The 127,009-nt window shown below is 41.9% G+C and overlaps 4 protein-coding genes, 1 long non-coding RNA gene, 1 other non-coding gene and 2 pseudogenes across 7 annotated transcripts; 4 read left to right on the top strand and 4 right to left on the bottom strand.

The window, feature by feature from the left end:
• Nucleotides 1–6,543: 6,543 nt before the first annotated feature.
• Nucleotides 6,544–32,179, bottom strand: LOC139197815 (clathrin light chain 2-like; annotated as a pseudogene).
• Nucleotides 12,287–15,885, top strand: LOC114823514 (probable LRR receptor-like serine/threonine-protein kinase At3g47570). The gene is made up of 2 exons (XM_029098997.2): nt 12,287–15,069; nt 15,186–15,885. Exons 1-2 carry the CDS (start codon nt 12,372–12,374, stop codon nt 15,599–15,601), a joined length of 3,114 nt encoding a protein of 1,037 aa, XP_028954830.1. The 5' UTR covers nt 12,287–12,371; the 3' UTR covers nt 15,602–15,885.
• On the top strand, nt 32,169–36,470 carry LOC114823515 (uncharacterized). 2 transcript variants are annotated; one of them, XM_070825293.1, is made up of 4 exons: nt 32,169–32,488; nt 34,086–34,162; nt 34,942–34,981; nt 36,213–36,470. In XM_070825293.1, the coding sequence occupies exons 1-4, from the start codon at nt 32,418–32,420 to the stop codon at nt 36,256–36,258; spliced, it is 234 nt and encodes a 77-aa protein (XP_070681394.1). In that variant the 5' UTR covers nt 32,169–32,417; the 3' UTR covers nt 36,259–36,470. The 2 variants fall into 2 exon arrangements, with proteins under 2 accessions (XP_070681394.1, XP_070681393.1); XM_070825292.1 differs by having other exon boundaries at nt 32,169–32,593.
• A 469-nt stretch (nt 36,471–36,939) lies between these two features.
• Nucleotides 36,940–112,247, top strand: LOC103422068 (probable LRR receptor-like serine/threonine-protein kinase At3g47570; annotated as a pseudogene).
• Nucleotides 65,519–65,625, top strand: LOC114823517 (small nucleolar RNA R71). Its single transcript, XR_003771567.1, has one exon. It is a non-coding gene; the product is annotated as a small nucleolar RNA R71 (small nucleolar RNA).
• LOC114823516 (uncharacterized) lies at nt 75,763–76,659 on the bottom strand. Its single transcript, XR_003771566.2, has 3 exons — nt 76,575–76,659; nt 76,224–76,347; nt 75,763–75,977 (listed from the first exon to the last, which is right to left on the bottom strand). It is a non-coding gene; the product is annotated as an uncharacterized lncRNA (long non-coding RNA).
• LOC103422067 (clathrin light chain 2-like) lies at nt 90,382–107,640 on the bottom strand. Its single transcript, XM_070825289.1, has 3 exons — nt 107,212–107,640; nt 106,677–106,830; nt 90,382–91,030 (listed from the first exon to the last, which is right to left on the bottom strand). Exons 1-3 carry the CDS (start codon nt 107,568–107,570, stop codon nt 90,680–90,682), a joined length of 864 nt encoding a protein of 287 aa, XP_070681390.1. The 5' UTR covers nt 107,571–107,640; the 3' UTR covers nt 90,382–90,679.
• A 7,402-nt stretch (nt 112,248–119,649) lies between the features above and the next one.
• Nucleotides 119,650–124,163, bottom strand: LOC139197586 (uncharacterized). Its single transcript, XM_070825288.1, has 2 exons — nt 121,000–124,163; nt 119,650–120,809 (listed from the first exon to the last, which is right to left on the bottom strand). The coding sequence occupies exon 2, from the start codon at nt 120,409–120,411 to the stop codon at nt 119,737–119,739; it is 675 nt and encodes a 224-aa protein (XP_070681389.1). The 5' UTR covers nt 120,412–120,809; nt 121,000–124,163; the 3' UTR covers nt 119,650–119,736.
• Between the last annotated feature and the right edge of the window lie 2,846 nt (nt 124,164–127,009).

The following is a 127,009-nucleotide window of genomic DNA, read 5'->3' as shown; positions in this document are numbered from 1 at the left end:
TGAACCGAGCGGGGGACAAGCCTTTTGTTAAGAGATCGGCAAGTTGGTCAGCGGATGAAACATAACCCACAACAAGTTCATTGCGCGTGACTTTTTCTCGAACATAATGATAATCAACTTCCACATGATGCATACAAGCCTGATAAACTGGATTGGAAGCTACGGCTAGGGCACTGATATTATCACACCATAATTTGGGGGGATTGAGAGGGAGACGAAGATCACGGAACATTTGTCTGAACCAAGATAAAGTGGCAGAGGTATAGGCCATTTGTCGATACTCAGCCTCTGTACTGGAGCGAGACACACCACGTTGCTTTTTAGAACTCCAAGAGATTAAGTTATCCCCGAGAAATATGCAATGACCACCAGTGGAGCGACGATCATCGGGGTCACCAGCATAGTCGGCATTGGCAAAGGCTGTTAAGGACAAAGAACTGGGTTGATAAACAATACCGCGATCATGAGTAGCTTTCAAATAGCGAAGAATGCGCTTGACGGCAGCCCAATGTGTAGTAGTGGGGGAATGCATATACTGACAGACTTGATTCACAGCGAAAGCAATGTCAGGCCGTGTGAATAAGAGATATTGGAGAGCCCCAACAACGCTTCGAAAAGTGGTTCCATCATCCAATGGCTCACCCTCATACAAACTAAGCTTGCGGCCAGGAAGGGCTGGAGTAGACAAGGGTTTGGCGTCAGTCATCTTAGTGCGTTGGAGAAGGTCCAGGATATATTTTGACTGTGTTAAATACATGGCCGTCTGTGTTCGCGTGATTTCCATTCCCAAGAAATAATGTAAGGGACCAAGGTCCTTCATGGAAAATTTCTGACCCAATTGGTGAATCAAGGTGGAGATGCTGGAAGGATCATTACCTGTGACAAGAATGTCATCAACGTAGATGAGTAAGTAAATGACAGTGGTTCCATTGAAGAAGATGAACAGCGAAGAATCGGCCATGGAGGCTTGAAAGCCGAGTTCCTCCAAATGGTGAGAGAAGCACTGAAACCAGGCACGGGGAGCCTGTTTTAAGCCGTATAAGGACCGGCGAAGACGACATACATGGGATGGAAACTGTGGATCAACAAAGCCAGAAGGTTGGCGCATGTAAACTTCTTCAGTTAAAGAGCCGTGGAGAAACGCGTTTTTGACATCAAGTTGGCGAATGGGCCAGTGAAAATGAAGAGCCACAGAGAGAATAAGCCGGATGGTAGCATGAGTGACGACAGGGCTAAACGTCTCACTGTAGTCAAGCCCTTCTTGTTGATGAAAACCATTGGCAACAAGACGTGCTTTAAATCTTTCAATGGAACCGTCAGATTTCCGTTTAACACGGTAGACCCATTTATTTGGGAGAACATTCATGGAGGGATGAAAAGGAACCAGGGACCACGTGCCTGTGCTTTGCAGAGCATTGAACTCGTCGGCCATTGCCATACGCCATTCAGGGGATTTATTTGCCTGTGTAAAACAAGTAGGCTCAACTATGTCAATAGTCACAGCAGAAACAATAGCATATTTGGGATTCGGTTTTTGGATGCCATCCTTTGAACGTGTAACCATGGAGTGAACAGGTGAAAGCTGTCTCTGAGAGGAAGATGAGACAGGAGTAACACTTACTTCATTCGTAGAGGAGAGGATGGGGGAAGGGTCAGAGAGAGAGGGTATAGGGGAGATGGGTTGGTGCGGATTTGGTGGGAAAGTAGGGGGAATAGGGTTAGGTGGTGTGGATGGAATAGGGGGAGGCATGGGATGGTGTGGATGGTGTGGTAACGTACAGGGAATAGGGTTAGGGTTTGGTGGGGTGGATGATGTGGTGGGATAGATGGACGGATGGGGGTTTGGGGTTACAGTAGGGGTAATAGGGTTCCTAGAGGGATATTGTAAAGGAGAGGGATCAATGTTCAATACCGTAGATAATTGGGAGGATGAAGGTGTTGTAGAAATGGATTCTTTGTATGGGAAAGTGGTTTCATCAAATAAGACATGACGTGACAAAAATATGCAACCAGTGGACGTATCTAAACACCTATAACCTTGTTGATTTAATGAATAACCTAAGAAAATGCAACGTTTGGAGCGAAATTGCAACTTGTTAGTATTATAAGGACGAAGAAACGGAAAACATGCACACCTAAAAACTTTAAGAAAATCATATTGAGGAGATTTTTTAAACAGTTTTTGGAATGGAGACTCATCATGGAGAACTTTAGTTGGTAAACGATTGATCAAATAATTTGCGGTATGAAAAGCATCATCCCAAAATGAAATTGGTAAGGATGAATGAGCAAGAAGAGTGAGACCAGTTTCAACTATATGACGATGTTTACGTTCTGAAATGCCGTTTTGTTCAGGATGATGTGGACATGTAAAGCGATGTAGAACACCATGTTGAGTCAAAATTTTTTTAAAAAGGTTGTTTACGTACTCTCCTCCTCCATCAGTTTGAAAAGATTTAATTTGAGTATTAAACATGTTTTCAACCAGTTTCTTAAACGACACAAAGGTAGGAAAAACATCAGATTTTAGTTTTAAGGGATATAACCAAGAGTAGCGAGAAAAATCATCAATAAATACGACATAATATTTAAAACCATTGATAGACAATGAAGGTGAAGTCCATACATCGGAATGAACCAATTCTAAAGGAGACGAAGACCGAGAGACAGACAATTGAAAAGGTAACTTGTGACTCTTACCCATGGGACATGAGTGACAGAACTCACTAGTTACAACGCCCTTAATGGGCAATTTATTCCTAGAAACTAAACTTTGCAAAATATGAGAAGATGGATGACCTAACCTAGAGTGCCAAATGGAATTGGACACCCTAGTTCCTAAAAATGCAGACACGCCTTTATTTGAAGATGAAACACCAGAAAAAGGGTAGAATCCATTCCTACTCGGGCCTTGTAAAAGCATCCTCCCCGTGTGGAGTTCCTGAACACAGTATGAGTTGGGGTATAAGGTTAGAGAGCAGTTATTATCATTAGTAAAACGATGGATGGAAATAATATTAGTTGATGCATTTGGGCAGAGCAGTGTATTAGGTAAACGAAAAGTGGAGGTAGGTGTACGAATGGAAGTGTTGCCTATGTGTGAAATTGTCAAACCTGTGCCACCAACAACTCCATTGACTTGGTCTATGCCATTATAAGGACGAGGATGTGAAACACTAGCAGGATTATTCGTGATGTGAGCATTGGCCCCGGAGTCAAATAACCACTCTTGTATGGCAGGTGCAGTTGCAGAAGCAGGAGGTGCACTCGCAGCAAAAGCCTGCAGTCGTGGTGCAGGGATGCGTCCCTCATAAGACATGTTTAGGCGGTTGAAACAGTCAATCGCAGAATGACCATGACGACTACAGATTTGACATTGAATCCGTCCGGTAGGAAAATTACTTTGAAAGGGAGCAGTGCCAAGAACCCCATCATTTTGGCGAGAGTTAGACCCTTGGTGAGAGTGGGACCCTTGGTGAGAGTGAGGGGAGTTGCAGTGGCGGTTGGAAGAACCTCGACCATTACTAAAATTACTACGACCACGGAACCCAGGAGAGGGCCCTCGTCCCCGAAAAGAGGCAGGTGTACGGCTACCATTGCGAACGGCGGCAAGAGCAGTGAGTCCGTTGTCAGTACCAAATGCAGAATGCATTTTTTGTCGTCTTTCAGCGCCAAGGAGTAGGGCTTCCAAAGCACTATAGGTAATGGCCTCATCACGAGCTTGGGCTGAAGCAACTGTGCTTTCATAGGCAGGGCCGACGTTGTTGAGAATAATGGCAACGATGTCGGAGTCTGAAACAGGAGCACCAGAGAGAGAGAGGGTATCTGCTAGACAATTAATTTTATCCAAAAAATCAGAAATGGAAGAATCACCTCTGTGAGTATTCATCAACTCACTACGAAGCTGGAAAAGACGACCGGTTGACTGAGAAGCATATCGATCACGGAGTGTGGTCCAGGCAGAATGGGAGCTAGTTTTCCCAATTAAAGCAGCAAGCACGGTAGGGTGGACGGAGGAGTTGATCCAGGACATAACAGTGGCATCCTGTTGGATCCAAGTTTCGAAATCAGGGTTGACTTTGTCAGTGAGGATACCATCCTTATCTGTCAGGAATGCTGGAGGACACGGACTAGTGCCATCAACAAAGGAAACAAGATTGCGGCTGCGGAGAAGAGGTAACATTTGGGCCTGCCAGAGAGGGTAGTTGGTACGATCAAGTTTGATCGTGAGAAAATTGGAGACATTAGGGAGGGGAATGGGAGAGGAAGATTGAGAAGCCATGGGAGAAGGAGAAAAAAATTATTGTCGTTAGACTTTAGCTCTGTGATACCATGAAAGAATTTAAGCTAGGGTTGGAAACATAAATGGTATAAGCTCAACTCAATTAATTATGAGTGAGGTATGGACTTCATTATATAGAGATTACAAGATGAGGTTGGTTACAATATAAACTTATCATCTGTTTACATTTGAATTCAAAACTAAGTTATACAGGAGTTGGAGATAATGACGAATTGTGATCCCTTGCTATCTGTTGAAGAGGTTGAAGAGTATTCAACTTGTGTAGCTGACTTGGACGTGGAGAGTCCTTTTCCATGCATTGCTGACGTGGAGAAAGATACTGAATATTTGGTTTATCAGTTCTAATATTCACATCTAATATTGACGTATAAGAAAACAAATGGGGGACATATAAGCAAAGCTGAGACAGAGAGTTTACATATATAATCCCTATTTCCTCTTTTTTCATCTGCTCTCAGATACAATGTGAGTGACTAAATGAGTGCATTTAAATTAGAAAGAGATGACATAGGCATAACTGGGCAAAGAAAAGGAGGAAGATAAGATGAAACAAAGAAAAGGCCTTTAAAAAAAATTTGACAGAGGCGTTTTCAGCAAGTAAAAAAACAGAGGCATTTCCAAACAGAAGATTAAGTGTTAGACTTGAGTCACAGACTCACATGAGTACTGAAGGGGGAGGAGAAAAGGCTAACGTCCACCCGCGGCGAATTAGGGATGCATGCGCACGGTTCAATGCCAATGCATACGATGGTATAGTTTGACCATTCATTCAAGTTCCCTAAACAAGCAAACTAGGATGAAAATAAATGATTTCATGCAATAGACGTGCAATTCTCGTCAATATTTATGTTTTCATGTCAAGGCAGCATATGAGAACTGATAGCATTCAACATTGCTCACTCCTTATCTAATGAAAAATCGTTTTGCTCCTAACATTCAATTCCTCCGATGACTGGTTTATGAGTTTCAGCCAATTCCTCTCTTACCCTCTCCGACCCAAAAAAGGTAGGAAAGGCCTGAAATTGCCCGGAAAAATAAACACCGCAAGCTGGGCTTTTGGAACTCTTCGGTCGAGGGTAGATTCGAGCACGCAAAGCTCGAATGTTGTTGTTATTAGCACTCTCTTGAGTCGAATTGTTGTGGTTGCAGTGGCAGCCGTCAGAAAACGTCGATTTTTGGGTTTCTCGTTCGAACGGTAAGTAGGCGTCAGTGAGGAGCGAGAGGGGGAAGAGAGAAGAAGAGAAGAAGAGAAGAGAATAAAAAATAAAACGTATATATATTTTCTCAGAATGTGGCAGAGAAGTAATAAATCAAATTTAACAGGGGCAAAACGAGAAGCAAACTGTGGTTGTGAACAGTGAATCAGCTGGTTTTGAGTTTTAGTATATATCAAATTAAATTTGGTTGTGACTTCTTGATTCTTATTATCGTTAGAATTTATATTATTTTCATATTTTTTAAATTGCTCCAACATTTTCTTCTATAAAGTATTCAGTTGTTTCTTTCAAATTATCTAATGTTAACAATAATCAGTTGTGTCTTTTAGCTAATGCAATCATTATTATACATAAATTCTGACTTGCAGGTTGCAACCAATCCAATACATAGTTTAGTGGTGCCACCCGTTAAAAAGTATTCCAATCATTCCACAAATGTACGTCATGTAACGTCATCCAGTCCCATGAAAGTGTCACTTGAAATCAAGGACACTGAAAATCATTCGTGTTCTTTTTGAGTCTTTGCGTCAACTTAATTACCAAACGCACTAAATATCAAAAGCTATAATAATTGCATGCGTATATATGCATGGTTAGGGAATCTTGTTGTTGGAGATGCTTACTGGAAAATGGCCTACAGATAAAATGTTCAAAGAACCTGCACAAGTTCGTTCGGATAGCTTTGCCTGAGCTTGTTGAAGAAATATGTGATCCCGTGCTTCTTCAAGTAAACGAAAGCAGCACACATAGTAGTTAACAGCAACAGAACATGTCATCTATTTCCTCTCCGTGTCAACTGTGAACGGTAAGAATAGTTTCAAAGAAAGCAGAGCTGAGATTTGAAGTTCTTATTCTTGGAAGTTTAATACATCATTTATTTTTAGTGAAGTTTGTTATAATTGAACCTGCAAGGCTCCGATTTGCTTAATCACTGTTAAAGGTTTTAATCTTGGGATTATTAGGCTTATTCCTGTTTTAGTGAAGTTTGTTATAAATGACCAGCTGACATGATGAGTTGTAACTTGTATAAGAGCACTAGCTCTCAGTATTGTAATCAGAAGAGTTTTTACAGAAAAAATTACAAACACAAAAATATATTGGAGCTCTGCTCCCTTCTACTTCATCTTCTCCATTTGCCATTTCTATTGCAGCTTGCAGGTTGAGATAGCGTCCTGAGATTTGTGATCCTAATCCTATCATCTCGCTGCCATGGACGCGCGAGTTTCAGCCGCGTTCGACTCCTTTGAAGCTTCAGTGCGTGCTGCATTCCGTGAAGCTCTGGTACCCGTCTGCCATGAACTTTCTCTGTTACGCCGTGATTTGGCTGTCGCAGTTGGGGGAGTTTCTGATCCAGCCCCGATGATTTCCGACGACGCTGAATCAATCGATCTCGGTCATCCCGGACTTCAAGGAGACAACAATCCACCGAGAAATCCATCGCCAATGGAAACAAGAAAATCTAAGAACGGAATATACCCATCAGAAAATGTTCAACCAAACAAGAAAAACTCCACAATGTTGTAATGGAAATACTTGTTTTCTACGAACTACGCCTCACAAAGAACGCCAGGCAAATTACGAAACAGCAACTACAGCCTCGGGGGTAGCCGCCACAACTGCAGCCTTGGGGGGAGCAGAAGTACTCGGTTTTGCATCCTTGGTGGGAGCTGGGTCTGGCGGTGAAGGCTTAAGGTGGGGAGGTGTATTATGCTTCAATTTTAAAAGTATCTGCCTCATCCTTGAAAGCTCGGTTGGCTTTCCAGGCTTTGGACCTTGGACAACGAGAATGGATGGCTTCTTTTCCGTATCCTTCTTCCCTATCTTCTTCTCGATTGCTGGCACCTCATTGGGGATGAGGTCCGCAATTGCCTTCCAGTAGTTCTTGTCTACCTCAGCAATGAAACTTCTCTTGATTAGCTAGGAACAGCTGAGAAACGCCAAAATACAAGTTCAAAACAATGTCAGAAATGCATGTTAACTCCTCGCTTCTTCATACCTTAGAAGTTAGATGCCAGAGAAATCGATATGGATATTAAAGGCAAAGAAACCGCAAAGTTGTGACAAAGTTCAATTCCAAAATGTTTAGCTAAAAGGACTAGAGTTCAGAAAACCATTAACACAACCAATACTAGTAGCATTTGTTTTACGATGAAGCCTAACAGGGAAACATTGTAAATTTACATAGCGAATCCTAAACAGTTGTGACCATCACTTTAGTTGAATTCAGAAAAGTTCAGTCCCAGCAGAGAGAATAAAAGTTACGATCTTGTAAAAAGTTATGAATAACCAAGCTGAGCGGATGTCGGGAGCTACGTGTCAACAATTTGTGGCTCTTCTCCATCGCCTATTTCGATCAAGTATTCAATTATTGAATGAATCAGCAATTCAAAAACGAAAGTTAAATGAAATAAACAAACTATAAGCATCAGTCGAAAGAATCTTCATATGCATTCCAACCAAAAACTTAAAATCGAGGCAGTAAAGTAAGAAATCGACATTACTAGAAGAGCTCATTGAAACAAAATATTGTGCCATGCCGATCATAATTTTTTGGAAAGCTAATTTGGTCTAACCTTCTCCCTTTCCCTGTTAGCAGCCTTGTTATTTTCAGTAGTGATCTTCCTCTTCTGGTAGAATCCCACCTTGAATTCATCTGCTTCCTCAATTATTTGAACCAACAACTCCTTTTCTCTCTTCTCCTTCTCCTCGGGATGAATCGCATTCTGCCTGAATGTCACAAAAGCTTGGATTATTATAACTCCCTTACAACCTCACAGAATTCAACCATTTATTTCTCCCACCACCTTCAATGCAAACATAAAATCACTTTCTGATAGTCAATAACTACAATTTGACAACAATCACGAATTTTTTTTGGATTCGAATTCAGCTCCGCAATCTTATACGAACAATCGGCACGTTAAATTCATAAACATTTTAACAAGTTTTGTATTTTTTTAGATAAACAATCAATTTAACAATTTGTTATCAGAAAGACGATTACTGATCACTAAGCATGCAATTCTTGAAAACTACCGAAATCAAAACAACAACTTCCACTCAATTTCTCAGCAACAGAAAGATCAAACCAAATCAAAACCAACAACTTTCAACTAAATTGCACAATATAGTTCCCTAAGCAAGCTTGCTTATTTTTCAACTCTTTAACTGATGTGTGACTTCTAACTGTAATTTTTCGTATTTCTTCTTTTATGTTCTGATTATTGAATTTGAAATCACTTAATGAACTGAAATTGCCAAACCATGTTAGAGTGTAATTTTGCGCGTTCCATTTGAGTTTACAAACAACATTTACATTCATATGTATCTTTTGTTCAGTGCCTATCACCTGTTTGACAAAATATACCAGAGAAACACGCACGCTCGCACACACGGTTTTCTCGGTTCTTTGTTCTCTGTTTTTAGATGTTTCTGGATTGAGAATTTCATGGGTGAAATGCCTCTGCGCATTGGGTCTAAATTGCAGGTGAGAAAACACAGAGAGCCAGCAAAGCTTCGTAGAGAGGAGGCATGAGTTTCCTATGATGGTAAGTCTATTCCTTCATTTGGGTAAAGCATCTTCATTGTGGTGCATTTGGCAAAACTCGAGACCCTTTTATGCATTTTTTGTTTTGATTGGTTTGTTGGATGTCAGCATGCGGGACGCTTGAGTTTGAGTACCTTTGTCTGTTTCGATATGATTTTCACTTGAACAGTGCAATTGGAGATCCTACTTTAGACTAAAGTAATGTCCTCAAATAGCACTATTCCAGTAACAAATCAACAATATCAATTGGGGTGTGCTATCCACACACCCCATTTTACTTCTCACACACCCCTTGATAATTTATGTCCATTGATCTTCTTCAATTCATCCGATCCGACGGCCGAAAATTAAAAAGGTGTGTGAGAAGTAAAATGGGGTGTGTGGATATCACACCCCTATCAATTACGGAAGTGATTTTCACTCTCTTATTAGCTTCTCACACATTCTTTATTATTATAACAAAAAAATTAAATAAATTAAACGTAAACAAGGGACATAATTAAATAGGATTGTGCGTGAGACTAAGGGTCAATTTGGGATTGTTGTGCTTTTAAAAAAAAACTGATTTTGTTGTGTTTTAAGAATAATCAGTTGTAAATTAAAGCAGATGAACGTTTAGTTAACTGTGTTTTAAAAGTGCTATGAATAAGAAAAGCAATGTAAAAGCATTGGTAAATTTTAATGTAACAGTAATGTAATTGTATACAATGACAAAATAGATATAGTAGCAGGAGTGGGGAGACAACAGCTGTGGCGAGGACAATGGTGGTAATAATGGTAGTGGTGGTGGTGGTTGCAATGGTGGTGATGGTAGCAGGAATGGAGGTGGTGTTAATAGCAGGATGTGGTGGTTGGGGTGTAGAGGTAATAATGGTGCTAATGGCGATGCTAACATCGATGGTGGCAGTTGTGGTTGTGGTGGCAGTGGCGGCGGTTGTGGTTATAGTGGAGGTATGGTGGTGGTGCTAAAAGTGGGATATGGTGGTTGGGGTGTAAAGGTAACAATGGTGCTAGGGACGGTGGTAGTGCTAGTGGTGGGAGTGGTGGCGGTTGCAGCTGTGGTGGTGATGGCAACGACGACATTAATGATGGTAATGACAATGGCGGTAGTGGTGGTTATGGTTATGGTTATGGTGGTGGTAATGATGTTGATAGTGTAAGGTTAGTGTTTGTAATGGTAGGTCATAACAGTCACTTTATTCTCTAAGGGATAAAATATGTGTGGAATGCAAATAATGTCATTCTAAAAATATTAATTAATGAAGATATTACAACCTACAAGCTACTTTTAAAATTTGTTGTCTAGAAGCTATTACTTTTAAAATAAGCAGCATATTTTACTTTTACCAAACATTTTTTTTACTGCTTAGCTTTAAAGTGAAGCAGTTTTTGGTGAAAAAAAAAGCTATACCAAACGGGGCATAAAAATGGTGTGTATCCCTATCAACAATATCAACAGTAACATCATTGTTATTTAAGATTTATTTGTTATGAATGTAACGAGACAACATACAATCATAGACGAGACAATCTTGTCAACATATCGAGATGACAGTGCTCGAGGATAGTTCTATTTGAATTCGTTTTCGTACTTTGAAGTTGGTGGCCACTTTTTTTCTTGATTCCGGGTTGAAAGCCCGGCAATTTTTTTTTCAGGGGTCGCTCTTTTAAACCTTCTAACCTCTTGTACATTTTCTCGTCTCCTTAATGAATATTATACTTTCATAAAAAATGAAAAACAAAGAGTATTTGCTACGTCACAGATGCATCGCAATTTGCAAGAGTAATAATTGTGAGAGTAGAAAACTAGCCAATTTACCATTTGCATTACGGTAGAAAACTAGCTAGTGGAAGACTAGCTAACCTTCCACTAAGGTAGAAAACTAGCTAATGAGTCTTACAGTTTTACTTTCTACCTGGGCCGAACATTTCATAACTAACGTGTAAGTCCCTTTCTGCTTTCTATGATAATTCTCTTTGTTTTATTTTTTATTATTCAGTTTTGTTCTTTCACCAGAGGATTTTTTTCAGTGTGCCGGAAATATAGCTCGGTACACGTGTAACAAAACAATGGTTGATTTTCTTGACATGGCTTTCTAAATACCTAATTAAGAAGAGTAATGCTACACTTAGTCAAATTCTTAGAGAAATTTTGCTACATTAGTCTCCAGGGTGTGGGAGCAGGCATATCCAGATTTGTCTGTAGGAAAATATGAATCAAATTCTTAGAGAAATTATGTGCATATCAGCAGTGGCGGATCCAGGAAATAATGTTTGGGGGGTCAACAAGGATAGCGCGCACATCGCGAAATTTTTTTTTAACAGAAACAGCATGCATATCGTCATTTCATCGGATCTTGGTAGGATAGCGTGATCAGCCTCTCGCCGATAGTTACCATACTAAAAGGTGCCTTCACTTTCCCTAACAACCAAAAATAAACATAAAATTGGGTTGGATGGTTCATAATAAACATAAATTCTGATGTCAATATGGTGGTTCATAATAATATTTTTTAGAGATCATATTAATTTATGTTGAATATAAAGAGAAATAAAGTTGTTAAATATGTGGATGTGGAAAGGGCACACACATCATTACCATTAATTTATGTCAAATATGTGGATGTGGACGCATGGGAACTTTGCAATCTGCACCAAGACTTAATGGTGACATCTTCAACTTGACACACGAACCGAACTGACAGCCTATGGCTTTTTACACAAAGCAAGCAATTTGATGCTAGCTGTACAAATTTGATTGGAGAGAAACTAAGAAAAAAAATTAAATAAGAAGAGTGTGGTCACGTGGTGTGAAATAAAGAGAGAGAACGTCTTCGTCTTCGTCTTCCTCTTCCGCCAAACCGAACGAAAACCAGAAGAAACCCAGAAAAATGCAACAGCTCCTAGAGGTCGCACCAGCAGCTTTAAGGGGTCGCACCAGCAGCTCCAAGGGACCACTAAGGTTATTTCCATGGCTTCCAAGGGGTCGTGCGACCCCATTGACCCTATTGTGGCTCCGCCTCTGCATATCAGTATAGTTTGACAAATCAAAGCTAAAAACCGCGTTGCTCCAATTTTCTTTCTATTGACTAACGAGCCTGTGATGTCTATTAATTCCCTAGTCTTAAATCTAACAGTGACGGGCATTTATTTGCCCTGACAGACTATCAAAGCTGTTTGTCGTGTTCCCTAGTCCTAATCTACCCGCTGTGCAACCCAATTCGGACCCTGAAATTGACTCCATTCTTTGCGTCAACCAACAGTTACATAAATATCCAGAGCTTCATTTTGCAGCCTTGCTAAAATGGAGTTCTCAAGTATTCATATTAGCATTTGGCTTATTTTCATCCAACCACTCTTTCTTCTCTTTCTTTTTAGCTCTGCCTCCTCCTCCCGTTTAGCGGGAAATGAGGTGGATAGGCTTTCCCTGCTTGCCTTCAAAGCTGAAATCGTGACCGATACCCTCGGCATCCTTAGCCCTTGGAATGAATCCCTCCACTTTTGTCATTGGCCAGGCATCACTTGTGGCCACAGACACCAGAGGGTTACGGTGCTCGACCTCCAATCAAGCAGGCTGGCAGGCCACCTATCTCCCCACATTGGAAACTTGAGCTTTTTGAGGGCTTTATACCTCCAGAACAATAGCTTCAGCCACACCATCCCTCCAGAAATTGGTCGTTTGTTCCGCTTGGAAGAACTATTCCTTGATAACAACTCCTTCGGTGGTCATATTCCATTCAACATATCACGTTGCTCTAACCTCCAATACCTACGCTTAAATGGCAACACTCTTAGTGGCGAACTTCCAACTGAAATTGCCTCATTGTCCAAGCTTCAGGTACTTGGTTTAGGCAAGAACAATTTTTACGGGAAAATCCCACCTTCTTTTGGGAATCTTTCTTCTCTTTCGAGGCTATCTTTGCCTCAAAATAATCTCCATGGAGGTATTCCAAATAGCCTTGGCCAGTTGAAAGGCTTAACGGGTTTTTCACTGGCTATGAATTATTTGAATGGTACCATCCCTCCCTCCATATACAACCTCTCGTCAATTCAAATCATTTATATGTTTCAAAACAACCTTCGTGGAACTCTTCCACCTGGCTTGGGCCACACTATATTTCCAAACCTCGAAACATTTGTTTTCTATGCCAACCAATTCACTGGATCAGTACCAGCTTCAATCTCCAATGCCTCAAACCTTTCAAAATTTGATATCGCATTCAATAAGTTTACTGGAAAAGTGCCTAGTCTGGCACGCCTGTCAAATTTGTCTTGGTTTGAACTTGATGAAAACAATCTTGGAAATAATGAGGAAGGTGACTTGGATTTCATCTCTTCTCTAGTTAATTGCACCAATTTAGAAGTGTTATCTATCGGTACCAATAATTTTGGAGGAGTGCTGCCTAAATCTATCAGCAATCTCTCAACAAAGCTCAAGGGAATATATTTATATGAGAATCAGATACGCGGAAGCATTCCCGTCGGGGTTGGAAATCTTATCAACTTGGAGAGACTAAGCTTTTATGCGAATTTATTGGCAGGCACTATACCGAGTTCAATATGTAAACTGAATAAGCTTTATGGCCTAGATCTACAAGCCAATGAACTGTCAGGTAATGTTCCATCATCTCTAGGAAATCTAACTTCATTAAGCAATTTGTATCTCCGGTCAAACAAGTTAAATGGAAGCATACCACAAAGTCTCGGAGACTGCAGGTTTTTGATATATTTGGATCTTTCCCACAACAATCTTAGCGGTCCATTTCCAAAACAAGTCATCAATTTACTTGTTCACTTGAATCTAGCTAGAAACCAACTTACTGAATCCATTCCCTTGGAAGTAGGTAACTTACAGCATCTTGTTTTCTTGAATGTTTCTGAAAACAAGTTATCTGGTGAGATTCCACAAAGCTTAGGGAGTTGCACAAGTTTGACGACTCTGTCTCTGAGAGAAAATTTATTGCAGGGGACAATTCCTAAATCCTTGAGCTCTTTGAAAGGAATTGAAGATTTTGACCTCTCTCACAACAAATTGTCTGGCATAATTCCCAACTACTTGGGGAGTTTCCCCTTCTTGCATAATTTGAACCTCTCATTTAACGATTTTGAAGGCGCAGTACCAATCCAAGGAGTTTTTAAGAATGCAAGTGCGGTATCTGTTGTGGGAAACACACGGCTTTGTGGAGGTATACCTCACTTAAGATTGCCTAAATGCATCTCCAAGCAATCTAAGCGCGGGTTATCTCCTAAGATGAACTTAATTATCTCAGTTTCCTGTGGGGTTGTCGGCTTGGTCTTGGTGTTGTTACTTGCTCTTCTTTATCGATCAAGAAAGGCTAGAGCGCTCAAGTCAACTTCAGGATCATCACTGGGGGTTTCACTCTTGAAACTGTCCTATGGAGATCTCCTCAAAGTAACTGATGGGTTCTCTGCTTTGAATCTGATTGGTTCTGGAAGTTTCGGGTCCGTATACAAGGGAGTTCTCAATCAGCATGAAGAAATAAATGTTGCGGTGAAAGTACTCAATCTTCAAACTTCAAGAGCTTCTAAAAGTTTCATATCTGAATGTGAAGCCTTGAAAAGCATTAGGCATCGAAATCTTGTCAAGCTACTGACTGCTTGTTCAAGCATTGACTTTCAAGGAAACGAATTCAAAGCCCTGGTGTATGAGTTCATGGTGAATGGAAGCCTAGATGAGTGGCTGCACATATCAGCTCAAGAAGTAGGTAGGCCAGCCAATCTGCCAAAGAATCTGAATCTCACTCAAAGAGTTAACATTGCCATCGATGTAGCGTATGCTTTGGATTATTTGCACAACCGCTCCCACATGCCAATAGTTCATTGTGATATAAAGCCCAGCAACATTTTGTTAGACAATGACATGACTGCTTGTGTTGGTGATTTCGGTTTAGCAAGGTACCTCCGGGATGCTTTTTGCCCATCTCCTTTGCACGAGAGCAGTTCCAATGTCATAAAAGGCACCATAGGCTATACTCCCCCAGGTAAATTTTCTTTTGTATATATTTTATTTGTGCTTCCAGTATGGTTTTGCATATAGCATAAGTTTTTTGAAGTCACACATAAGAACAAAGCTATGTTTTTGTGCATATAACTTAAGAGTATGGAATGGGAGGCGAGCTGTCAACATATGGCGATGTGTATAGCTACGGAATACTGTTGTTGGAGATGTTAACTGGCAAGAGGCCGACAGATGACATGTTTAAAGGTGGTATGGACCTGCACAATTTTGTTATAACGGCTCTACCAGAACGTGTGGGAGAAATATGTGATCCACTACTTGTTCAAATAGAAGAAAGCAGCAGCAGTACTAATCCCAGAAGTAATAGGGGGAATCATGCCCCAAATGATCAAAGAAAAAGGGTTGTGGAGTGCTTGACTGACATTGCAAGAGTAGGAGTTGCTTGTTCTGTAGCGACGCCGAGAGAGCGAAAGGACATGAGCAATGTGGTAGCTGAATTGAGTCTAATAAGGGATGTGCTAACTGGAACTAGGATGACCAGAGAGAATCTGTGATGACGACCTAAGTAGTGAGTAATAATACCCTGTTATCATTAAATAAAATCCCATGACAGTGCTTGAATTTTGCATGGTGATCTTCTGATTGATGACGAGGAGGACTGGAACAAGTGAAGTGGATTTTCCCGTTTTGCAATTTCATTTTGTATGTTTTGTGAATGATCTTAATTTGTAAGATCATCTTTATGTTTGCTTGGAAATTTGAAATTTGTCAATTTAAGGTTGGTTCATGTTCTTATAATTAAATTATGCAATTTTAAGTTTAGAATTTGTCAATTCAAGTTTGGTGTGTGTGTATATATATGTATGTATGTATGTATGTATGCATGTATTCAAGCCTTTTCGTACACAGCCTGCAAAAATAAACGTTAAGCGCACCTCTTGCATTGTTAATAAATTTACTCATTGCTCATTTGGTGGTTTTGGTAGCCCAAGTATCAGGCCGGGTAGGCAGAGAAATCTTATTTTTGGGAGTTTGGTTAGGGCGTGTTTGGTATCGTACTTAAATGTTTTCATAATTTTTTAAAATATTTCTTAAGAACATCTTTTAAGAACAATTTTATTTAAGATTCAAGAACTTGTTTGGTATGAGATTTAAAATGGTTTAAAAAAATTTAATTAAAAATAAAAGGAAAAAAACAAACCTACAACAACTCCCGGTGGGTTCGAGCATTACTACTAATTTAATTAGATAGATAGAGAGATCAAAAGAGAGGGTCGCAAGCAAGGGTGAGAGAGAAAGAGAAGAGAGAGAGCTTAGAGATGGGCGTGGATCTCGGGCGGGTTGGGCGTGTTGCATGGTCAAACCAACCCTAACCCAACCTTTACAATTTGGGTTGGGTTTGGGTTCATACGGGTGTAGTCAGGTTCAGGTTTGAAGTAGGTTTAGATTTATTTGGATTGGGTTCGGATTTGCCCATGGAGTTCAACCTTATAACACATTATTTTGCATAACTATTCAAATTTTGAACCAAAAAGCGTCAATATTAGTTAAAATTTCATTTACACAAAAGTTAAAACAAACAACTTAGAGATCTTACCTCTCTTAAAGTATTATCTGTAGCCAATTTTTGCATGGAGATAATCCAAATAGCTTGGGACAGTGTTGACCCTAAAATCTACCAAGCCTACGTGGCGCGCAGGCCGAGTATATTCTAAGCTAACTACGTCCTTCGGTGATTGCGGGGCGTGCCAACTCGTCGGCCGAGGCTCGGCCGAGGAGTAAATTTGATGATGTTGCGTTGGGTCGCGCTACTGACTTCTGCGTCTTGCGATTGCGGCCGAGAAAGGAACACGTCTCGGCCTCTTGGGTTCTCGAGCCTGAAGACAAGGCTGCTATTTCTTACAAAGTTCACGAACCGAATTCGGCTTTCAATGTGCCGAATGTAATAACTGTGACACCTCACCTCGCCGAGAAGGCTAATGAGATGACCTCGACCAACAAGGATTCGAAAACCCTTCTCGACCGAGACTTGGATAGGTAATCGACCGTTCTCGCCGCAGTGCTGTTGATGCCAACGGAAGATACTGCGAGACCGACCAATTCTACGGTGACAGAGCTATCTATGCCGACTTAAGATATCACCGGTTGCTTCCACAGTGCTGTTGATGCCAACGGAAGATGTGTCAGCGAAAAAGGAAAAGAAAAAGATCTCAAGTTGTGAGAGTTTGCGCAGGGCAATTTTGTGTTGATTTTGTCGGGCGTTTCCTGATGCACAGCTTCCGCTATTTATAGCACTGGACCCCGAATCTGAGATAGAATCCTATTCGGACTAGGTTTTCCCTCTCCGGATCAATATCACCTCGACCAGTCCTGTTTTCATTAGGATTGTGAACCTAGTCCTTATTCGAGCCCTATCCGCTTCTAGGCTGTTAATCCTGCCGAGAATCCCTATTGTATCAGGACTCGGCTTGTCATTGCATTTTGACCTAACCGGCCTAGGTTTGGAAGCCCATAAGCTGAACGATCCATGGTCTTCTTGTCGCAAGGCCTTCCGGGCCGAGAATGGTTCTACACTCGGCCCAAACTATTATTTTGGGCCCAAACATTGCCCCCTCGCTTCTGAGGTCCTCGGCCTGCAATCTTCGGCCGAGTTCCGGCCTTGAAGAAGCGAATCTACCACTCAGAATCCTCATACCCGAGTTCCAAGGCGCATTTATTGAGCACGATCGCACGATCTTGATCCTGCTAACCTACTCACCACGTGGCGTCCTCTAATATGGCCAATCCCACATAATGACGTCTAAGGCGTGCGGCAGCCTGAACTGTCTTGCCATCATGACCACTATCTCAATCCGCGAGCCACTACCTCAGTCCGTGAGCCCATTTGTCATCGTGCGGTCGTCGAACCGTCTTTTCGTCATTAATTTAGCCGTCACACGCAATCGTGCGCCCCCAAAACCCTAAAACCTTCGGTCTTCTCAACCGCATTTCCCAAATGTTCATCATGATCAACAATTCCTTTGGTCGATTTTGCCCTTTGTTTTGAATTTCGAACGATTGCTCTTCCCCCCACAACTCTATAAATACCGAAATTTCCTCATTTGTACTTTTACGCTCTCAAACTTCCCAAAATTCTCTGCCATTGATTTCTAGTGCCTCTCCTATTCCGAGTCTTCGTCTTTAAATCCCCAACCCAGAAAAACCCTTTTACTCCGTGCTTCTTTTTCATAATGGCATCCTTCATCTCCAAGCTTTCCAGGGAATGTGACCAACATCCGAAGATCCTTGATCGGAGCTCGATCAAGACCATCCGGTTTGAAAACGACATGAACACCCAGTACCAAATCCTGGGTCCTCTCTTCAAGGCTACAATACCGCCGACTATCATCGGCCTTCTACAGGAGCACTGCCTAAAACCCTTGCTTCGAGGGTTTGAATGGTCGCGATGGGATGCGGCTAAACCCCAGGGCTCCTGGCCCTCGACGACCACATCCTGGGCAGCCTGGGTCGTTCGAATGGAACGACTCTTCGGCGAGCAATGGAAGGCCCTTGGCATCTACGACGCCATCCTCCTTTCGTCCATGGAAATCGTCCCCGACAAGGAACTTCTCCAAGCCGCTCTGTGCTTCTGGTGTTCGGCTACCAACACAATGGTCCTTCCTCTGGGTCCCATGGGTCCCACCGTCCTGGATATTACTGCCATTCTGGGGACTTCGGCGACCGGGATCCCTGTCGACGCGACCCTCTCTGGGCATCCGTCGAATATCGACCTGAAAACGCTCTTCGACCGTCGGGCCTTCGAGACCTTGAGCCGTGACGGTCATATCCCGTCGAAGGAAGATATTCAGAAGCTCCACAAGAACTTCTGTAATTACAACACCCTCTATCTTCACTTCGCCGGCCGAGGAGAAGAGGACCTGCGAGAGGAGAGCATGAAGCTTTCCTCTTCTACTGGTACAACAAATACATTTGTTGTACCAAGTCAAACAAGTGTTTGGTCGAGAACATGCCGGTAGCCGAAGCCCTGGCCAGTGGTCACGTCTTGGCGCTGAGTTCCAACATTCTCGCCCAACTTTTCCGCTGCCTGGCCGAGGCGACCCTCCAAAAGGTCGACCCGCACCAGAATGGTCCTCTCTGGGTCTTCCAACTCTGGTTGCAGGTATACTTCACCTCCATTCGGCCGGCCATAGCCGAATTCTCACCAACAGAGGCGCTTGGGTCTCAATTGGCCTCTCGACCGACACCTCCCCATCAAGCCGAAGAGGTATTTCGGTACCTCTTCGCCCTCGACGACTTCTCCAACGACGAGTTCCTAATATGTCGTCGTCGAGACTATCCTTCCTCCATCAGGCTGCCTATCTCCTCATGGAGCGCGGAGGAGGACGCCGATCTCCGTCAGACCTGGGGGTCGTTTGTGCTTGCCCGCGACCTCCCTCTCGGCTGCGATGGGAAACGGTCAGGATGGGAAGTATATCATCCGAACTTCCTCGCCCGACAGCTCGGCTACCTTCAGGGCTGCCCTATCCCCCTTCTCTTCTCCCGAACGGTCCTAAGCCGTGGACGCGAACCTCGTTCCTCTGAGAAGGAATGTAGAATCGCCGTGAAGGAGTTCCAAGAGCGCTGCCAAAAATTCCGCCTTCGACCAGCCACCCCGGAAACCCAATGCACTGACACCTTTGGTGAGTGGTGGGAGCAATACACCCAGGAATTCTTTGGTGCGCCGGTCGAAGACGTGCTTAGCAGACTCTTTGGTGACCGGCCTAAGAAGGCCTCGGCCCCTCATCCTCAAGGTACCGGTTTCATTTTCTTCCTTTCCATCAACCTTGCATATTGAGTTGCCTTACTGAGTTGTCTTTATCTTTTTAGGTAGTCGGCCTTTGAGAAAGACGGAGGCAGTTGCCGCTGCCACGACCGGGAAAAAATCGGTCGTGGCCCAAAAGGACAAACCCGCTGGTAGGGCCGTGCTGATCAAACGGCCTCGCCAAGAGGCCGAGCCGGCTGTCGAGCCTTCCCCGCCAGCCAAGCGGGTCAAACAAATGGCGAAGAAGGGTGCCCGGGAGATCCACGTTATCTCCAGTCACACGACGACTCCCAGTGCTTCTTCTCCCGCCGCCGGCCATTCTGGGGTCGAGACACAGCCGGCCTCGGCCGCAGAGACGGCCCCAGCGCGGCCTGCCTCTGTGGCCGGCGCATCAGTTGTACCTCCCTCTGCCGAGAAGGCACCTGTCTCTCAACAGGCGGTTTCTACGACCGAGGGAACTTCTCCCAAGAATCCAAAGCCCTCGGTCCTTGTGTTGGACGAAAGCGAGGGGAGCGACGAGGTCCCGCTGGCGCACCGTCCTCATACTCGTCGACAACCTCCTCCAATACCCGAGATGGCGGTTCAAACCGGTCCCTCCCCGGTTAATCGTGGCAAGCGCACGGTCGAGGAACCGATCCCGGTGGCCGAACCTCTAGTTCCTTCTCAGGACCAGGGCGTCCCTGCCTCCTCTGAAGCAGCTGCGCCAGTCGGCCCATCGGCAGCCGACCGGGGCAAACGGCTGCTCGAGGAACCCGAGGCTACGGCGGAATCGCCGGTCCATCCCCAAGACCAAGGCTTCCATATTCCTCCACAGGAGGTTACCTCGGCCTTTGTAAGTACCTTCACTCGTCTCCTCCTGATTACTTTTCCGCTTTAGACCTCTAAACAAAGAAAAAACCAAATGTCAGGTGCCTATACATTCTTTTCACCGTCAATTCTATGCGCCGAAGGGCGTTATCTATATTTCCTGGCCGCCTCAGTGGCCATCAAACGTAGATAACCTCCATCGGCCGCGTGAAGTGAGAAGCAATCTGAGACACTGGGCTCGGCCATTGAGTTCTTTAGGTTCGAGCAACGATCTTGGGGACATGGCCGAGGTCTCCTCTCGGCAGGTTAAAACACGACACCTTCTTGCTATTCTTGTCATGACTTCCTTTAAACTTAACCTTGTTTATTTGTGCAGGCTTCATGGGAGGTTGAATTCAAAGCCCTCCTCTCCAGCACGACTGCAGAGTCCGGCCCTTCGGCCGCTTCGACTAATGCTGCCGATCCAAGTGCCCTAACCCAGCTGCGAGAAGTCCTAGCGCTCTCATCATCGCAAGTTCTTGAGCGCAACGGTCTCGATTTGCTCGGCGTGTGTCTGAACGACCTTGGAGCCGATGGTCGCCTGAGCGGAGATGCCATTGTCCGGGCATCGTCTGCCTTGGAACGCGTTCGGGAGACATTTAGTATCTTCCAGACTGCTCTGAAGGCCGAACAGGACCTGCAAGCCGCCATGGCCGTTCAAGACACCCTCCGTCCGAAGATTGACGATCTACGGGCAAAAGGAGAAACGTTAGCCGAGCTCGACCGTCAGATGGCCGAACTAGCAAAACGTCGGTCGGCCATTGCTTCTGAGCTTGCGAGGAACTTCGAGTCAGGCGGGAAGGATCGCCTAACTGAGTATGCGGCGGCCAACAAACGAGTCGAGCGGCTGAAGCTGGATAAAAAGAATCGGCAGGCCGAAGTCATCATAGCCGACGTGCGGTGGTTGGAGCTGAAGGCTCTGCTCAGCACTCTTCTTCCCTCTTCTCCTTAGATATATTTGAATGTAAACCAACCGTCCTACTCATTTGTAAATACTTATCAATTTTAATGGATTGATTTTTTACTCACGCATTTCCCAAGTAACTGGATAGTATTTCTTCAAAAACTTCCCATTAATCGGTAATTTGTGAATCACACCAGTCCGATCTTTAAGATGATACGCCCCTTTACCGTATACTTTATGCACAATGAACGGCCCTTCCCAATTCGGCGACCACTTGCCGAACCTAGGATCTTTTAGTCCTACGGGCAACACCGTTTGCCATACCAATTCACCCTCGCCGAACGTTTTCTGTCGCACCTTTTGATTATAGGCTCGCTCGGCAATCTGTTTTTGCGCCACTAGTAAGTTATACGCGTCAAGTCGCGCTTCTTCCAAATCTTCTAGTTCCTGTCTCATGGACTGATTGTATTCGGCGCTAAACAAACTACTTTGTTCAATTAATCGCAACGAATTTATGCTCAACTCGACTGGTAGCACTGCATCGTGTCCGTAGGTTAATGCGTATGGGGTTGTTGCAGTCGCCGATCGGGGCGACGTTCGGTATGCCCATAATGCCTCGTTCAACTTCAAATGCCACATGCCAGGCCTGTCTTTTATTATTTTTTCGAGGATGCCGATCAACACTTTATTACTTGCTTCGGCCTGCCCATTCGCCTGTGGATAATACGGTGTGGACTGCTCCAGCCGAATGTTCAAATTTGCCGTGTATTCTTTAAACCTTTCGGCTGTGAAGATTGTTCCATTGTCGGTTATGATTGTTTCTGGTACACCGAACCGAGTCACAATGTGTTCCTCCACGAAGTCGCAAACTTCTTTAGATGTTAACTCGGCATATGATTTTGCTTCGACCCACTTAGTAAAGTAATCAGTTGCGACTATTATCCATGCATGCTTAGCAGCTCCAGAAGTCGGCGTGATTTTGCCGATTACGTCCATGGCCCATCCTCTAAACGGCCACGGCTTAATGACCGAATGTAGTGATTCGGCCGGGACCCTTTGTATAGGCCCATGGATTTGGCATTGCACGCATCCTCGTGCAAACTCGATACAATCTTTCAGTATTTTCGGCCAAAAATAGCCGTGTCGTCGGAGTAGCCATCGCATTTTCCGTCCAGATTGGTGAGCTCCGCATACCCCTTCATGAACCTCTGCGATCGCCCGAGCACTCTCTTGGGGGCCGAGGCATAGCAGTAACAAACCATCTTCGCCCTTTCGGTACAACTCGTTCTGGTACGTGACATAGTTCATGGCGTGAACCCGTGTCCTGCGACTATGTGTCCCGTTAGGATTATCAAGGTACTGCATAATGGGTTTCCTCCAATCATCTGGTATAGCCTCGGCCGCGCAAATTTCTATAGAGTCCTGCCGATCCAACAACGAAGGCAAGGACATGACCCTGGTGCGGATCACATTGTCTCGACGGAGGATTTGCTGATTAACCAAGGCCGGGTATAGCTGTCGTAATATTGGTATCTCCCGGCCTAGCTTGCCCCCCATGAGTTGAGCACCGGAGGCGATCTGAGCCAACTCGTCTGCGTCGGTATTATGAACCCGAGAAATATGCTCGAATGTAATACCGTCAAAAGACTCGGCCAAATAGCTGGCGACCATGTGGTAGGGCGCCAGAGTACAACTCATGCAACGAAAAGACCCATTAATTTGGTTAATCACGAGTTCAGAATCACCGAGGACGAGGGCACGAGTGGCTCGAAGGTCAAGAAGGAGGCCAAGACCAATGACAAGAGCCTCGTATTCGGCCTGATTATTGGTGCACTCGAAATCCAGTTTGAGCGAAAAATACCAGCGATCGTTGTGAGGAGATTGAATGACGATGCCCGCGCCGGCCGAAGACGAAGTACTGGAACCATCAAAATACATCGTCCAATAGTTGTCTCGGGTCACCACCATGCCGATTTCGACGTCAGCATCCCCGAAACCATAAGGCGAAGGGTGCTGAGCAAGGAAATCGGCCAACGCCTGTCCCTTCACAGCTTTCTGCGGCACGTACTGCAAACTAAATTCGGACAACGCCATTGTCCACTTCCCAATTCGGCCTTTGACGATTGGTCGGGTAAGCATGTACCGGATAACGTCGGTCTGGGCAATGACTTGGGTGACCGACGGGAGCATGTAATGCCGGAGCTTGGATGCGGCGAAAAATACGGCGAGACACAGTTTCTCGACGGCGGGATAATTGATCTCTGGTTGATTGAGATTCCGGCTTAGATAAAATATAGCCTGCTCTCGGCCGGCATCATTGTCTTGCGCGAGGAGGCAGCCGATAGATTCTTCGGCCGCCGAGATATAGAGCTTCAGAGGTTTACCACGCCGAGGGGGAACTATGACAGGGGGTTTCGTGAGGGATACTTTGATCTGTGTAAACGCCGCCTGATGCTCGCCGTTCCACACGAATTTATCCGAGTCCTTGAGTTTCAAAAGCGTGGAGAACGCTTTCATTTTACCGGCCGAGTTAGCAATAAATCGGCGGAGGAAATTGATCTGGCCAAGCAAGGACTGGAGTTGTTTCTTCGTCGTTGGGGGTGGGGCATCGACGATTGCGCGTGCTTTATTCGCATCGACTTCAATTCCACGGTGATGCACGAGGAAACCAAGGAAATTTCCGGCCGACACGCCGAAAGCACATTTGGCAGGATTCATCTTGAGGTTGTGCTGACGCATGCGGAGGAAAGCCTGTCGGAGGTCGTCCAGATGTGTCCGTCGGCGTTTAGATTTGATGACAACGTCGTCGATGTAAACTTCGACGATGGTTCCGATTAAGTCGTGGAAGATGGTGTTCATCGCTCGTTGGTATGTGGCGCCGGCATTTTTGAGGCCGAATGGCATAACAACCCACTCGTAAGTACCGAGTGCCCCCGGGCAACGGAAAGCAGTTTTATGCACATCGGCTTCGGCGATGAATATTTGATTGTACCCAGCATGCCCATCCATAAAGGATAACATCTCATGATTTGCCGCGGCGTCGATTAACAGGTCTGAAATCGGCATTGTATACTCATCTTTGGGAGTTGCCAGATTCAGATTTCTGAAATCGATGCATATGCGCAGTGCACCATTTTTCTTTAAAACAGGAACGATATTCGCCAACCATTCAACATATCGAGCTGTCCGAATAAACCCGGCTTTCAAAAGCCGAACCAGCTCGTCCTTGATGCTGAGTTGCACTTCCGTCGAAAATCGACGCGGTGGCTGACGGAAAGGTTTACATCCGGGCTTAATACGTAACTCATGCTCGACAAGAGTACGATCTAAGCCGGGCATCTCATGGTAGCTCCAAGCAAAGCAATCTTTGAACTCCGTAAGCAAGGCACGAAGCTCATCTTTCATTTGTTGGGGAAGTAAAGCACTAATAAACAAAGGCCGTGGGTCATCGGCCGTCCCAACATTAATCTCTTCCAGAGGATCCTTAACTTGGGGCCGATGGTCTTCGAGCGCGGCCGGGGCGGCTTGAATTTTATCAAGAGACAAAACAGGACCACTATCTCCTTCGGCCAGGAACTCGACGAGGTTAACGCCCGAATTTGGCTGTTTAGATATAGTATACCAATGGGCCAGCAGTCGTTCCATAGTAGATGAAACCGCGGCCCTACGTGCTTCTCGATCGGTGTCAGACATCGGCCTCGGGGAGGAAATTGGCTAATCCGAGTCTCGCCGAATCCTGGTGGACAGTCTCGGCGCCAACCTCGATAGCTTTCTGTACAGAAATCCGAGTCGGCCGGCCTTCATCATTGAAGCCTTGCAAAGTAATGTAGCCGACGTGGTCATCATAATACCGTGCTTGGATCATGTTAGTTTCAAAGGGCTGGTTATCGGCTGGGTGAACAGTGACCGATTTGCCGTCCCAAAAAACAAGCACTTGATACAATGAGGAAGGAATACAACTGGTTTGATGAATCCAATCTCGACCGAGCAGTGCATTATACTCGGTTTTAGAATCAACTACAAAAAAAACGGTCATGTGAGTGCGACCGGCAATAGTCACAGTTAACGGAAGTACACCCTTGGTTTGCGATTTGTCGCCGACGAAACTACTCATTGTGATCCCTGACGGAATAAGTTCGTCGTTCGAGCGACGCAAGGCCTTCATGATGTTCAGAGGCAGGATATTGACGGTCGCGCCACAGTCGACAAAAACTTTAGAAACGGGATATCCCTCGATGTGGGCCGTCACATACAATGGCTTTAAATGGTGGAGTGCGGCCGATGACGAACGAGGAAATAATTCGGTCAAAGCGGCCTTCAGACTGTCATCTTTCGTTGTTGACTCATCTTCAGCAATAGACACAAAATCCACATGGCCAGTTTCCTCGGCGACTACATCACCATCGAGGAAATTCGGTTGAGCCGTGCTTGATTGAAAATCAGCAGGTAACACATGGACCATACTAATTTCCATGTTATCCAAGACTGACGGGCCCATCGGGTTGGGACCCTCCTCGCTAACCTCATCCCTCGTTTGGTCGACGACTGCGGGCTCTGTTTTTGTCAGAGTTGGACAAAAAGACTCCTCTGTCCCTTCTTCGAGGGTTTGAACCTGCGGTGCTGCTTCGGCAGCTTGTTGGTTCTGTGTGACCGCCGCAGGCGAGGTTGAGATCGACAGTGTGCTTGGGGTCAGGACCTGCACCTGCTCTTGGTAGTATAGCCGGGCATCTCTGGTATCGAGATAAGCATCCAGACGTGCAACACGTGCTACTTCATCGGTCGTGAGGCCGAAGAGAGAAACCGCCGAAAATACTTCGAAGTGATATCGTAAATACTGAAGATCCTCCATTGAGAAAGGAAGGTCGGCTGCAACGATATCAGTGTATGGGTCGACTTCAAATCCAAGGACACGGGCTTCTCGTATGTGCTGGAACCTTGCCTTCAATCCTGGGTTTTCTGGATGATGCGCTCGGCGTCCGGACAAGTCAGGACTAGATCAATGGTGTCCTGGCATGCTTTCGGCAAACCATACAGATCGTTGGCCGAATGTTTCTTATGGAATTCGCGCATATATTCTAAAGCCTCCCCAAGGAATGGTGGATGCAAATTCCGTCGAATTTTAATCAACGGTTCTTGTATAGCTGGCTGGGCTAATTTGCTCTCGGCCTCTTGCCTGAAATGCTCGAGGCGTGCCTTCATCTCCCCTGGGCGAAGAAGAAGTTTGATCCGTTTATTGGCTTCTTCGAACGTGGTCTCGATATCTCGGTCGACCAACCGTTTCCCCTGACCCAACTCTGTCATAATAGCTGGAGATGGTCGTTCATCACCAGTAGCAACTGTGTCCTTCGGCCGCCATTTAGGGGCCGAAGTTTCTTGGGCTGCCTGCCGACGGGCCATGCAATCTATCCTCTGGTGCCGGCGTTTCTGGGATTTGGACAACGCGGTGTAGACGCCTTTCGAAGAATGATATGTGTACCAACGTTGATCTTTAGGCTCGGGAGGTTTGAAGGTTTTTTGACTCCGCGACGATTCCGAACTACCAGAATTACGTGTATAATAGTCCTCGTCATAAAATGAAGCGCCAAAATCGAGGCGCCGCCTGACTGAGGATGTCTCTTCCATCTTCACTTTTGGGCCGAGCCTATCAAAAACCCCTTGGTGTCGGCCGATGCCGGCTGCTTTTTGCTGAATTGCGGCCGTAGGTCGTTTTGTGATAGGCGAAGATGGTTTCTCCTCTGGCTCACTGCCGACCTTCGCTCTACATTTACTGCAAAAAACCGCCGTCCCACTATCTTCATCGGTGCTATAATCCTTCATAGGTTTAACAATAGCGGGTCCTGTTAAAGCTGTAGGTGGTTTGTTCGAACGAAAATCGGCCATGAAACGTGGCCGAGAATTCTGAGTGCGAAAGTCTTGCGTCGCAACAACTTCGGCCTTCCCTTTTCCTTTGTCCTTAGGTAGGTATGCATCGACCATATTCACGGTTGCTGTGGGGAAAGGATCAGCATCAATACTCATCTTCTTCTCTGGAAATTTCAGTTTTCCATTATCAATCCAGCTCTGGACGTTGTCTCGAAATACGACACAATTGTTTGTCGTATGTTTACTTGAATTATGGTATTTGCAATACACCTTTCCTTTAAGCTCTTCGGCCTTGGGAATGTTGTGACCAGGCCGAAGTTTGATGATCCTTGCTGACAACAGTTGATCAAAAATTGCGTCAGCCTTTGTAATATCAAAAGTATACACTTTTAACGGTTTCAATGTTCCTTCAGTGGCCGAGCGGCTTTTGACTTCCCTGGAGTCAACTTGAGTCAAGGCCTTGCAAACGTATGGCTTATCTATTACTATCTCAGCCGCATCCACACTAACGCATTCATCCTCGGTTGACGCATAACTGACGGTAGGATTCTTGTAAATCGTCCCCCGAGACGGAGTTTTCGAAATCTTTTCCTCGCGGAGCAAATAATCATACTGTTCGACATGTTGGGCTAATTCATACATATCCCGAACATTTGCCCCCAAGAATTTCTTTTTGTATTCGACGTCGAGGCCGTTCAAAGCAAGCCGGACGAACTCGACTTCGGGCAAGGGTACTCGGCACCAATTCCTGGCTGATTTGAACCTGGTAAGATAATCCATTGGGGACTCATCTGATGCCTGAGCCATCCTTGCTAATGAAGAAACCGACACCTCCAACCCTGGTCGATAAAACTGCTCGTGGAATTTCTCGACCAACTCCTCCCAGTTTTGGATGGAATTAGGAGGGAGATTGATATACCAAGCAAATGCCGAGCCGGTCAACGAGAAGTTGAACAGCCGTAATTTATGGAAATCACTATGAACATCGCCGCATTGCGCGGTGAAACGAGCCACGTGCTCCAACGAAGACAAGGACGATTCACCGGCAAAAAGGCTAAAATCCGGAATCTTGAAACCTTTCGGATATCCGAACGTTTCTATGTAGGCCGGGTACGGATGGATAAACTTAGGAAACTTCGGCCCTTTCTTCATGGCCGAGTCGATCATCCGCTGAACCTCGGTCATATCAACAGGTGTTGCTTCGACCCTCTGGTCGATTCCGTCCGACCTACTATTTGACCCTCCGACCTTTTCCAAGTCAATTGGTTTGGGCCGAGCAGGAATTGGCTCGGCCTGTACCATTGGTAACGGATTATTTCTTGGTGGCAAGCGCTGGAAAGGATCGAAAGGCCTGCCGTCACTGAATTTACTAACCAGCATTTCGAGCAGTCTGGTTTGCTGCTCAGTGGAATTGAGTATCACGTCATGTAGCTTGTCAATACCTCGGCTAAACGTCTGCTCAACTGACCGAGACTGCTCGTCGAGTCGCTTTCGAAGAAACGACCTTGTTGGTGGGTCAGATCCTTCACCGCCATCCTCGTCGCAATCCTCCACTATCCCTTCATTGAGAACACAAGTGTTCCTGTTAGGGATTTCTAGACTGCGGTGTTGACCGCCGAGATTAACTTCCCTTTCTCGGTGAGTCGCACTTGTGGACTCAGGTGTCCCGGCGCTAAGGGGATTCTGCGCCTGTGGCACACTTTGTCCTACGTTCTGAATCGGTAAATCGGCTGTTGATTTTCCCATAGCTGTTTTCTTTTTTACCGATCGCGTTTCAATTGGCATGAACTTCGTAGTTTTAGCACTGGGTCCCACTGGGCGTGCCAAAATGTTGACCCTAAAATCTACCAAGCCTACGTGGCGCGCAGGCCGAGTATATTCTAAGCTAACTACGTCCTTCGGTGATTGCGGGGCGTGCCAACTCGTCGGCCGAGGCTCGGCCGAGGAGTAAATTTGATGATGTTGCGTTGGGTCGCGCTACTGACTTCTGCGTCTTGCGATTGCGGCCGAGAAAGGAACACGTCTCGGCCTCTTGGGTTCTCGAGCCTGAAGACAAGGCTGCTATTTCTTACAAAGTTCACGAACCGAATTCGGCTTTCAATGTGCCGAATGTAATAACTGTGACACCTCACCTCGCCGAGAAGGCTAATGAGATGACCTCGACCAACAAGGATTCGAAAACCCTTCTCGACCGAGACTTGGATAGGTAATCGACCGTTCTCGCCGCAGTGCTGTTGATGCCAACGGAAGATACTGCGAGACCGACCAATTCTACGGTGACAGAGCTATCTATGCCGACTTAAGATATCACCGGTTGCTTCCACAGTGCTGTTGATGCCAACGGAAGATGTGTCAGCGAAAAAGGAAAAGAAAAAGATCTCAAGTTGTGAGAGTTTGCGCAGGGCAATTTTGTGTTGATTTTGTCGGGCGTTTCCTGATGCACAGCTTCCGCTATTTATAGCACTGGACCCCGAATCTGAGATAGAATCCTATTCGGACTAGGTTTTCCCTCTCCGGATCAATATCACCTCGACCAGTCCTGTTTTCATTAGGATTGTGAACCTAGTCCTTATTCGAGCCCTATCCGCTTCTAGGCTGTTAATCCTGCCGAGAATCCCTATTGTATCAGGACTCGGCTTGTCATTGCATTTTGACCTAACCGGCCTAGGTTTGGAAGCCCATAAGCTGAACGATCCATGGTCTTCTTGTCGCAAGGCCTTCCGGGCCGAGAATGGTTCTACACTCGGCCCAAACTATTATTTTGGGCCCAAACAGACAGTTGAAAAGTTTATTATTTCCTTCCATATACAACCTCTCTTCAATATAATACTTTTCTGTCACGGAACTCTTCCTCCAGGCTCGGATCACCCTTTATTTCCAAACATAGTAAATACTGCTTACAAATTACAATGGAAACCAATTTCCAGAAATGTTTTGGAGGTTTAAAGATTCAGGAATTGCACGAGTTTCCAAAACTATTTGGGAGTTGCATGAGTTTGAGGACTGTCTCTGAGAGGTAACTTATCGGATGGGACAATTCCTTAATCCTTGAGTTCTTTGAGAGGGGTTGAATATTTCGATCTTTCTCGTAGCAACCTTTCCGGCAGAATTCCCAACTATTTGGAGCGTTTCAAGTTGCAGAATTTGAACCTCTCATTACAATTTTGAAGGTGCAGTAGCAATGCAAGGAATTTTAGAAAACACAAATTTAATTTCTAACATGGGAAACACACGGCTATATGGCGGTACACCTAATTTAAGATTGCCCTTATGCTTTATCTAAGAAAGTACTACTTCTTAGGCTGAAAATATTCTCTCAATTGCTTGTGGGGTTGTTGGATTGATCGTAGTGTTGTAACTTGTGCTTCTTTGCCGATCAAGAAAAGCAAGAGAACTTAAGTCAACTTGAGGATCTAGGGGTTTCGCTCTTGAAATTGTCTTATGGAGATCTCAACAAGACAATTCTCAATCAGCATAGGAAACTACCGACTGCTTGTTCAAGCATCGATTTTCACGGAAACGAGTTCAAGGCTTTGGTTAACTGGTTCAAGGTGAAAGGGAGCCTAGAAGAATGGCTGAATCGGTCAATTCAAAGAGTAAACATGTCAACCAATCTGCAGAAGCATTCAGATCTTATTCAGAGAGTAAACATTGCCATTGACCTAGGGTCTGCTCGGGATTATTTGCACAATCGCTCTCACAGGCCAATAACCGATTAACATTCTCTTGGACGATGGCCTGACTACCTGTTTTGGTGATTTCGGTTTAGCATGTTATTTGTCAGATGCTTCTTCCATACTTCCTTCACCTGAAAGCTCTTCGAACGGAATAAAAGATTTCATTAATTTTTTGAAGTTACACTTAAAGAACATGGCTTTTCTTTTTTGCGCAAATAAATTATAGAGTATGGAACGGGAAGTGAGATGTGAGCTTATGGTGATGTCTACAGCTATGGAATTCTGCTATTTGAGATGCTGACTGGCAAGTGGCTGACAGATGACATGTTTAAAGATGGTATGAACCTACACAACTTTATCATGATGGCTTTGCCCAAATGTGTGGAGGAAGTATGTCGTCCACTGCTTCTTCAAAGAGAAGAAAGTAACACTAGCACTAAAGCCACATACAATGCGGGATATCGTGCCCCAGATGATGAAGGACAAAGAGTTGAGGCATGCTTGATTTGCGTTGCAAGAATAGTAGTTGCTTATTCTGCAGTAATGCCGAGAGAGCGAATGGACATGAACAATGGCGTAGCTGAATTATGTTAAATACGGGGTTAGCTGACAAGAAACCAATTGCAGCAATTAACAAGTTTTTTATTTTTAGATAAACAATCAATTTAACAATTTGATAACAAATTCTTCAAAACCACAACTTCCACTCAGTTTCTCAGCACCAGAAATATCAAACCAACCCAAAACCAACAACTTTCAACAAAATTGCACAAAAGAATCAAAATTTAATTGCTATACCCTACCTCCTCCATTCTCTGAGAGCCAAGCCCTCCTCAGGCAGCATCTCCGACGGAGGCGGCAAAGTCGGATCGTCGGACACGCCAAAACCTCCATCAAAGCCCTGGCCGTTTGATTCGGCGTAGATCGACGGAGGAGAGAAGGCCTCCGACGCCGGGTGAGTGGCGAAAGCGTCGTCTACGGCGGAGCCGTGGAGGATTGGGGAATACGTGGCGGAGACCCTGAGCGACTCGGAGTCGACAAAGGAGTCGAATCACTGGGAGGAGGGTCTGGGGTCGTAGCCAACCGTCGTCGTCGAACGGGCGAGTTGAGCCGGTGGTCGGGACCTAGTCGTCTTCGGGCTGAGGGAACGAGGCCATGATGCACTGATGAGCGAAATGCTCCCAAGGGCAAAACTCACGCAGGAAGAATATCGGCACGCTTTATGTTAGGCTGGGCCGACTCACTGGGCCTTCATTTGGTCCCTGACAATATCTGGTCCAATGTTTGAATTCACTTCCCTAGAGCCCGCTTCCGCTCCTCGATTCGCTACCCAGAAGATCAAGTTCTCAAGGTTCGATGTTTCCTCTGAACTTCTTCCCTCCTGCTCGATTTGGATTGGAACGAAAAAGCTCCAACATGGAATCAATTTCTTCCCCCTCACCGATTATTTATTTCGGTATTGCATTCATATTGGCTTTTTCATTTTTATTAATTTTGGTTATGTGATTATTGATTATTGTTCGTCATTTTATTTTGGGTTTTTCTTTCTGTTGTTTTTAGGGTTTTCTGCTCTGCAAATTTCGATCAAATTGTCTGCATTTCAATTATTTTGTAATTATCGTAATTTATATCGGGTGGAATTGGCCTTTCTATTCTCCAAAATCTTTTTTAGGAATTGCATTTTGCTTAAATTTTGCGAGTTCAAAAAAAAATTGAGACTTTTTCTGATTTTAAATTATTTACACAGTTCCAAAGCACTGTGTGTTAAACAGTGGAATTTTGATTGAGATTGTAGTAATTGCCGTACAAGTTTATACTTTTGTGTGGAGAAACCAGCTGGATTAATAATCATCTTATTTTGATCAAATTTTGCAGTATAAATCACGATCGCGTATTTTTGTTTGTATCAGTGCATGCTATTGCTAATCACCAAATTAATTACGTTTGTTGAAATTTTTGGAATAATTATTTTTTAAATGCCTGATTACTTAAACCTCACTGAGAGAAAATTTTAGGGCGTTGTGCACAGGTAATTGGAGCTACTGCAACGTTTTATCATTGACATGGTTGGAATGTGTAGAAATTTAACGGTGAGGGAGTAAATTTCTATTTAAAATAATTCAAATGACCGTGATCATAAATTCAGTGGCAAATTGATAAAGTAGTCTTGAACTAAATTAACCATCTACTTAGAGAAACATTAACAAACATCTGCATGCACATTTATTCCTAATATTGTGGACACTATATAATGATTGCCTAGGCTATTGTTGTGTACCAACTTGCATTCCAAATTTGAAAGATCATCTTTTACCATATGGTGCACTTTTACCTGAGAATGTAGCGTTTATTGTGATTAATTGTTCAGTTTACATGTTTTTTGTGGTGCACCATATGGTGATGCATAAGCTTGAGAGGTCCTCTGGATTTTGGTAGTTGCAAATTTGCAATGATCAAGAAACATGGGACATGGTACTAGAAAATGTGTTTGATGTTGGGATACGATGAATCATGATCGGGTTATGATTAATGCTAATTAATGATATGGATCAAATGCTTGCAATGTGTATTTATGATTGGATTAAAGGAGTTTTGGGCTTTTTCTCTAATGAAAGTTATAAAACAAATTGTAATTTTAGGTACTTCACAAGTCAGAGGTCAAGTCTTAAAATATCTTTCGTAATGTTTTCAAATAAATGTTTTCAATTTTTGCACTGGGATACTGAGATTTGAACCAGTCCAAGGTAAAAAGGTTGATAACGTTGCACAAGACTGGAACTTGCATAGTAGTTTAATGTTCAGTTCAATGTACAATTAGTTTCTCTTTACATGCCTATACTCCCAAGAGATAAATTCAGGTATTGCATGTTCGATTTTAGTTGTTTTTAAAGTTAATCATCCACTGCTTCTTCTTTGATTCATGTTTGTTTCTCTCAACCAAAAACCAGAACCTTGCTTCTCCAACTCTCTCTCGCAGTAGAACTACATCTACCACCAAGCAGGCTCTTCGAGCTTCAGTCCGGGGGTAAGCTTCTCTCTTTTGAATGGATTCAACCATCGATCTGGTTTTCTGGTGGAAGTCATAATTTTCATCGCAATTTTTGTCCAAAAATTTTAAATTTTCTCTTAGAAATTTGAGAAATGAAGATTCTCTGTTTGTTTGTCTGTTGTGGAGACCCAATCTGAATTGTGTGTTCTGGTCGATCTTGGATAATTCCCTTAGAATTAATGGAATTAAATTGTCCCAATTATGGTGTTTTTGTTTTTTTGGTGTTAGATTTGTTTAATTATTGGGTTTTTGGAATTTTAACTAAACTCACGTTATAGATCATGACATGATGATAACAAAAGGACTAGTAGATTTGTGTATGCGATGAGTTTTAGTGAAAATTATACCATCGCAGTGAGGAGAAATCTTCTGCACCCAAAATGGGTGTGGCTTCTCTGTGGTCTCAATGAGTGTCTGCCACCTATTAAATTCATGAAAACAAAATTAAGAAAAGTTAAGATATTTAATAGGTGTCAGATATTCATTGGAGCCACAGAGAGACCACATCCATTTTGGGTGCAGAAGATTTGATCTCTTGTAGTGAGTGGTTTTTCGGACTTTGGTTTTCGCACTACAAGGATTAAAAACTACCATGTCCAATTAAATTATGAGTTTAATAAAGGTTAAAGTGAAAGTTTAATTAAAAGAAATTATCCCTTAAAACCCCCCTATTCTCCGCAATTAGTTCTAGATTTTACACATCAATGGCTTTCTTTATCATTTTTTCTTAATGGGTTATCGATTCCTGTTTTCAGCTTTCGTTCTTCTCTCTCAGAACCCAGCTCAAGTCCTCAGGTAAAATCCATCTTCCACTCTTCCTTGGTTTTTTCTTCTCAGCATTTAACAGTACTATTCTCTTTATGTTTGGGTGAAATTCTGTAAATTTTGTATTTTTTTTATCAAATTTGATTCTTAATTGTGGAAATGGGGTTGAATATATTGTGGTATTAATTTTGCACACAAAGATTGAGGGGTTTGTTTTTATGCTTTCAAGTTTGGTTATTGAGAGGTTGAAGGTATTATTTAAGTTTTTATTTAGTTTTTGTGGATATGAAAATCAGGGCTGCAGACCCTCATCCATCACATTTTAGTTTCTCTTTTTGCTTCTCCCTTTTGGTATTTTGTGGAACCAAATTTGTAATTTTTGTGTATTATGAAAGTTGAATACGTTGGAATCAATCAGTTCTTCATTTTTCATGTATATGGAGAATGCTGTTTTCTGCACTTTTATGGTTTTGGGTAGTATACTGGTATTACATTTTTTTATAGAACTTATGGTTTTTTTTTTTTTTTCAGTTTTATAACAAGAGTGAACTCTAAGGGTTAAAATTTTCACAGTTTTGGTACTTTCCTTGGTGAGAGTTTGGTTTTGAATTTCTTGGTAAGCGAATCATTTTTTATATTTAGTTTTTTAATATCGGGAAGAAATGAAAACGAATTTTGCTTTTTTCGAGTATTTCATCAGTACTAGCTTGCAGTATTTATTATTAGGAAAACTAATGAAAAGGGCTTGAAAACTTTGAGTTTTAATGATAAGGACAAAATAAAGGGTAAAGTGAATAGTACCAGGATTGACTTTTTAATGTAAAAATGTGGTTTTTCGTTAAAGTGAACAGTACCGGGTGCTTTTCGTTAAAGTTCCCTTTATTATTCTGTAGGTGTAAATATAGTTCCCTAAGCAAGCTTGCTTATTTTTCAACTCTTTAACTGATGTGTGACTTCTAACTGTAATTTTTCGTATTTCTTGTTTTATGTTTTGATTATTGAATTTGAAATCACTTAATGAAATGAAATTGCCAAACCATGTTAGAGTGTAATTTTACGCGTTCCATTTGAGTTTACAAACAACATTTGCATTCATATGTATCTTTTGTTCAGTGCCTATCACCTGTTTGATAAAATATACCAGAGAAACACACACGCCCGCACACACGGTTTTCTCAGTTCTTTGTTCTCTGTTTTTAGATGCTTCTGGATTTAGAATTTCATGGGTGAAATGCCTCTGGGCATTGGGTCTAAATTGCAGGTGTGAAAACACAGAGCCAGCAAAGCTTCGGAGAGAGGATGCATGAGTTTCCTAAATATTTCAATGTCTTATTTTTTCGTCAAGAACCAACGTGTTAGTTACTCGAGGAATGCAACACTTATCACATATATTTGTATTATTATTTCTACCGCTTTTCTAATAGAGGTTTGTATTATTTTGGAAAGGCTCCATCTCAGCTCAATAATCTTAAACCTCTTGGAAAGGTTTCTCTTGTTAATGCATTTGATAATTCTAACTTCTTTTTGTAACTTATTTGGAGAAGTTTCATGAGATCGACATTTTTTTTAACATGTTCGGTAATTTTTTTTTTGGCTTAAACCTATATGGTTAGTAGTAATACATTTTTCAGTCATGGCATTTCGAAGGACAAATTTTATTTTCGGGATTTAATTTAGATTTCGAATCCATTTGCAAGAAATTTTGCTAGATTAGTCTCCAAGGTGTGGGAGCAGGCATATCCAGATTTGTCTTTATGAAAATATGAATCAAATTCTTAGAGAAATTATGTGGATATCGGTATAGTTTTGACAAATCAAAGCTAAAAACAGCGTTGATCCAATTTTCTTTCTATTGATTTACAAGGCTGTGATGTCTATTAATTCCCTAGTCTTAATCTAACAGTGAAAGCATTTATTTGCCCTCACAGACTATCAAAGCTGTTTGTCGTGTTCCCAATTCGGAACGAAGCGATGCAACCCAATTCGGACCCTGAAATTAACTCCATTCTTTGCGTCAACCAACAATTACATAAGTATCCAGAGCTTCATTTTGCAGCCTAGCTAAAATGGAGTTCTCAAGTTTTCATATTAGCATTCGGTTTATTTTCATGCAACCACTCTTTCTTCTCTTTCTTTTTAGCTCTGCCTCCTCCTCCCGTTTAGCGGGAAATAAGGTGGATAGGCTTTCCTTGCTTGCCTTCAAAGCAGAAATCGTGACTGAGACCCTCGGCATCTTTAGCTCTTGGAATGAATCCCTCCACTTCTGTCATTGGCCAGGCATTACTTGTGGCCGCAGACATCGGAGGGTTACAGTGCTCGACCTCCAATCAAGCGGGCTGGCAGGCCACCTATCTCCCCACATTGGAAACTTGAGCTTTCTGAGGATTTTACACCTCCAAAACAATAGCTTCAGCCACACCATTCCTCCAGAAATTGGTCGTTTGTTCCGCTTGGAAAGACTAGGCCTTTCTAACAACTCCTTCAGTGGTCATATCCCATTCAACATATCACGTTGCTCTAACCTCCAATACCTTGGCTTATTTGGCAACATTCTTAGTGGCGAACTTCCAACTGAAATTGCCTCATTGTTCAAGCTTCGGGTACTTGATTTGGGCAAGAACAATTTTTATGGGATAATCCCACCTTCTTTTGGGAATCTTTCTTCTCTTCAAGGGCTATCTGCAGCTGGAAATAATCTCCATGGAGGTATTCCAAATAGGCTTGGCCAGTTGAAAAGCTTAGTGATTTTTTCACTGGCTACAAATTATTTGAATGGTACCATCCCTCCCTCCATATACAACCACTCGTCAATTGAAGCCATTTATATGTGTCAAAACAACCTTCATGGAACTCTTCCTCCTGGCTTGGGCCACACTATATTTCCAAACCTCGAAACCTTTGTTTTCCATACCAACCAATTCACTGGACCAATACCAGCTTCAATCTCCAATGCCTCAAACCTTTTAGTATTTTCTATCTCATCCAATAAGTTTATTGGGAAAGTGCCTAGTCTGGCACGCCTGTCAAATTTGTATTGGTTTGAACTTGAACAAAACAATCTTGGAAATAATGAGGAAGGTGACTTGGATTTCATCTCTTCTCTAGTTAATTGCACCAATTTAGAAGCTTTTTCTGTCGGCCTCAATAATTTTGGAGGAGTGCTGCCTGAATCTATCAGCAATCTCTCAACAAAGCTCAGGGTAATAGGTTTTCAAGAGAATCAGATACGCGGAAACATTCCCATCGGGGTTGGAAATCATATCAACTTGGAGAGACTAGGCTTTTCTACAAATTTATTGGTTGGCACTATACCGAGTTCAATAGGTAAACTGAATAAGCTTTATGACCTATTTCTAGATTCGAATGAATTGTCAGGTAATGTTCCATCATCTCTAGGAAATCTAACTTCATTAAGCAGATTGAATCTCCACTCAAACAAGTTACAAGGCAGCATACCACAAAGTCTCGGAGACTGCAGGTTTATGTTATATTTGGATCTTTCCTACAACAATCTTAGCGGTCCAATTCCAAAACAAGTCATCAATTTATTGGTTGACTTGGATCTATCTGGAAACCAACTTACTGAATCCATTCCCATGGAAGTGGGTAACTTACAGCATCTTGTTTTCTTGGATGTTTCTCAAAACAAGTTTTCTGGTGAGATTCCACAAAGCTTAGGGAGTTGCACAAGTTTGACGACTCTGTCTCTGAGAGAAAATTTATTGCAGGGGACAATTCCTAAATCCTTGAGCTCTTTGAGAGGAATTGAATATTTTGACCTCTCTCTCAACAACTTGTCTGGCATAATTCCCAACTACTTGGGGAGTTTCCCCTTCTTGCAGAATTTGAACCTTTCATTTAACAATTTTGAAGGTGCAGTACCAATCCAAGGAGTTTTTAAGAATGCAAGTGCGGTATTTGTTGTGGGAAACACACGGCTTTGTGGAGGTATACCTCACTTAAGATTGCCTAAATGCATCTCCAAGCAATCTAAGCGCTGGTTATCTCCTAAGCTGAACTTAATTATCTCAGTTTCCTGTGGGATTGTCGGCCTGGTCTTGGTGTTGTTACTTGCGCTTCTTTATCGATCAAGAAAGGCTAGAGCGCTCAAGTCAACTTCAGGATCATCAATGGGGGTTTCACTCTTGAAACTATCCTATGGAGATCTCCTCAAAGCAACTGATGGGTTCTCTGCTTCGAATTTGATTGGTTCTGGAAGTTCCGGGTCCGTGTACAAGGGAGTTCTCAATCAGTATGAAGAAAGAAATGTTGCGGTGAAAGTACTCAATCTTCAAACTTCAAGAGCTTCTAAAAGTTTCATATCTGAATGTGAAGCCTTGAAAAACATTAGGCATCGAAATCTCGTCAAGCTACTGACTGCTTGTTCAAGCATTGATTTTCAAGGAAACGATTTCAAAGCCCTGGTGTATGAGTTCATGGTGAATGGAAGCCTATATGAGTGGCTGCACTACATATCAGCTCAAGGAGTAGATAGGCCAGCCAATCTGCCAAAGAATCTGAATCTCACTCAAAGAGTTAACATTGCCATCGATGTAGCGTGTGCTCTGGATTATTTGCACAACCGCTCCCACATGCCAATAGTTCATTGTGATATAAAGCCCAGCAACATTTTGTTAGACAGTGATATGACTGCTTGTGTTGGTGATTTCGGTTTAGCAAGGTACCTCTGGGATGCTTCTTGCCCATCTCCTTTGCATGAAAGCAGTTCCAATGTCATAAAAGGCACCACAGGCTATGCTCCCCCAGGTAAATTTTCTTTTATATATATTTTATTTGTGCTTGCACTATGGTTTTGTATATAGCATGAGTTTTTTGAAGTCACACATAAGAACAAAGCTACGTTTTTGTGCATATAACTTAAAGAGTATGGAATGGGAGGCAAGGTGTCAACATATGGCGACGTGTATAGCTACGGAATATTGTTGTTGGAGATGCTAACTGGTAAGAGGCCGACAGATGACATGTTTAAAGATGGTATGGACCTGCACAATTTTGTTATGATGGCTCTACCAGAACGTGTGGGAGAAATATGTGATCCAGTACTTGTACAAGTAGAAGAAAGCAGCAGCAGTACTAATCCCAGAAGTAATAGGGGGAATCATGCCACAAATGATCGAGGAAAAAGGGTTGTGGGGTGCTTGACTTCCATTGCAAGTTTAGGAGTTGCTTGTTCTGTTGCGATGCCGAGAGAGAGAAAAGACATGAGCAATGTGGTAGCTGAATTGAGTCTAATAAAGGATGTGCTAACTGGAACTAGGATGCCTAGAGAGAACCCGTGATGACGACCCAAGTAGTGAGTAATAATACCCTGTTATCATTAAATAAAATCCCATGACGGTGCTTGAATTTTGCATGGTGATCTTCTGAATGATGACGAGGAGGACTGGAACAAGTGAAGTGGATTTTCCCGTTGTGCAATTTCATTTTGTATGTTTTGTGAATGATCTTAATTTGTAAGATCGTCTTTATGTTTGCTTGGAAATCTGGAATTTGTCAATTTTAGTTTGGTTCATGTTCTTATAAATAAATTATGCAATTTTAAGTTTGGTATTTGTCAATTTAAGTTTGTTTCATGTTCTTATAATTAAATTATACAATATTAAGTTTGGAATTTGTCAATTGAAGATTTTGACAAATATTTTTACATTTCTTCTGAGCCTTTAGATTTTATAGCATCCAATGGTCCTAATTAAGAGTGATGTGTGTTGTGAATAATATGTGGATGACCCACATGAAAAATTTGTTACTATTTATGCACAGTATTTTCACTATTCATTTGTGGAAAATTTGTAAAGTGAATATTGCTTTCTTTTGTTTATAAAAGGAAGAAGAGAAGATGAAAGTATGATGTTCACGGGAGAGATAGGAAGGAAGAAAGAAAGAGAGAAAAGAGAGGAAAAGTAGAGGAGATAATAGAGAGAGTTATCTTTGTACTCCTATTATTCCAAATTATAATGAAAGCATCACTGTTGCCTGGAGAACGTACTCCAGTCACACGGACTGTAGAGAAATCGCGTAAATTTTATGTCTTGTTTCATTTATTCCACTGCACACACCGTCGATTTTACAACAATGTGGAGACTTTTAGTCATTAAATAATATAGTTGATAAAGTGGATTATTAACTAATATAATAAATAAACAAATAAAGATCAAAACTTAAAATGAATAAAAACTGAGAGTTTCGCTAGAAAGGTAAAAACCCTAGAAGCCTATTTGACTCTTGTGAACTCGCATCCAAAGTCTACTACATCTTTGGAGATTGGGGGATGGAGATTTCCCTAAATTCCAACGATTTGATTAACTGTAGAATGTTGAGTAGTTTATTGTTTGCTATTTAATGGTTGCAAAAAGTTAAAAATTGGGTGGAAAACTAAAGTGGTAAACTCTGCAAACGTGAAGAAAGATGGTTGGATATTAAAATTTCATGAGGAAAATTGTAATTGAATGAGGAACACAAGTCATATTTTCATGCGGATAGAAGAATTTTTTGGAATGACATCATTCTTGTTTTGATTTTTTTTTTTTATTTTCATGGTAAAAAAAATAGTATTATATAGCCATGAAGAAGCATTCACTGCATCAAAGACAATGATGAATTTCGTCAATGTCATATTGCAGACCTTTTTGTTGTTGTTGGAGAGTTGCAGACTTAAACAGCAAAGGGATCAGGAAGGAAGCTGGATCTATTTTAACTTCACAATATTCCTTTATCAAAATATTTATTTGAAATTTATTTTATTTCCATGTCATTGCCACATCATTTAGTAGTCATCTTAACTTTTAATTAGAAGCGTTAGATGTAAATAAATCCAAGAGCTTATAAAAAGTGTAAAAATACTTTTCAAAATGTTTATCCCTTGATCATATCCCATATATATATAAGCCTTTTCGTAGACAGTCCGCAAAAATGAACGTTAAGCACACCTCTTGTATTGTTAATAAATTTTACTCAATTTGCTCATTTGATGGTTTTGGTAGCCCAAGTATCAGGCCGGGTAGCCCAAGTATCAGCTTCCCACACATTATTCTTTATTATGACCAACAAATTGAATAAATTATATAAAAACAATAAACATAATTAAATAAGAGCGTACGTAAAACTAGAAAATGTGTGCATCCTTATCAACAATAACATCATGATTATTAAGGATTTATTTATTTCTTGTCAATGTCATGAGACAACATGGAGTCATAGACGAGGCAATCTAGTCAACAACATGCCGACGTATCGAGATGACATCGATTTAACCAGCGTATTTGCAATGTCACAAAATGCCTTGCAATTTGCAACAGTATTAACTATGAGAGTACTCACATGAGGGCAACTGCAGGAGAAACTTGTCAATGTACCATTTGCATGAACCTTCCTCTCCACTAGAAAAAAACTAGCTAGCGAGTCTTTATGTTTTACTTTTTTTTTTCTTCTGGGTGATGCTACATTTATCATGTTTTTCATATCGTATTTGTTCTTCCTAATACGAACATTTAATAAATAACGTCTAAGTCGCATTCTACTATCTATGATAACGCTATCTGTTTTTTTTTTCTTTTCAGTTTTTTTTTTCACTACATCTGCAAGCTCGACATGACTTTTTAAAGAGCTAATTAAGAAGAGCAATGATATACTTACTAAAGTTTTCATACTACATTTGTACCACCTTGTTAATAAATGTACGACTCACCAATACACGTGGTCTTATCCTATTAAAGAGGTGATACAAATATAATATGAAAAATGTAGTAAGAGTATATATATATAGCATTTTTGACGAATTATTGCAAGTGCCAAAGTTGTTTGTTGTGTTCCCCAAACCGTCAACCACGGCATGCATGCAGAAACCAGCTGTGGGACCTAATTCGGACGCTAAAATTGGCTCCTTTCATTGCGTCAACTTACTGTTACATAAATATCCATAGTTTTATTTTGTAGCCTAGCCAAAATGGAGTTCTCAAGAAACTTTATTTTCGGGATTTTATTTAGATTTCAAATCCATTTCCAGGAAATTTTGCTAGATTTGTCTCCAAGGTGTGGGAACAGGGGCCTTTTAATTACCCTATTCATTTTTCCAAGCAACTGTAAAGTTGCCTACCAAAGCCCAATAATCCACATTCCCTTTCTTTTCCACCACTTTTTCTTTCCTCTTTTTGTTCCACTTCCGTGTGTTCCCTCTTGCTTTTATTTTATTTTAATTTTTTTTTTCTTCTCTTTCTTTCCCACTTTTTGTTCCACTTCCGTGTGTGCTCTGGCCACATATTCCCTTAGTAGTTCTTTGGCATGAACCAGCTTGGAAAGCAGATTGCAGTACACATCAAGGTTCCGGTCCACACTTCTTTTGTCAATGTTTAAGGCTCCACATAACTGTTGAACATAACCAAAGTGTAAATGCTCAAACATTGCTATCATCGTGCAAGGCCATTGAATAATTGACTCCAATTCTTTTGTTTGTTTTTATTATTTCCTTTTCTTCTTTTTGTTTGAAATTGATCCTAAAGCAGATTTAACTACACACTAACACAAGGTAAGGTAAAATGCAACCATTTTAACACAAAAACATCACAAAGACTTTAGAAATAGATGGTATAAATGCATGAAATATATGAGTGATCAAATACCCCCAAACTTACATTTTTGCTAGTCCTCTAGCAAAACAAAACACAAAACAAAACCACTCAACTAAGACTATATTCAACAACTTAGTAGCCAACTTCTCAATTCGATTTCATATATAAGTTCCAACCATGAAATACACTGCCAAGAAGTAAGTAACAAGTGCTCAATACATCATCCAATAGTTAACCAAATTTCCTTCAAACAAAACTTGAAATGTCATGTGTGAGCTAGTCTAGTCAATGCAATTCCAAGCTCCTTTAAATCATCATATGCAAACATATGAGCTTCTCACAAGACATACGCTCATTCACTCATAAGTTTTGGTTAATGTGTTTCACTCAAGTGATCTCATTGTACATGCCGCCATATGCTTGCTTGTCCACCTAACTCGCTATCGATATTTAAGTAATACCTTGGATCAATAGGACTTTATTACGGTTGTAATGGGGCTAAAGGTGATAGGCTAATGAAAAAAAGGATATGGAAATCAAAAATTTTGAGAAAGTACACTTTAGTAGTTTTCCAACACCTCAATATCACACCACTTCAAATTGAAAGCAAAATAATAAAACCTCGAGCACCAGTTACTCCCCAAATTCAACTTCAAAAGGAAATTTATACTCTACAAACACATTTTCAACAAATCAACACTCTCCAATTTTCTTTTCTTTTTTTTTTCTTTTTTTTTCTTTTTTTTCTTTTTTAAAGAAACAAATCTGCAAAGCTATGCATAAATCTGCAAAAGCTACATCACCCATCAAATTCACATTTCATTGTATACATATGCTCCATCCATCTTTCTACATAAATGAAACCCCCAAGAGCACAACCCATGTAATACTTTCTCAAAACAATAAAGAATCGATTTCTGTGTATGGGCTCAACTCCAATATCGGAGCATGGTAAAGAGATGTGGCTAACAAAGAAATGGCTTAGTTAAAGGCTCAACGGGCTACTATGGACACACATAGCATATAAGGTAGGCACGAAAGGCTCAAACGATCCAAAGATGGCCTCTATCACTTCCAAGTTATTACATGAATTGATTAATGAATCGAGAAGTAAAGCAAGTTATAGAGATACATGTACAGTGAGATCATACGCACAAGAAGGAATGAGATTGATGCATAATGGTTCAATCATGTATAGGCTCAAAAACTCACAAGGTTTACATAATCTCACATGATTCATATATGAAACGCTAAATCATGCTCAAGTTTCACATTGACAAGACTAGGCACATTTATTTTTCAAGTTGATTGCTGGAAATCACAGTTAACACAAAGACAACGAAAAGAACTTAGACTTCTTGAAAGTAAGAAGGAAATTAAGATCAAATCTTATCATTGAATTGAGAAGTAGCTACAAACAACAACAAAAATGCAAAAACTTTTTTTTTATTTTTTTATTTTTTTTATTTTTTAACAAGAAGTAAACTAACGAAATATATTTCAACCCCCAAACTTAATTATAGCATTGTCCCCAATGATAATGAAAGGAATTTTTAACAATAAGACATAAAAATGGAAGGAAAGAAATACAAAATGAAATCAATACACATAAAGAAAAGGAAAGAACACACCAATTTGTGTAGGCGAGGAGAGCAGCAGTAAAAATGCATTTTTGTTCCATGGTAGAATTCCAAATCATCCCCAAACTTGTTTCAACACGTCCCATAATGCATAACAAATGTGTGAGTAACCCGTGGGATTAAGAAACTTTGCAAGAAGTTGTGGTAAAGACTGCAAAATCATTACCTGCATAAGGGAGCAAAAGTAGGACTTAGACACACAAACCAGAAAACAAGAGAAAAACAGAACAAGAACATTTAAAATTATTCAAACTAAAGATGAAAGATAGAAAACTTGGGTTGCCTCCCAAGAAGCGCTTTAGTTACTGTCTAGAGCTAGACATTATGTTGGCAGTTTGATTCAAATAACAGGTGCCTTCAAAGTGATGGAATCCTTAGCAAGATCATATGGAGACTCCTTGTATAACTTCAAGCGATGCCCATTAACTTTGAAGACAAAACCAGTTTGCATGTTTTGGATATTGTTCGGGCCCAAAATGTCAGTTTGGGCCGAGTATAGAATCATTCTCGGCCCGGAAGGACTGGCGACAAGGGTGCCATGGATCGTTCAGTGCGTGGGCCTCCAAACCTAGGTTGGCTAGGTCATGATGCAAGACAAGTCGAGTCCTGGTGCAATAAGGAGTCTCGGCAGGATTAATAACCCGAAAGTGAATCCGGCTCAATTAAGGACTAGGTTCTCAATTATAGTGAAAATAGGACTGGTCGAGTTGGTGTTTGATCAGGAGAATGAGACCTAGTCCGAGTAGGGTTTTAACTCAGCTTTAAAGGGATTCAGTGCTATAAATAGAAGAGGTTGTGCATCATTCAAGCCCCCTCAAATTCAACACACAACTGCCCTGTGCAAACTCTCTCAACAATTTGAGATTTTTATTTTCTCTCTTCGCTGACACATCTTCCGTTGGCATCAACAGCACTGTGAAAGCAACCGGTGATATCTTAAGTCGGCATAGATAGCTCTGTCATCGTAGAATCAACCGGTCTCGCAGTATCTTCCGTTGGCATCAACAACACTGCGGCGAGGATGGTTGGTACCTATCCAAGTCTCGGTCGAGAAAGATTTCTGAATCCTTATTGATTGAGGTCATCTCATTAGCTTTCTCGACGAAGTGAGGTGTTACAGTTTACTGAGCTCGGCGCATTGCAGGTCGAGTTATTTTATGATTGGATACTCCCAAGTGGGATTTAGAGTTCGACATTCAGACGGCCGAACCACGTTCACTGTTAAGACTTATATTCGCTTTGAGTATTTGTGCCCTTACACTTTGGTGTTGATTCGGCGAGAGTTTACTCTGACGAATAACATCACTGTGACCGAATCCGACGACGGCGATTCGTGAACTTCGTAAGAATAGTAACCTTGTCTTCAGGTTCGAGAACCCAAGAGGCCGAGACGTGTTCCTTTCTCGACCGCAATCGTAAAACGCAGAAGTCAGCCGCGCACCCAACGCAACATCAACCAATTTTACTCCTCGGTCGAGGAGTTGGCACGCCCCGCATTCACCGAATGATGTAGTTAGCTTATAGATTATTCGGCATGCGCGCAGGCTTGGTCGTTTTTAGGGTCAACATTTTGGCACGCCCAGTGGGACCCAGTGCTAAACTACGAAGTTCATGCCAATTGAAATGCGATCGGTAAAAAAGAAAACAGCTATGGGAAAATCAACAGCTGATTTGCCAATTCAGAACATAGGACAAAGTGTGCCACAGGCGCAAAATCCCCTTAGCGCAGTGACACTTGAGTCCACAAGCACGACTCGTCGAGAAAGGGAAGTTAATCTCGACGGTCAGCTCCGCAGTCCAGAAGTCCCTAACAGAAACACTTGCGTTCTCAATGAAGGGATAATGGAGGATTGCGACAAGGATGGTGGTGAAGGATCCGACCCACCAACAAGATCATTTATTCGAAAACGACTTGACGAGCAGTCTCGGACGGTCGAGCAGACGTTTAGTCGAGGAATCGATAAACTGCATGACGTGATACACAGTACCAATGAATAGTAAACCAAATTGCTGGAAATACTGGTTAGTAAGGTCAGTGAGGGCAGGTCTTTCGATCTTCTCCAGCACTTACCACCAAGAAATAATCCGTTACCAATTGTACAGGCCGAGTCAATCCCTGCTCGGCTCAAACAAATTGACTTGGAAAAATGAGGAGGATTGAATAGTAGGTCAGACGGATTCGACCAGAGATAGAAGCAACGCCCGTTGATATGATTGAAGTTCATCGAATGATCGACTCGGCCATGAAAAAAGGGCCGAAGTTCCTTAAATTTATCCATCCATATCCGGCTTATGTGGAAACGTTCGGATACCCTAAAGGTTTCAAAATCCCAGATTTTAGCCTTTTTACCGGTGAATCGTCCCTATCTTCGTTGGAGCATGTGGCTCGTTTCACCGCGTAATGCAGAGATGTTAATAGTGACTTTCATAAGTTACGGCTGTTCAACTTTTCATTGACCGGCTCGACATTTGCCTGGTATATCAACCTCCTTCCTAATTCCGTCTAAAACTGGGAGGAATTGGTCGAGAAATTCCACGAGCAGTTTTATCGACCAGGGATGGAGATGTCAGTCTCTTCATTAGCAAGGATGGCTCAGGCATCTGATGAGTCGCCAATGGATTATCTTGCCAGATTCAAATCAGCCAGGAATTGGTGCCGGGTGCCTTTACCCGAAGTCGAATTTGTTAGGCTTGCTTTAAACGGCCTTGATGTGGAATACAAAAAGAAATTCTTAGGGGCAAACTTTCGAGATATGTATGAGTTAGCCCAGCATGTCGAGCAATACGACTATTTGCTTCGAGAGGAGAAGATCTGGAAATCCCCATCCCGAGGGACGATTTACAAAAATCCCGCGGTCGAAGGTGAAGAGTCTCAGTACGTCAGCGTGGATGCGGCCGAGATAGTCATAGATAAACCATACATTTGCAAGGCATTGACTCAAGTCAATTCCAAGGATGCCAAAATTCGCTCGGCGACAGAAGGGATAGCGATAAACTTCAAGGGTTTATACCTTCGATATTACAAAGGCCGAAGCAATTCTTGATCAGTTGCTATCAGCAAAGATTATCAAACTTCGGCCAGGGCATAACATTCCCACGGCTGAGAAGCTTAAAGGAAAAACATATTGTAAATATCATAACTCGACCAAGCACGCCACAAACAATTGCGTCGTATTTCGTGATGATGTCCAGAGCTGGATTGACAATGGCAAGTTAAAATTTCCTGAAAAACGCATGACGGTCGATACAGACCCATTCCCTGCGGTAATAGTTGGCATGGTAGACGCTCGTTTGCCTAAAAGTAAAGGGAAAGAGAAGATTGAGCTTGCACCAGTGCAACACATCATCAAGAAAAACGCTCAACCCCGACTCAAGATCGATCTATTTTCCAATGCACCACCTACTGAATTCTCAGGACCAGCAATAGTTCAATCCATGTCAACTTCCAGCGATGAGGAAAACGACAGGCCGGTAGTCTTGTGCAGTAATTGTAAAGCACGCGTCATGTTAACCGAGCCTAAGGAGAAGTTGCATCGAACGCCGATACCTCGACCACAATCGACGATCTCGACAGCACCGTCAAAGAAACCAAGTGAAGGCCAGCGCATCAAAGTATTCGAGAGACTCGGCCCTAAGCAACAGACAGATGATTCTACCTCGGTCAGACGGCGTCTTGATTTCGACGCACCATTTTATAACGAGGAGTATTATTCACGTAACTCCAGCAGCTCATGTTCTTCAGCGAAGCCAAGAAGTTTTAAGCCTCCTGAACCACGTGATCAACGTTGGTATAGCTATAATTCCCCCACTGGCATGTATACCGCGCTGTCCAAATCTCAGAAACGTCAACGTCAGCGAATAGATTGTTTGGCTCGATGACAGGTGGCCCAGCCTGTTTCGACCACTAAATGGTAGCCGAAAGGAACGGCAGGGAGTGGAGATGATCGGCCAACCCCGACAATCATGGCGGAATTACAAGGGCAAAAGGAAACCAATCGAGACTTCGAAACTACCATTGAAGCAGCCGAGAAGCAGATTAGACTTCTTCTTCGGCCTGGCGAAATGACAGCTCGTTTCGAGCAATTTAAGAAATAGGCCAAAAGCCAACTGCCTCCATTGCCGCCAAGAGAGCCCATCGTCAAAGTACGGCGAAACCTACATCCCCCATTCCTCGGCGAATCATTGGAATATATGAAAGAGTTTCACAAGAGGTATTCCGCCAATGATTTATATAGGTTGCCCAAGGCGTGCCAAGAAGCTCTTAACCAACTTGTCCCGATGCCGACCAGATCATCCAGAAAACCACCGATCCGACGATGAAAGCCAGATTCCAACACATTCGAAAGGCTAAAGTTCTCAGCTTCGAGGTCGATCCCTACACAGACATTGACACAGCCGAGCTCCCTTTCTCTCTCGAGGACCTTCAACACCTTCGATACCATTTCGAAATCTTTTCGGCGGTTTCCTTGTTCGGTTTGACGGCCGATGAGATAAAATGGGTGGAACGATTGGATGCTTACTTGGACACCAGGAACGCCCGGATCGCCTATAAGGAACGAGCTCGCCAGACACGGCAGGAGCAGACCCCGACGCTAGATGTATGTAAGTCCAAAGACAACAGTCACCAAAATACGGCGTCGAATTGTGTGACTCAAGCGTCTGACCATGTTGAGACACACGGCGAACTGGATATAGTCCTCTTCACTCAGGAGGAAGACGACCAGGATCTAATGGGCCCTTCAGTCCTTGAAAATATGGAAATCAGTATGGTCTATGTTCTGCCTGCCGAATTTCAGCAGACCACACACCAGCCAAGTTTCTTGGACGACGATGTGGTCGCCGAAGAAGCGACACAGGTTGATTTTGTCACTCCTGAGGACGAGCCCACTAACGGTAATGACAAGCTTAAAACAGCCTTGGACATCTTGTTTCCCATTCCCTCCTCGGCCAACCTTCAACATTTAAAACCGTTGTATGTCACGGCCCATATTGAAGGTTACCCAATCTCCAAGATTTTCATCGATTGCGGAGCAACAGTCAACATCATGCCTGTATCTATAATGAAGGCCTTACGACGATCCCAAAGATGAGTACCCAATGCCAATTTCGTATTTGTTAATTGATGTTGCAGCGAATCATGCGATCTTCTATTTTATGGATGGACATGCCGGGTACAACCAAATTTTCATTGCCGAAGCCGATGTCCACAAGACTGCATTTCGCTGCCCGGGGGCACTCGGCACATATGAATGGGTTGTCATGCCATTCGGCCTCAAGAACGCCGGTGCCACATATCAACGAGCAATGAACACCATCTTTCATGATTTAATTGGAACTATCGTCGAAATTTACATCGACGATGTTGTAATCAAATCTAAATGCAGGCATACACATTTGGACGATCTCCGACAGGTTTTTCTCTGCATGCGTCAGCACAACCTCAAAATGAATCCTGCCAAATGTGCCTTCGGCGTGTCAGCCGGTAATTTTCTAGGCTTCCTCGTGCATCACCGTGGGATTGAAGTGGATGACAATAAGGCACGCGCAATCATCAATGCCCTACCACCAACGACGAAGAAACAACTCCAGTCCTTACTCGGTAAGATAAATTTTCTACGCCGATTTATCGCCAACTCGACGGGTAAAATGAAAGCGTTTTCTACGCTTTTGAAACTCAAGGACTCAGATAAATTCATGTGGAACGACGAGCATCAGGCAGCGTTTACACAAATCAAAGTCTCTTTCACGAAACCACCTATCCTAGTTTCCCCTCGGCGCGGTAAACCTCTTAAGCTTTATATCTTGGCGGCCGAAGAGTCCATCGACTGCCTCCTCGCGCAAGACAACGACGCCGGACGAGAGCATGCTATTTTCTATCTGAGTCAAAATCTCAACCAACCAGAGATCAATTATCCCGCCGTCGAGAAACTATGCCTAGCCTTATTTTTCGCAGCCTCCAAGCTTAGGCATTACATGCTCCCATTGGTCACCCAAGTCATTGCTCAGACCGACGTCATCCGCTACATGCTCACTCGACCAATCGTAAAAGGCTGAATTGGGAAGTGGACAATGACGTTGTCCGAATTTAGCTTGCAGTACGTGGCCCAGAAAGCTGTTAAAGGCCAGGCACTAGCTGATTTCCTTGCTCAACACCCTTCCTCATATGGTTTTGGGGGCAACGACGTCGACATTGGCATGGTTCAAACACGCGATAGCCACTAGACGATGTACTTTGACGGCTTAAGTACTTCATCTTCAGCTGGCGTTGGAATTGACATCTAATCCCCAAGCCACGATTGTTGGTATTTTTCGCTTAAACTGGATTTTGAATGCACCAATAACCAGGCCGAATACGAAGCCCTTATCATCGGCCTTGGAATCCTTCATGACTTACGGGCGACCCGTGCCCTCGTCCTTGACGACTCTGAACTTATGATCAACCAACTTAATGGTTCTTTTAGATGCATGAGTTGTACCCTGACACCCTACCACATGGTCGCCAGCTATTTAGCCTAATCCTTCGACGATATTACTTTTAAACATATTTCCTGGAGTCATAATACCGATGTAGACGAATTGGCTCAAATCGCCTCCGGCGCACAACTTCTGGGGGCAAACTAGGCCGAGAAATACCTGTGTTACGACAACTATACCCGGCCCTGGTTAACCAACAAATTCTTCAGCGCGACAACGTGATACGCACAAGAATCATGTCCTTACCTTCGTTGTTAGATCGAGACGACCTTATAAATGTTTTCGCCGTCGAGGCAAAGCCAGATGATTGGAGACAACCCATTATGCAGTATCTCGACAATCCCAATGGTAAACACGATCGTAAGACAAGAGTTCACGCCACGAACTATGTCATGTATCAAAATGAGTTATACCGAAAAGGCGAGGATGGTTTACTATTGCTATGCCTCGGCCCCTAAGAGGGTGCTCCGGCATTCACAGAAGTCCATGAAGGGGTTTGCGGAGCTCATCAATCCGAACGAAAAATGCTATGGCTACTTCGACGACACAACTATTTTTGGCCAAGAATACTAAAGGATTGTATCGAGTTTGCACGATGATGCATACAGTGCCAGATTCACGGGCCTATATAAAGGGTCCCGGCCGATGATAGGAGCATATTTATGCGACTTAATTGGCTTGTTCTCGTGCGTTTACGTTGTGTTTCCTTAGTTATTTTAGCGTTTAAAGTCATTTTCGTATGTTTGTAGGTCTTAATAATAAAGTTGGCAAGAAAAGTGCATTTTGGTGCATTTTGGAGCAATTTTGGGCTGAAATTGATTGCATGCACTTGGAGACATGAGGATGGACGTTTTGGGAAGATTAGAATGTGTGCAAGTGTGTGACCTACAACTAGCAAACATCATAGCTGCCATGTGATGGAGAACATGTGTTGATTGTGGCTGAAATGATGAAGCATGTGTGTGCAAAAAGGAAAGGAGAAACATGGACAGCCAACAAATTCGTCAAAAATGCCTGTGCAGATTAGCTAACTTTGGAAGCATGTTACGAACAGCTCAGAATGAATGAGAGAATGAGCCTTATATTTCTGGAAAGCTACGGATGTCTATTTTCTGGAACAATTTACGGTTATTAATATCATTTTTTTAGAAGAAGTTATGGGCATTGTAACACTGAAAGGTTCAGAAAAGGGCTAAGCAGATTTGACTTATAAAATGAGAAAGTAAAGGCACTTGTTTTGTGTTTTGCTTCGTCATCAACACTCAGCAGCAAATGGGGTTATAATTGCACTCATTTGGCTTTGGAGCAAGTGGAAATTCATAGCTAGAAAGAGAAGACACACCCACATGCAAAGGAAATGAGAAACATGGACAGCCAACAAATTCGTCAAAACTACCTGTGCAGATTAGCTGACTTTGGAAGCATGTTACGAACAGCTCAGAATGAATGAGAGAATGAACCTTATATTCCTGGAAATCTACAGATGTCTATTTTCTGGAGCAATTTACGGAGTGTTAATATCATTTTTCTAGAAAAAGTTATGGGCATTGTAACACTAAAAGGTTCAGAAAAGGGCTAAGCAGATTTGGCTGAAATGATGAAGCATGTGTGTGCAAAAGGAAAGGAGAAACATGGACAGCACACACCCATGCAATCTGCACATGCAAGGAATTGAAGTGGTCATCTCCTTAGCCTATAAATACATCCACCATTCCCCTTCCAAAAAAAAAAAGAGGCTTGATCCATCAAAAGAGCTTCATTCACAAACACAAGTCCCTTGCCTTGAGCTCCATTCCATTTCATCCATACATTCAAACACATCTCCATACATTTCCATTTTCCATGTCGTGCAAATCCATTCTATCCATATATCCATACACATCCTAGACACTTGTGCTACAACAAGGTGGTGAAAACAAAGGTCCTTGGCGTTTCAAGCTTGGAACTTTGGAGCGTTTTAGGTGTACTTCGTTCTTGCTTTCAATGTCTACTTTGTTATTTTCTAATTTTGTTGCAATTATGAGTGGCTAAACCCCTATTTAGTTAGGGGGAAGTTTGAAGCCATGAACATGCTTGAGATTTAAATTGATTTCTTCCAATTGTGATTTGATAAGTTGTGATTGCAATTCAATTATCTATTTTATTCATAACTGATTCTTGTATGTTTATTAAGGATGCATACTTAGTTTTCATGCATGAATTAGATGCTAGAATATAAATGAGTTTCACCTAATCGTTACAAGTTTATATTCATGAGTAGTGAAGGTTGTTTATCACAATCGCGTTAATTGAATTCTTGGCATAAGTTTCATGCAATTCATAGTTACAAGTGTTTCGTCAATGCTTATGATTTTCATAGAACTTAATGATTCTTGCTTGTATCTCTATTATGCAATTCATGTAGGGAACTTGTGGGGAATGCTTTGGGTTGTTGTATGCAATCATCCAATTCAATGAAATTAGGAAAATCTGAGGATTAATTTAAGTGTACCTAATTAATCTGGGGTGTTGAGCATCATAGTTTATTGAAAAGCAATTGGAAATCAATTCATATACAAGTGTGTCATGTGTGAAGAACGGACCTCTAACTAATCCATCCATCATCTTATTTCTTAAATTCGTTTTACAATCTGCCTAGTTTTATAACTTGTTTATTTGTTTCAAATTCATCAAAACTAAAATCCCCCTTTTACTTTCTTGTTTCAAAGTGTTTAAAATCTGTTTTGTTTGTGTTTTAGAGTGTTTTGAGTCAAGTCAAAACCCAAATTTCGTCCAAAGTTGTGTTAGAGTCAGAAACTGCCTAGTTTGTGTTTTTAGGCAGTTTTGAGTGTCTTTAAATTATTCTGAGTTTTGTGAACCTGTTTTGAGTTCTTTAAGTCTATTCAAACGTTTTTAACTTTGTTTTTATGTTTTTGAGTTAGTTTAGAGGTTTTAGCAAGCCCTCCTAATCCTCGGTTTAGAACGATCCCTACTTGCATTATTACTACAATTTGACAACAAGAGGGTTTAATTTGTATGTTAAGTAAATTTTCGCATCAGCCGAATCATTGCATTCGGTCATTAAACCATAGCCGTTTAGAGGATGGGCCATGGACGTGATCGGAAAAATCACGCCATCTTCCGGGGCTGCCAAGCACGCATGGATAATAGTAGCAACCGATTACTTTACTAAGTGGGTCGAAGCGAAATCATATACCGAGCTAACATCTAAAGAGGTTTGTGACTTTGTGGAGGAACACATTGTGACTAGATTCGGCGTACCAGAAACAATCATAACCGACAACGGCATAATCTTTACAGCCGAGAGGTTTAGAGAGTATACGGCAAGTTTGAAAATTCGGCTTAAACAGTCTACACCATATTACCCACAAGCAAATGGGCAGGCCGAGGCAAGTAATAAAGTGTTGATCGGCATTCTCGAGAAAATAATAAAGGAAAGGCCCGGTATGTGGCATTTAAAGTTGAATGAGGCTTTGTGGGCATATCGAACATCGCCCCGATCGGCGACTGGGACAACCCCGTATGCACTAACCTACGGACACGATGCAATGTTACCAGTCGAGTTAAGCATAAATTCGTTGCGATTAATTGAACAAAGTAGTATGTTCAGCGCCGAATATGATCAGTCCATGAGACAGGAGTTAGAAGATTTGGAAGGAGTGCGACTTGATGCTTATAACTTGCTGGTGGCACAAAAATGGATTGCAGAGCGAGCTTATAATCAAAAAGTACGACAGAAAACATTCGGCGAGGGTGAATTGGTTTGGCAAACGGTGTTGCCCGTAGGACTAAAAGACCATAGGTTCGGTAAATGGTCGCCAAATTGGGAATGGCCGTTTGTTGTGCATAAAGTATACGGCAAATGGGCATATCATCTTAGAGACCGGACCAGTTTAGTTCACAAATTACCAATCAATGGGAAGTTTTTGAAGAAATACTATCCGGTCACATGGGAAATGCAGGAATAGAAAATCAGTTCATTAAGATCGATAAAGTATACAAAGTGAGCTGGTCGACCAGTTTACATAAAAGTCAAAATAAATTCAGGGTGAAGAAGGAAGAAGAGTGCCGAGAAGGGCCTTCAGCTCCAACCATCGCACCTCGCCCATTATGATGTCGGCCTGCCGGTTCTTCTTGTCCAGTTTTAACTGCTCGACCCGTTTTGTGCTCGCCGCATACTCGGTTAAACAAGCTTTGCCGTCCGACTCGAAGTCTTTAGCAAGCTCGGAAGCAATGGTCGACCTTCGTTTCGCCAATTTGGCCATTTGACGGTCGAGGTCGGCCAAGGCCTCTCATTTTGCCTTTAAGGCATCAATCATCGGACGGAGAGCATCTTGGACGGCTGTGGTAGCTTGCAAGTCTTGTTCGGCTTTCAGGGCATTCTTGAAGATACTAAAGGTCACCCGAACCCGCTCCAGGGTAGACGACGCCTGAACAATAGCCTCGCCGCTCAGTTGACCATCGTCTCCAAGGTCTTTTAGACATGCACCGAGCAAATCAAGACCTTCGCGTTCGAGTGTTTGTGACGCTGAGAGAGACAAGACCTTTCGCAGCCGAGCTAGAGCAGTTGAATCAGCAGCTTCAGTCGCGGTGGCCGAAGGACCAGCCCTTCCAGTAGTGCTGGACAAGAGGGCTTTGAATTCGACTTCCCATGAAGCCTGCACACAAAAATCAAGTTAAGCTCAAAGAAATCATAAAAAGATAGCAAGAAGGTTTCGTTTTAAACCTGCCGAGAGGAGACTTCGACCATGTCTTAAGGATCGTTGCTCGAACCTAAAGAACTTAATGGCCAAGCCCAGTATCTTAGATTGCTTTTCAGCTCACGCAGTCGATGGAGGTTATCTACGTTCGATGGCCACTGAGGCGGCCAAGAGACATGGATAACACCCTTCGGTGCATAAAATTTTCGATGAAAAGATTGTACAGGCACCTGACAGTTGGTATTTTCCTGGTTTAGAGTTCTATAACAGAAAAAAAATCAAGGAAAGGCGGCAGAGGGTACTTACGAAGGCCGAAGTGGCCTCCTGTGGAGGAATATTGAGGTCCTGGTCCTAAGGATGAACGGGCGTTTCCACCGTCGCCTCTAGCTCTCCAGTAGGTCGTTTGCCACGGTCGGCCGTAGAAGGGACGACCGGGACAGCCGCTTCAGACACATGATTGAGGTCTTGGTCCTGGGGAGGAGCGGGCGTTTCCATCACCGCCGCTGGCTCTCCGGCCGGTCGTTTGCCACGGTCGGCCGTAGGAAGGCCGACTGGGGCAGCCACCTCGGACACAGAGGAGGTTGACGAGGGAACGAGGACGACTCGCCAGAGGAGCTTCGTCTCTCCCCTCACTCTCTTCCAGAACGAAGATCGAGGGTTTTGGATTTGCAGGAGAAGTTCTCTCAGTCACAGGGACTGCCGTTTCCAGGACAGGTGCATCCTCGACCGATGGAACAATAATTGATGTGCCAACCTCAGAAACAGGCCATGCTTGGACTGTTTTTTCTGCCGGAATTGGCCGTTTCTCGACCATGACTTGGGCGATAGGAGGAGGAGGGGAAACGCTAGGAGTCGTCACTCCTGTAGTTTGACTAGAGATGACGTGAATCTCCCGTTCCCCTTTCTTCGCCAGCTTTTTGACCCGCTTGGCGGGTCGAGGAGTTTCGACGGTCGGCTCGGCTTCCTGACGAAACCGTTTGCTCGGCGGGACCTGCACAACGGTTTTTACCCTCTTTGAGATGACCAATTTTTTCTCGGCCGCAGCTGCAGCAACCATCTTCACCTTTTTTAGCGGCTGGCTGCCTGAGAAAATGAAAGCAAATCAGCAAAGCAGATTCGTAGTTCACAAAGTTGAAGAAAAAGGTAGAGATAAACCTTTACCCTGGGCTTGAGGGGCAGAAGCCTTCTTAGGTCGACCGCCGAAAAGTTTGTCCAAAAAGGTTTCGACCGGAACACCAAAAAACTGATGGGTATACTGTTCCCACCAGTCACCAAAGGTGTCAGTGCAAAGAGATTCTGGAGTGGCCGGTCGAAGGCGGAATTTCTGGCACCGCTCTTGGAACTCCTTTTTGGCGTCTCTACACTCCTTCTCTGAAGAGCCAGTCTCGCGTCCGCGGCTTAGGACGGACAGTGAGGAGAGAAGGGGGATCAGGCAACCTTGGAGGTAGCCAAGTTGCCGAGCAAGGAAGTTTGGATGATACACTTCCCAACTCGCTCGGCGACCCTCACAGCCGAGAGGCAGATCGCGGGCAAGCACGAAAGACCCCCAGGATTGACGAAGGTCAGCATCTTCGTCCGCGCCCCACGCTGATGTAGGAAGTCTGATCGACGAAGGGTATTCCCGACGACGACAGACCATGAATTCGTCATTGGAAAGGTCATCGAGAGCGAAAAAGTATCTGAACACTTCTTCGGCTTGGTGATGGGGGATTGGCCGGAAAGCCAGTTGAGGGCCGAGCGGTTCCTTGGGCGAGAAATCAGCAATCGTCGGTCGAAGAGGAGCAAAGTAGACCTGTAACCAAAGTTGGAAGACCCAGAGGGGACCATTCTGCTGCGGGTCGACCTTATCCAGGGTCGTGTCAGCCAAACAGCGTAGGAGATGGGCGAGAATGGCCGGGCTGAGTGCCAGAGTGTGACCACTAGCTAGGGCTTCGGCCACTGGCATATTCTCGACCAGACACTTGTTGGATTTGGTACAACAGATAAACTTGTTGTACCAGTAAAAGAGGAAGGCCTCGTGCTCTCCTTCTCGCAGCGCCTCTTCTCCTCGGCCGGCAAAATGGAGGTAGAGGGTGTTATAGTTGAAGAAGTTCTTGTGAAGCTTGTGAATCTCTTCTTTTGGGGGTGTTTGGCCATCAACGCTTAGTGTCTCAAGGGCCCGTTTGTCGAAGAACGTTCTTAAGTTAAGATTTGACGGGTACCCAGAAAGGGCAGAGTCGACTGGGATTCCAGTCGGGGAAGTCCCGAGGATGGCAGTAAGATCGAGGATGGTGGGGCCAATGGGGCCGAGAGGAAGGACCATGGTGTTGGTGGCCGAACACCAGAAGCATAAGGCCGCTAGGAGAAACTCATTGTCCAGAATGACCTCTATGGACGAGAGGTGAATGGCATCGTAGATGCCCAGGGCCTTCCATTGCTCGCCGAAGAGCTTTTCCATTCGTACAACCCAGGCTGCCCAGGTTGTAGTGGTCGAGGGCCAAAAACCTTGAGGTCTCGCCACATCCCACTTCGACCAGTCGAACCCTTGTAACAAGGGCGATAGGCAGTGCTCCTGGAGAAGTCCAGTGATGGTTGATGGCACAGCCGCTTTAAAGAGAGGACCCAAGATCTGATGAGGGGAACTCATGTCACTCTCAAAACGGATGGTCTTGATTGAACTCCGATCGATGATTTTCTGGCATTGGTCACACTCCTTAGAAAGCTTGGAGATAAAGGAAGCCATGGATAAAGGTTTGAAGGGATGACAAGAAAAGAATTTCTGGGTTAAAGGTTGAAGACGAAGACCTGGAAAGAAGAAATGCACTAGAGAGCAATGGCAAGAAATTTCAGAAAATTTTGAAAGCGTAAAGTGCAAATGAGAAAATTTCGGTATTTATAGAATTGAGAAAGGAAGGGTAATCGTTCGAAATGGAGGGTAAAATCGACCAAAGAAAGTGCTAATCATTACGAACATTCAGGAGGTGCAGTTGAGAAGACTAAAGGTCTCAGGTTTTGGGGGCGCACGATTGCTTGTGGCGGTGAGATTTATGGCGAAAGACGTTTTAACGTCTGCACGATGACGAATAGCTTGCGGATCGAGGTAGCGTGGCTATGTTCAGCAGTCAGGTCATGATGGCATGACTTTTCAGGGAGCCGTACGCCTTAGATGTCATTATTAGGGATTGGCCGAGTTAAAGGCTGCCATGTGGTGTGTTGGTTAGCAGGATCAAGATCGTGCAATCATGCTCAATAAATGCGCCTTGGAAATAGAGTACTTGGGTTTTGAGTATTAGATTCGCTTCTTCAAGGCCGAAACTCGACCAAAGAATTCAGGCTGAGGACCTCAGAAGCGAGGGGGCAATGTTCGGGCCCAAAATGTCAGTTTGGGCCGAGTATAGAATCATTCTTGGCCCGGAAGGACTGGCGACAAGGGTGCCATGGATCGTTCAGTGCGTGGGCCTCCAAACCTAGGTCGGTTAAGTCATGATGCAAGACAAGTCGAGTCCTGGTGCAATAAGGAGTCTCAGTAGGATTAATAGCCCGAAAGCGAATCCGGCTCAATTAAGGACTAGGTTCTCAATTATAGTGAAAATAGGACTGGTCGAGTTGGTGTTTGATCAGGAGAATGAGACCTAGTCCGAGTAGGGTTTTAACTCAGCTTTAAAGGGATTCAGTGCTATAAATAGAGGAGGTTGTGCATCATTCAAGCCCCCTCGAATTCAACACACAACTGCCTTGCGCAAACTCTCTCAACAATTTGAGATTTTTATTTTCTCTTTTCGCTGACACATCTTCTGTTGGCATCAACAGCACTGTGAAAGCAACCGATGATATCTTAAGTCGGCATAGATAGCTCTGTCATCGTAGAATCAGCCGGTCTCGCAGTATCTTCCGTTGGCATCAACAACACTACGGCGAGGACGGTTGGTTACCTATCCAAGTCTCGGTCGAAAAGGATTTCCGAATCCTTATTGATTGAGGTCAGCTCATTAGCCTTCTCGACGAAGTGAGGTGTTATAGTTTACTGAGCTCGGCGCATTGCACGCCGAGTTATTTTATGATTGGATACTCCCAAGTGGGATTTAGAGTTCGGCATTCAGACGGCCGAACCACGTTCACTGTTAAGACTTATATTCGCTTTGAGTATTTGTGCCCTTACACTTTGGTGTCGATTCGGCGAGAGTTTACTCTGACGAATAACATCACTGTGACCGAATCTGACGACGGCGATTTGTGAACTTCGTAAGAATAGTAACCTTGTCTTCAGGTTCGAGAACCCAAGAGGCCGAGACGTGTTCCTTTCTCGGCCTCAATGTCAGCCGCGCACCCAACGCAACATTAACCAATTTTACTCCTCGGTCAAGTTTCGCCGACGAGTTGGCACGCCCCGCATTCACCTAATGACGTAGTTAGCTTATAGATTATTCGGCCTGCGCGCCACGTAGGCTTGGTAGTTTTTAGGGTCAACAGATATCCACAGCCCCATGAAGATGGACCTGTACAACACGATATGGACCATTCCAACGTGATTTGAGCTTTCTTGGGAATAGTTTCAATCTCGAATTAAAAAGCAAAACCTTCTGACCCGGTTGAAACTCTTTATGAAGGATGTGAGAATCATGAAATTTCTTGGTCTTATCCTTGTAAATCTTTGCATTCTCATAAGCATCATTCCTTATTTCTTCCAGTTCATTCAACTGCAGCTTCCGCTTCTCTCCAGCTGCCTGGTAGTTAAAATTGAGGTGCTTAATAGCCCAATATGCCTTGTGCTCAAGTTCCATAGGCAGATGGCAAGCTTTCCCATACACCAAACGAAAAGGAGACATCCCAATTGGTGTCTTATAAGCTGTCCTATATGCCCACAAAGCATCAGTAAGCTTTAAACTCCAATCCTTTCGAGATGAACTGACAGTTTTCTCAAGAATCCTCTTGAGCTCACGATTAGATACTTCAACTTGTCCAGATGTTTGTGGATGGTATGGGGTGGCTATGCGATGGTGAATATGATACTTGGCACAAAGGGAAGCCATGGTGCGGTTTAAGAAATACGTACCTTCGTCACTGATGATAGCACGAGGTACTCCAAATCGGGGAAAAATAGTATTTTGCAAGAAACCTAACACCACAGAACTTTTGCATATTGGAGAAGCTATTGCCTCTACCCACTTAGAGACATAATCAACCGCCACCAAGATGTAAAGATTGCCATGTGAAGAAGGGAAAGGTCCCATGAAGTCTATACCCCAAACATCAAATAGTTCAATCACCAAAATACTTTGTTGGGGCATCTCATTTCTCTGAGAAAGATTTCCAACTCTTTAACACTTATCACAAGCCTGGCAGCATAGGTATGCATCTTTGAATAAAGATGGCCAAAAGAAACCACTCTGTAAGATCTTGGCCGCTGTCATTCTTGGTCCAAAATGACCACCACATGCATAGTGGTGAGCAAACTTCAAAATGCTTTCTTGTTCTTCTAAGGGGACACACCGACGAATGATTTGATCTTGGCAATGCTTGAAAAGGTATGGCTCATCCTAAAAGTAATGTTTTACAGTGGAGAGGAACTTCTTCCTTTGTTGGTAACTGAACTCTGATGGTATTTCTCCGAATGCCAAATAATTTGTGATGTCAGCATACCATGGTACTTGATGAGTAACCGCTAGAGGTTGCTCGTCTGGAAAGCTCTCTTGCAAGGGCAATGAATCTGCCTCATCAGTGCTTGCATTTACTAATCTTGAGAGATGATCCGCCACAACATTCTCACGTCCCTTTTTATCCAGGATCTCCAAATCAAACTCTTGCAAGAGAAGGACCCATCGAATCAATCGTGGTTTGGCCTCTTTTTTAGACAATAAGTACTTGAGAGCAGAATGATCAGAATACACAATGACTTTAGCACCAATTAAGTACGATCGAAACTTTTCAAGAGCAAATACCACTGCAAGTAACTCTTTTTCCGTAGTGGCATAATTCAGCTGAGCATCATTCAAAGTGCGGCTGGCATAATATATAACATGGGGGAGCTTGTCACGTCGCTGACCAAGGACAGCACCCACAGCGTAATCGGAAGCATCGCACATGAGCTCAAAAGGAAGGGTCCAATTTGGAGCTGTTACAATTGGGGCTGATGTGAGAAGATCCTTCAATTTGTTGAAAGCATAATGACAATCTGCATTAAAATCAAAACAAGCATCTTTAGCAAATAAATTACAAAGAGGACGACTAATTTTGGAAAAATCCTTGATGAATCTTCGATAAAAACCAGCATGTCCTAAGAAAGATCTCACATTCTTCACAAAAATTGGTGGTGGTAATTTGGCGATCACCTCAATATTTGCCTTGTCGACCTCTATTCCTTTGCTTGAAATTAGATGTCCTAGCACAATGCCCTGCTTAACCATAAAATGGCATTTCTCCCAATTTAACACAAGATTAGTCTCCCTGCATCTTTCCAAAACCAAAGACAAGTTATTCAAACATATATCGAAAGAATTACCAAAAACAGAAAAGTCATCCATAAAAACTTCAACAATATTTTCAACCATTCCAGAAAAAATACTCATCATGCATCGTTGGAAAGTGGCAGAGGCATTGCACAATACAAATGGCATTCGTCTGTATGCAAATGTACCAAAAGGGCATGTAAACGTTGTCTTCTCTTAATCCTCAGGGGCAATTGGAATTTGGTTGTACCCTGAATAACCATCTAAGAAACAATAGAAAGAATGATCAGCTAGTCTCTCGAGCATCTGATCAATGAATGGCAGCGGAAAATGATCATTTCTAGTGCTGTTATTGGGCTTTCTATAGTCAACACACATTCGCCATTCGGTGGTCATCCTTGTAGGCACAAGCTCGTTGTTATCATTCTTCACCACAGTAATACCAGTTTTCTTTGGAACAACCTGAGTTGGGCTCACCCATTTGCTATCCGAGATTGGATAAATGATACCTGCATCGAGTAACTTCATCACCTCAACTCTTACAACTTCCTTCGTGATCAGATTTAGACGTCTTTGAGCTTCAACAATTGGTTTAGTCTCAACCTCCATAAAAATCCTATGCATGCACAAAGCTGGATTAATGCCTTTTATGTCAGCAAGTGTCCACCCCAGAGCATCTTGATACTTGCGAAGAACTTTTAGTAATTTGTCTTCCTCCGTGTCATTAAGATCAGCAACAATAATAACAGGCAAGGTCTCATTCACCCCGAGATAAGCATACTTGAGGTGGCTCGGCAGTAGCTTGAGCTTTAACTTCGGAGCTTGCTCACTTGAAGGAAAAAGGGGCTGCTTAGGCACTCCAAGGCTTTCATAAACATGTCGCCACTTTGGATTATGAATTGGTGTACTATCCAATGCAGCAATGACGTCCACCACATTTTCTTCCATAGATAAAGTAGCATCATGGTTGGTAAGGCAAGTTAACAGCTCATCATTAGATGATCGTGAGGCAAAGTTTGCATGCACAATCCCATCCAAAACATCAACACGAAAACACTCTTCAAGTTCGAGAGGACGCTTGATAGCTTCAAAGAGTTTGAATACAACTGACTTTCCTTGCACTCTTAAGGTTAAAGTACCTACTTCCACATCAATAAGTATCCGGGCGGTGGCCATGAACGGTCGGCCTAAAATGAGAGGCACTTCCTTGTCTTCCTCCATGTCAAGTACAATGAAATCAGCTGGGAGATAGAATTTATCCACTTTAATAATCATATCTTCCAGAATACCCAAGGGATAAGTCACGGACCTATCTGCCAATTGAAGACTCACAGATGTGGGCTTGAGTTCTCCTTCACCTAATTTTTGAAAAACAGAATAAAGCATAAGGTTAACACTTGCTCCTAAATCAATCAATACTTTATGAAAATCAAGACTACCAATAGTACAAGAGATAGTGAAACTCCCCAGATCTTTCTTCTTGGGTGGTAGCTTATGTAAGAGGACAGCACTGCATTGCTCAGTTAAAATCACCTTCTCGTATTCCAAGAACTTTTTCTTTTTAGAACATAGCTCATTCAGAAATTTGGCATATGATGGGATCTGTTTAATAGCATCTAATAGAGGCAAATTAATTTGAACCTTAGCCAACGTCTTCATGAATTCAATGCATTGTTGATCCTTGGAACGTTGTTGCTGTCATTGTGGAAATGGCAAAGGTGGCTTGTATGGTGGCTTGTCAGAAGGTGCAAATAAACTACCAAGGCCTTTTTCCTTGTTTGCATCAAAGTTGGGTCGAGATTGCACTTTGTCACTTGCACTAGGATATGGAATACCTGCTGCAGAAATAGCCTCTAACCGAGACTTTGCAGCTAACGGTGCACTTTCAGTAAGCTCTTCTTCTTCCACTTCGGCTTCATGGTGCACCATTTTTCTGTTGTCATACCTTTTGCCACTTCTCAATGTCCGTATTACTTTGCAATGCTCCATCCCTTTTGGATTTTGCTCAGATTGGCTCGGGAACTTTCCTTTCTCTCTTTCATTGAACATGGTAGCAAGCTGTCTAACTTGAGTCTCCAAATTCCCCACTGATGTCGTGAGATTCTGAATGCTAGTTTGTGTGGATTGGACAAAATTGTTGGTGCTATTAGAGAGAGCGGACATATGTTGAGCTAGCTGTGACATTTGGTCTTCAAGAGATGGTTTCTTAGTCTCACTAGTTGATTGGTAAGACTGTTGGTATTGACGTGGTTGTTGGTTGCCACCCCAACTGAGATTGGGATGGTTCTTCCACCCAGGATTATATGTATTGGAATAAGGGTCACTTCTGGGTCTAATGAAATTATTCACCATATTCACATGCTCTTGCACAAGCTCAGGGTAGCTATCCTTGTTGGGGCATTGAGTGATGTCATGAGTTGTCTCACTACAAATGATGCAAGCTTATTGGGCATTGGGCATGGAAGAGACCTGCTTTAAAGCAGCAAACTTGGCATTAAAATTCTTTTCCATTTTAGCAATTTGAGCAGAAACATTAGGAGAACTCTGAGAAATCTCAAAAACTCCCCTCTTTTGTGTTTGTTCTTCTGTCCATTGTTGGGACTCAGAAGCCATCATATCAAACAACTAAAATGCTTCCTTTGCAAATTTCGACATTAACGACCCTCTAGCAGATGCATTCACTTGACTCTTGGTGGTGGCATTGAGACCATCATAAAATATGTTCATTTGAAGGTTAGAATCAAACCCAGCATGAGGACATTTTGTGTACATCTCATTATACCGTTCCCAAGCTTCATGGAAAGACTCGTTTGGCTTTTGAGCGAAAGCCAATATCTCTTTCTTGAGTGCAAGAGTCTTGGAAGAAGGAAAAAACTTATTGAGAAATATTTCTTGCAATTCTGTCCATGTTGTAATGCTATTGGCAGGCAGAGAATGCAGCCACGCCTTGGCTTTGTCCTTCAAAGAGAACGGGAACAAGCGTAACTTGATAACTTCAGAAGAGAAACCTCTGATTATGGTGTTGTCACATGCCTCAATAAAATCAGCCAAATGCATGTTGGGATCACTGTTTGGCAACCCATGAAAGGATGGCAATATGTTGAGGATGTGAGGTTTGATTTCAAAGGTTGTCCCATCTTCCACATCTGGATATATAATGCACCTTGGCACTGCATTGATTCTCGCCGCCAATGAATTTCTTAAAGGTTGACCTGCTGCAGGTAAGGCTAGGGCCATGTGTGCAACTGGTGCCAAAGGTTGGAAAATAGATGTGCTGCTCTCAGGATCACGGAACAAATCCTTAAGAAAAGTATCACCAAGGTTGGAATCTTGTGCTAAATATTTTTCTCTAGCTAACTTCCTTGCACTTCTCTCTGGTTCAGGGTCGTAAGGAATAAGCACTTGATTCTTGGACCTTGTTCCAATCACCATATACTACACCTGAACAAACAACAGAAATATTAAGTCACAATAAAAATAAAAGTAAAATAAAATAAAACTTAACAGAAACTAACTAAACAACAAAAAGGAAAAGAAAGTAAGTAAACCTAGATGAATCAAAAACACGGTTTATGCAAATTGGCAACCACTAGTTAGTTAAACAAAGATAAAAATCTCACACCACACATCCACTGCACTTAATCAAAGATCGAAACTCAACTAAATTAATTGCTATTATTTTTTTTTAAATTTAATGATTAATAAAAATAAGACATAAACATAAGCATAAGAAAAATAAACACAAAAGCTCGGGAACTGTTGGCACAGTCCCCGACAACGGCGCCAATTTCTTGATGGCGATTTTACCACTTGTAAAACAAGGGTTAAACCATAGAAAATTCTTGCAAGAGAACAAGTGTTTGTAGTATAGAATGGCTCAAGCAAGGTCGATCTCCTCAGAGACTGATATAAACAATTTATGAGTTTTTGTGTATTTAACTTATTTAACTCTAAGAACTACACTAATTTGACGAAACTAAATACTACTGGATGTAACTTAAACAAATATCTAAAATGGGAATTGGCTTATAGGAATAGTGATCCAACTGAACAAAACAAGTAAAAATATAAACTCAAGATAATACAATTAATTTAAGAAAATTAGATTGACAAGGTGCTAGAGTTCAACCTTTACCAACAACACTCCTACGTAGCTCTTCCAATTGCTTAAGTAATCGAAAACACATATGCTTTGAAGGTTGGGTTTTCCTTGTGTATGTTTTACTTGTGACATTCAAGTTAAAACGCATACCACTACATGCAATTTATCCATAACATTTGGATTAAATATAAACATAATGATTCATTAATCTTGATGAAAATCCCTTTGTTAAACCATGTAATCCCTAAGAGTATGATATTTACCTTAGGAGAAATTACAATCCTCAATCACAAGAAGCATAACCAATTTTAACGTGACATTCATTCAAAATTGCATCCAATGACTTTTCTAAGCATCCTAATGGTGATCAATCATCAAGACACATAGATAGTTTAATTTAGAGATTGAAAATATCAAAGCAAGCATGTAACAACACTTAAGTAATTGAAAGAGAAATCTACGAAATCATGTTGCAGCTCATGGCCTCACTCTAGCGAAAGGAAATTAGTTACACATAATTATTTGAATACATAAGAAATTATCCATGAAGAATCAAAGAAAGAGACAACCCTTTTTTACAAGGAGGTTATCTCTTGATGCTTTCCGATCCTCCTTCCATGTGGAGCTGCGGCTCCCTTATTTTTTTGCTATGTTACTCGCTGCTTCTTTTGCTCTCTGCCTTCTGCCTTTCTTCTCTGCCGTGCTCTCCCTCTCTGGTTCTCATCATTTCTCTCTACCTTCCCCTCTGTTGCTTGCCGTGTGTTGCCTTAAACAAAAGGCAATGATTTTTCAAAGCACCAAGGCCACAAGTGGAAGACCAACCAAACTCCACTTCATAGTGGGTACCCCATGATCTCCTATTTTCTACCATCTTTTCTTTCCCACATCCGTGTGTTTTCCTTGCCTTTAACCAAAAGCTTCTGTTTTTCTAATGCTACAAAGGCCAAATGAGTGGGATTGAAAACCCCATTGTCTGCCGAGTGATGATGACAAAGTAAAGCACAAAACAAGTGCTATTACTTTCTTATTCTTATTAGCCAAATGGAGTGGGCAGATTTGGCCATAATGTTTAGTAGACCAAAAGTCCTTAGATTTCAATGAATGAGATGTCCTTAGAAAGCTTGAAAGGTCAGCTTCAAAAGCTAAGAAGGAAGTTTCCTCAATTTAGGCTTTAATTATATACTTATCTCTTGTGCAACCTTCAGAGGTCCAAACTGCCTTGTCAGCACGGTGACCTGTCTTCATTCTTAAGCTGGGAACAATTGGCTGGGAATTTTGAGCTGAAAATTTGATATGATCATCTTCGATCTCTTGTGAATCAGCACCAACTGGAATCACTAAAAAATTCCAACGTTTGCATACTTTTCCACCAAACTCAATCTTGCTGCTCCTAGAAACACAAAATGGCAAAACTCATAAATACTCAAAACTTCCAACTAAACTAGACAAGAAAAAAAATAGAAAAAGGGGAAAATATATAGTATAAATATTGGTTCATCAGGGACCTAATTCGGACGCTAAAATTGGCTCCTTTCATTGCGTCAACTTACTGTTACATAAATATCCATAGTTTTATTTTGTAGCCTAGCTAAAATGGAGTTCTCAAGAAACTTTATTTTCGGGATTTTATTTAGATTTCAAATCCATTTCCAGGAAATTTTGCTAGATTTGTCTCCAAGGTGTGGGAACATGGCATATCCAGATTTGTCTGTAGGAAAATATCAATCAAATTCTTAGAGAAATTTATGAAGATATCAGTATAGTTTGTGTTGGGGAAAAACTTAGAGAACACAACTCAAGTGTTGGAGAGACAACATAAGTAAACAAATTACTTGTATTACACTCACAAAATATTACAACACTCAAAACTCTCAAAGACACTTTAGAATCAATGACACACACTCTTTCTAGAGATACATTCTAGACCACTCACACTCTTCACAAGACTACTCACTTACAAGGCTTCTCACTCTCTTACTTAGCTCTCTCTTCTTAGCTACTCTCTTGATTGGTTGATTGCTTACACCCATATTTATAGGTGAGGGCTTGGCATTCTACTATAGTTTCTAGTTCTTTCCACAAACTAGAACTAGTTTCTAGTTTCTAGTATATTCTACAAATCTCTAGCTTAGATAATTATAGAATAGCCAACCTACTTTGCATGCTAGAATTGTCTAGCATATTCAAGCATGTACCGGTCACCTCTACTATTACATGCTAGAATCTTCTAGAACAATTCCATGCATGTTTGAACTAGAACAATCTAGTTCCCTTATATCGACTCTGATGCTTCTTTATGCATCGCAGCTTCAACTGCTTCTTTTACTATAGTTGCGTTGGCGTATTTGGGATTTGGCTTCGGTATTCCCGTTGACCTCCTTAGTTGTGATCGTGGAGTTAATACTTCCACTTCACTATGTCTATCTTCTTCTGGTTGTTGGCACACGCCAGTTTGCCAAGGACTCTCAAGTACTTCTTGCTTGACATCGTCACCATCAAGCAAATCCTTGAGCTCATCTAGACTCGATTGGATTTGGGCAGATTGGTCTCCCATTTTCTCCTGTAATGTATCTTCAACCTCTCTCGAGTCAGCCAACACTTCATTTTCTGAGCACCACCAAGAAGATGCTTCATCGTCCCATTTTTCCTCCATAGCTAGATATGCTACGGCGTCCCAATCATCTTCAATTTTCTCCTTTGCGCTGGCGACATTACTCTCTGTGGACTTTTTGAACCAGCACTTCTTCACCATGTGGCCCTTCTTTCCACAATTGTAGCATTTTCCCTCAAACCTTTTATTATTCTAGGACTGACCACGGTTGCTGTGATATTTCGGAGCTCCCCCTGGCCGAGAACTCCCTCATTCTTGATGACCTTTTTCCTTGTCACCATTTCTTTTAGATCCACCATCAGCACACTGTTTAAAGCTGCCTTTACTTTTGGTGCAGAACGCTTCATCCTCACCTTTTAACGAGACCCCTCCCATTTGCTTTGCCAATACTTCTTGATCGGCAAGCAAATTCTCAAACTCAACAAGTGATGGTTGGGTCGACCATCCTTGTACATCGACAACGAAGCATCGATATTTGGGTCTCAATCCATGGATAATTATTCTTTTTATCCTGGATTCTACAATTGTAACACTAGGATCTAATTCAGAAATTTCACAGCAAATGGACTTTACCTTGTGGAAATATTGGGCAATCATCATGTTCCCTTGGGCCACCGATAACAGCTCATTCTCGAGAAGTTGCAGTCTTGTATCGTTCCTATTTGAAAAGAGTGTGACAAAGGTGTCCCACATTTCTTTTGGTGTCTTGGCCTTCTGTATGTGCTCCAACATGTCTTCTTGTGGTTTATAGGGCGAACATGGCCTTCCCTGCATTGATCTTCCACTTCCGCAGAGCGCCATTAGTGTCTTCTTCCGACTACGTAACTTCATTACCGCCGACGACATCCCAAAGATCTTGACCTTGTAGGTAAGACTCCATATATGTTGCCCATGTGCTATAATTTTTATTGTTCAGCTTCTTGATTCCTTCAACAACTTGAAGATCTCCCATCGTGTCGGCAGAACTTCGATAAGCCGAACAAGATTAGTCAACAATCTTGTAAAGTACTAAACTTCTCACAATTCTCAAAAGCTTCACTAGAGACGGTCCCTGATCGTACCGCTCTGATACCAATTATTGGGGAAAAACTTAGAGTACACAACTCTAACACAAGTGTTGGAGATACACTACAAGTAAACAAATTACTTGTATTACACTCACAAAATATTACAACACTCAAAACTCTCAAAGACACTTTAGAAGCAATGACACTCACTCCTTCTAGAGACAAACTCTTCACAAGACTACTCACTTACAAGGCTTCTCAGTCTCTTACTTAGCTCTCTCTCCTTGACTACTCTCTTGATTGGTTGATTGCTTACACCCATATTTATAGGTGAGGGCTTGGCATTCTACTAGTTTCTAGTTCTTTCTACAAACTATAACTAGTTTCTAGTTTCTAGTACATTATACAAATCTCTAGCTTAGATAATTCTAGAATAGCCAACCTACTTTGCATGCTAGAATTGTCTAGCATATTCAAGCATATACCGGTCACCTCTAATATTACATGCTAGAATCTTCTAGAACAATTCCATGCATGTTTGAACTAGAACAATCTAGTTCCCTTATATCGACTAATCTTAATGGGCTGGTGTTGATCTTTAACAGTTTGACAAATCAAAGCTAAAAACCGCGTTGATTCAATTTTCTTTCTATTGACTAACAAGGCTGTGATGGCTATTAATTCTCACGTCTTTGTGTCATCTAACAGTGACTTTCATCGCTTACTAATATTTAAAGGGGCGTTTGTTTACCCTCACTAATTATCACTGGACTAGACTGAACTAACTATTAGTCTAGTCCCGTGTTTGTTATTATGCGGGACTAACGTTAATGAGATTAGCCGAAAACGGTTCTGGGATGCTTCTTACCCATCTCCTTTGCACAAAAGCAATTCCAGTGTCATAAAAAGGCTCCAAAGGCTATACTCCCCCATGTAAATATATATATATATATATATATATATATATATATATATATTATTTGTGCCTGCACCATGATTTTTGTGAAGTCGCACATGAGAACCTAGCTACTTTTTGTCGTTATAACTTAAGAGTATGGAATGGGAAGCGAGGTGTCAACATATGTTTAACCATTGTGTTTATTTGGATTGGAAACCAATTTAATCCTAATTTTCCTTGATTTTTATATCTAAGTATCCAAGAAAAAAGCCACTTAGTACTACGATCAAGTGATATTCCTCTTTACTTGTAAGTGAAAGGTCTTAGTTTCGATTCTCGCAAAAGATATAAAAAAAGATACTTAGTACTAATGGTGTTACTCTATATTGATAAGTGAGATGTTTCAAATTCGAATATAAAAAAGGATGAGTTCACAACCAAATTTATTTTTCCAGCTCCTCAGTGTATATGTATCATTTTGTAAAAAAAAAAAAATATCAGAAAAAAAGTTATCAAATAGCACTTCTATAGTTGTGAAGTTATCAAATAGTACTTTTATAGTAGTGACTAGCAATAATGTCTGCGCTACACAACATATTTTGAAACCGTACACTCATTCCTAAATAATTTAGTAACCAATCAAAGCTGCTAAATCTACATGCTAAAAATAATTCTTAGGTTGCGTTCATATTATATTGAATTTACATTAAGAGCAATACAATAAACGAAGGGTAAATCTCAATTTACTATTCTCAAGTTTCGTGGTTTTCAATATTTAGTACATGAAGTTTTTTTCATTCTAGAGTCATACCTAAAGTGTTAATTTTGGGATAATCTCATACATCCGTTAGTCTGGCTGTTAAGTTTTCTGTTAACTAATGATGTGGCACCCACGTGGACAATGATTGGGCACCATGTGTCATTAAAAAAATTAAACTATTAAAATAATTAATTAAATAAAAGTAAAAAAAAAAATTCCCCAGATCTCCTTTGTCTTCCCCACCTCGACTCCCCTCCCTTCTCCCTCTGCACCTCTGCACATCCATCCTTCCCCCTCCCTCAAACTCCAACTCTGAAACACAGAATCCATGGAAGATCGGAGATTCTTGCGTTTTTTTTTCCCTTTCCCTCTACATAGGCCTAGTCTTCCTCTTCATTTGGTCCCACCTCCCTTACGCGCCGCTCGTACGTCTTCGACATCCTCGACTGCACAACAAACTCCACCTGGTGCTCCTCCAAAAACCTCATCCAATCCAAACCCCTTATCCCAACGCGCCGCCTCAAAGACCACAACTTCGACACCCCCCACCACCTTCTTGACCCCTTCACCATCCAAGAACTCAACGCCGTCTGCACCATCCTTAACTCCCACGCGCTCTTCACCTCCACCTCGTCATACGCGCTCCACTTTGTTGAGCTCCAGGAACCTGACAAGTCCATCGTCCTCGGATGGAAGCACGACGACCCTCTCTTCCATAGAAAGGCCTCTATCGTTACACGTGTCGACAACAAGTCGCTCGGGGTGGGGAAGACAAAAGGGATCTGAGGAAGGATGGATGTGCAGAGGTGCAGAGGGATCTGGGGATCTGGGGAGTGAGAGTGAGATCAGAGAGTGAGAGAGAGAGCGAAGAGTGAGGGTGAGAGCGGATGTGCAGACGTGCAGATGGAGAAGGGAAGGGGTCGGGGTGGGAAAGGGGATCTAGGGAATTTTTTTTTTTAACTTTTATTTAATTAATTATTTTAATAGTTTAATTTTTTTAATAACACGTGGTGCCCAGTCATTGTCCACGTGAGCGCCACGTCATTAGTTAATGGAAGACTTTTGACACACCCCGATCCTAAAACCAAGGCGTGCTGGCCGTCACGTGAGCGTGACGTAACCATAAGTGCGGTGTGGAAGCAGAAGCTAAAAGAATTACGAGGGAATTAAAACCAAATACTAGCAAATATTAACCGACTAACATGCTAGAGTGAAATAAGGTGTGAACACACACATAAACAGAGCATAAACACTAGTTGCAGTCAAGTAGGACCATAACTAGAATACAACACCCGCAGGTGAGTCCTACATTAAAGAAGTCTGTCAGAACTCCATAGAAATCCTTGTGGGCTATCGATGCTGCTAACTAGAACCTGGAGGGGCGAAAAACAAGATAGAGTGGGTCAGTAAAACCAAAGCTTTTCAAAAACATTTCGCCAAAAACAATTCTAACCCCTCACTGTAAAACCTGTATACTTTTCCCAGAAAATAACATAATAGTATAAAAATCTTCATATATCTCATCTCATCATTCTTTATCAAAATCTAGAAATCATGCCATGCTGTAAATGTCAAAATAGAATATGGATGCATCAATAAAGCAGGTGATATAATAAATCAACCAGAGACCCTAAAATTGGTCCTGTATGGTTAATTCTAAAGCTCAACATCCAAACCAGCCGGAGTCACAAACTATGACCTGTACGGCACTGCCGGAGTCACCACGGTGACCTGTACGGCACTACACTGCACATAAGTCGGAACTACCCGAAGTAGTCTGTACGACAAGAATGGTGTAAGAATACGCTCTAGTGCTTCTCTCATCAATCATCTGCGCGCATAATCTAAAGTCACCTACTAGTCGGAATCACCTCAGTGATCTGTACGACTAGCATGTCAGAACCCTCTCATGGTCTGTACGACATGCACCTACTTGGATCCAAGGTGAGTGTGCGGTGCGGTGAATACTATAAGCACTAATACCAAAGGTGCAGGTTATGAGCTCTCATCATAATCACATCATCAATGATTCATATACACAACATAAAACTCACCTGATACTCACCTGTGCGTCCACAGCACCATTTCACATATATATGCATCAATTATCCAATCATATAATTCATAATATGCATGCATGACATTTTAGAAACATATTATCATTTAAATCCAATTTCTGGGAAAATAGATAGCATATAGGTAAATACAGAAAAGTACTGCCCACTCACTGATAAGTCGAAGGGTCGTAACCCCTGTGACGTCCCTGGATACGCTCGTCCTCGGGATAGGTGTTACCTATATGCGAAACAACTATAAAAACGTTATTTAAAGCACATTACCAATAATTCGTAATAACTTCTCATACGGTGCTCAAATTGGGTATATAAATATACCACAGTGACCTATTCGACGTCACGGACGTCGAGGAATTTTTAGAAAAAATTTCTGATGTGGCACGGACACACGCGCGCCCACGCGCGTCTTCTTCCTTGCGAGCTCGCCGGACTGAACTTTCCGGTGGCGGGAAAAACTGGGCAATTTTCAATTGCCTTGTTCTCCCTCGTTTCTCAACCATTTTCTTCGAATTTTATATCAATTTGAATCCCTCAACATGTAGTTTTACAATATACTACTTTAAGGCTCTAAAAACAACTAAATCTCACCGGAAAGTTCCAAGCAAAACCGGCCAAAATCGAACCTAGTGATCCCGACGTCCAAAACCTTCAAACGAAGCACTCCGAGCTTCCTTGGGACCTCACTAAGCTCACTACGAGCTTGAAATTCCCTGAAATGCAACATATTACGATTGCATGAATAGTGACATAATATGAGGGTTCGGGTTTCACGTGATTTCGAAGGTTTCACTTCCTAAAACTAGCACCAAACGACTCAGGAGGTCGAAAGGATGAAGAATCATACCTTTTTAGCTTCGATCCGTGGAGTTTTGAAGGGTTTTGGTCTCGTCCGTACACTTCGAGAGTGAGAGAGAGAGGAAGCCGTGAGGGAGGAGAGAGAGAGAGACACGGGGAAAGAGAGAGCGAGTGAGTCTTGTGTGGTCCAACCAAAACAATCCAAAACCCAATTCCTTTAATCCCTAACCACACAAAACACAACCAATTTTAATCCCACATAAATATTTTTCCAAAATTTTAGGAGACTATACAATTAAACCAATAATGTGTCACACGTACCTTAGCCCCCGCTAAGGGTATTTTCGTCATTTCATATCAACGAGTATGAAATTCCGGGACGGACTGTGACAACTTTACAGCCAGACTAACGGATGTATGAGATTGTCCCAAAATTAACACTTTAGGTATGACTCTGGGACGAAAAAAGCTTCATGTACTAAATGTTGAAAACCATGAAGCTTTAGAGTAATAAACTGAGAGCATTGATATTAGGTATGACTCTGGGATTTCTAAAACTGTTCATATTCATAATTCTTTCAATTTGCATCTAAATTGTAATAAATTTAGACTGACAGCCTATGTTCAACAAATTCTGACCATCTTCAAACACAGAGAGGGAATCGGCATATCCCAAGATTCATTGATATTTACTATAAACACGGCTGAGCCATTAGGATGTAGAACATAGTGTGTACCCTCCAATATTTCGGTTGCCATTAGAAGCTGGTGCCCCTCGCACTCCTTGAACACTCTTACCAAAAGCTGCTAAAGATGAGTTGATTGAAAATGTGGCTTCACAATATAATTTGTACTATTTTTCTTGGCATATATGTTGAGTCGGTCAAATTGGGGATCCAGTAATTGGTTCGATTCGATTGTACAATACTATCCCAGCACTAATGACTCTACCATCTGCAAGATTGAAGAAATTATAATTTAGGACTTCACTGTAACCAATAGTTAACCACAGATACTTGACTGAAAGCATATCATAAAAGTGGTCCAAATTCATTCGCAACTCACTTATAAATGAAGGCTAAATATGCTGTGGATGTGGGTAAATGATAGATCAGAAACAAACAGAAGGTAACATATAAAATATGGTAATGTAATAAAGTAGTAAAGAGACTTAAAAAGAAAAGGCGTGCGGAACAGTACTTGAGAATGCTGGGCACCAACACCAGCAACAGCACCATTTGGTCCTCTTCCAAATAATGGGTACATTTATCTAGCCATCAGACATAATTTGATTTTGCAGTAGAATTGATGATGTGTCTATTGCCTGCAATAAACACCAGAACAGAATCCTTTAAAGAAAAATAGACCAACTGATCTAGAAAGATGATAAGAATCTTTCAGTTAGCATTTACATGGAAATAGTTTATGAGAATCCCAAATAATCTTTAGTGCCAGGACATCAACCACTGAATATAACATTGAAACTCCAGTATAAAAGTTTTCCATAGATTATAATAAAATTAAATAAAATTAAAAAAATATATATCAAACCTGCATTGAGAAGATAAAGGTCATAGCCTCTATAATAGGTCTCAAACAATAGTAAGCAACACCAACTCCAACTGCAAAATATTTTCCATATAAATGAGGTCAGTCAGCTACTAAGAACTTCTTTGTATCTTATTACAAATTCTTATATCTATTCAAATTTTAATATTCACTGAAAAAATTAAAGTTAAAGTCCTTACATAAGAATCTGAACTGAGGTCTAGATCATTGAATCACTATACAATGCATTAAATTCAAAGTTACAATTGAAACAAATACGAATCGAAAACTCTGTATTGGCAACGCAAATAGCTCAAATTTATCATTTACGAACATTGACCATACACTGACACTAATTTACAATAAGATAACCAAATGATTGATGAAAACAAAGAACATTGAATTGAACTACACAAAGAAATGGACAAATCGTAGCAGAGGATACCATCTGAATCTTCTTCGTCGTCATCGGAGAGAGGGAAATCAAGTCAAGCCTCCTGATGAATAGAGATATTCCTGACGAACGATAGAACTTGCTGGGTCACGTCAAGATCACTGCGGCTCACCCTGAAAGAAACAAAAAACTGATTGAAAGACGAAATAAAATCATAAAAAATGAAAGCACAAAACTTGATTTCTAAAAACAAAAAACTGGGTTGTGATAAATAAGATCGAGAGAGTAAGATCATTGCGGGTTCGAATTTCTCTCCCCGTAGTTTTAAGTAAATTTAGTGTAATTTTTCCATCTTCTGTCAAAAGAAAAAGAAATTAGCATTAATCCCATAAAATATTAAGAGTTTTTTAAACATCATAGAAAGCAAAGGTTAGAACTCAACCCACTTCTAGATTAGTACGAATAAGAAAGATTAAGCTTAATCTAGAGAGAGAAACACAAAGATCAAAACATCAAGCGTTTATTTTTGAAACACAAAGATCAAAACCTTAGGCATTTACTTCTGAAACAAAATAAATGAACAAAACCATCAGCATCAAGGAATGATTAGAGTTGATGGGTGCAATATGAATATAAGTTTCTGGAGAGAAACAACCAAATTTCACACTAGATCATATTTTTAGAGAGAGAGAGAGTTGGAAGTACTTTTCAACAACGGAGAGAACAAATTCAATCTAAATAGAAAAAATAGAAGCTTCACAGCACAATAACTAACCACAATCTTCTATTTTTCTAAGTGCAAATAGAAAAACAGAATCAAAGTATTCAACCCAAAATCTTCACATTAGCTCAAGAACTATATTGTTTCAGAGCTTTCCAATTTCCTAGCACGGAACAACAATTGAAAATCACGGTTCTGCGGGCTTTATACCTCAATAACAATAGCTTCAGCCCCCATCCTCCAGAATTTGGTTGTTTGTTCTGCTTGCAAAGACTACGCCTTGAAAACAACTCCTTCAGGGTCATATTCCATTCAACATATCAAGTTGCTCTAACCTCCAATATCTTGGCTTATTCGGCAACATTCTTAGTGGCGAACTTTTGTTAGGATGCCAGCATCACTTAGTTAGCCAAGTGTCAATTGTTGAGTTGGATTTCTTTAGCCTGGAACCAGCTAGATACGCTGAGATATGTGCAGATACAAAGGAAATGAATATTTGATTGTATTAGTGTTCTTGTTAGTATATCTTGCATTTGAGTAAAGGTTGAAGTGGGGTTCTATCATTGGTATCGAGCCAATCTTGATTCCTCAATCCCTTCTCTTTTGCCGATTGAATAGCGCGTCGACGAAGGAAGCCATGGAATTTCATAACCATCTTGCTGCGATTAACGACACTCTCAATGTGCTAATCCAATGATTTGACGCCATGGAAGCTCGTCAAGATTCTTCTGATGCTCGATTCGAGAAACTATACCACGATTTTGTGGACAAATGCGATATGGGTTCGCATCCGCCGTTCATCAAAATGGCATCTCCTATCTCTTTTGAGAAATCGAACCAAGTCGTTCTCAAGCTTCAATCCTTCCATGTGGAAAAAATTCATGCCAAAGAGAGTGTGAATCAATTCTCTCAATTTCATCAAAGTTACAAGCCCAAGACTCATCCTTGTTTAAGACCCATATTGAAGATATTCAAGAAAGTTCGCGACTACGGCAAACACGATGACAATGGTTCTGCAATATTTCGTTCCAATTCCAAATTTGAAGAAAGTTGTGGGTTTTTTCGGAAAGCTTTGGTTGTGGAGGACGAAAAAGTTTTCAATTTGTTCGACAGGGAAACTAAAGATTCTGTGAAAATTCCTCCATTACTTGATTCTAATCACAAGGCAGGCACCGCAAAGGAGTTGGTTTCTTTATTCAACAAGAAAGTTGAAGATTATATAGTAGCTTCTCCAGTTCTTGATTCTGATTGCAGGAAATCCAAGGTTCAAGTTTGTGTTCTGGGTTCTACATTTCGTAATGGCTTGGCTACTTCTTTTGGACATAAATTCATTCAGTTCGGGACGACACCTTCATCTATTCGTGAATCTAGTTGCAAGAACGACGTGGTCCAGGATTTCATTTTCACAATTCCTGTTTCTGATTATGGGTTTGTGAAAATTGATTCACCTACACCCCAGGTGTTTGATGAAAGGTCACACTCAATAGATTGTGATTTTCAGTTGGGCTATCATATGTCGATTTCTGACACCAGAGGAAAAGTTGAAACCATTTTGGTGCAAGATGATGCTTCTACTGGTGTTGTTCTTATTCTTCAATTCCGTTACCATAAAGGAATTCGTGATAAAGGTGGTGGTTTGGCAAAAAACAAGATTTGGAAAGACCATTCGAGAATATTCAGGAACAAGATTAGCACAATCCTTATATCTTCGTGTACAAAAGAATCTGAAAATGCTACTGCATATAACAAAGATGGAACTGTTTGTCTCTCTGAATTCAACTCAATGGATTTTCTGGCAATTTGTGAGTTGGGTTTTGTTCTTAATGCGAAAAAGAGGAATTTTTTGGAGGAAGCTGACCCCTTTATTGTACCTGCTGAGAAAACTCGTCCTGCTCTCAACGTGTTTGATGAAATTCCAGACTCAAATTGTTGTGTTGTTGTCAATTATGACATGTGCTATTGCAAGGGTATTCGCAATAAGGGTGGAGGCTCAAAATTCAAGTATATGGTTACTCTGAATATTCATTTTTCTTGTATGAATGCATCTAGAGATTCTATTGAATGTAGCCAAGATGGAATATTTGAGGTTGAAGGTGGAGAATTTTATAGTTCAAATATTCAATTGAGAGGGGCAGGGAAGAAGAAATTCCCAAATGTTAGGGATGATTATCTGGTTCATAGCTTTTACGGGCAGAAGAAACTAACATTTGAAAGGAATGTTCATGGATCTTTTGGTTTGCCAGATACTAGTCATTTACTTGAGGGTGGTATATTAATTGGTAGAAGAATGATGACAATGAGTGACCATGGTATTCTTTACCATCTTAGTAGCAAATATGATAAGCACATGAAATTGGATGCTGCCTTCACCGGTGCAATGCACATGCCAAAACTGGAGAATGGGTCTAGTGTTTTGGGTTTGTTATTGTTAACTCTCTGGAGAACTAATTTGATCTAGGAAGCTAGTACTACATTGTTGCCCATTGTAGAAGCTATATTTGCAATTCCACCTTGGATTGTAGTTGAGGCTTTACGTTTCATACTCATCTCAATTGGTAAAACAAATTGGATTATGGGAAATACTGTGTTGTACAAAACATGGGGGTTGCCAATTGAGAGGGCATATTCTTGTCAACCGATATGGCCGCTGGTATTAACACACAAATTTCCAAATAATACTACGAGCATGGTTGTTAATTTTGTGTTTACTGTTGTGATTGGTGCCTTGTTTGCTGAGAAAGAAGGGAAACAAATTCATAGGGTTGGTGTACAGGTGGACTTTCTATGTAGGTGCTCAGTTTATGTGAGTAGTGTCATTATGCATCTGGACTCTAGGTGTGGCAATGAGCATAATGCCTTGAGGTTTTTCTTGGACCTAGATTTGTGTGAAATTACTAAACCAAATATTTCTTGGAATTCTTTGCTTCCTGGATACTTTGAGAGTAGAGGTACAAGTCAGGCTGTTCAAGTGGGTATTGAAATGTATGGAGTAATGGTGTGCATAGTTGCATTGGGTACCCTTATGCATGCTGGAAATTCTGATTGTATGGTGAATATCATTGCTCAATTTTGGAGAGGGTGTAATGTGGAGTTAATGTTTTCAGCAATGAGCTTTTGGTGGAAGCACATACTTATGCTTTCATTAGTTCAGTACATATGTTGTTGCTCGTTTACAAAAACAACAACAACAAACAACAACAAAGTCTTTTTCCACTAAGTGGGGTCGGCTATATGAATCCTAGAACGCCATTGCGCTCGGTTTTGTGTCATGTCCTCCATTAGATCCAAGTACTCAAGTCTTTTCTTAGGGTCTCTTCCAAAGTTTTCCTAGGTCTTCCTCTACCCCTTCGGCCCTGAACCTCTGTCCCGTAGTCACATCTTCGAACCGGAGCGTCAGTAGGCCTTCTTTGCACATGTCCAAACCACCGGAACCGATTTCTCTCATATTTCCTTCAATTTCGGCTACTCCTACTTTACCTCGGATATCCTCATTCCCAATCTTATCCTTTCTCGTGTGCCCACACATCCCACGAAGCATCCTCATCTCCGCTACACCCATTTTGTGTACGTGTTGATGCTTCACCGCCCAACATTCTGTGCCATACAACATTGCTAGCCTTATTGCCGTCCTATAAAATTTTCCCTTGAGCTTCAGTGGCCTACAACGGTCACACAACACGCCGGATGCACTCTTACACTTCATCCATCCAGCTTGTATTCTATGGTTGAGATCTCCATCTAATTCTCCGTTCTCTTGCAAGATAGATCCTAGGTAGCAAAAACGGTCACTTTTTGTGATCTTCGCTAGATTGCTCCGGTCATTAGTGTGGATAAGTATATAAATGAATAGAGATAGGAAAGCAAACATAAGATGTACGTGGTTCACCCAGATTGGCTACGTCCACGGAATAGAGGAGTTTTCATTAATTGTGAAGGGTTTACACAAGTACATAGGTTCAAGCTCTCTTTTAGTGAGTACAAGTGAATGATTTAGTACAAATGACATTAGGAAATATTGTGGGAGAATGATCTCGTAATCACGAAACTTCTAAGTACCGGAGTGTGGTATCGTCTTGACTTGCCTTATCTGTCTCATATGTATCTTTAACTGGTGGAGATGCACAAGGTAATGTATCAATTTCACTTGAAGCTTACTTGTAGTTTCAGGCTTGGTCAAGCGCGATACAAACCATGTAGTAGGAGTCCCCCAAGTCGCCGAGCTAGGAGATCTGCTGAAAGAGGTGACAGACAAGGTAAGCAATCAGAGCTCCGGCTGATTGTTCACATTCTCCCTATCTTGCAGGCAGCATGAAGGATAAAGAGAAGAAAAATGAGAAGAGATGATATGGGATACTTTTGTTTTTGAAGAAGTAACTTTCCACAGGCTTATTCTTGAACTGGGCTGGAGGGTTTTCTGGTTTCCTCCAGAGTATAAGGCCGACTGAAGAATTTGAGGGTCAAAACAACTCCATCAAATCTAGAGTACGTTCGACCCTGCTGATATGGGATACTTTTTCTTTTGACAGAGTAGTGGATGTATCGGCACGTGTGCTGTTACGCTTGTCTCCACATGCTTCCTTGTATCCTTCTCACTTGCCCTATCTGTTCCTCAGGCAGATGCGGTATCTTCCCTGGAAGCATAAGATGTTGAAGATGAGTACTCGAGAGCAATGCCAGGTAAGTAATCAGGTAAGGGGTTCCAGGCAGTCAGTTCCTGGCTGGAAGCTTGATTCCAAGTGCTGACTGATTGCTCTCTTTCTCCTTGTCCTGCAGGTAAGAACAAGGCCAAAGGAAAAGACAGGGAAAAAGCATGATATGGGATACTCTTGCTTTTAACCCTGATGATATGAGATATTCTTGCTCTAGTATAGTTTGTTTGCAGAGGTATTATCGGGGGGAAAGAAAGCTGAATATTTTGAAAGGCTTCGTTGGGAGTGCCCTCTCAGATATGAGGAAGGGTTGAGCATTTTTGCAGGTCTGCCTGTCCGTTGGGGATGGAGGTCGACATATATAGGAGTCTCCCTAACATCAAGTAGTAATGCTATTCCTTTACCCTGCTTGGTCATAGCACGGTAGTGGGAGCTGCAAGCTTCACATGTTTTAACTTTGTCAGAGCACTTTGAAAAAGTGGTATGTGGTATCTGGAAAGTTGATGTTGCGTGTGAAGATTACAGACAAGCTTTATCCAAGGAGATCCAGCTCTTGAAGTTGGGAAAGTGGTGTCTCTTCGGTTTTCGAACAAGCAATCCTGTCGGGGATCTGGCTCTCGAGATTCGGAGAACGATGCCTCTTCGATTTTTGAGAAAGCAATCTTGCTGGGGGTCTGGCTCTCAAGATTCGGAGAGCGGTGTCTCTTCGATTTTTGAGAAAGTAATCATGTTGGGAGTCTGGCTCTCGAGATTCGGAGGGCGGTGCCTCTTCAATTTTGGAGCAAGCAATCTTGTTGGGAGTGTTTTCTCAAATGTGAGTAAAGGTTGGGCATGTTTGCTAGTCTACCTTGCCACGACGCACAGATGTTGACACACAGGGACTTTCCAATTATCCAGCAGTGGTACTGTTCCTTTACCCTCTCTTCGATTTTTGAGAAAGTAATCATGTTGGGAGTCTGGCTCTTGAGATTCGGAGGGCGGTGCCTCTTCGATTTTGGAGCAAGCAATCTTGTTGGGAGTGTTTTCTCGAATGTGAGTAAAGGTTGGGCATGTTTGCTAATCTACCTTGCCATGAAGCACAGAGGTTGACACACAGGGACTTTCTAATTATCCAGCAGTGGTACTGTTCATTTACCCTCTCTTCGATTTTTGAGAAAGTAATCATGTTGGGAGTCTGGCTCTCGAGATTCGGAGGGGGGTGCCTCTTCGATTTTGGAGCAAGCAATCTTGTTGGGAGTGTTTTCTCGAATGTGAGTAAAGGTTGGGCATGTTTGCTAGTCTACCTTGCCACGAAGCACAGAGGTTGACACACAGGGACTTTCCAATTATCCAGCAGTGGTACTGTTCCTTTACCCTTGTGGATAATAATATGGTAGCTAGACCTTCAAAATTTATGTGTCTAAACTTTGTTAGTGCTGTTTCTTTGCTATTCTTTTACCCTTCTTGGTCAGAGCGATGTAGTGGGAGCTGCAAGCTTCACGTGTCTCAACTTTGTCAGAGAACTTTGGCAAAGTTATCTGTGGTACCCATGAGCTACTGTTGCGTGTGAGAGGTAGGTGATTGAACAGTACGATTCATGTGCTTTCTACTTCACCAGAAATCTTCGACAGAATGCCCATAATTTCCACAAAGCTGAGTGTGCGTGTGACAGGTGCTGACAAGGCTGGAAAAGTAGGTGCCTTTTCAATTTCTGAGATAGGCCCTCGTGGCCTCTGAGCAGCCCAGCTTTTGAGAAAGCAAGCCTCTTCGATTTCTGAGATCGGCCTTCGTGGTCTTTGAGCAGCCCAGCTTTTGAGAAAGCAAACACCTCTTCGATTTCTGAGATCGACCCTCGTGGTCTCTGAGCAGCCCAGCTTTTGAGAAAGCAAACGCCTCTTCGATTTCTGAGCAGGCGCCTCTTCGATTTCTGAAGCTTCTTCGAGTGCAGATTTTTATAGGGGCTGGCATTAAGTTCCAAAGCACACTTGAATCTCCACCAGTAGAAGCTCCATTCTTGCACTTCTAAGATCTTGATTTGTCCGACCTCTTCTCTCTTCAACACCTTTGAAAATGTCTGGCCCTTCCGACCGTCGTTTTGACTTGAACCTTGTTGAAGAGGCAGCCCCGCCTTCTCCAGACAACATATGGCGCCCATCCTTCGTCTCCCCTACTGGTCCTCTTACCGTTGGGGATTCCGTGATGAAGAATGATATGACCGCTGCGGTGGTGGCCAGGAACCTTCTCACTCCCAAAGATAACAGACTACTTTCCAAACGGTCTGATGAGTTGGCTGTTAAGGATTCTCTGGCTCTCAGTGTTCAGTGTGCAGGTTCTAATATGGCCAAACGCCTATTTGCTCGAACCCGCCAAGTTGAATCATTGGCGGCTGAAGTGATAAGTCTCAAACAGGAGATTAGAGGGCTCAAGCATGAGAATAAACAGTTGCACCGGCTCGTACATGACTATGCTACAAACATGAAGAGGAAGCTTGACCAGATGAAGGAATCTGATGGTCAGGTTTTACTTGATCATCAGAGATTTGTGGGTTTGTTCCAAAGACATTTATTGCCTTCGTCTTCTGGGGCTGTACCGTGTAATGAAGCTCCAAATGATCAACCTATGATGCCTCCTCCTTTTAGGGTTCTGTCCAGTACTAAGGCTCCGAATGATCCCCCTCCGGTGCCTTCTCTTTCTGGGGCTCTACCGACTGCTGAGACTTCTCCTAAGCAACCTTTGTGAAGGCTCCCTCTTGTTTGTTTATTTTGACTCATGTATATGTACATATTTGTAACTTATCGGGGATATCAATAAATAAGCTTTCCTTCATTTCAACGTATTGTGTTAAATACACCAAAGTCTTCTTCGCTAAGTTCTTTGAATTTTCTTTTGTTGAAGCTTGTATGTTGAAGCTTTGTGAGTGGAGCATGTAGGTTGAGGTAGTGTTCCCTTAATTTCCCGAGTGAGGAAAACTTCTCGGTTGGAGACTTGGCAAATCCAAGTCACTGAGTGGGATCGGGTATATGAATCTTAGAACGCCATTGTGCTATGTCCTGTGTCATGTCCTCCGTTAGATCCAAGTACTCTAAGTCTTTTCTTAGGGTCTCTTCCAAAGTTTTCCTAGGTCTTCCTCTACCCCTTCGGCCCTGAACCTCTGTCTCATAGTCGCATCTTCTAATCGGAGCGTCAGTAAGCCTTCTTTGCACATGTCCAAACCACCGTAACCGATTTTCTCTCATATTTCCTTCAATTTCGGCTACTCCTACTTTACCCCGGATATCCTCATTCCTAATCTTATCATTTCTCGTGTGCCCACACATCCAACGAAGCATCCTCATCTCCGTTACACCCATTTTGTGTACGTGTTGATGCTTCACTGCCCAACATTCTGTGCCATACAGCATCGCCGGCCTTATTGCCGTCCTATAAAATTTTCCCTTGAGCTTCAGTGGCATACGGCGGTCACACAACACGCCGGATGCACTCTTCCACTTCATCCATCCAGCTTGTATTCTATGGTTGAGATCTCCATCTAATTCTCCGTTCTTTTGCAAGATAGATCCTAGGTAACGAAAACGGTCGCTCTTTGGTATTTCTTGATCTCCGATCCTCACCCCTAACTTGTTTTGGCCTCCATTTGCACTGAACTTGCACTCCATATATTCTGTCTTTGATCGGCTTAGGCGAAGACCTTTAGATTCCAACACTTCTCTCCAAAGGTTAAGCTTTGCATTTACCCCTTCCTGAGTTTCATCTATCAACACTATATCGTCTGCGAAAAGCATACACCAAGGAATATCATCTTGAATATGTCCTGTTAACTCATCCATTACCAACGCAAAAATGTAAGGACTTAAGGATGAGCCTTGATGTAATCCTACAGTTATGGGAAAGCTTTCGGTTTGTCCTTCATGAGTTCTTACGGCAGTCTTTGCTCCTTCATACATATCCTTTATAGCTTGGATATATGCTACTCGTACTCCTTTCTTCTCTAAAATCCTCCAAAGAATGTCTCTTGGGACCCTATCATACGCTTTTTCCAAATCTATAAAGACCATGTGTAAATCCTTTTTCCCATCTCTATATCTTTCCATCAATCTTCGTAAGAGATAGATTGCCTCCATGGTTGAGCGCCCTGGCATGAACCCGAATTGGTTGTCCGAAACCCGTGTCTCTTGCCTTAATCTATGCTCAATGACTCTCTCCCAGAGCTTCATTGTATGACTCATTAGATTAATACCCCTATAGTTCATGCAATTTTGTATGTCGCCCTTATTCTTGTAGATAGGCACCAAAGTGCTCGTTCGCCACTCATTTGGCATCTTCTTCGTTTTCAAAATCCTATTGAAAAGGTCCGTGAGCCATGTTATACCTGTCTCTCCCTAAACTTTCCACACTTCGATTGGTATATCGTCTGGGCCTACTGCTTTTCTATGCTTCATCTTCTTCAAAGCTACAACCACTTCTTCCTTCCGGATTCGACGATAAAAATAGTAGTTTCTACACTCTTCTGAGTTACTCAACTCCCCTAAAGAAGCACTCATTTCATGTCCTTCATTGAAAAGATTATGAAAATAACCTTTCCATCTGTCTTTAACCGCGTTCTCTGTAGCAAGAACCTTTCCATCCTCATCCTTGATGCACCTCACTTGGTTTAGGTCCCTTGTCTTCTTTTCCCTTGCTCTAGCTAGTTTATAGATATCCAACTCTCATTCTTTGGTATCCAGTCGCTTATACATATCGTCATAAGCCGCTAACTTAGCTTCTCTCACAGCTTTCTTCGCCTCTTGCTTCGCTTTTCTATACCTTTCACCATTTCATCAGTCTTATCCTTGTATAAGGCTTTACAACATTCCTTCTTAGCTTTCACCTTTGTTTGTACCTCCTCATTCCACCACCAAGATTCCTTTTGGTGTGGGGCAAAGCCCTTAGACTCACCTAATACCTCTTTTGCTACTTTTCGGATACAACTAGCCATGGAATCCCACATTTGGTTAGATTCCCCCTCTCTATCCCACACACACTGGGTGATTACTTTCTCTTTGAAAATGGTTTGTTTTTCTTCTTTTAGATTCCACCATCTAGTCCTTGGGCACTTCCAAGTCTTGTTCTTTTTTCTCACTCTTTTGATATGTACATCCATCACCAACAAGCGATGTTGATTAGCCACGCTCTCTCCTGGTATAACTTTGCAATCCTTACAAGTTATACGATCCCCTTTCCTCATTAGAAGAAAATCTATTTGTGTTTTTGACGACCCACTCTTGTAGGTGATCACATGTTCTTCTCTCTTCTTAAAGAAGGTGTTGGCTAAGAAGAGATCATATGCCATTGCAAAATCCAAGATAGCTTCCCCATCCTCGTTTCTCTCCCCAAAACCATGGCCACCATGAAAACCTCCATAGTTGCCTGTCTCCCTGCCCACGTGTCCATTTAAATCTCCTTCTATAAATAACTTCTCCGTCTGAGCAATTCCTTGCACCAAGTCTCCAAGGTCTTCCCAAAATTTCTCCTTCAAACTCGTATCCAACCCTACTTGAGGTGCGTACGCACTAATCACATTGATAAGTTCTTGTCCTATTACAATTTTAATTGCCATGATTCTATCTCCTACCCTCTTGACATCTACAACATCTTGTGTCAAGGTCTTGTCCACGATGATGCCAACACCGTTTCTCGTTCTATTTGTGCCCGAATACCATAGTTTAAACCCTGAGTTTTCTAGATCCTTTGCCTTACGACCAACCCACTTAGTTTCTTGTAGGCACATAATATTTATCCTTCTCCTCACCATAACTTCCACTACTTCCATAGATTTTCCCGTTAAGGTTCCTATATTCCACGTTCCTAAACGCATTTTGCTCTCTTGAACTCTACCCTTCTGTCCTAGCTTCTTCACCCTGCCCCGTCTAATAGGATCAAAGTACTTCTTTTGTGTGTCTCGTGTAAAGTTGATAGGAGCATATGCTCCCAAACAACTTTGAGTGGAGTCGTTCGAAAAGAAGTTTCTATGGCCCCCTTGCTCATTTAACACTGCATCCGGGTGCCGATGGAGATACAGCGACCCTTGCTCACTTATCACTGTGCTCGGCCCACACAGCGCGCCACTTATGGGTGACGCCCTAGCTTTAGCGCGATTTCGTTCTGGATTCATTTTCATAAGGATTCGACGTAATCATGGAGTGCCGGCTGTCGACTACCTGAAGCCCTCCCCCTCCTCCTTTATCCGGGCTTGGGACCGGCAATGTAAGATAAACTTACACAGACGGAGTTATGTTGTTGCTCGTTTACAATGGAAAAACATATCAGTCCTTGTACTACTTGTGGAAGCATATTGCTGCAGCAAATTAATAGGAATGCTGCTGCTATATACTACAAGGTTGATTTCTAAGGGAGGGGTAATGTTAGGATGCCAAGTGGCATCACTTAGCTAGGTGTCAATTGTTGAGTTGGATTTCTTTAGCCTGCAACCAACTATATAAGCTGAGATATGTGCAGATACAAAGGAAATGAATATTTGATTGTCTTAGTGTTCTTGTTAGTATATCTTGCATTTGAGTAAAGGTTGAAGTGGGGTTCTATCAACTTCCAACTGAAATTACCTCATTGTCCAAGCTTCAGTTTCTTGATTTAGGCGTGAACAATTTTTATGGGGAAATCCCACCTTCTTTTGGGAATCCTTCTTCTCTTCAGATGCTATCTGTGCCTCAAAATAACCTCCATGGAGGTATTCCAAATAGCCTTGGCCAGTTGAAAAGCTTAGTGATTTTTTCCTTGGCTTACAATTATTTGAATGGTACCATCCCTCCCTCTACAACCTCTCGTCAATTACAGTCATTTATATGCTTCAAAACAACCTTCATGGAACTCTTCCTCCTAGATTGGGCCACACTATATTTCCAAACCTCGAAACCTTTTACTTCCATTTCAACCAATTCACTGGACCAATACCAACTACAATCTCCAATGCATCCAACCTTGCAATATTTGGAATCTCAGAAAATATATGTACCGGAAGAATACCTAGCCTGGCAAGGATGTCCAATCTGTTCCGGTTAGAAATAGATACTAACAGTCTTGGAAATAATGAGAAAGGTGACTTGGACTTTCTCTCTTCTCTGGTTAATTGCACCAACTTAAAAGCGATTGGATATCAGATCCAATAATTTGGGAGGAGTGCTACCTGAATCTGTCAGCAATCTCTCAATTAAGCTCGAGGCAATGAGAATGGGGTGGAATCAGATACACGGAAGCATTCCTTCTGAGGTTGGAAATTTTGTCAACTTGGGGAGAATAGACTTTGAGGAAAGTCTACTTATTTTTTCCCATTGGCCATGTTGTTGAGAGGTTAACTAATTGTCATGGTGTTAAGAAGTCCAGTTGTCGTCCAGCAACCAGAGCACCTTGGCTGCGATGTTTAGGAAAGTCTACTTATCATCCTACAAACTCGTAGTCTGCATAATGTTATCACCAGAATTCCTGCTTCTGCTTACTGAATAATGGATCTTCATGGTCCGAGCTTACGCTCAGTTTGGTCTACATACCTTTTTGTGACGACCTTTCTCTTCGTTCTGAACCTTTTTCAAACTTAAGGGATCCATATCCTCTAATCGATACGGATTCTTGAACTCATGGAGTTACCTGCGGCAGGAGGCATCAAAGAGTAGGATCCTTGAACCTGCAAGGCTCTGTTTTGCAATGATATGATCTGTAATTAGTGATTAGCTTAATCACTATTAAAGGTTTTAATCTTGGGATTATTAGGCTTATTCCTGTTTTAGTGAAGTTTGTTATAATTGGCCTGGCATGATGAGTTGTAACTTGTACAAGAGCACTAGCTCTCAGTATTGTAATCAGAAGAGTTTTTACAGAAAAAAATACAAACACAAAAATATATTGGAGCCCTGCTCCCTTCTACTTCATCTTCTCCATTTGCCATTTCTATAGCAGCTTGCAGGTTGAGATCGCGACCTGAGATTTGCGATCCTATCATCTCGCTGCCATGGATGCGCGAGTTTCAGCTGCACTCGACTCCATTGAAGCTTCCATGTGTGCTGCGTTCCGTGAAGCTCTGGCACCCGTCCGCCATGAACTTTCTCTGTTACGTCGTGATTTGGCTCTCGTAGTTGGGGGAGTTTCTGATCCAGCCCCGATGATTTCCGACGATGCTGAATCAATCGATCTTGGTCATCCCGGACTTCAAGGAGACAACAATCCACCGAGAAATCCATCGCCAATGGAAACAAGAAAATCTAAGAACGGAATATACCCATCAGAAAATGTTCAACCAAACAAGAAAAACTCCACAATGTTGTAATGGAAATACTTGTTTTCTACGAACTACGCCTCACAAAGAACGCCAGGCAAATTACGAAACAGCAACTACAGCCTTGGGGGTAGCCGCCACAACTGCAGCCTTGGGGGGAGCAGAAGTACTCGGTTTTGCTTCCTTGGTGGGAGCTGGGGCTGGAGGTGAAGGCTTAAGGTGGGGAGGTGTATTATGCTTCAATTTTAAAAGTATCTGCCTCATCCTCGAAAGCTCGGTTGGTTTTCCAGGCTTTGGACCTTGGAGAACAAGAATGGATGGCTTCTTTTCCGTATCCTTCTTCCCTCTCTTCTTCTCTATTGCTGGCACCTCATTGGGGATGAGGTCCGCAATTGCCTTCCAGTAGTTCTTGTCTACCTCAGCATGAAACTTCTCCTGATTAGCCAGGAACAGCTGAGAAAAGCCAAAATACAAGTTCAAAACAATATGGCAGAGAGATTGATATGGATATTAAAGGCGAAGAAACTGTAAAGTTGTGACAAAGTTCAATTCCAAAATCATTAGCCAAAAAGACATTCAGAAAACCATTAACACGACCAACATTAGTAGTATCTGTTTTACGAAGAAGCCTAATAGGGACACATTGTAGCTAAGATTTACGTAGAGAATCCTACACAGTTGTGACCATCACTTAGTTGAACTCACAAAAGTCCAATCCACAGCAAAGAGAATAAAAGTTACGATTTATGAATAACCAAGCTGAGTGGATGCGGGGAGATACCCGACAACAATTTGTGGCTCTTCTTCAAAGCTTATTTCGATCAACTATTCAATTATTGAATGAATCAGCAATCCAAGAACGAAACTATAAGCATCAGCCCAAAGAATCATCATATGCATTCCAACCAAAAACTTAAAATTGAGGTAGTAAAGTCTGAAATCAACATTATTAGAAGAGCTACAACAACAACAACAACAACAAAGCCTTTTCCCACTAAGTGGGGTCGGCTATATGAATCCTAGAACGCCATTGCGCTCGGTTTTGTGTCATGTCCTCCGTTAGATCCAAGTACTCTAAGTCTTTTCTTAGAGTCTCTTCCAAAGTTTTCCTAGGTCTTCCTCTACCCCTTCGGCCCTGAACCTCTGTCCTGTAGTCACATCTTCGAACCGGAGCGTCATTCGGCCTTCTTTGCACATGTCCAAATCACCGGAGCCGATTTTCTCTCATCTTTCCTACAATTTCGGCTACTCCTACTTTACCTCGGATATCCTCATTCCCAATCTTATCCTTTCTCGTGTGCCCACACATCCCACGAAGCATCCTCATCTCCGCTACACCCATTTTGTGTACGTGTTGATGCTTCACCGCCCAACATTCTGTGCCATACAACATCGCTGGCCTTATTGCCGTCCTATAAAATTTTCCCTTGAGCTTCAGTGGCCTACGACGGTCACACAACACGCCGGATGCATTCTTACACTTCATCCATCCAGCTCGTATTCTATGGTTGAGATCTCCATCTAATTCTCCGTTCTCTTGCAAGATAGATCCTAGGTAGCGAAAACGGTCGCTTTTTGTGATCTTCGCTAGATTGCTCCGGTCATTAGTGTGGATAAGTATATAAATGGATAGAGATAGGAAAGCAAACACAAGATGTACGTGGTTCACCCATATTGGCTACGTCCACGGAATAGAAGAGTTCTCATTAATTGTGAAGGGTTTACACAAGTATATATGTTCAAGCTCTCCTTTAGTGAGTACAAGTGAATGATTTAGTACAAATGACATTAAGAAATATTGTGGGAGAATGATCTCGTAATCACGAAACTTCTAAGTATCGGAGTGTGGAGTCGTCTTGACTTGCCTTATCTGTCTCATAGGTAGATGTGGCATCTTCTCTGGAAGTACTCTTCCTCCATCCAGGGGTGGTATCTTTAACTGGTGGAGATGCACAAGGTAATGTATCAATTTCACTTGAAGCTTACTTGTAGTTTCAGGCTTGGTCAAGCGCGATACAAACCATGTAGTAGGAGTCCCCCAAGTCGCCGAGCTAGGGGGTCTGCTGAAAGAGGTGACAGACAAGGTAAGCAATCAGAGCTCCGACTGATTGTTCACCTTCTCCCCATCTTGCAGCAGCATGAAGGATAAAGAGAAGAAAAATGAGAAGAGATGATATGAGATATTTTTGCTTTTGAAGAAGTAACTTTCCACAGGCTTATTCTTGAACTGAGCTGGAGGGTTTTCTGGTTTCCTCCAGAGTATAAGGCCGACTGAAGAATTTGAGGGTCAAAACAAGTCCATCAAATCTAGAGTACGTTCCACCCTGCTGATATGGGATACTTTTGCTTTTGACAGAGTAATGGATGTATCGGCACGTGTGCTGTTACGCTTGTCTCCACATGCTTCCTTGTATCCTTCGCACTTGCCCTATCTGTTCCTCAAGCAGATGCGGAATCTTCCCTGGAAACATAAGATGTTGAAGATGAGTACTCGAGAGCAATGCCAGGTAAGTAATCAGGTAAGGGGTTCCAGGCAGTCAGTTCTTGGCTGGAAGCTTGATTCCAAGTGCTGACTGATTGCTCTCTTTCTCCTTGTCTTGCAGGTAAAAACAAGGCCAAAGGAAAAGACAGGGAAAAAGCATGATATGGGATACTCTTGCTTTTAACCCTGATGATATGAGATATTCTTGCTCTAGTATAGCTTGTTTGCAGAGGTATTATCGGGGGGAAAGAAAGCTGAATATTTCGAAAGGCTTCGTTGGGAGTGCCTTCTCAGATATGATGAAGGGTTGAGCATTTTTGCAGGTCTGCCTGTTGATGCGAGAATTACTTGACACACAAATTAAACCCTCTTTTTATCAAATGTAGTAAAGTATGTAAGTAGGGTATCGTTCTAGGCCGGGGATTAGGAGGGATTGCTAATCTATTAAATTAACTTAAAAATATTAAATAAGACTCAAGGACACAAAACTAGGCTAAAAACTCTAATAACTCGAAACACACTTAAAATGACTCAAAATAATGAAAACAATTAAATTAAACACTAGGAACTGAAATGGACGGAAATTAAATTAAAAGACTAACAATAAAGAAAACTAAATAAATAATATAATTTAATAATGGATGGGTGTTTGGTTTTGATGAAAAGTAAATTAAACTTAATTAAATTACAGAATTGACAAAAACATGAAATTAAGGTGAAAGGATAAATGACGGACTAGCTAGAGGGTTCTTCTCCACACATGACACATATGCAACCTAAATTGATTTTCAGTTGTTCTTTCAATAAATTGTGAATTTCAATACTCCAGATTAACCGTGAACAGCACTTTTTTAATCTTCAAGTTTTCCTTAAGTTATTGAATTGGACGGGAAAACGCATACAACAATTCAAAACATTCTTCAAAAGTCCCCTACGTGAAAAGCACAATAGAGATACAATCAAAGATCATTAAACTTTGTGAAAACTATAAGCATTGACGAGGCATTCGTAACTATGAAAAGCATGATACTCTTGCCAAGAATTTACTTAACGTGATTGTGACTAGCAACCTTTACTACTTGTGAAAATAAGTTCATAACGATTAGGTGAAATTCACTTATATTCTAGCATCAAATTCATGCATGTAAATTAAGCGTGCACTCTCAACCAACATACACAAATCAGTTTTTATACGAACGGATAAGTAAATTGAATTCACAACTTATAACTCACAACTGAAGGTAATCAATTCATATTACAAATATATTCATGGTTTCGAATTAACCTCTAACCAACATAAATTTAATTACACATTATTAAAAACAGAAATAAAAGAGAAGTTTGGAAAAATTAAACCGAAAGAAAGGATCTGCTGCTTGGACTCTGAACTGCATTTTCATGCTGACCTCCTGTCCTCTCGGTCCTCTTCCTGCATCTCTGCGAAGCAGCTTTCACTTGCCCTCCATCTCCAGCTGCAGCTGCCAAATGGCAACTCTTCTTTCACATCTCCCCCGTATCCAACAGCCTCTCCCTATTGCCCACGCTGCCCAAGGGCAGCCCTCCTGCTTTCCCACTTTCGCTGCACAAAGGCAGCTGCTTTTATTTTCTTCTCTGGCGCACACGCTGCAAGGGCAGCGGTGCTCTCTGTTTTTTTTCCCAAGGCTCTCTGCTTCTCTCTTTTTCTCACGCTGCCCCCAACGCAAGGCAGCTGTCTTCTTTTCTTATTTTCCTTTTCGCTGGCAGCTTTGCTGCCTCTCTCTCCTCCCGCGTCAATCTCCTTTGCCAGCTGCCCAAAGGCAGCATCTCTCTACTTCTTTTTATTATTCTTTTTGTTTCTGACCTGTCTCTCACCAGCTGCCAAAGCAGCTCTCCCTCTTGGATCCCTTTCACTTATTCTATTCTTTTCTTTCCTTCCTTGCTTCACACTCCCCGCATCTACTCCTCTTTTGCCTTGGATTCTTTCCTTTCTTTGTCCAACTCTTTCTTTCCACCGTTTTCTTTCTTTTTTTTTCTACAAAACAAAACCATCATGATGATGTTTCAAACATCATCACGACTTATCATTATTAAATATAATTTTTAATTTAATTTAAAAGCTGATCTACACAGACAGTTTTGACGAATTTATTACATAAAATTTCATTTGTTCTATTTTTATTTTCTTTGCATAACAAATCCTATAAACACAAAAATAACGTAAATAGCTCAAAAATATAAGGAACTAACTAAGAAAAGACGAGTGAATTCGAAGTAAAAATATATATAAATATGATCCGATCAAATACCCCCACACTTAACTTTTGCTAGTCCTCGAGCAAAACAAAGAAAACTAGAACAAGAAGTAACAAGAAAAACATTAGCTTCCCTCTATGTGACCCTCATAGAATTTCATTCGAGAAAACAAATCATCAAGAACCATAGCTAGCATCAAGGAAATAATCCAAGTTCATCTTCCTTATTCAAATATTAGCAGTAATCTTTAAATCATCCTTGAAGTGTAGTGTGTGAGATAGCCATGCTAATGCAATTTCAAGTTTTTATTTTTAAAATCATCATATGCAAACTAGTAACCTTCTCACGGGATATACACTCAATCACATATGTGTTTAGTTTTAGTGTGTTTCGCTCAAAGAAACAAATGTAAAATTTCTACCATAAGCTTGCATAAAGATCACTTCTCCACAGTCATAATTGCAAAACTTAAATCAAGAGGACTTTTATTGGATGTAATGAGGCTTAGGGATAGGGTTATTGAAACGAAAGAATAGGAAAACACAAGTTCCAAGCTACATTGCAAGCAATTCTTTTGTCTAGATTTATAAGAACTCAAGCTCTCCAACGATTCTTCAGAAACCTCCAATCACACCCTTAAACTGAAACTTGAAAAACAAAATTTTTTTTTTTTTTTTTTTTTTCTTCGTATACAATCTTTCTTTTTCTTTTTCTTTTCCCTTTTTTCCCTTTTTTTTTTTTTTTTTTTTTTTATACAAACATGAAATACCCCCACACTTATTTTTTTTTTTTTTTGCCAAACACCTTCAAAGTACTTCACAAACGTTTCTCATAAGACAATTTCGCATTGCTCGCTTGGAAAGGGTAAGGAAAAATGTTTCAGGTATAAGGGTAGACATATCTGGTGATAAGAAATAAAAGGCTCAACATACACGGCTCAAATTGGCAATCTAATGATATCATTTTTCTTTGGGAAACATGGTTATTTGGGCCATGGTGGTAAACCTAATGCCTCTATCATTTCCAAGTTCATGCAATCAATGACAAACATTTCGAAAGATCGTTACGCAAGTTCTAGAGATGTATCTCACATAAGTTCATCACACATGAAAGAATAGGAGTGTATGAAAAATGCACACACTTTCAATCGGCTCAAAAACTCACATAGGATGTATATGGTCACTAAATTCACATATGAAGCTTTAAGTCATACTTTAGTTTCACATCAACAAGGCTATGTGCATTTGGTTTTTCAAAGATGATCAAACATGTACAAAACTAACAAGAGAATTAGGAATTTCACCAAACACATGTTAACTAAGTTCTTGATGATCATGGTTCAAATTTTTTGATCCAATTATATCATTGGGTCGGGAAACTAACAAAAATCTGATTCAGAACAATAAGGGAAACAAGACAATATTTTTTTGATTTTTAAATTTTCCGATTTTTTTTTATTTTTTTTTATATTTTTTTTTTTTAAAGAAAACAAAACTAATTAAGAACACAAAAAAAAAAAAAAAAAAAACAACAACACAGAGACAAATGAAATTCTGGAGATTTCTACCCCCACACTTAAACTGGACATTGTCCCCAATGTCAGAAAACACTATAATGCAAAAATAAATAAAATAAACAAAATAATAAAAAAAACAAAATAAAGCAATTGGACTGAAAACTTCCCTAATTTGCAGTAAAATCAAGCGATGACCCCCAAGCTAAAATTCTGCAATCAACTTCAAGGGTGGAAATAACCAAAAGTTCCTGCAAAGAAAAGAAATAATTCAGTTAAGTACGCAAGAAAATTAATTAAAAAAAAAAAATTGCAAACGAAAAATTGAAAATTACGATAAAAGATAATGAATAAAACTAATAAGTAATCATTGGTCGTGCTTGTTGACTTTCCACAGCTTTCCTCTTGAACAGGGTGACACTTAGCTTTTCACTTGCAAGTGATGATTTTATGATATTGTACGGCGAAGCTTTGCTCTTTGGTTATGTTGCAGTTCCTTATTTGTTCTCCAAGCAGATGTGGCAGCTTCTCTAGTTCCTCAGTTCGGACTCCTTCCGCTGGGATGATTGTGCAAGCTGCATTCTTCTCTGCTTGTTTCTTCTGCACAACGGGCAGGCACGAGGGAAAGGTGTTGGTCCTTATTTCTTTCTTCAATCTTTCCAAGTGCCCACCTCTTGCTTTCTTTCTCCTTGTCCCTAGCTGAATTGTCTCCACATGCTTCGAGGTATCATTTTCACTTCCCTTACTGTCCCCCAGGCAGATGTGGTAGACGAAGAGAAAGCATAAAATGATGAAGATGAGTACTCGAGAGCAAGGCTAGGTAAGCAATCAGGAAGGGGTTCCAGGCAGTTGGCTCCAGATCGGAAGATTGATACCAAATGCTGGCTGATTGCTCTCTTTCTCCTTGTCGGAAAACAAAGACAAGGAGAAGGACATGGAGAAAGCATGATATGAGATACTCTTGCTTTCAACCTTTATGATATGAAATACTTTTGCTTTGAATGGGTTGTTCGCAGGAGTATCCCAAGGAATGAGGAACACAGAGTGACTCGAGAGGATTCTTTGGGAATGCATTTTCGGAGATGAAGAGGTGTTGAGAGGGTGTGCTGAGAGAGTGTGCTTTTGCTGTGGAAGGCGAAGGTAGAAACTTATAGGACTTGTCTTCACAACCGGAACTGTTCTCTCACTTAGTGTCGGCAGCCGGTGGATGGGTGAAGAATACAAATTACGCGCTTTCTGACAAAGCTGCCCGTAATTTCCGCAAAGCTGATTCCTCATTGATATCTGTAATCGGCGCTTCGAGCTCTGAGCATCGTCGATTGTAGAGGTAGCATGTGACACGTGCGGATAAATCTGGAAAAGAAGATTTTCCCGTGGGTTGAAGCCCAGCTTTTGAGAAAGCTAGCGTGTCTTTGACTGTTGAATTTCCCTCTTCGATTTCTGAATTGGTGCTTCGACAAATTGCCCGAGATTTCCGCAAAGCAATTTGCGTGTGACAAGTGACGACACGTCTGGACAAATTGATCTTTTGAAATTCGGGGTTCGGCTCGTGGTTTCTGAGCAAGCCCAGCCTTTAAGAAATGAAACGCCTCTTTTGAGAAAAGAATCCGGCTTTTGAGAAAGGAAACTCCTCTTTTGAGAAAAGAATCAGACGTTTGAGAACGGAGCCCCGACTCTTCGATTTGCGAGAGGACGCTTCTCTGAGGAGCGCCTCTTTGATTTCTTCCTTTTTATAGAGACGTTAAGCTTGTTCCACAACACACTTGAGTACCCTCCTGTAAACACTCCCTTCTTGCACTTGTTTAATCTTGATCATTTCGACTCTCTTCTTTCTTTACCACCTCTGAAAAATGTCTGGCCCTTCTGATCGTCGTTTTGACTTGAACATTGGTGAAGAGGCAGCTCCGCCTTCACCAGACAACATATGGCGGCCATCCTTCATATCCCCTACCGGTCCCCTTACCGTGGGGGATTCGATGATGAAAAATGACATGACCGCTGCGGTGGTGGCCCGAAACCTTGTCACTCCCAGAGATAACAGACTGCTCGCAAGGCGGTCTGATGAATTGGCGGTCAAGGAGTCTCTGGCTCTCAGTGTGCAGTGTGCGGGTTCCGTATCCAACATGGCCCAACGCCTATATGCCCGAACCCGTCACGTTGAATCCTTGGTGGCTGAAATACAGAGTCTCAAGCAAGAGATTAAAGGGCTCAAGCATGAGAATAAGGAATTGCACAAGCTCGCACACAGCTATGCCACCAGCATGAAGAGGAAGATTGACCAGATGCAGGACACCGATGGTCAAATTTTACTTGATCATCGGAGGTTTGTGGGTTTGTTCCAACCGCATCTGCCTTCGTCTTCTGGGGCGGCACCGCGTAGTGAAGCTCCAACTGATCAACCTCTGCCGCCTCCTCCTTCTGTGGCCCCGCCGACTGCTGAAGCCCCGCCTACTACTGAAGCACCACCCGACCAATGAATACTATTAGTTTACATCATTGTAAAATATTTGTACTTTTTTTTTTTTTTTTTTATCACTAATTTTAAATTTTATCATTTTTTTTTTTTTAATTTTTTAATTTTTTTTTTTTTTATGTATTTTTTTTTTTATCATTAATTTTAAATTTTATCTTTTTTTTTTTTTTTTATATAAGTAAATTAATGTAAAGAGACTTTGGTTAACCTTCCCCCACACTTAAACTAAGTAATACAAACTCACAGAAATCAACCAAATAACACAACTAACTAAACAAAACAAAATGAAAGCAGCAAAGATAAGGGTGTAAAAATGCAAATCTGATTGGGTTAGCGATTCCAAAGTCTCCCTTCGTTGAATGCTTGGGTTGCCTCCCAAGAAGCGCTTGATTTAACGTCTTTAGCCGGACGCATCTTTCCTTTAAATTTCCCTCAGCTCCATTTGTGCCTAAAATCAAAGAAAGAAAAATAAATCAAATATCAAAAGTAAAATACACAAACACCAATATAAACATAAACAAAAACAAAAATAAAAGGATTAGCAAAGTTACTAATCCCCGGCAACGGCGCCAAAATTTGATGCGAGAATTACTTGACACACAAATTAAACCCTCTTTTTATCAAATGTAGTAAAGTATGTAAGTAGGGTATCGTTCTAGGCCGGGGATTAGGAGGGATTGCTAATCTATTAAATTAACTTAAAAATATTAAATAAGACTCAAGGACACAAAACTAGGCTAAAAACTCTAATAACTCGAAACACACTTAAAATGACTCAAAATAATGAAAACAATTAAATTAAACACTAGGAACTGAAATGGACGGAAATTAAATTAAAAGACTAACAATAAAGAAAACTAAATAAATAATATAATTTAATAATGGATGGGTGTTTGGTTTTGATGAAAAGTAAATTAAACTTAATTAAATTACAGAATTGACAAAAACATGAAATTAAGGTGAAAGGATAAATGACGGACTAGCTAGAGGGTTCTTCTCCACACATGACACATATGCAACCTAAATTGATTTTCAGTTGTTCTTTCAATAAATTGTGAATTTCAATACTCCAGATTAACCGTGAACAGCACTTTTTTAATCTTCAAGTTTTCCTTAAGTTATTGAATTGGACGGGAAAACGCATACAACAATTCAAAACATTCTTCAAAAGTCCCCTACGTGAAAAGCACAATAGAGATACAATCAAAGATCATTAAACTTTGTGAAAACTATAAGCATTGACGAGGCATTCGTAACTATGAAAAGCATGATACTCTTGCCAAGAATTTACTTAACGTGATTGTGACTAGCAACCTTTACTACTTGTGAAAATAAGTTCATAACGATTAGGTGAAATTCACTTATATTCTAGCATCAAATTCATGCATGTAAATTAAGCGTGCACTCTCAACCAACATACACAAATCAGTTTTTATACGAACGGATAAGTAAATTGAATTCACAACTTATAACTCACAACTGAAGGTAATCAATTCATATTACAAATATATTCATGGTTTCGAATTAACCTCTAACCAACATAAATTTAATTACACATTATTAAAAACAGAAATAAAAGAGAAGTTTGGAAAAATTAAACCGAAAGAAAGGATCTGCTGCTTGGACTCTGAACTGCATTTTCATGCTGACCTCCTGTCCTCTCGGTCCTCTTCCTGCATCTCTGCGAAGCAGCTTTCACTTGCCCTCCATCTCCAGCTGCAGCTGCCAAATGGCAACTCTTCTTTCACATCTCCCCCGTATCCAACAGCCTCTCCCTATTGCCCACGCTGCCCAAGGGCAGCCCTCCTGCTTTCCCACTTTCGCTGCACAAAGGCAGCTGCTTTTATTTTCTTCTCTGGCGCACACGCTGCAAGGGCAGCGGTGCTCTCTGTTTTTTTTCCCAAGGCTCTCTGCTTCTCTCTTTTTCTCACGCTGCCCCCAACGCAAGGCAGCTGTCTTCTTTTCTTATTTTCCTTTTCGCTGGCAGCTTTGCTGCCTCTCTCTCCTCCCGCGTCAATCTCCTTTGCCAGCTGCCCAAAGGCAGCATCTCTCTACTTCTTTTTATTATTCTTTTTGTTTCTGACCTGTCTCTCACCAGCTGCCAAAGCAGCTCTCCCTCTTGGATCCCTTTCACTTATTCTATTCTTTTCTTTCCTTTCTTGCTTCACACTCCCCGCATCTACTCCTCTTTTGCCTTGGATTCTTTCCTTTCTTTGTCCAACTCTTTCTTTCCACCGTTTTCTTTCTTTTTTTTTCTACAAAACAAAACCATCATGATGATGTTTCAAACATCATCACGACTTATCATTATTAAATATAATTTTTAATTTAATTTAAAAGCTGATCTACACAGACAGTTTTGACGAATTTATTACATAAAATTTCATTTGTTCTATTTTTATTTTCTTTGCATAACAAATCCTATAAACACAAAAATAACGTAAATAGCTCAAAAATATAAGGAACTAACTAAGAAAAGACGAGTGAATTCGAAGTAAAAATATATATAAATATGATCCGATCACCTGTCCGTTGGGGATGGAGGTTGACATATATAGGAGTCTCCCTAACAAGTAGTAATGCTATTCCTTTACCCTGCTTGGTCATAGCACGGTAGTGTGAGCTGTCAGTTTCACATGTTTTAACTCTGTCAGAGCACTTTGAAAAAGTGGTCTGTGGTATCTGGCTCTCGAGATTCGGAGAACAATGCCTCTTCGATTTTTGAGAAAACAATCATGCTGGGGGTCTGGCTCTCGAGATTCGGAGAGCAGTGTCTCTTCGATTTTTGAGGAAGTAATCATGTTGGGAGTCTGGCTCTCGAGATTCGGAGGGCGGTGCCTCTTCGATTTTGGAGCAAGCAATCTTGTTGGGAGTGTTGTCTCGAATGTGAGTAAAGGTTGGGCATGTTTGCTAGTCTACCTTGCCACGAAGCACAAATGTTGATACACAGGGACTTTCCAATTATCCAGCAATGGTACTGTTCCTTTACCCTCTCTTCGATTTTGAGAAAGTAGTCATGTTGGGAGTCTGGCTCTCGAGATTCGGAGGACGGTGCGTCTTCGATTTTGTAGCAAGCAATCTTGTTGGGAGTGTTTTCTCGAATGTGAGTAAAGGTTGGGCATGTTTGCTAGTCTACCTTGCCACGAAGCACAGAGGTTGACACACAGGGAGTTTCCAATTATCCAGCAGTGGTACTGTTCCTTTACCCTTGTGGGTAATAATATGGTAGCTAGACCTTCAAAATTTATGTGTCTAAACTTTGTTAGTGTTGTTTCTTTGCTATTCTTTTACCTTTCTTGGTCAGAGCGATGTAGTGGGAGCTGCAAGCTTCACGTGCTCAACTTTGGCAGAGAACTTTGGCAAAGTTATCTGTGGTACCCATGAGCTATTGTTGCGTGTGGGAAGTGGGTGATTGAACAGTAAAATTCATGTGCTTTCTACTTCACCAGAAGTCTTCGACAGAATGCCCATAATTTCTGCAAAGCTGAGTGTGCGTGTGACAGGTGCTGACAAGGCTAGAAAAGTAGGTGCCTCTTCGATTTCTGAGATCGGCCCTCGTGGTCTCTGAGCAGCCCAGCTTTTGAGAAAGCGAGCGCCTCTTCGATTGATTCGAAGAACGATGCCTCATCGATTTTTGAGAAAGCAGTCACGCTGGGGGTCTGGCTCTCGAAGATTCGGGGAGCAGTGTCTCTTCGATTTTTGAGAAAATTAATCATGTTGGGAGTCTGGCTCTCGAGATTCGGAGGGCGGTGCCTCTTCGATTTTGGAGCAAGCAATCTTGTTGGGAGTGTTTTCTCGAATGTGAGTAAAGGTTGGGCATGTTTGCTGACACACAGGGACTTTCCAATTATCCAGCAATGGTACTGTTCCTTTACCCTCTCTTCGATTTTTAAGAAAGTAGTCATGTTGGGAGTTTGGCTCTCGAGATTCGGAGGACGGTGCCTCTTCGATTTTGGAGCAAGCAATCTTGTTGGGAGTGTTTTCTCGAATGTGAGTAAAGGTTGGGCATGTTTGCTAGTCTACCTTGCCACGAAGCACAGAGGTTGACACACAGGGACTGTCCAATTATCCAGCAGTGGTACTGTTCCTTTACCCTTGTGGGTAATAATATGGTAGCTAGACCTTCAAAATTTATGGGTCTAAACTTTGTTAGTGCTGTTTCTTTGCTATTCTTTTACCCTTCTTGGTCAGAGCGATGTAGTGGGAGCTGCAAGCTTCACGTGCTCAACTTTGGCAGAGAACTTTGGCAAAGTTTTCTGTGGTACCCATGAGCTATTGTTGCGTGTGGGAAGTGGGTGATTGAACAGTAAGATTCATGTGTTTTCTACTTCCCCAGAAGTCTTCGACAGAATGCCCATAATTTCCGCAAAGCTGAGTGTGCGTGTGACAGGTGCTGACAAGGCTGGAAAAGTAGGTGCCTCTTCGATTTCTGAGATCGGCCCTCGTGGTCTCTGGGGAGCCCAGCTTTTGAGAAAGCGAGCGCCTCTTCAATTTCTGAGACCAGCCTTCATGGTCTTTGAGCAGCCCAACTTTTGAGAAAGCAAACGCCTCTTAGATTTTTGAGATCAACCCTCGTGATCTCTAAGCAGCCCAGCTTTTGAGAAAGCAAACGCCTCTTCGATTTCTGAGCAGGCGCCTCTTCGATTTCTGAAGCTCCGTCGAGTGCAAATTTTTATAAGGGCTGGCATTAAGTTCCAAAGCACACTTGAATCTCCACCAGTAGAAGCTTCATTCTTGCACTTCTAAGATCTTGATTTGTCCGACCTCTTCTCTCTTCAACACCTTTGAAAATGTCTGGCCCCTCCGACCGTCGTTTTGACTTGAACCTTGTTGAAGAGGCAGCCCCGCCTTCTCCAGACAACATATGACGCCCATCCTTCGTCTCCCCTACTGGTCCTCTTACCGTTGGGGATTCCGTGATGAAGAATGATATGACCGCTGCGGTGGTGGCCAGGAACCTTCTCACTCCCAAAGATAACAGACTACTTTCCAAACGGTCTGATGAGTTAGCTGTTAAGGATTCGCTGGCTCTCAGTGTTCAGTGTGCAGGTTCTGTGTCTAATATGGCACAACGCCTATTTGCTCGAACCCGCCAAGTTGAATCATTGGCGGCTGAAGTGATGAGTCTCAAACAGGAGATTAGAGGGCTCAAGCATGAGAATAAACAGTTGCACCGGCTCGCACATGACTATGCTACAAACATGAAGAGGAAGCTTGACCAGATGAAGGAAACTGATGGTCAGGTTTTACTTGATCATCAGAGATTTGTAGGTTTGTTCCAAAGGCATTTATTGCCTTCGTCTTCTGGGGCTGTACCGCGTAATGAAGCTCCAAATGATCAACCTCTGATGCCTCCTCATTCTAGGGTTCTGTCCAGTACTGAGGCTCCAAATGATCCCCCTCCGGTGCCTTCTCTTTCTGGGGCTCTACCGACTGCTGAGACTTCTCCTAAGCAACCTTTGTGAAGGCTCCCTCTTGTGTGTTTATTTTGACTCATGTATATGTACATATTTGTAGCTTATCGGGGATATCAATAAATAAGCTTTCCTTCATTTCAACGTATTGTGTTAAATACACCAAAGCCTTCTTCGCTAAGTTCTTTGAATTTTCTTTTGTTGAAGCTTGTATGTTGAAGCTTTCTGAGTGGAGCATGTAGGTTGGGGTAGTGTTCCCTTAATTTTCCGAGTGAGGAAAACTTCTCGGTTGGCGACTTGGAAAATCCAAGTCACTGAGTGGGATCGGCTATATGAATCTTAGAACGCCATTGTGCTCGATCCTGTGTCATGTCCTTCGTTAGATCTAAGTACTCTAAGTCTTTTCTTAGAGTCTCTTCCAAAGTTTTCCTAGGTCTTCCTCTACCCCTTCGGCCCTGAACCTCTGTCCCATCGTCGCATCTTCTAATCGGAGCGTCAGTAGGCCTTCTTTGCACATGTCCAAACCACCGTAACCGATTTTCTCTCATCTTTCCTTCAATTTCGGCTACTCCTACTTTACCCCGGATATCCTCATTCCTAATCTTATCCTTTCTTGTGTGCCCACACATCCAACGAAGCATCCTCATCTCCGCTACACCCATTTTGTGTACGTGTTGATGTTTCACCGCCCAACATTCTGTGCCATACAGCATCGTCGGCCTTATTGCCGTCCTATAAAATTTTCCCTTGAGCTTCAGTGGCATACGGCGGTCACATAACACGCCGGATGCACTCTTCCACTTCATCCATCCAGCTTGTATTCTATGGTTGAGATCTCCATCTAATTCTCCGTTCTTTTGCAAGATAGATCCTAGGTAACGAAAACGGTCGCTCTTTGGTATTTCTTGATCTCCGATCCTCACCCCTAACTCGTTTTGGCCTCCATTTGCACTGAACTTGCACTCCATATATTCTGTCTTTGATCGGCTTAGGCGAAGACCTTTAGATTCCAACACTTCTCTCCAAAGGTTAAGCTTTGCATTTACCCCTTCCTGAGTTTCATCTATCAACACTATATCGTCTGCGAAAAGCATACACCAAGGAATATCATCTTGAATATGTCTTGTTAACTCATCCATTACCAACGCAAAAAGGTAAGGACTTAAGGATGAGCCTTGATGTAATCCTACAGTTATGGGAAAGCTTTCGGTTTGTCCTTCATGAGTTCTTACGGCAGTCTTTGCTCCTTCATACATATCCTTTATAGCTTGGATATATGCTACTCATACTCCTTTCTTCTCTAAAATCCTCCAAAGAATGTCTCTTGGGACCCTATCATACGCTTTTTCCAAATCTATAAAGACCATGTGTAAATCCTTTTTCCCATCTCTATATCTTTCCATCAATCTTCGTAAGAGATAGATTGCCTCCATGGTTGAGCGCCCTGGCATGAACCCGAATTGGTTGTCCGAAACCCGTGTCTCTTGCCTCAATCTATGCTCAATGACTCTCTCCCAGAGCTTCATTGTATGACTCATTAGCTTAATACCCCTATAGTTCATGCAATTTTGTACGTCGCCCTTATTCTTGTAGATAGGCACCAAAGTGCTCGTTCGCCACTCATTTGGCATCTTCTTCGTTTTCAAAATCCTATTGAAAAGGTCAGTGAGCCATGTTATACCTGTCTCTCCCAAAAGTTTCCACACTTCGATTGGTATATCGTCTGGGCCTATTGCTTTTTTATGCTTCATCTTCTTCAAAGCTACAACCACTTCTTCCTTCCGGATTCGACGATAAAAAGAGTAGTTTCTACACTCTTCTGAGTTACTCAACTCCCCTAAAGAAGCACTCATTTCATGTCCTTCATTGAAAAGATTATGAAAATAACCTCTTCATCTGTCTTTAACTGCGTTCTCTGTAGCAAGAACATTTCCATCCTCATCCTTGATGCACCTCACTTTTTTGGAAAGCTAAATTGATCAAACCTTCTCCCTTTCCCTGTTCGCAGCCTTGTTATTTTCAGTAGTGATCTTCCTCTTCTGGTAGAATCCCAGCTTGAATTCATCTGCTTCCTCAATTATTTGAACCAACAACTCCTTTTCTCTCTTCTCCTTCTCCTCGAGATGAATCGCATTCTGCCTGAATGTCACAAAAGCTCGGATTATTTTAACTCCCTTACAACCTCACAGAATTCAACCATTTATTTCTCCCACCACTTTCAATGCAAACATAAAATCACTTTCTGATAGTCAATAACTACAATTTGACAACAATCACAAATCTTTTTTCGATTCGAATTCAGCTCCACAATCTTATACGAACAATCGGCACATTAAATTCATAAAGATTTGATATCAGAAAGACGATTACTGATCACCACGCATGCAATTCTTGAAAATTACTGAAATCAAAACTAAACAACAACTTCCACTCAATTTCTCAGCAACAGAAAGATCACGCCAAATCAAGACCAACAACTTTCAACTAATTTGCACAAAAGAGTCAAAATTTAATTGCTACCTCCTCCATTCTCTGAGAGCGAAGCCCTCCTCAGGCAGCATCTCCGACGGAGGCGGCAAAATGGGATCGTCGGACCCGCCAAACCCTCCATCAAAGCCCTGGCCGTTCGATTCGGCGTAGATCGACGGAGGAGAGAAGGCCTCCGACGCCGGCTGAGTGGCGAAAGCGTCGTCTGCGGCGGAGCCGTGGAAGATTGGGGAATCGGTGGCGGAATCCTTGAACGACTCGGAGTCGACGAAGGAGTCAAATCGCTGGGAGGAGAGTCGGGGGTCGTAGCCCAGGTAACCGTCGTCGTCGAACGGGCGAGTTGAGCCGGTGGTCGGGACCGAGTCGTCTTCGGGCTGAGTGAACGAGGCCATGATTAAGTCAAGTACACTGATGAGCGAAATGCCGAGCGAAATGCCTAATGCTCCCAAAGGCAAAACTCACGGAGGAAAAATATCGGCACGCTTTATGTTGGGCTGGGCCGACTCACTGGGCCTTCATTTGGTGCCTTACAATATCCGGTCCGATGTTTTTGTGATTTTGGGTTGGTAAGTTTAATTCACTTCCCTCAAGGCCGCTTCTGCTCCTCGATTCGGTACCCAGAAGATGAGGTTCTCAAGGCTGGATGTTTCCTCCTCAACTTCTTCCTTCCTGCTCGATTTGGATTTGCCTAGAGACCATACGATCAAGGCCTGATACTGTCGAGAATGTTCTTTTGTATTTTATGATTTGTATACCTCCATGTAATTTGGTGAACTGTTTTTCACCTATCAATTCTGCAAATTCATTTGGAAATGAAACTGGTCGATTCACTTCGTTCGAATCTAAAGAATCTACAGCTACAGGTAACTCATCTAGTACCGTTTTCAGGTTTCTTGCCTCCGTTTTTTCCTTTTTACATCGCTTCGTTCTGAGTTGCCCGACTAAAACCTATATGGTTAGTAGTAATACATTTTTCAGTCATGGTTTTTCGAAATTATGTGGATATCAAATTCTTAGAGAAATTATGTGGATATCAGTATAGTTTGACAAATCAAAGCTAAAAACCGCGTTGATCCAATTTTCTTTCTATTCTCTAACAGGTCTGTGATGTCTATTAATTCCATAGTCTGTGTGGGCAAATAAATGCCATCACTTTAGATTAAGACTAGCAAATAAATGCCGTCACTGTTAGATTAAGACTTGGAATTAATAAACATCACAGGCCTTTTAGTCAATAGAAAGACCATCACAGGCCTGTTAGTCAATAGAAACACTTATATTAAGCGCAAATAAATGCCGTCACTTTAGATTAAGACTAGCAAATAAATGCCGTCACTGTTAGATTAAGACTAGGAATTAATAAACATCACAGGCCTTTTAGTCAATAGAAAGACCATCACAGACCTGTTAGTCAATAGAAACACTTATATTAAGCTAAAAACCGCGTTGATCCAATTTTCTTTCTATTGACTAACAGACTATCAAAGCTGTTTGTTATGTTCCCTAGTCCTAATCTACCAGCTGTGCAACCCAATTCGGACCCTGAAATTGACTCCATTCTTTGCGTCAACCAACAGTTACATAAATATCCAGAGCTTCATTTTGCAGCCTAGCTAAAATGGAGTTCTCAAGGATTCATATTAGCATTTGGCTTATTTTCATGCAACCGCTCTTTATTCTCTTTCTTTTTACCTCTGCCTCCTCCTCGCATTCAGCGGGAAACGAGGTGGATAGGCTTTCCTTGCTTGCCTTTAAAGCTGAAATCGTGAACGATACCTTGGGCATCCTTAGCTCTTGGAATGAATCCCTCCACTTCTGTCGTTGGCCAGGCATCACTTGTGGCCGCAGACACCAGAGAGTTACAGTGCTCGACCTCCAATCAAGCGGGCTGGCAGGCCACCTATCTCCCCACATTGGAAACTTGAGCTTTTTGAGGGCTTTATACCTCGCAAACAATAGCTTCAGCCACACCATCCCTCCAGAAATTGGTCGTTTGTTCCGCTTGGAAAGACTACTCCTTGATAACAACTCCTTCGATGGTCATATTCCATTCAACATATAACGTTGCTCTAACCTCCAATACCTACGCTTAAATGGCAACACTCTTAGTGGCGAACTTCCAACTGAAATTGCCTCATTGTCCAAGCTTCAGGTACTTGGTTTAGGCAAGAACAATTTTTACGGGAAAATCCCACCTTCTTTTGGGAATCTTTCTTCTCTTTCGAGGCTATCTTTGCCTCAAAATAATCTCCATGGAGGTATTCCAAATAGCCTTGGCCAGTTGAAAGGCTTAACGGGTTTTTCACTGGCTATGAATTATTTGAATGGTACCATCCCTCCCTCCATATACAACCTCTCGTCAATTCAAATCATTTATATGTTTCAAAACAACCTTCATGGAACTCTTCCACCTGGCTTGGGCCACACTATATTTCCAAACCTCGAAACATTTGTTTTCTATGCCAACCAATTCACTGGACCAGTACCAGCTTCAATCTCCAATGCCTCAAACCTTTCAAAATTTGATATCGCATTCAATAAGTTTACTGGAAAAGTGCCTAGTCTGGCACGCCTGTCAAATTTGTCTTGGTTTGAACTTGATGAAAACAATCTTGGAAATAATGAGGAAGGTGACTTGGATTTCATCTCTTCTCTAGTTAATTGCACCAATTTAGAAGTGTTATCTATCGGTACCAATAATTTTGGAGGAGTGCTGCCTAAATCTATCAGCAATCTCTCAACAAAGCTCAAGGGAATATATTTATATGAGAATCAGATACGCGGAAGCATTCCCGTCGGGGTTGGAAATCTTATCAACTTGGAGAGACTAAGCTTTTATGCGAATTTATTGGCAGGCACTATACCGAGTTCAATATGTAAACTGAATAAGCTTTATGGCCTAGATCTACAAGCCAATGAACTGTCAGGTAATGTTCCATCATCTCTAGGAAATCTAACTTCATTAAGCAATTTGTATCTATCTAGAAACAAGTTAAATGGAAGCATACCACAAAGTCTCGGAGACTGCAGGTTTTTGATATATTTGGATCTTTCCCACAACAATCTTAGCGGTCCATTTCCAAAACAAGTCATCAATTTACTTGTTCACTTGAATCTATCTAGAAACCAACTTACTGAATCCATTCCTTTGGAAGTAGGTAACTTACAGCATCTTGTTTTCTTGGATGTTTCTGAAAACAAGTTATCTGGTGAGATTCCACAAAGCTTAGGGAGTTGCACAAGTTTGACGACTCTGTCTTTGAGAGAAAATTTATTGCAGGGGACAATTCCTAAATCCTTGAGCTCTTCGAAAGGAATTGAAGATTTTGACCTCTCTCACAACAAATTGTCTGGCATAATTCCCAACTACTTGGGGAGTTTCCCCTTCTTGCATAATTTGAACCTCTCATTTAACGATTTTGAAGGCGCAGTACCAATCCAAGGAGTTTTTAAGAATGCAAGTGCGGTATCTGTTGTGGGAAACACACGGCTTTGTGGAGGTATACCTCACTTAAGATTGCCTAAATGCATCTCCAAGCAATCTAAGCGCGGGTTATCTCCTAAGCTGAACTTAATTATCTCAGTTTCCTGTGGGGTTGTCGGCTTGGTCTTGGTGTTGTCACTTGCACTTCTTTATCGATCAAGAAAGGCTAGAGCGCTCAAGTCAACTTCAGGATCATCACTGGGGGTTTCACTTTTGAAACTGTCCTATAGAGATCTCCTCAAAGTAACTGATGGGTTCTCTGCTTCGAATCTGATTGGTTCTGGAAGTTTCGGGTCCGTATACAAGGGAGTTCTCAATCAGCATGAAGAAATAAATGTTGCGGTGAAAGTACTCAATCTTCAAACTTCAAGAGCTTCTAAAAGTTTCATATCTGAATGTGAAGCCCTGAAAAGCATTAGGCATCGAAATCTTGTCAAGCTACTGACTGCTTGTTCAAACATTGACTTTCAAGGAAACGATTTCAAAGCCCTGGTGTATGAGTTCATGGTGAATGGAAGCCTAGATGAGTGGCTGCACATATCAGCTCAAGGAGTAGATAGGCCAGCCAATCTGCCAAAGAATCTGAATCTCACTCAAAGAGTTAACATTGCCATCGATGTAGCGTATGCTCTGGATTATTTGCACAACCGCTCCCACATACCAATAGTTCATTGTGATATAAAGCCCAGCAACATTTTGTTAGACAGTGACATGACTGCTTGTGTTGGTGATTTCGGTTTAGCAAGGTACCTCCAAGAGCAGTTCCAATGTCATAAAAGGCACCATAGGCTATACTCCCCCAGGTAAATTTTCCTTTGCATATATTTTATTTGTGCTTCCAGTATGGTTTTGTATATAGCATGAGTTTTTTGAAGTCACATATAAGAACAAAGCTATGTTTTTGTGCATATAACTTAAAGAGTATGGAATGGGAGGCGAGCTGTCAACATATGGCGATGTGTATAGCTACGGAATACTGTTGTTGGAGATGTTAACTGGCAAGAGGCCGACAGATGACATGTTTAAAGGTGGTATGGACCTGCACAATTTTGTTATAACGGCTCTACCAGAACGTGTGGGAGAAATATGTGATCCACTACTTGTTCAAATAGAAGAAAGCAGCAGCAGTACTAATCCCAGAAGTAATAAGGGGAATCATGCCCCAAATGATCAAAGAAAAAGGGTTGTGGAGTGCTTGACTGACATTGCAAGAGTAGGGGTTGCTTGTTCTGTAGCAACGCCGAGAGAGCGAAAGGACATGAGCAATGTGGTAGCTGAATTGAGTCTAATAAGGGATGTGCTAACAGGTACTAGGATGCCCAGAGAGAATCTGTGATGACGACCTAAGTAGTGAGTAATAATACCCTGTTATCATTAAATAAAATCCCATGACAGTGCTTGAATTTTGCATGGTGATCTTCTGAATGATGACGAGGAGGACTGGAACAAGTGAAGTGGATTTTCCCGTTTTGCAATTTCATTTTGTATGTTTTGTGAATGATCTTAATTTGTAAGATCATCTTTATGTTTGCTTGGAAATTTGAAATTTGTCAATTTAAGGTTGGTTCATGTTCTTATAATTAAATTATGCAATTTTAAGTTTAGAATTTGTCAATTCAAGTTTGGTGTGTGTGTATATATATGTATGTATGTATGTATGCAAGCCTTTTCGTACACAGCCTGCAAAAATAAACGTTAAGCGCACCTCTTGCATTGTTAATAAATTTACTCATTGCTCATTTGGTGGTTTTGGTAACCCAAGTATCAGGCCGGGTAGGCAGAGAAATCTTATTTTTGGGAGTTTGGTTAGGGCGTGTTTGGTATCGTACTTAAATGTTTTCATAATTTTTTAAAATATTTCTTAAGAATATCTTTTAAGAACAATTTTATTTAAGATTCAAGAACTTGTTTGGTATGATATTTAAAATGGTTTAAAAAAATTTAATTAAAAATAAAAGGAAAAAAAAAAAACCTACAACAACTCCCTGTGGATTCGAGCATTACTACTAATTTAATTAGATAGATAGAGAGATCCAAAGAGAGGGTCGCAAGCGAGGGTGAGAGAGAAGGAGAAGAGAGAGAGCTTAGAGATGGGCGTGGATCTCGGGCAGGTTGGGCGTGTTGCATGGTCAAACCAACCCTAACCCAACCTTTACAATTTGGGTTGGGTTTGGGTTCATACGGGTGTAGTCAAGTTCAGGTTTGAAGTAGGTTTAGATTTATTTGGATTGTGTTCGAATTCGCCCATGGAGTTCAACCTTATAACACATTATTTTGCATAACTATTCAAATTTTGAACCAAAAAGCGTCAATATTAGTTAAAATTTCATTTACACATCATCATTTACACAAAAGTTAAAACAAACAACTTAGAGATCTTACCTCTCTTAAAGTATTATCTGTAGCCAATTTTTGCATGGAGATATTCCAAATAGCCTCGGACAGTTGAAAAGTTTATTATTTCCTTCCATATACAACCTCTCTTCAATATAATACTTTTCTGTCACGGAACTCTTCCTCCAGGCTCGGATCACCCTTTATTTCCAAACATAGTAAATACTGCTTACAAATTACAATGGAAACCAATTTCCAGAAATGTTTTGGAGGTTTAAAGATTCAGGAATTGCACGAGTTTCCAAAACTATTTGGGAGTTGCATGAGTTTGAGGACTGTCTCTGAGAGGTAACTTATCGGATGGGACAATTCCTTAATCCTTGAGTTCTTTGAGAGGGGTTGAATATTTCGATCTTTCTCGTAGCAACCTTTCCGGCAGAATTCCCAACTATTTGGAGCGTTTCAAGTTGCAGAATTTGAACCTCTCATTACAATTTTGAAGGTGCAGTAGCAATGCAAGGAATTTTAGAAAACACAAATTTAATTTCTAACATGGGAAACACACGGCTATATGGCGGTACACCTAATTTAAGATTGCCCTTATGCTTTATCTAAGAAAGTACTACTTCTTAGGCTGAAAATATTCTCTCAATTGCTTGTGGGGTTGTTGGATTGATCGTAGTGTTGTAACTTGTGCTTCTTTGCCGATCAAGAAAAGCAAGAGAACTTAAGTCAACTTGAGGATCTAGGGGTTTCGCTCTTGAAATTGTCTTATGGAGATCTCAACAAGACAATTCTCAATCAGCATAGGAAACTACCGACTGCTTGTTCAAGCATCGATTTTCACGGAAACGAGTTCAAGGCTTTGGTTAACTGGTTCAAGGTGAAAGGGAGCCTAGAAGAATGGCTGAATCGGTCAATTCAAAGAGTAAACATGTCAACCAATCTGCAGAAGCATTCAGATCTTATTCAGAGAGTAAACATTGCCATTGACCTAGGGTCTGCTCGGGATTATTTGCACAATCGCTCTCACAGGCCAATAACCGATTAACATTCTCTTGGACGATGGCCTGACTACCTGTTTTGGTGATTTCGGTTTAGCATGTTATTTGTCAGATGCTTCTTCCATACTTCCTTCACCTGAAAGCTCTTCGAACGGAATAAAAGATTTCATTAATTTTTTGAAGTTACACTTAAAAGAACATGGCTTTTCTTTTTTGCGCAAATAAATTATAGAGTATGGAACGGGAAGTGAGATGTGAGCTTATGGTGATGTCTACAGCTATGGAATTCTGCTATTTGAGATGCTGACTGGCAAGTGGCTGACAGATGACATGTTTAAAGATGGTATGAACCTACACAACTTTATCATGATGGCTTTGCCCAAATGTGTGGAGGAAGTATGTCATCCACTGCTTCTTCAAAGAGAAGAAAGTAACACTAGCACTAAAGCCACATACAATGCGGGATATCGTGCCCCAGATGATGAAGGACAAAGAGTTGAGGCATGCTTGATTTGCGTTGCAAGAATAGTAGTTGCTTGTTCTGCAGTAATGCCGAGAGAGCGTCGTCGACGGAGGAGAGAAGGCCTCCGACGCCGAGTGAGTGGCGAAAGCGTCGTCTACGGCGGAGCCGTGGAAGATTGGGGAATCCGTGGCGGAGACCCTGAGCGACTCGGAGTCGACGAAGGAGTCGAATCACTGGGAGGAGGGTCTGGGGTCGTAGCCAACCGTCGTCGTCGAACGATCGAGTTGAGCCGGTGGTCGGGACCGAGTCGTCTTCGGGCTGAGGGAACGAGGCCATGATGCACCGATGAGCGAAATGCTCCCAAGGGCAAAACTCACGCAGGAAGAATATCGGCACGCTTTATGTTAGGCTGGGCCGACCCACTGGGCCTTCATTTGGTCCCTGACAATATCTGGTCCAATGTTTGAATTCACTTCCCTCAAGCCCGCTTCCGCTCCTCGATTCGCTACCCAGAAGATCAAGTTCTCAAGGTTCGATGTTTCCTCCTGAACTTCTTCCCTCCTGCTCGATTTGGATTGGAACGAAAAAGCTCCAACATGGGATCAATTTCTTCCCCCTCACCGATTATTTATTTCGGTATTGCATTCATATTGGCTTTTTCATTTTTATTAATTTTGGTTATGTGATTAGTGATTATTGTTCGTCATTTTATTTTGGGTTTTTCTTTCTGTTGTTTTTAGGGTTTTCTTCTCTGCAAATTTCGATCAAATTGTCTGCATTTGAATTATTTTGTAATTATCGTAATTTATATTGGGTGGAATTGGCCTTTCTATTCTCCAAAATCTTTTTTAGGAATTGCATTTTGGTTAAATTTTGCGAGTTCAAAAAAAAATTGAGACTTTTTCTGATTTTAAATTATTTACACAGTTCCAAAGCACTGTGTGTTAAACAGTGGAATTTTGATTGAGATTGTAGTAATTGCCGTACAAGTTTATACTTTTGTGTGGAGAAACCAGCTGGATTAATAATCATCTTATTTTGATCAAATTTTGCAGTATAAATCACGATCGCGTATTTTTGTTTGTATCATCTTACTAGATTTTTTTTTTTTTGGAAACTACCCATTAGATTTAGGTTAATCATCATGACATTGGAATTCAAGTTTTTGTTTGTATCAGTGCATGCTATTGCTAATCACCAAATTAATTACGTTTGTTGAAATTTTTGGAATAATTATTTTTTAAATGCCTGATTACTTAAACCTCACTGAGAGAAAATTTTAGGCGTTGTGCACAGGTAATTGGAGCTACTGCAACGTTTTATCATTGACATGGTTGGAATGTGTAGAAATTTAACGGTGAGGGTGTAAATTTCTATTTAAAATAATTCAAGTGACAGTGATCATAAAATTCAGTGGCAAATTGATAGAGTAGTCTTGAACCAAATTAACCATCTACTTAGAGATACATTAACAAACATCTGCATGCACATTTATTCCTAATATTGTAGACACTATATAATGATTGCCTACGATATTGTTGTTTACCAACTTGCATTCCAAATTTGAAAGATCATCTTTTACCATATGGTGCACTTTTACCTGAGAATATAGCGTTTATTGTGATTAATTGTTCAGTTTACATGTTTTTTGTGGTGCACCATATGGTGCTTGAGAGGTTGCAAATTTGCAATGACCAAGGGTATGCTTCTCTCTTTTGATTGGATTCAACCATCGATCTGGTTTTCTGGTGGAAGTCATAATTTTCATCCCAATTTTGGTCTGAAAATCTTAAATTTTCTCTCAGAAATTTGAGAAATGAAGATTCTATGTTTGTTTTTGTCTGTTGTGGAGACCCAATCTGAATTGTGTGTTCTGGTCGATCTTGGAAAGGGAATTAAATTGTCCCAATTATGGTGTTTTTTTTTTCCCGTGTATATGGAGAATGCTGTTTTCTGCTCTTTTATGGTTTTGGGTAGTATTACATTTTTTTTTATAGAACTTGTGGTTTGTTTGATTGTTTTTTTTTTCTTTCAGTTTTTAAAACAGGAGTGAACTCTAAGGGTTAAAATTTTCAGAGTTTTGGTACTTTCCTTGGTGAGCGGTTGGTTTCGAATTTCTGGTTTAAAGTGGATCGATTTTTATATTTAGGCTTAATATCAGGAAGAAATGAAAACGAATTTAGGAACCTTGACGGGAAAATCTATGGAAGTAGTAGAAGTTATGGTGAGGAGAAGGATAAATATTATGTGCCTACAAGAAACTAAGTGGGTTGGTCGTAAGGCAAATGATCTAGAAAACTCAGGGTTTAAACTATGGTATTCGGGCACAAATAGAACGAGAAACGGTGTTGGCATCATCGTGGACAAGACCTTGACAGAAGATGTTGTAGATGTCAAGAGGGTAGGAGATAGAATCATGGCAATCAAGATTGTAATAGGACAAGAACTTATCAATGTGATTAGTGCGTACGCACCTCAAGTAGGGTTGGATACGAGTTCGAAGGAGAAATTTTGGGAAGACCTTGGAGACTTGGTGCAAGGAATTGCTCAGACGGAGAAGTTATTTATAGGAGGAGATTTAAATGGACACGTGGGCAGGGAGACAGGCAACTATGGAGGTTTTCATGGTGGCCATGGTTTTGGGAAGAGAAACGAGGATGGGGAAGCTATCTTGGATTTTGCAATGGCATATGATCTCTTCTTAGCCAACACCTTCTTTAAGAAGAGAGAAGAGCATGTGATCACCTACAAGAGTGGGTCGTCAAAAACACAAATAGATTTTCTTCTAATGAGGAAAGGGGATCGTATAACTTGTAAGGATTGCAAAGTTATACCAGGAGAGAGCGTGGCTAATCAACATCGCTTGTTGGTGATGGATGTACATATCAAAAGAGTGAGAAAAAAGAACAAGACTTGGAAGTGCCCAAGGACTAGATGGTGGAATCTAAAAGAAGAAAAACAAGCCATTTTCAAAGAGAAAGTAATCACCCAGTGTGTGTGGGATAGAGAGGGGGAAGCTAACCAAATGTGGGATTCCATGGCTAGTTGTATCCGAAAAGTAGCAAAAGAGGTATTAGGAGAATCCAAGGGCTTTGCCCCACACCAAAAGGAATCTTGGTGGTGGAATGAGGAGGTACAAACAAAGGTGAAGGCTAAGAAGGAATGTTGTAAAGCCTTATACAAGGATAGGACCGATGAAAATGGTGAAAGGTATAGAAAAGCGAAGCAAGAGGCGAAGAAAGCTGTGAGAGAAGCTAAGTTAGCGGCTTATGACGATATGTATAAGTGACTAGATACCAAAGAAGGAGAGTTGGATATCTATAAACTAGCTAGAGCAAGGGAAAAGAAGACAAGGGACCTAAACCAAGTGAGGTGCATCAAGGATGAGGATGGAAATGTTCTTGCTACAGAGAACGCAGTTAAAGACAGATGGAAAGGTTATTTTCATAATCTTTTCAATGAAGAACATGAAAGGAGTGCTTCTTTAGGGGAGTTGAGTAACTCAGAAGAGTGTAGAAACTACTCTTTTTATCGTAGAATCCGGAAGGAAGAAGTGGTTGTAGCTTTGAAGAAGATGAAGCATAGAAAAGCAGTAGGCCCAGACGATATACCAATCGAAGTGTGGAAAGTTTTGGGAGAGACAGGTATAACATGGCTCACTGACCTTTTCAATAGGATTTTGAAAACGAAGAAGATGCCAAATGAATGGCGAATGAGCACTTTGGTGCCTATCTACAAGAATAAGGGCGATGTACAAAATTGCATGAACTATAGGGGTATTAAGCTAATGAGTCATACAATGAAGCTTTGGGAGAGAGTCATTGAGCATAGATTGAGGCAAGAGACACGGGTTTCGGACAACCAATTCGGGTTCATGCTAGGGCGCTCAACCATGGAGGCAATCTATCTCTTACGAAGATTGATGGAAAGATATAGAGATGGGAAAAAGGATTTACACATGGTCTTTATAGATTTGGAAAAAGCGTATGACAGGGTCCCAAGAGACATTCTTTGGAGGATTTTAGAGAAGAAAGGAGTACGAGTAGCATATATCCAAGCTATACAGGATATGTATGAAGGAGCAAAGACTGCCGTAAGAACTCATGAAGGACAAACCGAAAGCTTTCCCATAACTGTAGGATTACATCAAGGCTCATCCTTAAGTCCTTACCTTTTTGCGTTGGTAATGGATGAGTTAATAGGACATATTCAAGATGATATTCCTTGGTGTATGCTTTTCGCAGACGATATAGTGTTGATAGATGAAACTCAGGAAGGGGTAAATGCAAAGCTTAACCTTTGGAGAGAAGTGTTGGAATCTAAAGGTCTTCGCCTAAGCCGATCAAAGACAGAATATATGGAGTGCAAGTTCAGTGCAAATGGAGGCCAAAACGAGTTAGGGGTGAGGATCGAAGATCAAGAAATACCAAAGAGCGACCGTTTTCGTTACCTAGGATCTATCTTGCAAAAGAACGGAGAATTAGATGGAGATCTCAACCATAGAATACAAGCTGGATGGATGAAGTGGAAGAGTGCATCCGGCGTGTTGTGTGACCGCCGTATGCCACTGAAGCTCAAGGGAAAATTTTATAGGACGGCAATAAGGTCGGCGATGCTGTATGGCACAGAATGTTGGGCGGTGAAGCATCAACACGTACACAAAATGGGTGTAGCGGAGATGAAGATGCTTCGTTGGATGTGTGGGCACACGAGAAAGGATAAGATTAGGAATGAGGATATCCGGGGTAAAGTAGGAGTAGCCGAAATTGAAGGAAAGATGAGAGAAAATCGGTTACGGTGGTTTGGACATGTGCAAAGAAGGCCTACTGACGCTTCGATTAGAAGATGCGACTATGGGGCAGAGGTTCAGGGCCGAAGGGGTAGAGGAATACCTAGGAAAACTTTGAAAGAGACCCTAAGAAAAGACTTAGAGTACTTGGATCTAACGGAGGACATGACACAGGACAGAACACAATGGCGTTCTAAGATTCATATAGCCGATCCCACTCAGTGGCTTGGATTTTCCAAGTCTCCAACCGAGAAGTTGTCCTCGCTCGGGAAATTAAGGGAACATTACCTCAACCTACATGCTCCACTCACAAAGCTTCAACATACAAGCTTCAACAAAAGAAAATTCAAAGAACTTAGCGAAGAAGGCTTTGGTGATTTAACACAATACGTTGAAATGAAGGAAAGCTTATTTATTGATATCCCCGATAAGTTACAAATATGTATATATACTTGAGTCAAAATAAACAAACAAGAGGGAGCCTTCACAAAGGTTGCTTAGGAGAAGTCTCAGCAGTCGGTAGAGCCCCAGAAAGAGAAGGCACCGGAGGGGGATCATTCGGAGCCTCAGTACTGGACAGAACCCTAGAAGAAGGAGGCATTAGAGGTTGATCATTTGGAGCTTCATTACGCGGTACAGCCCCAGAAGACGAAGGCAATAAATGCCTTTGGAACAAACCCACAAATCTCTGATGATCAAGTAAAACCTGACCATCAGATTCCTTCATCTGGTCAAGTTTCCTCTTCATATTTGTAGCATAGTCATGTGCGAGCCGGTGCAACTGTTTATTCTCATGCTTGAGCCCTCTAATCTCCTGTTTGAGACTCATCACTTCAACAGCCAATGATTCAACTTGGCGGGTTCGAGCAAATAGGCGTTGGGCCATATTAGACACAGAACCTGCACACTGAACACTAAGAGCCAGAGAATCCTTAACAGCCAACTCATCAGACCGTTTGGAAAGTAGTCTGTTATCTTTGGGAGTGAGAAGGTTCCTGGCCACTACCGCAGCGGTCATATCATTCTTCATCACGGAATCCCCAACGGTAAGAGGACCAGTAGGGGAGACGAAGGATGGGCGCCATATGTTGTCTGGAGAAGGCGGGGCTGCCTCTTCAACAAGGTTCAAGTCAAAACGACGGTCGGAGGGGCCAGACATTTTCAAAGGTGTTGAAGAGAGAAGAGGTCGGACAAATCAAGATCTTAGAAGTGCAAGAATGGAGCTTCTACTGGTGGATATTCAAGTGTGCTTTGGAACTTAATGTCAGCCCCTATAAAAATCTGCACTCGACGAAGCTTCAGAAATCGAAGAGGCGTCTGCTCAGAAATCGAAGAGGCGTTTGCTTTCTCAAAAGCTGGGCGGCTCAGAGACCACGAGGGTCGATCTCAGAAATCGAAGAGGCGTTTGCTTTCTCAAAAGCTGGGCTGCTCAGAGACCACGAGGGCCGATCTCAGAAATCGAAGAGGTTTGCTTTCTCAAAAGCTGGGCTGCTCAGAGACCACGAGGGCCGATCTCAGAAATCGAAGAGGCACCTACTTTTCCAGCCTTGTCAGCACCTATCACACGCACTCAGCTTTGCGGAAATTATGGGCATTCGGTCGAAGATTTCTGGCGAAGTAGAAAACACATGAATCGTACTGTTCAATCACCCACTTCCCACACGCAACAGTAGCTCATGGGTACCACATATAACTTTGCCAAAGTTCTCTGACAAAGTTGAGACTACTTTTCCAGCCTTGTCAGCACCTGTCACACGCACACTCAGCTTTGCGGAAATTATGGGCATTCTGTCGAAGATTTCTGGCGAAGTAGAAAGCACATGAATCGTACTGTTCAATCACCCACTTCCCACACGCAACAGTAGCTCATGGGTATCACATATAACTTTGCCAAAGTTCTCTGACAAAGTTGAGACATGTGAAGCTTGCAGCTCTCACTATATCGCTCTGACCAAGAAGGGTAAAAGAATAGCAAAGAAACAACACTAACAAAGTTTAGACACATAAATTTTGAAGGCCTAGCTACCATATTATTACCCACAAGGGTAAAGGAACAGTACCACTGCTGGATAATTGGAAAGTCCTCGGTGTGTCAACCTCTGTGCTTCGTGGCAAGGTAGACTAGCAAACATGGCCAACCTTTACTCACATTCGAGAAAACACTCCCAACAAGATTGCTTGCACCAAAATCGAAGAGGCATCGCCCTCCGAATCTCGAGAGCCAGACTCCCAACATGATTACTTTCTCAAAAATCGAAAAGAGGGTAAAGGAACAGTACCACTGCTGGATAATTGGAAAGTCCCTGTGTGTCAACCTCTGTGCTTCGTGGCAAGGTAGACTAGCAAATATGCCCAACCTTTACTCACATTCGAGAAAACACCCCCAACAAGATTGCTTGCTCCAAAATCGAAGAGGCACCGCCCTCCAAATCTCGAGAGCCAGACTCCTAACATGATTACTTTCTCAAAAATCGAAGAGAGGGTAAAGGAACAGTACCACTGCTGGATAATTGGAAAGTCCATGTGTGTCAACCTCTGTGTTTCGTGGCAAGGTAGACTAGCAAACATGCCCAACCTTTACTCACATTCGAGAAAACACTCCCAACAAGATTGCTTGCTCCAAAATCGAAGAGGCACCGCCTTCCGAATCTCGAGAGCCAGACTTCCAACATGATTACTTTCTCAAAAATCGAAGACACCGCTCTCCGAATCTCGAGAGCCAGACCCCCAGCAGGATTGCTTTCTCAAAAATCGAAGAGGCATCGTTCTCCGAATCTCGAGAGCCAGATCCCCGACAGGATTGCTTGTTCGAAAACCGAAGAGGCACCACTTTCCCAACTTCAAGAGCCGGATCTCCTTGGATAAAGCTTGTCTGTAATCTTCACACGCAACATCAGCTTTCCAGATACCACATACCATTTTTTCAAAGTGCTATGACAGAGTTAAAACTTGTGAAGCTGGCAGCTCCCACTACCGTGCTATGACCAAGCAGGGTAAAGGAATAACATTATTACTTGATGTTAGGGAGACTCCTATATATGTCGACCTCCATCCCCAACGGACAGGCAGACCTGCAAAAATGCTCAACCCTTCCTCTTATCTGAGAGGGCACTCCCAACGAAGCCTTTCGAAATATTCAGCTTTCTTTCCCCCCGATAATACCTCTGTAAGCAAGCTATACTAGAGCAAGAATATCTCATATCATCAGGGTTAAAAGCAAGAGTATCCCATATCATGCTTTTTCCCTATCTTTTCTTTTGGCCTTGTTCTTACCTGTAAGACAAGGAGAAAGATAGCAATCAGTCAGCACTTGGAATCAAGCTTCCAGCCAGGAACTGACTGCCTGGAACCCCTTACCTGATTACTTACCTGGCATTGCTCTCGAGTACTCATCTTCAACATCTTATGCTTCTAGGGAAGATACCGCATCTGCCTGAGGAACAGATAGGGCAAGTGAGAATGATACAAGGAAGCATGTGGAGACAAGCGTAACAGCACACGTGCCGATACATCCATTACTCTGTCAAAAGCAAAAGTATCCCATATCAGCAGGGTCGAACGTACTCTAGATTTGATGGACTTGTTTTGACCCTCAAATTCTTCAGTCGGCCTTATACTCTGGAGGAAACCAGAAAACCCTCCAGCCCAGTTCAAGAATAAGCCTGTGGAAAGTTACTTCTTCAAAAGCAAAAGTATCCCATATCATCTCTTCTCATTTTTCTTCTCTTTATCCTTCATGCTGCCTGCAAGATAGGGAGAATGTGAACAATCAGTCGGAGCTCTAATTGCTTACCTTGTCTGTTACCTCTTTCAGCAGATCCCCTAACTCGGCGACTTTGGGGACTCCTACTACATGGTTTGTATCGCGCTTGACCAAGCCTGAAACTACAAGTAAGCTTCAAGTGACATTGATACATTACCTTGTGCATCTCCATCAGTTACAGATACCACCCCTGAATGGAGGAAGAGTACTTCCAGAGAAGATGCCACATCTACCTATGAGACAGATAAGGAAAGTTAAGACGATACCACACTCCGGTACTTAGAAGTTTCGTGGTTACGAGATAATTCTCCCACAATATTTCCTAATGTCATTTGTACTAAATCATTCACTTGTACTCCTTAAAGGAAAGCTTGAACCTATGTACTTGTGTAAACCCTTCACAATTAATGAAAACTCCTCTATTCCGTGAACGTAGTCAATCTGGGTGAACCACGTACATCTTATGTTTGCTTTCCTATCTCTATCTATTTATATACTTATCCACACTAATGACCGGAGCAATCTAGCGAAGATCCCAAAAAGTGACCGTTTTCGCTACCTAGGATCTATCTTGCAAGAGAACGGAGAATTAGATGGCGATCTCAACCATAGAATGCTGGATGGATGAAGTGTAAGAGTGTATCTGGCGTGTTGGGTGACCGTTGTAGGCCACTGAAGCTCAAGGGAAAATTTTATAGGACGGCAATAAGGCCAGCGATGTTGTATGGCACAGAATGTTGGGCGGTAAAGCATCAACACGTACACAAAATGGGTGTAGCGGAGATGAGGATGCTTCGTGGGATGTATGGGCACACGAGAAAGGATAAGATTGGGAATGAGGATATCCGAGGTAAAGGAGGAGTAGCCAAAATTGAAGGAAATATGAGAGAAAATCGGTTCCGGTGGTTTGGACATGTGCAAAGAAGGCCTACTGACGCTCCGGTTCGAAAATGTGACTACGGGACAGAGGTTCAGGGCCGAAGGGGTAGAGGAAGACCTAGGAAAACTTTGGAAGAGACCCTAAGAAAAGACTTGAGTACTTGGATCTAACGGAGGACATGACACAAAACCGAGCGCAATGGCGTTCTAGGATTCATATAGCCGACCCCACTTAGTGGGAAAAGGCTTTGTTGTTGTTGTTGTTGTTGGGTATTTCATCAGTACTAGCTTGCTGTATTAGTTCCCTAAACAAGCTCGCTTATTTTTCAACTCTTTAACTGGTGTGTGACTTCTCTAACTGTAATTTTTCGTATTTCTTCTTTTATGTTCTGATTATTGAATTTGAAATCACTTAATGAAAATGAAATTGCCAAACCATGTTAGAGTGTAATTTTACGCGTTCCATTTGATTTTTCAAACAACATTTGCATTCACATGTATCTTTTGTTCAATGCCTATCACCAGTTTGATAAAATATGCCAAAGAAACATGCACGCCCGCACACACGGTTTTCTCGATTTTTTGTTCTCTGTTTTTAGATGTTTCTGGATTTAGAATTTCATGGGTGAAATGCCTCTGCGCATTGGGTCTAAATTGCAGGGGAGCGAACACAGAGAGCCAGCAAAGCCTCGTAGAGAGGAGGAATGAGTTTCCTACGATAATAAGTCTATTCCTTCATTTGTGTAAAGCATCTTCATTGTAGTGTATTTGGCAAAACTCGAGACCCTCTTATGCATCTTTTGTTTTGATTGGTTTGTTGTGTCACACCCCGATCCCGACATACGTCCATGACCGACACGTGACGTCACCAAGTATCCGTATATTTGACATACCCCGCCTCTGGGACATGTACCTAGCAAAACTCAAGCCTCGATTTACGTAGCGATTTTTTGTATATTTTATGGTTGCATCTAACTTTCTCGTTAGACTGTCTATGTACCCTAAACAAGGATCAAACCATTTGTAGTTCATCCTTCCCCACACTCGAGCATTTCCCCACACTCGAGCATTCGCCACATAAACCACTAGGTCTCGACATAAAGCCACAATTTAGGCATGCAGCAATTCAAGGAACATTCAACGAGATACAATAATAATCTCTAGCCACATAGGTCAACGAGTCTAATCATAATTACAACAGTCATAACCAACATCATTCAATAGTCACACCAATAAATAACATATAGCATACACCGAAATGCATGGCTAGAGCGACACAGTTCGCCCGAAACCTACATCTCTGAAGTTGAAATCAAATCCAAGGAACCAACAAGTCAAATGATCCAGACCACTCAATGGAACTAAGACACCAAAGGAAATTCCAGACCACTCAACGGATTCCAAACCAGGATACGATTCTAGACCATCACTCAACGAAATCACGGAGTAGAAGGGATTCCGGACCATCACTCAATGGAATCGTAGAGTAGAAGGGATTCCGAACCATCTCTCAACGGAATCCAAACCAGGATACGATTCCGGACCATCACTCAACGTAATCGCATAGTAGAAGGGATTCCGGACCATCACTCAACGAAATTCAAACCAGGATACTATTCCGGACCATCACTCAATGGAATCGCGGAGTATAAGGGATTCCGGACCATCACTCAACGGAATCCAAACTAGAATACAATTCCTGACATCACTCAACGAAATCACGGAGTAGAAGGGATAACAACGGCTTGAAGAAACAAGACATGGATCAAGTTACTCCAAGGCTCAACGAAATGAAACAATATCCAAGCAACAATCCCCATCACAATGGGTTAATGGTCCACTACTAGCCCTCACATTTACAAGCAATTCAATATGCATTTCATCGTAACATGCCAATCATACAAATCAAACCATTTTTCAAATATATACATCAAATCTCATTTCATAAACATAAATCAATGACTAAGTATGAAAAATAACAATACAATAGAAAACATATTTATGAAACCAAGTCATATCCCTACAGGATAACAATTACGAAAACAGGGTAATCACCAATATCACATATATTAAAGTCACTCACATTCCATCACATCAAGCCAAACATACAAATCAACCATACTCCACAACAAGTTCAATATACGAGTCAAATCATATAAAATAAACAAGCATATCACAATGTAATGCCATCAGTACGTAAATCGAGGTGCACGTCAATCGAGGAAGACACGTCATCATATTGAGTCCAGTAAGCTCCATGGCATCTCAACAACATTCTAAGACCAACAATACGCTAAAAGAACTCGGACTAGTTGATTAAAAGCCAACCATCGATTAAGGTCGAGAGTAGGGTCCACCACCCTAGAAATCTAAACTGGAAGATCCGCTTATCAAATTTCTAATCCATAACTTCCTAAAGTCCACATTATGTTTCTAGAATAACCTACTAAAATTTCATTATGATCCAACAGTCGGATATCCGCCAATCATGAATTCAAGTGGCAGTCGACGTTTTATTTTATGAACTTACAAATCTAATTCGGGAAGATCCGTACGTCGGATTCCCGATTCGTAAGTTTCTAATATCCTTAAATATTACATTCTATAACGCATTAAAGTTTGGTGACGATTCAACAGTCGAATCGTCTTATCACATAACAATCAAGTGGCGGTCTCTAACAAAACTATGTTCAAACGATGAGATTTCATCACATATGAAATTGGGGTATCAAATTTAGCCTAGGAAGGTCAGGGGTGCCTTGGCCCACGCGCCGCCGCACACGGTGGCCAGCCGCCCTAACTCGTCGGAAAATTCAACTAATTCCAAAAATTCTCAAATTTTACAAAAATGAAGATCTCAACGAGTAGAGCAAACTTTATACCTGTGGCCAAGTCCAATTTGGCCGGGAAAGGCTCCAAATTGACTCACACCCGTCAGAAACCCTGGGTGGGTGTTCTTCAATTTGACTTCCTCGGTGTTCCAACACCCCTGCAACTGATTGGGTCTTGTTCCTGGGTTCAAGGGGAGTTGATTAAGGGTGGTGGTGGGTGGTGAAACTCGTGAGATCGAAGGAATCACCGTTGAGCACCTCTAGTGCTCCGGTGAGGTTCTATA

The sequence above is a fragment of the Malus domestica genome, chromosome 07 (genome assembly GCF_042453785.1).
Source record: "Malus domestica chromosome 07, GDT2T_hap1".
Taxonomy (NCBI): Eukaryota; Viridiplantae; Streptophyta; class Magnoliopsida; order Rosales; family Rosaceae; genus Malus; species Malus domestica.
This window is presented reverse-complemented; position numbering and strand designations above follow the sequence as displayed.

Coding starts and splice junctions, on each gene's coding strand:
- LOC114823514 (XM_029098997.2), top strand. CDS start 12,372: ATGGAGTTCTCAAGTATTCATATTAGCATTTGGCTTATTTTCATCCAA. Junction 15,070..15,185: donor CATAGGCTATACTCCCCCAG/GTAAATTTTCTT, acceptor ATATAACTTAAG/AGTATGGAATGGGAGGCGAG.
- LOC114823515 (XM_070825292.1), top strand. CDS start 32,418: ATGTTTGAATTCACTTCCCTAGAGCCCGCTTCCGCTCCTCGATTCGCT. Junction 32,594..34,085: donor CTCACCGATTATTTATTTCG/GTATTGCATTCA, acceptor ACCAAAAACCAG/AACCTTGCTTCTCCAACTCT. Junction 34,163..34,941: donor CTTCGAGCTTCAGTCCGGGG/GTAAGCTTCTCT, acceptor TCCTGTTTTCAG/CTTTCGTTCTTCTCTCTCAG.
- LOC103422067 (XM_070825289.1), bottom strand. CDS start 107,570: ATGGCCTCGTTCACTCAGCCCGAAGACGACTCGGTCCCGACCACCGGC. Junction 106,831..107,211: donor GCTCTCAGAGAATGGAGGAG/GTAGCAATTAAA, acceptor TGTGACATTCAG/GCAGAATGCGATTCATCTCG. Junction 91,031..106,676: donor CGAACAGGGAAAGGGAGAAG/GTTTGATCAATT, acceptor GGCTTTTCTCAG/CTGTTCCTGGCTAATCAGGA.
- LOC139197586 (XM_070825288.1), bottom strand. CDS start 120,411: ATGTCTGGCCCCTCCGACCGTCGTTTTGACTTGAACCTTGTTGAAGAG.